Source organism: Rhamphochromis longiceps, linkage group LG15 (assembly GCF_057381845.1).
Source record: "Rhamphochromis longiceps isolate RC_006_pf linkage group LG15, R_longiceps_female_GT1.1, whole genome shotgun sequence".
Lineage (NCBI taxonomy): Eukaryota > Metazoa > Chordata > Actinopteri > Cichliformes > Cichlidae > Rhamphochromis > Rhamphochromis longiceps.
In genome coordinates, this window is record NC_140571.1 from 26,490,491 (window position 1) to 26,634,669 (window position 144,179).

Here is a 144,179-nt window from a genome sequence, read left to right on the forward strand (position 1 = left end):
ACAGCTTTCTATGTGAGATATATCAATACCATTCTTTCTTTTGTATGTCAGCACCTGCTTAGCCTATCTTAGCTTAGCGCAAAAGCATAAACCAAGGAGAGAAAGCTAGCCCACGACCTTTCACCTTTAAAGCTTGCGTACTCTCTCTAGATTTGAGTAAAAGAGATGTGATGCTAGCTGTTTCTCCTTTGAGTTCAATGTTTATGCTAAGTTAAGCTAATATTATCACCTCCTGACTTCACATCAAAGTCTGAAGATCTGCTAGATCTCTGTAGCTACGGGGGCGCATTGAGGGTAAGAAAAAACAAAAAAAAAGAGAAAATCTTCTTTTCAAAGACAGAAGTGGCAGAATTGTAGATTATAAAGCCGAACACATTTGTGAGGAAATTTTTCATTTTAAGTGAAAATTTAGATTTTTGTGAAATTTCTTTGTGAAATTTGTGAATTTTTACAAGGCTAGTACAATATTAGAAACTCACCTTCCTCTCCAAACTGTTTATTTATTTCTACATGTTACTTCAGACTCTTTAGTGTTGCTGTAGCTGCTCCTGAACTGATAGGAGGGAAAAACTGTCTGACAGCATTGTATGAGTGTGACGATAAATATTTGGATGTCTCGTCTTGAGAGTAGCCTTAACCTTTTCCTTTAGCCCTAGGGCAGAAATCCAGTAACCATTTAACAGTTTCCATAAATTACCTGGACATGGTTCCAACCTGCTTTCTGGGATTATATATGTTCAGGGCATCGCTGGAAATTTTACAAACACAGGTCAAATTAAGAGTCAAATGCAACTCAGTAAATAATAATCCATTCATTTAAAAAAACAAAAACAAAAAAAAAAAACGTTTTACCTTTTATATATTTAATTTTTAAATTGTATTTGCTAATTTATAATAAATAATTTGTTAATTTCAAGTCTAAAATATGGTAAAATACTGTAAATCACTTGAATGTCATATGTTGTTGGCCCAAACTGAACAGAATAAGCTTTAAAAACTAACCAGTGTGTAAACTGGGTATAACTGTACAAACAGAACTCCAAGAAATGACACCTAAGACTGTGCAGTTAAGTTGGATCTTAATTTCTTGGACAAGTTCAGCTTCCTGTTACGAAGCGTATATAATGAAGATAAAATAAATCAGATTCACAGTCAATTTTCCTTTACTTTTACCCTGCAAAAAAGCCAAAGTTGCCATCACCCTAAAACTGTAGTTATTTCATTTATTCAGCTGAATTTAAAGTTAAAGGGTGAAAAATCCACTGTCATTCCAGAGGATTTGAACCATCCTTTCAGCTGTTCCCTTGTTTGCTAATGAGTCACTACATGCTTGATTTGGATGCCCTTCCTGATTGATCCAGGCCTGAGACCATCAGGCAGGGTTTTTATCTCTCCTGTTGGCCTTAAATTAGGTGTTCTCTCCCGCGTTGGGTGAATAACTAGTACACCACACAGCCACAGTAGAGCAGCCCTAACAAAACCAAGCCCATCACCTCACTGCCTCTGCTATGGTCCTGCACATGTGTGGCTTTTTTTTTTAATCCATAAAATGATTTTTTACATTTTTTTAGAAGCTGCAAGCAAACAGATTTTTTTTTTTTTAAGATTTTTTCCCTTGAAATGTTCTTTTAAGGGATCAGCAGCAGCAGCTACAGCCTGACATTTAACATGTGATTTTGATCAGAATATCGTGACATTTTCCAGCTTTTTAAAAATAAATAAATTTGCACAACTTTTGAGGTGTGGAAGACACAAATGCCAAGAGATGGGAGTCTGCATCAGCAGCCGTTAGAGTCAGATCTGAATTGTTTGAGACGGCACATTAAAGCAAACATCAACACTTAGGAATGCATCTTTAGAGAGCTCTGGTAGATAGGTTGGGTTTTACAGTACCGGCTCCTCCCTCTCTCTGAGATTAGCACTATTTTACAGTATGACCAAGCAAAATCCAGCCTCTTTTTTTTGACAAATTAATGTAAAAATCACACTGATGCATACAGATTCGTACAATTACACTCAGTTCTGAGCCATGGTTAAAGGTGAACATCAGCCACAGCAAGAAAAAGAAACAGAAATACACACACTGGCCACAAGAATAAACCAAATTTGGATCTTTTCCCACAAACTAAAATCATGCCTTTGCCCCCGTTAGGGCCAGGCACATCTGAAGAACTGAACTAAACATGTTGTAGGCACCGGTATTTCCCCTTATTGACGGGAAAATGAAACACAAATCTTATTTTTTGCCCTTCGGGCTCATGGTAGCTTAGTCTTAAGCTGTTTGTGCTTACGAGCCAACTGAGGCTGGCTGTCAAACTCTTATGGCAAAGTGAGTCTGTATGCTGCAGCCAAGTGCAGCACATACAGGCGGGGGGTGGCCCCTGTATGGGGAAGGGGGAGCTTTCTCTGAGTCTTTATAGCAATACAATCACCTGCAAACGAGTCACACGCCTTACACTCACTGACACCTCTCATCTGCACCAACATCCTCAATAGCAGCACAGGCCGGGAGGCAGGTCCATGTCCACCACCTGCACCACCTATCAGGCAGACGCTCCTTCTGGAGCCACTGTGCCATAAAGAAATCTGGCTTTGGGTGATGGCAACTTTAGGAGAAGGGGAGGGGGATTGGGGAGGGGGGGGGGATCAATGTTTGACTCAATCCTGGTATTTTACAGATGGGAGCTTGAAGGAGGTGTGTGTGTGTGTGTGTGTGTGTGTGTGTGTGTGTGTGTGTGTGTGTGTGTGTGTGTGTGTGTGTGTGTGTGTGTGTTGGGGGCGGGGTAAAATCATGGCAGGCATCGTCCTTCACGCCCTGAAGCATCTGAACCGTATCAGTTTGTGGAAGGCCTGCTTGAAGTCCTCGTTGGACATGGTGTAAATGATGGGGTTGATTAAGGAGTTGAGGTAACCGAGCCAGGTGAAAATGTCAAATAGCTCCGGGTGGAAGCAGGAATCGCACAGAGGCACTAAAAGAGTGTAAATGAAAAACGGCAGCCAGCAGATGATGTAGGCTCCGAGGATTATTCCCAAAGTTTTGGTCGCCTTCTTCTCCCTGGCGGCCGAGATGCGCTTCTTCTCCAGCAGCGCGTCGGACACAGTGACTTTGACTTGGCTCACGTTCGCGGACGAGGTAGTGTCACAGGAGGAGGAGTCGTTGGTCCCGTAGTTCAGGGACGTGGTGGACGCCACCGAGCCGGGGGAGTTGGTGATCAGGTGCGCAGAGGTGAGTCTCTTCCCGGGCTTGCTGTGCGCCTGCTTCAGGATGCGCTTCCGGGCTTCCACGTATATCCTCCCGTACAGGGCGATGAGCAGCAGCGTGGGGATGTAGAACGCGCCGAAAGTGGAGTAGATGGTGTAAAAAATGTGGTCGGTGTTCACGTTGCAGCTCGTCACCTCCTCCGCCTTCACCTGGCGCCAGAAGAACGGCGGCAGAGAGATGGAGATGGCAATCACCCAGGCGGTGGCGATCATCCCGGCTGCGCGCGCCGGCGTGCGCTTCTTGGAGTACTCCACCGCGTCCGTGATGGCCCAGTAGCGGTCCAGCGCAATTACGCACAGGTGCAGGATGGACGCGGTGCAGCACGTGATATCCGAGGACAGCCAGATGTCGCAGACCACCTGCCCCAGCGTCCATGTCTGGCTCACCGTGTACAGCGCGCTGATGGGCATCACCAGGATAGACACCAGTAGGTCCGTGACCGCCAGCGACGCGATTAGAAAGTTTGCCGGCGTGTGCAGTTTGCGGGACTGGTAAATGGTGGCGATGACGAACGCGTTTGAAAGCGTCGTGGCCAAAGTTATGAGCGCTAAGGTGACGGCCAGACCCGCCTGGAGAGCCACATTACTGTCCTTGGGCTCCGCTTTCGCCGTGAAATTGGCATGGGTGTCGTTGGTCGAGATGTTTAGCAGCTCTCCGTAGATGGCAGGAGTCGGTTTAAGCTGACTGGCATTCTCCATCCCTCCACCTTCCCCGGTCAGACCCCGCTGTCATCGAGCGCAAAGGAGACCGCTCCGAAGCTCCTCAGATATTCATCCACCGCGCGCGTTTCTCGTCTCCATCTCCAGCACTTATCCGACACATTTCTGCCTCCTCCTCTTCATCCTGTTCGCGTCACCCGCGGCATGTTTAACATAAAAACTCTCTGATCAACTTAAATATCCAGCAGCTGAGAATTAGAAGGCTCAGAGGGCGGCCTCTCCATCATTCTCCGGTCATTTTCTCTCATATTGGACTCTTTTTTTTTTTTTTCAGTATAAAACAAGAAAGCGGGAGTTTCATCCGCGTTCAGCTCTCCTCACAAGTTCAGAGCTGCTCAAGTCTGACTCCAGGTTTTATACTGCCAACGCACCGCACGCCTATCTCTCTCTCTCTCTCTCTCTCCCTCTCTCCCTCCCCTTCTTTTTTAAAAAAATCTCAGATGGTTAAAGGACTCTTGCAAATATTTTCCCCCGAAAATGTTCTATTCTTTTACATCTCAACCAAAGAGTCTGTGAGCAACGAAGACGCAAGAATCAATTTAAAGCATCACATATTTATAGGTTTGGGAGGTATTCAGTTCAACAACAGTTGCCTCAAGGTGCTATGTACTTAACACCCTGCAATAATACAAAGTCTGTGCTGAGGACTCAGTTACTACCCAATCAGATACTTTTCTGATTTTTTCTTAAATGGGGGATCAGTATCTGAGTTTATCTGTATGTTACCTGTAAATGAACAAAAAAGCAGCCAATGTCCAAAGAAAACATTGAAAGACCACAAAGTTGAAGAACTGCTACTTATGACTACTTTTTTAAAAAATGACAAGAAAATCTGGTTCCTTGGAAGCAAACTAAAGAAATGCAGATCCCAAAGAGTTGATTCTGTTCATCTGGACACTGTCCAAATGAACAGAATCAACTTTTTGGGCTTTACTTACCTGGATGATTGAGCATGCATCAAGACATAAAGAAATGCAGAGTAGTTGAACCCAAAATATATCTCTGAAGAAGCTGTCTGATTAGAGACTTCTTTTCATGTTGTATTCATAGATGGGTTTTCTTTAGTTTAGGATTTGGTGTATTTGATATCCTCTGCTGTTGTTGTTCCTGTATCATCATTATCATAATAATTCTTCAGTTCAAAGCTGAGATCCAGAGATCACATTTTGGATCCACAGCCAGGAAACTCAGGTGATCTTAATCTAAATGAGTGTAGGCTGAAATAATATAAAGCTTTAAAGTTATATTGTGTGTCAAATCTCATCTCTAAATGTCAGTAGATTGCAGTTAGTCTCAGTTAGCTGCAGAGGTGGGTCAAGTATCCAAAAATTGTAGTAGCATTACTTTAAAATATTATTACTCAAATAAAAGTGACAAGTAGTCGTCAAAAAAGTTACTCAAGTAAGAGTAAAAAAGTACTTGGCGAAAAGACTACTCAAGTAGTGAGTAACTGTTTGAAATGTCCAATTTATTTTATAAATAAATGTTATCAGACAAACAAAAATTAACAAATATACAAATTTTTAGTATTTTCAAAAGGAATATATGTAAAAACATCAACAAAATAAGGCACAATTCTAATTTCCAGATTTCAGTTTTTCACAACATAAAGCTTTTTTCACCAATACCTACAGTAAATAATATAAATATATAAACAGTGCAAACAATTTCCAGTGACAAGATATGCTGTAAACTTTATATTCATTTTTGCTCCAAATGGCACAGCAGCCTCAGAGAAAACATTAGAACGAGGCATCTTCAACATATGTACATTTTTTTTTAATTCCTATTTATCCCCTTCGTATATTTTATTTATATTTGTCTCTGTATTTATATATGTGTGTGTGTGTGTGTATATATATATATATATAATATTCTGTAACTTCTGTCGGTGCTGTGCTTTTTGGAAATCAAATTTCCCAGAGGAACCCACCCGAGGGATTAATAAAGTTCTATCTTATCTTATCTTATCTTACATACAAGGCAGCTCAATTTACCATAAATTGTATGGGTGTGCATTTATTTCTGCATATTTAGCAAAAATGTGCCATTTCTTCACTCAGTGAGGTGATAGTTCATATGAGTTGTCGCACTAAAGTAAAAACCACCATCACTTCACCCTACCCTTTCGGCGCCAGCTGCGGTCTCAAGGCTGGAGCTGAACAACAACATCCTGATAACGACTGTGTTTAGACTGTTCTTCCCATCCTATGCAAGGCCACCTTAGCCTGGCAGGGCGAAGGACACTGTCTCAGCTGAACTCTGGACACATACATACACACACACACACACAGACATATATACACATGCAGATGTACACTCATCCCCCCTCCCCCTCCAAACGCCTTCGACGCTCCGATGCTGATGGTGGATCAAGGAGACCAGCGCTTATGCTGCAGGCCCGGATGCACTGTCTACACTGGCTGTCTCTCACCCTTTACCCATCCCTGTTGCTTGTCATGTGTTGGTGTATTAAGAGTTTTTTCATGTGCTATGTGCAGAGGTGTTTTTTTTGTTCTGTTCTCAAACTGATCTCCCTGTTGGAGCTCAGTCTGGGGGGAGTTATTTTTTTCTCCTTATTTTTCCTCATGTGGTGCATTTTCCATTGTTATACCTCTCTGAGCTGTCTTCCCCATGTGATGTTTTTGTGTAATGTATGTATGGTCGGAGGGTAAGATGGCGCCGCCACTGCGTGCAATAGGTCGGCAGCCTTAACATGAAATTTCCCCTTGTGGGACTAGTAAAGGTATCTTATCTTATGTGTTTCTTGCTGCTAGTTTTATCTGAAGTCTTCTTGGATGTCTCCACACAAATGTTTGTTTGTTTCATATCCCGGTGTGACCTTGTTAAGGAACATACTGTAAATGCTGCCAGCGCAGACGTCTGCTGTTACTCTCCTCGTCTGTTCTCCTTTCATGTCCATTTGAACACATGACGGCTGGAGGCGGCAGCAGCAGGTGCTCGGCATCATTGCCGTGATGGATTGTGGTCACTGAGGTCACACGGTTTCGATCCTCTGCAGCCTTCAGGTCCTATCAAGATGAAAATGGAGAGACAGTTTAGTTCAGATAACAACTGTGTCTGAGTAACACACTGTTTCCAGGCTGCACTGATACTCACTAAGAATCAACTAAATAAACCCCATGCATGAGTGCAGCTAATTCAACATAACTCAGTGGTTTAAAAAAACAAACAAACCAACCATTTTCACAAGTCATTTTCATCTTCATGGTCATCATATGTTAATTTGTGGTAATTCTGAGTGTTTTTATAACCAGTTTACATGTGTTTTGGGAATTTGGAGTATCTCTATGAATATTTAACATCAGTGTTTGGTAAATTTGAGTATTTTTATGATCTTTAAGGCGTGTTTCTATTTTATGTCAATGTGTGGTCATTTTATTTATTGCATGAATAGTTTGAGTGTCTCTGTGGATGTTTTACAACAGTTTTTGCTTTAATTATGTTTATGGTGGCTTTAAATCTGTGTGCAGCTATTCTGAATGCCTTTCTGACTATTTTATGTAAATATGTGGTCATTTTCTCTTAATTTGTGAACATTTTGAGTCAATATATTGTTATTTTACATCTGTTTGTGATTATTGTGGGTGTCTTTCTGGCTATTTCAGGCCAATTTGTGGTGTTTTTGTTTGGTGTTTTACACTCACTTGGTGTTGGTTCACTCTGCGGTAGAGTATCATTTCCTGTTCCTCATTTAGCCAGCAGATCATCATTTAGCATGGAAAGTCAGTTTATTGCTCTATTTTAAAAAAGCCCTCTGTAAAGCTAGAACATCTTATTATTCATCACCGATCGAAGGAAATAAGAACAAGCCTAGGATTCTCTTCAAAACTGTAGCCAGACTGACAAAAAGCCAGAGCTCTTTTGAGGCAATCATTCTTTTAACATTAACTTGTAATGACTTCATGAAATTCTTTACAAATAAAATTTTTACCATTACAGAAAAAAAATACTTGTAACCATCACACAGACATAGCATTATGTACAACTACTTTCAATAGCATTGTTATTTATGTTGACTCTTTTCCTTCGGTTGATCTTTCTGAGTTCAGGAATTACTTCCTTCAAATCACCGACATGTCTTTAAGACTCCATTCCCACAAGATTGCTCAAAGAAGTCCCACCATTAATTAATGCTTCAGTCTTAAATATAATTAACTTATTTTTAACTCCTGAGCTGCAGTGGTTGGAATCATATCTATCTAATAGACTCCAATTTGTTCATGTAAATGAAGGGTCCTCTTCAGGTTAATTATGGAGTTCCACAGGGTTCAGTTCTAGGACCATTTCTGTTTGCATTATACATGCTTCCCTTAGGCAGTATCATCAGAAGGTAAAGGATACATTTTCACTGCTATGCAGATGACACCCAACTTTATCTATCTATGAAACCAGATTCACACACCAATTAGTTGCACTGCAGGAATGTCTTAAAGTCACAAAGACCTGGATTACCTGTAATTTTCTGCTTCTAAATTTAGATAAAACTGAGGTTATTTTACTTGGCCCTGAAAATGTTAGAAATATGGTATCTAACCAGATTCTTACTCTGGATGGCATTACCTTGGCCTCCAGTAACACTGTGAGGAACCTTGGAGTTATTTTTGACCAGGATATGTCCTTCAATGCACATATTAAACAAATATGTAAGACTGCTTTCTTTCATTTGTGCAACATCTCTAAAATTAGAAATATCCTGTCTCAGAGTGGCGTGAAGTGGCTCAGAGTATCTATGGCGACTTTATGTAGTTTTGTCATAATCTTGAGTGTATTGCTTATTTTATTTTTTTGTGTTTTATTTTCTTGTTGTTGTTTTTACATTTGTGTGTATTTATTCTAATTGTCTTTGTGGATAATTTATGTCAATATGTGGTCATTTTGAGTGTCTCTATCATTATTTTACATATCTTTTCGGTAGGTCATTATTAGCACTGTTGCCTGGGTTCGAATCGACCATCTGGCCCTGGTCTTTCTGTGTAGATGTTGCATGTTCTCCCTGTGTCTTCCTGGGAGCCAAGTAACTGTCTTCTAGCTTAAATTACAGGCTATTTCATAGTTTAATAAATGTTCATATTCAATCAAGGTTTTCGGGTTTAAATGTGGATTTAGGCTGCAGTGTATGTGACAAGTTTTTAAAAACTGATGTTAAAGACGTGTTGCATGTGAATACTTCTAATAAAAAGCTGTAAAGGTCGAGAACGATGAGTTTTTGGGGGGCAAACAAGGAACAAAGGAGCTTCAGCAAACGCTTGGAAAGGAAACAGGGTCGACATGTCAAGCAGCCAGTGTTATAAATAATGTTAAACCACCTTAGAGAGACATCAGTAAAAGTTTGCCTTAGTTTAGCTGAAGAATCCTGTGGACACTTCTTTCCCTTCAGCAAACGATGTTCAATTTTTAAGCTCTGAGCTTCCAGCAATATCAATCAGAGCAAGATTTTCAGCATAAATCATTCAGCACACTTCATCTCTCTTTCTGTCCACGTCGCGTCCATGCTGTGCAGCTCAGCCAGCTGAGTCAATGCAATGCTCCCTTTCCTCCACCCAAACTCCTGCCGACCTTCACCCGTACACCTGCACGTTGCAGACACTCAGAAATGAATTCTTCTGGAAAGGCCTCGGTCTCAGCGGGGGAATGAGGCGTTCAGTGAACCAAAAGGGCCTCTGTAACTAGCTGCTGCTTCTTCACAATGAAGAAAAGCTGGCTGGCTCATTTCAGCAGCAGCAAACATTCATCTCCATCCAGAGTGGAGGCGATTGTGGGATGTAGAGCTGGAGAAAAACAAACACGGCTAAAACTGCTAAGACAATAAAATGTTTCTAAGGACAAGAAACTAATTTCACTTTCTTCAGTTGGGTCCAGGAGAGAGGGCAGATACAGGGCTTGTTGTTGTTGTGTGTCTCTTTGTGGGTGTTGTACTTGATTTTGTAGCTGTTTTGCATGCATATTTTTTCTTCTTTGTGGTCATTTGTCAGTTATCATGACTGTGAATCTGCTTGCTTAGGCTGCTGCCCCCGCGACCCGGCCCCGGATAAAGCAGATGAAGATGATGGATGGATGGATGGATGGAATCTGCTGGGTTCACTTTGTGATTATTTTGAATCTGTTTGTGGTCATTTTGCCTCCAGTCGAGTTGGTTTGGGCATCTGATTAGGATGCCTGCTGGGTGTGGCATTTGGGTGTGTCCCATTGGGAGCACACGATGAACATGTGGCTCAGCTGGCTCCTCGGGCTTCTTCTTGAAGAGCTGGAGGTGATGGCTTGGGAGGACATGTATGTTTAGACAGCTTGAACCAGGATAAGCGACAGAAAATGGAGAATGTAGGTGAATAATTTTTTTTTTTTACATTTAGCATTAAGGTCAAAATAATTCTGCTTGGAGTCTGAAATGATTTCCACACTAATAAAAATGCTGCGACTGCATCTGAGACCGGTGCAGCTGTGTTTCTGCAGATGTGAAGGCAGTGTTTTTGCCATGCTTCTTCAAACTGACTGACATGCGTACACTTCAGCATTTCATTCAGCAAACTTTCAAAAGGTGAGCCATCACTGCATGGAAACGTTGGTAATTTCCAGTGAATTCTTAGCTGAACCAGGAGAAAAAATTACAAGCTGCTTTTTTTCCTGCTGAAAACACCGTTTGTAGATTTGATGTTGAACGCAGGAAGCCAGGTTGTAATTGATCCTTAATATCATGCAGATCCAACATGTATATTTGAGTTTTTACCACCAGGGCTGGACTGGGACAAAAAATCGGCCCGGGCATTTTGACTAGAGACTGGCCCACCAAAAATGTGACGTCATTCAGGGGTAAAACCGCAAAGGATTCTGGGAACTTGTGGCAAGAGTTACTAGCGCATGCAGGCTTTCAATTGAACTCAGTTACACAGCGATAAAAAGAAACACAAAAAATGGCAAGAAGCTGTTGTATTATTAACTGCAATAGCCGGTGTTGTGCCAAAAAGTGATTGTCTGCCAAAAACTGATTTCCGGTATTTGCCAAAAACTGATTGCTCGTATTTAAATTGCTATAAGTAACTTGTTGGGCTATAATATGTGAAACATATGTCAAATGCATCCCTCATGGATGACATAAAGTCATCTCTCCATCTCCATCTCTCTCTCCTGCTCTTTTATTTCTCTCTCTTGCTCCATCTCTCTCTGCTGCTCTTCTGTCTCCTCTGTCACAGACTTCTCCACTTTTGATGATAAATCAGCCTGGTGCAACATGTAAGGATTGGCACAATTTGTTAAGATTTTGAGGAGTTTGAGAAACTAACCTCAAGCATAAAATAAAATTTACTATCAGTAACTTCATAGCACCCGCCCAGCAGTATATAAACTCCGTCATGCTAGCTAGTACGCAGTACCAGTTATTTTAAGCGACTGTAAAAAGTCAACACAACGAAAACAAACTACAACTAAACTTGGTTTATATCTGACACAGATAGACAGCAGGTCATAACTCCTCCTCTTGCCTCCCCTTTCCCTTATCCACCTGCTGGCCTCCACCACTTGCTGATGTTGCTAAATCTGTGGAAGCTATGCCATAGCTACAGACAAACAATTCAGTTATTTTTACACATTTGGCAGCATCTGCCTGAAGGGCTTGTTTCTTTTTGGCCCTAATTTTTTCTTTTTTTTCTTTTTTCTTTTGCCTGTCCCGTTTGGCTCTTTTGCCATCAGAATTGTTGTCTAAAGGAAAAGAAAGATGCCCAACGGATTTACTTTACCAAATTGACCATCCCAGCCTTGCCGTAATGGTCCATTTGATTCACCTTTTATTGTTTATTTTATTTTCACTTACTGAATACGGGACAGACTTGACTGGGGGAAAGAAGGGGAGAAAGAAAGAGGGAAAGAGAAACAGCTGAGAAGAGGGACGGGGGAGAAGGGCAAAAAACAAAAACCAACAGAATGAGCAGGAAAAAAAAGAAAAGAAAATGCATATATCAATCACCTGGATCACCTGCTGAGAAAGAAAAAAGAAAACATGCAGAAGAGAACAAGAGTAATAGAATAAACAACATCACAATGATATATGGTAAATGGCCTGTATTTATATAGCGCCTTACTAGTCCCTAAGGACCCCAAAGCGCTTTACATATCCAGTCATCCACCCATTCACACACACATTCACACACTGGTGATGGCAAGCTACATTGTAGCCACAGCCACCCTGGGGCGCACTGACAGAGGTGAGGCTGCCGGACACTGGCGCCACCGGGCCCTCTGACCACCACCAGTAGGCAACGGGTGAAGTGTCTTGCCCAAGGACACAACGACCGAGACTGTCCAAGCCGGGGCTCGAACCGGCAACCTTCCGATTACAAGACGAACTCCCAACTCTTGAGCCACGATTGCCCCACAGTAAATACTAAATATTAAACATTATTGTGCAGCACATAAGATCAACAGAACACAGTGTGCTTTGAGGTAGGAGCCAAAAAGGGTGTAGTTTGTGGGTGTGATCACCCGTGTGTACACCTGTGAGCATGGACGCACTTGTTTTTTTTTTTTTTAAAGGTTCCTTCATGTAATGATCTGCTAGAGGGTGTGGGGGGGCCACAGCCCCGTCCTCCAGGGCATGAAGCAGGTATGGAGGAGATCAAAACTCCAGACATCCAGAGGCCCTAATTTTTTCTGCACCTCCTTTCCTTTTTTTGTTCTCCATTTTCTTTAGTTCGTCTATAAGATTGCTAAACAAGGGGGAGGGTGCATCCGACCTCCTCGGCTGTAATTGGTCCAGCCCAGAGTCGATCATGACCAATTGGCCAATCCAACACCTTTCATCATTTATACCCTTCCGAAAAAAAAAAAAAAAATTGATCGGCCCATAAAAACAAAAAATCGCCAGCGGACGAATGCCCGGTATGCCCGATGGCCACTCCAGCTATGTTTACCACTGTGGTAGCTTTGCAAGTGAAATACATATAAATATATTTGTGTATACATGACACTGTGAACTCAAAGGCCCAATAAAAATCTTTTAAAATGGGAACATTTTAAACTGTGTCTGTGTCTCTGGTTATCCTTTAGTCTTTTATATTTTTTATCTTTATTTTTTTATTTAAAAAATATATGTCCAACACTCCTGCATTTACAGTGTAAGCTTTACTGTGTGTAACTGCCACTGCATGTGAAGGTATAAAAAGAAGGTGAATAAAAGTCCTTAAAAATGTCAAGACAGGTGAAGCCAGAGGAAGACATGAGGAAAAAAGTAAAACAGAACTCTTCAGTTCAACCCGTTTTATCTGTGTGCTACCTAAATAATAAATAATCAAAGCAAATTAATGTATGTGTCTAATGTATTTGAATGTTCCTTTACGATATTTTGACTTTTTCCATCTTATATATGGGCGTGATCTTCAGCAGACCAAACAATAAATATTAATATATATTTAAAAAAATCACATTAAATTAGTATAGTTATTTATTTGTTTTATTCTTTTAACTACCATGGCACATTTTAGCGCAAAGAGAAAAGTTTTATGGAGCAGTGTTGCATTAAAATATCTTGTTGATTAAGTTTTGCTTTAATGACCAGTACTTTAAGAAAAATAATCATCACACTTTAAACATCTGGTCTTGAAAGGAAAGAATAACACCTGATATGCAACATCCAAACAAGCTAATTATCCTCTGCAGTAGGTTATGCTTTTATTTTAAAATGTTTGCTTCTACTTTCCACTTTAAAACAGCTATAGATATTTTAAATAACCAGATTAAAAAAACATAAAATTAAAATTAAAAATAACATTTTTAATGCAGTAATTTAAATCTCATAACTTATCTTATATCCTTTTTTCTAATGGCTACCTCTGAGAAGCAGAATCTTCCCAGTAACAGATTTTTAGTGTACCATCTTCTAGTGATGGGATTTCTGGCTCTTTTTAGAGAACCGGCTCTTTCGGTTCGGCTCACTGAAAAGAGCCGGCTCTTTCGGCTCTGAACCGCTCTTCAGGTTGTTTTGTTGCTTTAATTAATTTATTATTAACAATAATATGAAATTATGCACAAAAGGAATTACTAATGTAAAAAAAAAGTGGTTTTATTTATATATGTTTATACATAAATATATACAGTGGCCCATAGAGACAAAACACATACAAACTCCAAAAAGCACGTACAAACTCCGAAACACATTTCTAGCGTTAACTGAACTTCAAAACAGAGCTACCTAAATCACTTAAATTACACAATTGAAAGCATATGTGTATTGTTTGTGTATTTCTACACAAGCACTTATATATATTCAAAAATTTTAAAAAAAATGTTCATTTACCTGCTACTACCACACACCAAACCCGGTCATTGGTACTTGCTGGCTTGTGTAGCCTCTAGGTAACAAAAGCTCAACGCCAGGCCTAGCATCCTGGAGCACTTCTGTTGTGTTTTGTACATGTTTTGGAGTTTTTACGTGCTTCAGGGTTTGTGCGTGTTTTGAAGTTTGTACGTGCTTTGTCTCTAGGGGCCACCGTAAATATACTTTTATTTATTCACTCCACATAAAATGTAATAAATAAATCATATAATACAAATAGGGCTGTTCGATATAACGATATATATCGGATGACGATATAAAAACATCTATCGTTTCATTTTACGCTATCGTTTGTTTTGTGGTGTCGCAAAATAAACTGTTTACGGCAATATTTTTTCATTATTTTGATGGTTATTGTAGTGGCTTTATTAATTTCCTACAGTTCTCTCTTTCTCTTATATTTAATATAACCACACTACAGACAGACAGGCGTTTGTTTTTATGCGTTGTCGTTATCAACAACGACGGTAAAACCACCGCGTGTCCGCTTGTTCTACATAAACCTTTCACAATAAAGCTCAAGATCCTGTTAAGACTTCAGACTTCAAAATAAACTGAATCACGTGAAAGGGTATGCAGAGTGTTTGCGGATGAGAAGCAAAAAAAGAGCCGTCAGGTGCTAAAAAATAAACCTTAGACTCAAACATTAGAACAGGCTTTTCCCTGCAGCACGCTGTGTAATAAATACTCACAAAGAAAACGGTGGCCATTACAACTTGTGTCTAAAAATGTATAGTTTCATGCATCAGTTAAAACACTCGACTCCAGGTACATGACGCCCAGCTGGAAACACTTCACGCAAGTTGAGCTGCCCGAGATTCACAGAATTTACATAAAAAAGCTACATTTTTGTGATTTATATCGTTATCGGACGATAGTAGAGGTGGGAATCACCATATATATTATCACGATACTTAACGCACAATACGATATTATTGCAATTTTTAAAAATATTTTGCGGTATTCAGATTCTGTACATAAAGGTAAACTTTATCAATATTCATTTTATCTAATGTCAAAGTCTCACACTCAGTCTTTGTCTCATTTCAGTCAGTTTTATTGGTGACAAACTGAACGGTTTGTATTACAGTCTAGTCCAACTTAACTGAATGCAACCATCTGGTATAATTATAGCTATTCTGAACTATGCAATTTATGATAACTATGCAGCCCATTCAGCAACTGAAGAATTTGAAAGTAAATTAAAACAAAATATAATTTTACATTAAATAAAAAAGTTTTAAACTTAATTAAAATAAATCATGTCTTAAATTAAAAGAAGTAAACTGTCATGTTTATTGCTGCCAAAAAACAAGTTAAACACATTTGGACAGTGAAGGAATGTCAGGATTCTTGCTCAGAAAAAGGATCAACATGCTCTGAAGTCAGAGTTCCAGTCCACAAAAACTTTTTTTGTAACAAAATATCGATTTGTTCTGTCCCTGTATCGATACATTATTAGCAAACAAAATATCACGATACTATACAGTATCGATTTTTTCCCCCACTCCTAGACGATAGATGTCTTAATATCGGGATATGAGATTTTGGTCATATCGCACAGCCCTAAATACAAAAACCAACTATTTACATTTCAACTTTTAACTATTTAAATTTTCAGCTTTTTCCTTTTAAACAAATTTAAAATGAAACAACACAAAACCTGCAAACCACAACACAATTAAATATAAATTACAATATGAAAACAAAAAGAAGATGCACATTCTCTGTCATATGGGCCTGCATGAATAAACTTTCTGAATCCTTTATCATCCACAGCTTGTTGAAAAGGCTGTGGAAGTCCCTATATTAAACACGTAGACCTGTGACACAAAACTCACCAAACTCGGACGACCACAGACTGTTTTCCTTCGTGGTGATTAAAGAAAACGCTGGGTTGGCATGTAAAAGGGCATTTATTCCCTTCAAAGACCTGCAGTTCAAAAAAGCGCCCCTCTGACAGCCAAACCCATCTGTTCTCTGATTGGATTGTTACATTTGTGATTGACACGACATTGACCAATCAGATGAAAGGAAGAAAAATAGGGTCAAAATTCGTACTTGTAACTTGCAGGGTTTTTTTTGGCTAAGTCCACACACAAATCTTTTTTATGCACGCACAAATCTTTTTTACACATACAAATCTTTTTTACGCACATACAAATCTTTTTTATGCACACACAAATTTTTTTACACATGCAAATCTTTTTTAGGCACACACATTTTTTTTTTACACATACAAATCCTGATTTACAAGTACAAAATATTTATGACCACATTTTGAGCCCATACCTGTGCTACTGCAAGTGTAACTACTGCCCCTCCCCCCTCTGCTCAGCGCAAAGCACAAGGCTGGCATGCAGAGTGAAGCGGAAAAAAAGTGCGAGAGAGAGAGGGTGAAAGAAAAAAAAAAACAAAAGGAGCCAGCTCACGTAGTTCACGTCAAAGAGTCGGCTCTAAGAGCCATTTCGTTCGCACCGACACATCACTACCATCTTTCTAGCTGCTGAAGATAGGCTAGCTCTGAAAGTGAAGGACTTTCAGTTAAGTTTATTCGGAAGGTGAGGAGGACAGGCAGCGGCTAATGGAGAAAGAGGATGACGGCTTAACAGGTAAATAGTTATTTGTGTAGTTTGTATATCAGTTTGTTGAAGAGTGCAGAGAAAAATGGTGAACATTAGCTGGACTGTTAGCTGTGCAGCTAGCTAGGTCCCATTAGATTTTGTAGTTTGTAGTTTTAACTTCACCTGAAGCAAAGTTTCACTCAGTTTTAGTTCTCCTCTCAGCTAAGGGTATATGAAAATATAGAAAATAAAAACGGATGGACTGTGTGAGCTGTAAAATAAAGTCATGGGTTTATTTCTCTCTAGCGCTCTATTAGCTGCCTGTCCAAAAATAGATGCATAATATATTTGGATAAAATTGGGACAAAATGATCACCACTACCACATGCAGCATGAAGGACATAATTTCATTGTATCAGTGAATAAATGCGTTATATATTTTGTATTGTCCTGTGTACTGTCTATTATACTGTGGCTCATTGGATAAGCACTCAGTTAAAATGTGACAGAAGACACTCACTAAACTTAGTTTAGTTAACTTAAACTATAACAATTAAATAAATTAACACCTTCAAATGTAAAAACTAGACTATAAAGAACAGTAAAATTAGCGATAAACAATAAACAGAAAAAAGGAAAAATGTGTAATTTTTGTTAATTTGGCTTTAATATTTAAGTTCAGTCAGTAAAGAATTTAAATAAAATATAAGAAGTAAAAATACCCCCCCCCCCACCCCCCACCCCCCCAAAAATGCATTAAAGGTAAAAGGAAAAAAACTCCAATGAGCAAAAAATGTAAATAATATCCAATAAAATTAAACCTGAGAAGTAAAATTAATTAAAGGGAAGGAGAACAAAAGTTAAAGTTTCACTTTTTTATTTTAAGTTAAGACTGAAAGAAAATATAATTAAACCTATTTAAAATATAGATATTATTTTAAAAAAAAACACACATTAAATATGCTTAACCTAATAAAACTATGTTTCTAATAACATTTCTACATTCTACATTCATGCAGTTAGTCAGCCCATCAGTTTTTGGAATGTGGACTTCCTGAAATATTTGCCCCTATCTTTTAGGACTGAGTCGAGCCGAGTGGTTTTCCACGCAGGCTAAAGTGGCGGTGGCGGTGGCTTTAATAAGAAACCGCCCCCCGGGTATGAGCGGCAGGCAGTACGCCGAGGCTCTGGGCTGCAGGCTGAGGAGTCAGGATGAAGGCTGGAAGAAGAAAGCAGAGGAGCTGCAGCGGGAGGTGCTGAGGCTGCGGCAGGAAGCACTGATCGCCACAGCGACATGTGCCTCAAAGAGCAGCACGCAGGTGGCAGGTAGGCCTTCCTCCAGAGTCAGCTCACTGAAGTCAGAGTGGCTTATTAGTATAATTAATAAAGAGTTTTTAATTTGAATTAAATCCTGTAGAAATGCTGCTTATTTACAGAGTCTACTTCTAAAACTCTATATGGCACATTTATATGCGCTCTCCTTCTTTCCACACTTACTGCCCATCATTCCTCTTTTATGTGGGAGACCTGTAGCTGCCTGCTGGTTCTCGCCAGGCGCCATGACAGGCTTAAATGATGATATCATTCATTTCCCATACCTGAATGAATCCTGGTTCCCAGCAGAGGCTCCATCTTTTTGTCATTTAACAGACTGTTGCATATAAAAACAAACAGAGCTATAAATAGAGCCACCTTTATGAAACCTTTTGTTTCAAGGAAAACGTTTGTCCTCCTAAATCTAAACCTCAAGGGCCGTAGGGAGACATTTAGGGCTACCGAGGTGCATCTGCTGTCAGGGTTACGAGGTAAGACGGCTGTAATTCTGAGATCAGAAGCCCACTGATCTGTTTTTAGAGACCTTTAAAACAACAAAGCATTAGGGTTCATCTCAAGGTCAAAAATGAAGTTTTACCTCTGAGAAACTCTTAAACGTACACTTTAAGTAAATACATATTTATACGAAATTAGACTATCAGTCTGGCCCCTAATGCTTCTTCATTAGATACTATAAATGCCACACCATTAACGATAATGTTCTAAAAGTATTTAAAACAGTTTCCCTCTTTAAAAAAAATGAGGTGTTTAGAGGTGTGAGCTCTCGATGTTTTTGAGTGTGAGGAAGAGCGCAGGCTGAAACATAAACTCCAGTTTATGAGATGTCGGCACCTTGTAACTTCCAAGGTTGACAGTAAAATTCGGCTGAAGGCAGCTCAGTGACAGCTTGTCCTGACGACGGGGATCATATTGGAAATAAGTGACTGTGATTATCTTCTTTATGGCATAATTACATGATTATTATACTATTTATATTAAACCAAGCCATACATATGCTGCCAGTATTGCCCCGCCCACAGGCCGCGATGGCCTCTTGCCCCAAAACCGCTTTATTGATGAGAGTCTCCTGACCTTCATTCGCCTTTTAACTTAAAGCATTCAGAATTCAGATGTTAAAATACCAAATTAACGCAAACACACACACAAACCCATTGAGGCAGCAGGAAACGAACATGCTGTGCGCTCGATTCATTCTTCTGTGTAATTCTTTTTGCAGACAGCAGCAGGATGGATGACCCTTCCCAGGATTTGTTTGGTCCAGGAAGAGTGGAGTTCAGCGAAGAACATCAGCAAGACTTTGACTCAGAGACTCCCGAGCTCTTCCTGCATAAAGCCAAGCCTGCCGCCGCTTCCCCTCCACCGCTGTTTCCCTGCAGTCACCGTGATGAAGCCACGCTGCATCCTCATGTGCAGTTCATGCAGTCGCTGTGTGCCCTGCACCGAGTGGATGGGAACAGCAGAGGAGTGGAAGCTCTGTGGTTCGGGTGTGATGGAGACGTGGGGTCAGTACTCGCTGACACCGTGTGCCAGCTCCTTGACTCTGTGGCGGCCGCCTGCAGGGATTCTTCCACGCTGGAATCACACAACCTCCTCCTGAAGGCCTGCCAGATCGCTGCCCAAGCGATGGACCTCTACTGCTCCCAGCAGCTGCCGTCGGCTGAGCTTGTAAAACGTGTGGAAGAGCCACTGAGGGAGCTGAGCAGGATGCTGCTGCACAGTGATTGGCCCAACGGGGTGAGTACAGGAAAACCTTCCCCGAGGTTAGAGCTGTACAGTTACAGGTTTAAGCTTCTCAGTGCGGGCTGCAGAGGGTTTGCTCTGTTTGAGTCTCCATAATTTACACAGTCGCTTTGTTTACAGAAGCTTTGAGCTATTTTACAGTTTTTGTTTAGTCTGCAATGATCTGCAGATTCAAAGAGATTTTTTCTTTACATTCTTTTGCTGTCTCACCAAACCTTTCCCAACTTCCTGGATTTAGTTTTTGGGTGTGTTTGTTTTCATTAACTTGTTGCCTGATGGACATGTCCTCATCGTTTTCTGTTTAGTTTCCGCCTCAAGACAGCCTGTGTGAATGTGTGTGTGAATGGGTGAATGTAGTGTAAAGCGCTTTGGGGTCCTTAGGGACTATGTAAAGCACTATACAAATACAGGCCATTTACCATTTGCAGGCCATTTACAACAAACGCTCCCAGTTTGTAGACCAGTTGGACTGTTGTGTGTTGAGCCATTGCTGGCTTTCAGTATGCCAGTCAGTTATGACTGGAGCCAGTCGTATCCTCTTTTCAGCGGTGGTAATCGTGGGTAGTTTGGCTTCAGCCCAGTGCTGTGAGTGTGTATCGTGGGGAGTTTCTTGCAGCAGAGATCTGCAGAGTAACTGGCAGACAGAGAAGCACAGAAGAATGAATGATGGTGAAAGTCACAGAAAAAAACAGAGTGTCTTTGTTTGGAGACGTTCAAGGGCACCACTGATGTCCTAAACTAAAGTCAGCCTCACACTTCTTTTATGACAACATAGACAAAGTATGTGAAGATTTTCAGAGTTTGGACACCAACATGGAGAAAAGACTACAGCCCCCAAAATGTGCTTACTGTAATCATGTCTCATCGATGTGTTTTTGCACTGCAGTTTTTCTTTTGTGATCTTTTCTGTTTGGGTATTTTGTGTGAAACGTGCTCAAAGGCTCATGCTAACGGTTTCATTCACACAGGGATCATCTCCTTTGTCTTTGTGTCTGTCTTTATTTAATTTTTGGGGGGTTTGTGTGAAAATATGTGTCGATTCAGCTGAATGTAGCAGCAACGGAGAGCTCAGAGGCAAATGTAAAAAATGATCATTAGCCCAGTGAACCACCAACAACCACAGAGTGTGATTAGGGGTGAAAGAGACGCGTCGCTGGGGTGGATTTAAAAGCCGGCTCTGCAAACAGCACAACTGTTTTCAGTCTCTCCAGTTTTTCTTTTGATCAATTACTCTGTAAAAAACAGAAAAAAGAAAGAAAAGACTCAGTTACAAAGATATAAAACAGAGGAGCAACTCTGAGGCTCTCAGAGAGGCTGCGAGTGGCTGTAGCAACGCAGATATTTGTTGTGCAGAGAGTTAACATGTTGCTGTCTTTGTTTTCATCCTCATGAAACTGGAGATTTTTCTTTTTTCCACATGAATTCTGAACAGTGTTTGTTCGATGTTGCTCTGCCGTAAGTGTACACAGTTCGACATAACCGGTGGCCCGATGTCCAGTTTACGGGACACTAAACCTGGATGCACTACAGTCGACATCAAAACCTTCACATGTAAAAAAATTATATTTCCTCCAACCAAGATGAAGAGAAACATCCAGCCACCACTGCTTTGTGTTATACAGCAAAATAAATGAAAAGCTAAAGCTCTCTGTATGCAGATGAAGTTTTATTTCTCCAGTCTCTCAATTCCTCATATTTCTTGTAAACTTTGCTGCAGGCCAACAGCAGCTGTCCTCCTTCTTTCTAATAGAAGTGCCTGTAGCCAACAGGGGTGACTGAAAGCTGCAGTTGGTCAGTTATTTGCAGATGTTTATAGATTAATAATAGAAGACTGATAGGATGTGTAGTGGGGGTCACAGGTCAGGTGTATTTTCATTACTGAAAATCCTCGGCTTGGTTTGGATGAGGAACTATGAATTAAAGTGTGAGTAACACTGAAGTGCTGCCAGTCAAATCCACTTGATTGATTTATAATCAGTAACTGTGAACACATACTGTAAAACAGCTGCTGTATGTGCTTACAGCAGTTTGCTGATCTGCAGCATTCAGTTGCCACATTGGATTAGACATCCCATCTCAGATTCACCCTGAGGTCAAACTGTGCAAAACAGCAAAAGACCCAAGAGCTCCATCTGAGACTCTACCGGCCTCAGTCAGCCTGTGGGAGGTTAAAGTTCACGAAAAAGACTGAACAAGTACGGCCTGGTTGGAATGGCAGCCATATCTTTGCTCTAAGCTTCCTGGAGCCATTTAAAAGAAATGCAAATGAAGGGACAGTAATATGAAAATAATAAAAACTGTTAATACATCAAACAGATGTAGAGAAAGAGAGAGCATTACAGCATATCTAACCAGCATGTCTGAAGATCCAGAGAAGTCATGTGATTGTAAATGATTTACATTTACAATTTTATTCTGCGCTTTATTTTATATATTTATATATTTTACTAATAATCACAATAATGCAGAGTGAATTCAAACTGAGCAACATCAGCCGGAAGAACAGGGTTTAACTACGACACCAGCAGCAGCGCTTGATCATTTTAAAAGTATGTGATATATGCAGTGTTGGGTAAGTTACTTTAAATTAGTAACTTAGTTACATTACTAGTTACTTCTATCAAAAGTAACTCAGTTACTTCAAGTTACTCGTTACTTTCAGAGTAACTAGTTACTAGGGAAAGTAACTTTGGTTTTACTCAGAATTCTCTTGTTAATGTGTTGCTTCCGTAACCCAGCAAGATTGCCAGTCTTCTAGCTTGCTTACTTGCCACAAGTGCACTGTGCCACCAACCAATAGAAAGGAAAAGATAATGTGCACATTCCCACGAGAGAAATCCCACGCCTGATTCTATCCTAGCCTGCTTTTTACATCCAACACAAAAACTGCAGTCGTGGTGCTTTCAATTGTACTCAGAACTCGGAAATTCTGCCTTCTGAATAGGAAGATGTAGGTAACACCAGACTGCAGATGAGCTGCATACAGGGCTGGACTGGGACAAGAAAATCGTCCCGGGCATTTTGACTAGAGACTGGCCCACCATTATAGGAAAAATCATAAAGCCTTTGAATGAAAACAAACACTGTTGTGACAGTGATGTGCACTGTTTTGATGGTACATATGCATCAATCTATCAATCGTTTGTTGTAAGATTCAGATAATTATTTTTTAAAAGTGAGACATTTTAAATGAGAATAAAAAAGTATTTCCTTGTGCCCCCCTTTCCCTTTTAATGCCCTACATGGACCCCTGGCAACACTTTGCTAGACCCGCCCCTGCACAGTTACCAGCTGTCAGCTACTTAGAAAAGGATCCTGGTGTTATTTGTCTCTCAGAAACAGTTCATAACTTCCCTTCAACTCATTCATGTTAACTAAAAGGTAAACCTGTTTCTCCATCACAGCTCTGATGATTCAGTAAGGACATCTCCTGGTTTCATCTTCATGTTTCCCTCTCACCAGATAACCAAACAGACATCATGACCAGCAGGTTTACAGCTGTGGCTCCAGCAAACATCAGCTGATACTAGAAATTAATATTAAATAAATTCTAACAACAGCTGATCAAGCTTAAAAGTGCTGCTGTTGTTTAGCGCGACATCGGCTGGTTTCCTCTTTCTGGCGCAAAGTGGGCGATAAATAAACAAGAGAGCCGATCAGCTGATCATTGATCAGTTTCATGACTGAAGTAGAAACAGGAGAGGGAGGGGCAGAGAATGAGAGAAGAAGAGGCAGCTGTGCAGCAAAGACACAGAATAAATACAGCTTTGTGCCTTTTTCATTCTAGCTGAAGTCCGGGACAAACTGTGTTCCTTTTCACCTCAATACGAAACGCGTAATTCTGAATACCAGACGATTCCGTTTTTTACGGGACGGTTGGCAACTCTAATAATTAACTTTATGAACAAAATAAAGTTCAACATCAGTAACATAGCACCACCCAGCTGTATAGAAACTCCGTCATGCTAGCTAGCACGCAGTACGAAAAAGTCAGCATAACGAAAATAAACTCCACCTAAACTTGGTTCATATCTGACCCAGATGGACTGCAGGTTATAACTTCTTACCTGAAGTTCAGTTCACCTGACACTCTCGGACCAGCGGCCACTTCGGGTCTCTCCTCTTGCCTCCCTTTTCCCTCATCCACCTGCTGGCCTCCACCACTTGCTAATGTTATTGAATCTGTGGAAGCTCCGCGATAGCCACCACACGAAGTAACGAGTAACGAGCCTATCTAAATCCCAGTAACGAGTAACGCGTTCCCAGTTTTGGCATAATAACTAGTTACCGTGCTCGTTACCACAATAATAACGTAGTTACTGTAACGCGTTACTTAATAACGCGTTAGTCCCAACACTGGATATATGTAATGGGCACATTTGATCTGTTTAAGCTACACTCGCATTAAAAGAAATTTAGCCTGGAGAGCCTCAAAATTGTAATTCGTATTTATCATTGCTGTTAGTGATTCTTTACAATCTATGAATGTAAACCTGTATAGCCACTACACAAAAAAAACATAAACATCAAAAATCAGTAGTTGCACTGAAAGTAGTTGCAGCGACCAACAGGCCATCTGGAGGTTGAGCATTTAACACCTTTGCCTGGCAAACTGTCTCCAAACAATCACTGTCTGAATCGGACTGACTGCAGTCACTCTGAGACATTGGTAAAGGTTTGCAAATAACTGCCGTCTGATGTAGAAATGTAGAGAGTTTGCCAAGAAACTGCAACTACTCAGGGTCAGCCTGCACTGACGAGTACAGCTTATCTCTTTGCATTGGGGGACTGAACTGGCCATATTTCTGTATAAAAGCAAGGCTGCTGAGCTCCTGTTGATTTGCAGCTAGGAGGCCGTCACTCACAGCATGGCCAAGCTGGTGACCACCATGAGGAGGAGGTGCCAGGTAGGGCTGCTCGATTATGGCAAAAATGATAATCACGATTATTTTCACTGAAATTGAGATCTCGATTATTTGACGATATTTATTTAACCCTTTAAGACCTACCATAGAACCAAGTCCGCCAGAGCTTATATTATTTTTTTTACATGCTGTAGTGCCATTTGTGGGAGCATTTCAAGTTGCTATACATCAATACAACTGTTATAGCCCATATTTTAATAATATGTATGTATTAAGTCCATAGTAACTACATTAATTCCAAAAAATTGCAATAAACTACAAAAAAATTGAAAATCATTTTTTTGTTTTTTTTTTTACATATATTTCTACTTGGAGAAATTTAAGAGGTTTATCCCTCAAAACTTTAAATACAAAAAAGTTGCAAAAAAATAGTTTACAACAACAGGAAATTTATTTTGAGCGTCTTCATAGTTTTATTTTGGAGATACAGCAATTTTTATATGCTGCAGGACAAACGAAAAACAATCCTATGATGCAAATTTGCAAAGAAAACAGCATGTGCATCAAAATAAACTATTTCCAGCAGTGCAATTCGAGTTCTAAGCATCAGAGAAACTATTCAGAAAAGTCAAACCTGACTTATTAAGAACACCAGTATAGGCTTTTAAGGCCTACAAGTAAAAAACTACATTTTCCGCGAAAATGACGTCACTTCCAGTTTTGGGCAGGAAATGGCGGACATGCGTGAGTTAGCGGTGACGTCTGTTTCAATGTGGGAAGTGTTAGGAACAGCTGATCGGATCGGTAAAGCGTGTTTCTGGAGTATTATGTTTTTGTTGCTGCAAGCGCTTTTTATGCAATATTTGCAAAGCTTTATGTGGAAGGAAATCGTGACCGAGGACAAGCTGATGGCATAAGATGTAAGTACAACTCCTCTGGTTTCATATGCAAAAAAAATTATTGCGCTAGCTTACATGGTTCAGGTTCTACAGGGATTTAAAAATAGTTACACAAAACAGAGCGTGCTGCTCTGACCGGCTTTAAAGGGTTAAAAATAACAATGTATTGAATAATGACTTTAAAAAAATAATATAAAACAGTGTGCAAATACTGATAACAGTGCAAATGTTTGCAATATAAAAAATAAATGAAAAATGTAAACATCTATGTTTAGTGAACTTTGCAGTGTTGCTCTGTGGTGCAGCTACCACACCATAGCAAAGTTTACACACTATGTCTACTTGATCCACATCTGACTCCGCGAACCCATAATGTTTCCACACCACTGAAGTTTTTTGGGTTTTTTTTACCTCTTTTCAACCAACGGCAGTCACTCTCCTCTCCAAATAACTTCTGCTTAGCTTTCCGAGCTTCCCTCGGGTCCTCCTAATTGTTGTGACGGGTGTTCGAAATGCAGAGAGGTGCGCTCGATTTGCCACACGGAGCAGCGCGAGAGTAAAGCATGAGGGAGGGGCTCATAATCGGCTCAGTCATTTTTAATGATCGTTGAAAGCCCAGCTCGTAATGGTGATTAAAATTTGATTAATTGAGCAGCCCTAGTGCCAGGCGTTTGTGGCTGTGTGCGGTTCTTCCACATACTACTGATCCCCCTGTTTGCTGAATCAATAAATTGCTAAATTGCCATTATGTGTCGCTTCTTGACCTTTCAGTCATCCAATCCAACAAGCCCAACCAAACAAAAGTCAACAGCAGAAAAAGCTGTTTGGCACTGAGGGGGAAGATTGAACAAGTTTTTCAAAAAAAAGTACAAATTTCCTTATTTTCTTATGCTGAGATTATATATTTTTGGGTGTTTTCAGTCTTTAAAATAGAACAGTCTGGAGAAAACCGGAAAGCTGGAGTAAAATTGGTTCGTTCGTACAATATAATATTTATATTGTACGAACGTGATAATTATGTATATTGTAATAACGTGATATTATGTTGTTCAAACGTGAAAAGTATATTGTACAAACATGATAGTATATTGTACAAACAGGAAAAGTATCTTGTTAGAACAATAAACCTTTCACGTTATAACGTGATACACTTGTATTTTTCTTTTGCCTGGGTGGCTGCTCTACGCTTCCGTAGATTTGTGATTTTTCACTGATTTATCACATTTAATGACCGTACTAGCAGAACCAGAACCAGAACCAGATTGCATGCAGTGGCCTGTTATTTTTTATGTTTTATCACCATCTTCATGGAGCAAAAGTCACTTTGAAAACGATGTGGTCCCTGTCTTTGAAGCGCCCATTTCACAGGGGGCGAGATTCAAAGTTTATTGCATACGGTTCCAGTAACTTCTCCTCCAACAGTTTTCCTCAGTGTGACTCCAACTCAGAGCAAAAATCCTCTTTGATGGTTCGATTTGACCAATCAGTGATGCATGTGCAATCACTGTTTCTGATGTGCTCCCTCCTCTTTCAGTCTGGGGTTTGATTTTTTTTTTTTGCAGAATGAAGCAGCGCTCAGCACAGAGGTGTAAAGTTTCTCCTCTGAGTCAGACATGGTTGTACACAGGCAGAGAAATAGCTTTTAAAATGTGATCGTTCTTCTGTAGGTGATGCAGTTCACTGAGCTCAGCTGGGCCCGTTCTTAAAATGCAGCAGCTCCAGGCTGTGGTGCACTCTGGTGCACTGATGCTGCCGAGCCTGGAGAAACTGGTTTTTCTACCTCTTCTGTTATCGATGCGCTCTGGTGTGGTGGATGAACTATAGAACAAAACAGCAGCTTTGGGACGAAGCCTTTGCATGTCAATTCAGAGCTGTTGGCACTGAAACATCCCAGATAATGCGCACTGCTAACAGTAATACTGTAAAAACATTTTACAGAGTGTTTAACTCATTAAAGCATTAAAAAGCAGCAGCAGATGATGATTTCTGGAATAACTAGTGCTGTGCAAAAGTTTAGAGCCATCCCTTTAAATTTATCTGGGAAAATGGGAAATGGGTTTAAAGATTTTGTAAAGCTCTGAGCAGCTCTCTGTCAGCTCTGTGAGGATCTTCAGGAATCGTTCTCCAATCAAAACTCTTCTTTGGATGCTTCTACGTTTTGTTCTGTTCTCTGTCAGGATGATCTCATGCTGCTTCAGAAATGCTGAGGTCCAGGCTCTGGGAGGCCCATCCATGACTGATATATAAGGTATATGTTATTATAACTGTTTGAATATTTAAAAATCATGCACATCCTTTGTTTTGACTGGGGATGGCACAGGTTTTGTAGTTTTCTGCTCTCCTCTTGTTTCCAGTGTTTGCTTTGGTCTGATGAATGAAATGTTGCATTCTCCAAGTTAAGAGTTCGCATTCTGTCGGTGTTAACAGAAAATAGGGTAATGAAACTTTTCAGCACGACGTTTTCATGAAGTCTGAGCTCTTCGACCTCGTGGTTGGCAGTTGGAGAGGCAGATGCTGTCTGTTTACATGTTTCCTGTCACTCCTGATTAACCTGTAACACGACCGGACTGGAATACGGCTCATCATTAGCTCATCACTGATAAACACAGCTGCTCTGTCATATCAAATGCAAGCATACAAAAACCCCTTTAGCTTGATTTTCCTGGCAGGAGGAGTGTGGACCTGGCTACAGAAACCAGGTGTAACGGCCTTCATTGTTGAGCATGTGAAGCGTTTTCACTTGTTAAAATGGAAAACACACTGAACCCTGCTGTGTCACATGTTTTATGCCATCCAAACATTCACTTATTTTTAGGTTTTTAAATACTCAGAGGTCCCACTTATTCTACGTATTTGTTATTAAGTAGTTTGCAGAGGAGCACCTTATGAACCGTCTTATTAAATAATTAAGAGCGCTTATATCTGAAGCAAAATGTGGTCATTCACTGCTCTATCTTTAAACGCGGGGCTCTGGGGTCTCCAGCACACTAAGCATTTTCATTGTGCAGCTGATAGCCTTCTCTCAGCTTCCATTAAAAATTTGCATTCTTTGTAACTTCTTGGGTCAGGACGTTGGAAAGGACTTTGAGGATAGCCGTTTAATGAACTCTTTCTGTTTCTGACGAACACGCCATCGCTCTGCCAGTCAAACTGATTGTCACAGACAGTTCGTATATATCAGAGGAGGTCAGAGATGAAGGGCAGGGGTAATTATAATACTGGAAACGGCTCCTGACATGATCGAGGAGGAAAAAACGGCAGCTGGGACACGACTGTAAAGCTTTCTGACACCAGACTAATCTATTAAACACGCCGTTCAAGAACAATTTCATATCTGTGAGCAGACGAGATTGTCTGGCAAAGTTCGTGGAGCTTTGAGTAGATTTCAGTGTCTCCCTTTAACTGACAGAGATGAGGGAGAACACTATCGTGCATTATTACGACCTCCCTGCCTATTAAAACTGTTGAAATCATTTAATAAACAACATCAGTCTTGATCCAGTTTATCGTGAGATGTTTTATACACAAGCAGTCGCTCTGTTTCTGTCAGGAACTTTCGTTTAATTGCAAACACAATTGAACACAAAATAATAAAACTTACTTTTAAATAAATGATTAATCTGCTTGTGATTACCTCATGCAATTGCTTTAAAAAAGAGAGGACTTAAATGTTATATCTTTCAGGATTTTAAACTCAAAGTATTCCTTGTCTTGCCCGGAGTTCTTCTTCGTTTTGCAAATACATAAACCAAATGTGCGGAAATTATAGGTTATATAAAGCGAATAATTTTGGATCTGCTTCCCCACCATAATTTATCTGAAATTAAAAAACCTAGGTGTGATTCACAGTCTCAGCTTTAATTTTAGGTTTAAAAACTCAAGCGCTTACAGACATTTTTATACCCAATTTCCTCTTATCGAGGACTAACATGTAGCTGGGCAAATTGTCATAATCATTGTTAAAATGCTAATTTGTAATACGCTGTGGAGAGTCTTTTGCATGCGGCTCAGTCTGACCCTTCAGTCATTTGTGATGGTTTGTCAGGATTTATTGTAGCTGTTTTTAGTCTTCGTTTGTTTGTGGGTCGAAATGCTGATAAAATCAGATTAATGAGCAACATAGTCGTACCTCAACCTTCAAAGATTTCTGGATCGACTTTGCTGATTATTTTGGGTCATTTTTGGTCTAATTCATTGTTCCTGAAAGGTTTGGTGTGAGTTAAGGCGGGCCTTGGTATTTTATTATTCTAATATACATCAGCATACAAAAGTAATGAATGAATTATTGAACCATTACTTTGTAGGGACTTATCTAAAATTTTAAAGTGAAATTTTATACATGAAATTTCGTTTTTAAAGGGATCCAATCAAACAGTCCAGCACTTTAAGAACAAAAGCATTCAGAGAATTAGTACAGCCCTTCCCCTTTAGGGTAAGGGCTGTACTAACACTTACACTAACTTGTATTAGCACTTTGTTTTTATGATGACGTTAGCCTGTTATTGTGACACTGTCATGCTGAATTGAAAAAATAAAAAGCGTGTTGGACAGCTGTCTTCGTGCCTGTTCATATGATGTATTACTCTATGTGGTTTCTAGACATTTTTTTTCCCGAGGTGAACTTTGGGCGCTAATAATGAAGGTGAAGGTTAGCTTAGCAAACCTAGGTACTTATGTCCCCAAAGATCAGGTGTGTTGTTGGGAAGCTTGAAGATGTTTTTACTGATTTTGACATTTGTTGTGACCTTGACCTGATTTTCACTAAAATTAAATCAGCTCAAATGGTTATTGGTATCTGCCATCACACAAAATTTTAAAATTATATCTCTCAAACTATGTTTGTCTGTCTGTCTGGCTGTTAGCAGTCTAGCGTCAAACAGAACTGATTGACACGAAGCTAACATGACGACCTTCTGGGAGAAACCCATCCAACTTACCTGAAACCTCCATATTTTCAGTCTTCTCTCTGTGGTAGACTTTGCTATCTTGATAGGTTGAGAGGATCCTGTGATCAGCCACCACTACTGTTCTCTCCTGTAGAGACATCAAGAATTTTTTTTATATTTCAGATTAAGTTATTTGGCTCTCATGCCTGTTTCACTTGCACAGAGAGCCACAGTCTTGACTCTTTGCATGTTTATTTGATGAAGAAATGTAAAAGAATTGCCCAAACTTGTTTGAAATGTGCTGTTACAATACATTCAAGGCCCTGAGAAAGACGAGGTTCCATATCCTAAACCCTTTCTCCAATTTGTGTGTGAATGGCATCAAATAAAACAAATGTGCACTTGAATATGCTTCGGTCCAGAGTTCACTCCTTCCACACATCAGTGAGCATCGGGCTGACTGTGTTGCTGGCTCACTGATTATCTTTGGACCACTTTTGGTGGGTATTTCATCACTGGTCCTTGCTGTTGTCGAGATGCTCTGTCTCAGTCATTCAACCATCACAATCTGTGACTTTCTAAAGTCTCAGATCCATTTTCTTTCCATCAGTGAATCAACACCAAGAACTGACTGTTCCCCCGTTGCCCTCATGTATCCCACCCGTTGGCAGTGCCACTGTAACAAGATAATCAGTGTTATTCTCCTCACCTGTCAGTGTGTTTGGTGCTGTGGCTGACAGTTGCATGTTGTAATATTTAACTTGTTTATCTCATCTTGCTGTGTGGACATATTCACTCATGCCATCTGTTGGGTCTGTCTAGCACAGGCCCACCGCACACCATCCAGCACAAGTCTTATCAAAATCGACGCTCTAACTCTTCTTTATGTGATGACTTTTTTTCCCCACAAAACAAGAGGTGGTCTGTATACATGAATCAGAGGTCCTGGAAATTAGGTTTTGGAGATGGAAGGCGAGGTTCAGGTGCAGTTTAACACGAGTCCTCTCGCAGTTTTTCTTTGTTGGGGGACAGCTATAAAACAACTGATCATCCAGGATGGAGTGATTTATTCTTTAATCTTTTGTTTTTCTTATTATGACTTGAAATGTTGAATCGAGTGACTCATAAGAAATAGGTTTTAAAAAGTTAAAAACACCATAAAGTGACTTTAATCACTGCTTTTTAAAAACTTTGTATTCCTAGAAATATAGAGTAGTGCAGGGGTCGGCAACCCAGGGCACGCGTGCCACAGCTGGACTGGCCATCGGCCCACCGGGCATTGTGATGGTGATTTTTCATTTTTATGGGCCGATTGTTTTTTGTTTGTTTGTTTTGTAACGGTATAAACAATGAAAGGTGGTGGACTGGCCGGATGCTGGTCGATGTGTAAAAATAACTCAGTTGTTTGGTGGTGGCTATGGCGGAGCTTCCACAGAGGCCAGCAGGTGGATGACGGAAAGGGGAGGCAGAAGGAGGAGAGAACTGAACTTCAGGTAAGAAGTTATGACCTGCAGTCTATCTGGGTCAGATTTAAACCAAGTTTAGTTTATTTTCGTTGTGCTGACTTTTTACAGTCAGTTACAATAACTCTTACTGTGTACTAGCTAGCATGACGGAGTTTCTATACAGCTGTTCGGTTGCTATGATGTTACTGATAGTGAACTTTATTTTATTCATAAGGTTAGTTAATAGAGTTGCCAACCGTCCTGTAAAAACCGGAATCGTCCCGTATTCAGAGAAAATATTACGCGTTTCGTACTGAGCTGAGAAGGAACACAGTTTGTCCCGTACTTCAGCTAGAATTAAAAAAGACACAAAGCAGGAGTTTTTTAATCATGAAACTGATCAATGATCAGCTGATCGCCTTTTCTCTCTTGTTTATTTATCGCCCACTTTGCGCCAGAAAGAGGAAACCAGCAGATGTCGCGTTAAATAACAGCAGCACGTTTAAGCTTGATCAGCTGTTGTTAGAATTTATTTAATATTAATTTCTAGTATCAGCCGATGTTTGCTGGAGCCACAGCTGTAAAGCTGCTGGTCATGATATCGGTTTGGATATGTGGTGAGCTGAACAGGTAAAGGACAAACAGGTTTACCTTTTAGGTGAAATGAATGAGTTGAAGGGAAGTTATGAACTGTTTCTGAGAGACAAATAACACCAGGATCATTTTCTACGTAGCTGAAAACTGGTAACTGTGCAGGGGTGGGTCTAGCAAAGTTTTGCCAGGGGGGCAGGTAGAGCATTAACAGGGAATGGGAGGCACAAAGAAATACTTTTCTTTCTTATTCTCATTTAACCCTTTAAGACCTACCATAGAACCAAGTCTGCCAGAGTTATCTTTATATTTGTACATGCTGTAGTGCCATTTTTGGGAGTATTTCAAGTTGCTATACATCAATATAACTGTTATAGCCCAGATTTTGATAATATGTATGCATTAACTCTATAATAACTACATAAATTGCAAAAAAGTGCAATAAACTACAAAAAATAGTTGTTGTTTTTTTGTTTTTTACATATATTTCTAGTTAGAGAAATTTAAGTTTTGTTCCTCAAAACTGTAAACATTAAGGTTGCACAAAATAGTTTCTAACAACAGGAAATTTATTTTGAGTGTCTTCATAGTTTTAGTTTTGAGATACACAAATTTTTATATACTGCTGGAAAAATGAAAATAAATAGTGCAATTTGAGTTCTAAGCATCCCAGAAACTATTCAGAAAAGTATGAAGTCAAACATGACTTTTAAAAACACCAGTACAGGCTTATAAGGCCCCGAAGGTACAAAACTACATTTTCCACGAAAATGACGTCAGTTCCAGTTTTGGCCAGGTAATGGTGGACACGCGACAGTTCGCGCTGACGTCTATTCCAACATAGGAAGTGTTATAAACAGGTGATCGGATCGGCAAAGCGTGTTTCTGGAATATTATGGTTTTGTTGCTTTTTATGCTGTTTTTGCAAAGCTATATGTAGAAGGAAACCGTGACTTAGGACAAGTTGATGGAATAAGATGTAAGTACAAATTATTGTGCTAGCTTACGTGGTTCCGGTTCTACAGGGATTTAAAAAATAGTTACAGAAAATGGAGCGTGCCCGCTCCGACCGGTTTTAAAGGTTTAAAATGTCTAGCTTTTAATAAATAATTATCTGAATCTTACAACAAGTTTTTATCTGATGTAAAATGTATACATATACCAACAAGACAGTGTACATCACTGTCACAACAGCATTTGTTTTCATTGAAACGCTTTATGGCCTTTCCTATAATACCTGGTAGGTCCGTCTCTAGTCAAAGTGCCGGGCCAATTTTTTTTCCCAGTCCAGCCCCGGGCATGACACACAGTGAATTAATCTGAGATGGTGCATTAGAAAATAAATGACCTGGCCAGTGGTGCACATCGCAAATTAACTCGCATAGACACATTAGTTGTGCCACTTCTTAATGACGGTATCTTAGCTAACAACCCCAACTACCAGATTAAACTTGTAATTGGCTAAAAATAACTTAGCCTACCGGTGAGAGGGACGTTGCTTGCTGGCAGTTTTTTCAAGCAATGTTGAACGTTCCATATTCAGACACTTCAAAAGCTTCAGGAGCATCAGCACCACCTAAATACACGGATACATCCGGATACTCGAGTCAGAATTCACAATGGGTTTTTGGGACTTTCTTGTGTATGGACCAATGTTTTCTTTTCTGATCAAACCAGAAAGCTTTAATGAGCAGCTGGATTTGTGTTGCATTAACTGGCTGGACACAGAGGACATCGAAATGCAGCTGATTGAACTGAAAAGCTCGACTCTGTGGGGGTCAAAGTTTGCAGAACTACGAACGCTGGAATCCACAGCTGTGCGTGTTCATGGAGCTTTTCACCTGCTGGACATCACTACCTGACAAGTTTAACTGTCTTCAGAACATTGCAGAGGCCTTATTGACAGTATTTGGCTCTACATATCTGTGTGAGCAGATTTTCTCTCACATGAAGAGTGTCTTCAGGTCTGAACGCTGGACACTCGGAGACCTGTGTCTCTGAGTGGGAGACCAGAGATCACATTGACATGTGTGTCTCTGTATTAACAAACATGCTATATTGGCCCAGTTTACTTTTCTTATCATTGTTGTGAGGAGGCCATAAATAGCATTTGTATTTTCTGTTGTACAGTTCATTTGCTGTTATGGATAAAAAGTCTTTTTTTTGTTTCAAAATAGTTGATAACTATTCGCTGATAGCTGCCAACATCTGCGCACAAATATAATTCTATAAAGTGGTCCTATATAGTGTGTAACTGTTCATATAGAGCGTTATTAAATTTATTGCTAATGCAATCATATGGCACACTGACTTCTGAGGACATTTTAGATGGCACTCTTCTAAGGAAGCAGCTAAATTATCTGTTATGTAGTGACAGTCAGCGTTGTCAGAATCACAGCAAAGATCGTCGCTACAGCTCAATGCTGAATGTCAGTAATGTCAGTTTTAATAAAAACTATTAACTAAAGTTTAGTTACAGATAATAAGTGCTAAACTGGCAGTTATGAAGTGTCACCTTACAGATCTGCTCATATTCAGGTCATTTGCTTCATGTTTTTACACAGATTATGTTTGTTGTTGCTGCTGTTTATGCAACTAGTTTTTAAATAGATTAGATACCCCAGTTCACCCTTCAATAACACTCGAAAGGTCCAGTTTTATTTATGTCTGTCTCCTATATCCCAACGGGGAGCTGGCTCCAAAGAAGAGAGGCCTGAAATGTTCTGCCTCCCATTCTACTTTTAAATACTTGAGGAACAACAAGTAAGCCTGCAGTCTGAGAGCAAACAGCTCTGCTCGGTTACTATGAGGTCTTCAAGGTATGATGGGGCCTGATTATTCAAGACTTCGACTTTGGAAAGGGTTTTCAACATCACTGTGAGACAGGGCGTTTATAATTTTAACATTCTTCTAAAAGTTGGGATCTTCTGACAAACCTACCTCGTATTCATTCACATGCTCCAGACTTCTTGGATAAGTTGCTACAGGTTGTGCATGCCTGTGTTTTAGCACTTAACCCCTTTGTGCTCATTAACTTGATCACTTCTATCAGCTACAGTCTTCATTAGATGCATTTCAGCATTTTGTTGAGCCACTCAGTCATTTTGTAGTCGTGCAGAAAGGAATAACAAGAGATTTCACTGTTTGGTGTTACTAAATTTGAAAACGGAGACCCATGTGACAGCTTTAGACAGTTTTATACCATCATTGTTTGGCCTTTTTCTGAAACCCTGGCTGTGTATTCAAACAGTGAAAACAGCTGAGTAAGAGTCCTCTGCAAGTTTCAGCAAACTGCTTACAGCCTCAGTTTACAGCTGCAGTTTATTCGGTGGTAGGTCCTGCCTTCAGAGCTGCTCAGGTCCTCACGGTGAGCTCTTATTTCTGCCTGCATTTCTCAGACACACCTGGACGAGCTGTTGTGTGCCAAGACGAATGCGATTGGACAAGATGAAGAGCTCACAGGGTGAAATTGCCAGCTCCGGATCCCCGAGCGGCTTCGTTCAAATGTCACTCTCCCTCTGTGCTGAACTGCAGACATATTTCATGCAGTAACCTTTCAGAGGGTGAACAGTTTGGTGTCTGTCTGACTTCTTATAACTCCACCGCTGCCTCATCTTACCCATGTCATCCTTTTGTCTGCTGGACGAACTTTTATTACCTTCTCGTACCCTGGATCCAGCCAGTGTTTAAACTCGCCTTCATATCACACCATTAATTTTTCTGACGGTGCTGCCTTTCACTCTTACAGTGCCTTCACATATGCAGACAAATCAGGAAGCTAGGCTTAAAAAAATAGGCCTCTTGCACAGGTTTGTACTCTGTAACATCATTTTTCCAAAGGCATACAAAATAAATGCATTTTTAAAGGATGTGCAGGTAACACATGAAAGACATGAAATAAGATGTTGCAGTAAATTTAAGGGGGGAAAAAAAAACTTCCAACGATCAAACCAAAGACTGTGAGTAATCCTCAGTCTGTCTCACAGCTGAACAGAAGGAGAATAACAAACCTTTACAAAGAGTGTGTCATACTGGTTGAAAGGCAAAAATTTTTCCAGCAGCAGAAAGGAGATGCAGGCTGGCTTTTTGTCTCTTTCATATAAATAAATAAAGATTTACACCTCTCTGCTGGGCTTCAAACTGCCAGGTCAGTCGTAGGTTAACTGGACGTGGTCCCTGCTCAAAATTGAAGTTTTAATGAAGTCTGAGAGTTGGGTATTTCACCCCCTGGTTGCTGTTTTTGGAGCTGCCAGGCGGAACTACATCAGAGGACAGTTTGGATGTGTCGGCTGTAAAATGGCTGACAGTGTGTTTTGGGATCAGTATACTTTTAATATTCTAGTCAAAAAACCTCTTGTGTGCTCCATTAAAACTATTAAAAACACGTCAGTGAGCTGCACTGCTACCCTGAAGAGTCCTGCTGCCACAAATACTCAAGAAAGCACCAAACACGCCACTGAAAATAGTCCTAAACAAATGCACTGTTTTTGTATGTTTGATGGGTGCAACATCACCTAGCTGCCTGGTTAAAGTAAAGACCCCTTTTTTAAAGATGGTGTTGGAGGTGTGTCACCGAGTGAGGACTTGGTGATCTGCTGGTTTCATATGGGCTCAAAATGTGGTCATAAATATTTTGTACTTGTAAATCGGTTTTGTACTTGTAAATCACGATTTGTATGTGTAAAAAAGATTTGTGCGTGCATAAAAAAGATTTGTGTGTGGACTTAGCCAAAAAAACCCTGCAAGTTACAAGTACGAATTTTGACCCCATTTTTCTTCCTTTCATCTGATTGGTCAATGTCATGTCAATCACAAATGTAACAATCCAACCAGAGAACAGATGGGTTTGGCTGTCGCTTTTTTGAACTGCAGGTCTTTGAAGGGAATAAATGCCCTTTTACATGCCAACCCAGCGTTTTCCTTAATCACCACGAAGGAAAACAGTCTGTGGTTGTCCGAGTTTGGTGATTTTTGTGTCACAGGTTTACGTGTTTAATATCCGGTTGTTCAGTCTGACGTCACTAGCCGTGTCTGGGTCTAAACTCCGCTGCAGGTCCATATATCAAACGATCACTATGGCATTACTGAGAGTTGAAAAACTGTCTAAAGTCTTTCATCTTTAATAAAATGATCAGCGTTCTGCTCTACCAGGTGTAACAATTGAGTTTAACATCCAGGCATCCATGAAAACCGAATTTATGACATTTAACGGAGTTAGAAGTTAGCAGGGAGTTAGCTCGCTAGCTTCTATCTAAATACAATATAGCATGTCCTGACTGCGGGGTTTTGGAAACAAATTAAAACGTACAGCTCTGTTATCACTTCCAGCATAAATGAAGACAGAAAACTAAACAGCAGTGACGTTTGTAGGGTTACTGAAGTTGGGCTAGCTGGTATATAATGATGTGCTACGTGACCGCTAGCGACACAGCTATGTTAGCATAATATAAACAAGCTAACCTTTTTTCCACTCGATAAAAGTTAACGTGAGTGTTCTCGGTGGTCAGAAACAAATGTAATCGCATGGCAGGATGCTGTAAAAGGACCAAACTTCAGCCAGGAGAACAACTGAGATAATCCATCCACAATACGAGGTTAGTCATTCATATACTGCTGCATGGGCTGGGCTGTAGTTACATCCTAGGGTTTTAAAAACTGAGCTTAAATAAATGATTAGTGGTAATAAAAGCCGAGGGAGGTCAACAGGGATCACTGACTGTTTTAGGAGCTTTTTGAGATCAAATAGAAGAAAATACAAAACATTAAACATGTTAACAACACAAAAGCCATATTAAACGCAGACTACTTTAGACCCGGAAGTAGGATTCGTCGCGTCATCACTGAACAACCGGATAGGGACTTCCACAGCCTTTTCAACAGCGCTGCGGACCGCGGGGTGGGGGCGGGCAGTGTTTTGGAAATGACAGTCTTCAGTACAAAGCTTTCTTCGTTATGAATTAGCATAGATGTTTTTATTTAACATTTGAAGAACTAGCAAAAAAACCAGAAACTCTTGTAGAGGACATAAAGTCAGAGATAGAAACGACAAGGAGCAGGTGCATCTAGTACAGGTAGAGCTGCTGCAAAAACCCACAGAGCCCAGCAGCCAGCGCAACAAATTCTGGATCCTTTGCTTTTAGTTAGCAGTTAGCATTAGCAGCACATCCTGCGTCCGATGTGAAAGGACTTTTATGCTGCGCACTGTGACTCACAGCAGTGGTCCCGGGTCAGCCCTAACTTTGTGTTAAACTAATCCTAAAGTAATAATAATATTTCTAACCACTGATATACCACAACTTTATCCTTTCAACAGTTAGGGGACCTAGCTGCTATCGGATATTTATATAGAGATCCTCCAGCTTCAAACTGTATTACCCTTCAAGGACCTGCAGTTCAAAAAAAGCGCCCCTCCGACAGCCAAACCCATCTGTTCTCTGATTGGATTGTTACATTTGTGATTGACATGACATTGACCAATCAGATAAAAGGAAGAAAAATAGTGTCAAAATTCGTACTTGTAACTTTCAGGGTTTTTTTTGGCTAAGTCCACACACAAATCTTTTTTACGCACGCGCAAATTATTTTTTACACACACAAATCTTTGTTACACACACACAAATTCTTTTTACACATACGAAACTGATTTACAAGGAAACTGATTTACAAGTACAAAATATTTATGACCACATTTTGAGCCCATAGTTTTACCCAACCTGAGAATATTAATCTGAGTTTGTTTGATTGGTTTCTGTTGTGAACCTTTAATCGGGCAGCTTCTGTTTGGTTGGGAGGTCATTTAAGTTCGTAGTGTCAGCCTCAATCAGTGTCGAGTGATTGTTGCCTTCAGGATTCTCGTGTGTTTGAGAGTTGCGAATTCTCAGAAGGATTTAAGACTGTGACTGAAGTCTGTTCTAATATTCATGCTGCAGAAAGCGAAGGAGACGACAATCGTCGAAGGTTCTGAAGAACTTTCAGACAGGAGCTAACCTCACAAAACAGATTTCTCACAATGGATTCAGTCGCACATTCAGCCTGCTTTGGCGAGCTTTCCAACCACCACAGTATTTAACCACAAAAATCACATAATCTTCACCAAATCAATATTTAATTATCACATATAAGGCACCTGTTTTCCACAGAATCGATCTACCAGCATAATTTTTTTTCCAGTCCACAGGTGAAAGATCATTAAGTAAAAGCTGAAATAATGAAACAAAAATAATCTTACTGGAAATGTGTCAAAGTATATTTAAATTCCCAGACTGGAAGTGCACATTATGCAGAACTGTATACATGGAATTATTGGAGTCGGTGTTAATTACTTTATACACTCCCGGGTAACTTAATCTGTAAAAACCTATTAACTTATGTTAATGAGATGAATCTGCAAAATTAAATTAGTGCTACAGTAGTACAGTACAAAAGACATTTTCCTCTAATATGCACATTCGTTGAAAACCACAACCGATCAAAATAACCGCACACATGCAAGTAAAGGTAGGTGAACCCCAGCTTCTTTAACAGAATAATGCATAATAATACATGTTTTGTGACTGTATTAGATACACAAGCACTAATTTATCTTTTTGGTTTCACAGACAAAACTCACAGATTTTAATTGATAATTAGAAAAGTTATTTTCAGCTGGTATTTATTTACGAGAGGTCGCCACAGCGAGGAGCTCCACGTGTTTGATTTGGCAGAAAGGGAACTAACATGAAAAAGTGGAAATGTAACACATAGAGCACATACACCACAGGGTTTTCATATAAAGATGTTTTTATGATTTCCACCAATGGAAAACTGACAAGGCTGATTTAAAAAAGGAAAAGAAAAATGCTAGAGTTCAGTTTATTCATCCATCTTTGCAAAACTGGAGCCTTGGCAAAGGATGCGCTCTGAGCGTAATCTGGAATTTAAAAACAGCTTTTCTGAGTCGACTGCTTCTACACCTGGGGCATCCAGTTATAGGAAAACAAGGAAAGAAGCTCTGCTGCGGTTGGATCGAAGTCTGAGTGTTTTATCATTGAAGTAAAAAACTTATTCTTTTGTATTCATTTTTGGAATTTCCATTGACAAAACTGCATTATTTTACAAAATGGAGCAACTTTTGCTCCACTTGAGTATTTCCATGTCAGATATTGAGCATGCTGCTATAAATCATGCTCTAAAATATTCTCAAGACTAAAAATATTTGGCTGCTCCTCTGTCATCGGGTGTCGGAGCACTTTCTCAGCTCAGCAGAGCTTTTCAGTGAAATTAGATTTTTTTTTTCCCGACTGGAGTTAAATCAGCAGCTGAAATAATTTAAAAAGTTTGTTAATGAGCTTCGGGCAGTGTTTGTTTGTTCTAAATGTGAGGCGTCTGGAGACTGTGGAGCAGCACAGAGGATGTGTTGGTGTGTGGAGAAGTTTCTTTGTGGCGCACAAAATAAAAGGAAAATCTGAAATAGGTAGGGTCCTGATCTCTTATAAATCCATTCATCATTCCTGAGTCAAATAATGCAGAAAATAAAAGACAATAAGGGAAGATGTGCGTTAGATATGCTCTATAATCTGTGTCCAACCAACTAACTAATATTAAATAAGTAAATAAATGTGACATAAAATAAACCTAAAGTACAATTAGGGCTGGGCTATATCATACCGTTCGCGGTAATACCGGTATAATGTTGGGCAACAATAAGAAAATGAAATATCGTGATAGAATATGGGTAAAACGCGCATGCTCAGTGCCTTTGTTTTCATAAGCACATGGCGGAAAAAGCATGGCGGCAACGGAGAATAAGAAGGGCAAAAGCAGATCGTTGAATGAAACGGATGAACCAGAATTGGTTTGTAAAAATGCTGCAACTTCAGTGTGGAACTGGTTTAGCTTTCGTCCGTCAGATACACAACAAAGCACTATTTTTGGTAGAGCATGCTAGCGGGCCATCGTTATTACCGTGTTTTTTGGAAAATACGGCACACTTAAAATCAATCCTTTGATTTTTCTGAAAATCGACAGTGCCCCCTTGATGGATACGAACCCGCACCGCTTGATGGATTGTCGGAGGATTATGGCTATCGTTGGCAGGAGCCTCGCGGAGTGATACGTACTGTGCTTCAACATAATATTACCGTATTGTGTGTGTATAACCTCTTTTTAAGTTTTGTGGATATTATACATGGTTATGCTGAGGATATGTCTTTTGGTTAAACTGTCAGCGAGGAATTTGCATTTGCACTGTTAAATTTTTATATAACTTTAATGCACATAAAAAACAGCTGCTGTTTAAGTGAAAATACATTGATGGTTTTCTTTTTTTGCACTAATAAAGTTGTGGAGTTGTAAAGTATTCTATCTAGTGTAATTATATTGTCAGTTATATCGTTATTGCAAATTTTCAAATGTATATCGTGATAAATATTTTTTGGTCATATCGCCCTGCTCTAAGTACAATTACAGCCATTAATATTCAATACTTTAGTATGTTTGTCTGAAAGAGGTTTCTCTTTTAAATGAGACTCAATATCATTACCTGTATAAATAAAGGTTAAATGAAAATTATGTTAAATTTAAAAAAAAAAATCACAGATCGTGAAAGTGGTTTCTTCTGGCTCAGGTTGAACCATTCACTGGAGCCATTTTTTACATTAAACATAACAATGTTATTCTTATCTTTTTTATGTCTTTATTTGCTGGGTTTATTCAGAAAAGGTCTCACTTATTGCATTTTTCGTGACCTGCTGATCAGGATTGATCCTGATTCTGGTTGTCTTTGTTTTGTTACATCAGTGTTTTTTTTCATAAAAGTTTGGTGAATTCAAGTCGTTATTGAGTTGCCATTGGTCGTGCCGCTGCTGTGTGACAAACCCTCTGTTAAAAAACAGCTTATTCCGGTCACAGGCTGATATGAGGTGCTGCACAAAGGCCCAGTATCAGATTAAGAAAGCTTATTTTGAACTGGGAAACATTGTTCTACCTTTTCCTCATGTGTCAATAGAAAAAGCTTTATTAATTTCATAAACTAACTATTTATTGTGTCTGTTGTAAAATGTGAGTGTAGAGAGATCCATGTTAAATGCATCACTAAATGATGTCCACGTTTTAGTTTATTTTACAAAGTTAGATATCATGATGAACTGTTGATGCTGGAGGTGAATCCTGCAGAAACTCTGTTTATGATTAGTTTAGAATCTTGAGAAACAGAATCAGTGTATTTACAGATTTTATGTTCTGTGTTATTAAGTTCTAAAGTTCTAAGGAAGCATCATCGTGGTGTTTTTCCAAACTCAGCTCGAGCCTGCGGAGAAGCTGATGGAGTACGTGATCGCGCTGGGTAGCAGCCGCATGTCAGCATCTTTGCTCGTTCGTCACATCCTCTCAGAGATCGGCGCCTTGGCCGATCAGCTCTGGCAAGCCTTCCAGGTAAACGCCCGCTGCCTTCCCCACACCTGCTCCTCCACCTCTTCTCCTGTGTCTTTATTTTTGGCTCAGTGACAATGCTGATCCCTTTTGTTTCTTTCGTCCTCCGCTGCCCGCTGATAAACTGCAGGTTTATTTTCCCAGTCTCTGCAGCTTTGCAGCTCTTTTTTTAAAAAACCATGTTCAGATCATAAATGTGTGACTTGTGCTCACTGTTTTTTTTGTTTTGTTTTTATTGTTCTTCCCCACAGATTCTCTCTCTCTCTCATACATCTATTTTTTATTTGACCTTTTTGCTCCTCAAAGTCGCCCTTTGTACGAGGCTTCAGGCCCAAACAGTTTGCCCTTATCGACTCATTGCCACGGTCGCGTCTGAAAGACCGTAATCAATACCGCTTCCTACAGGTTTCCTGTCCACCGTATTCAAGAGTTTCTCAGTGGGTTTCTCTGACCAGGTGAGAGCTGCGTGTGACCGGCGTTGCTTCCTGTGAAAGACAGAGGCAGGTGTCATGCCTCCGGGGTCCTGCGAAATGGAAATGTGTAAAAATCAAAATTAAAAAAAAAAGGATACAGACAATTTTCCCCCTTCACTGCTCCTGCTGAGCTTCCCTCCCACTCAGCAGGGTCGGTCACGCTCACTTGAAATTTATCCATGCTGCATTTTTTTAGAGCCAAGTTAAAGAGGACAAACAGCTGAACACACTGTTCACTGAGATATTGACAATGCAAAACAGCCTTGAGCTGCAGTGAAGCCTTTGTCTCCAGCAAACTAGCAGTAATGGGTATCTGTAAGCAAGACTCTGAAGAGGTAGTCCTTCGTAAAAGTGCGGCCCTGTTATCATCCTGTGTGCATGCACGAGGCCTGTAATTGCGAACTTGAATTAAGCAGGATGTTAAACCTGTTGCTATGACGGTGTGACATTTCCAAGCACACGGGCAGCCATCAGTGTGTCCATGGAAATGTCTCAGAGACCATCCCTCCCCACCCCACAAGCCTTTTGTTCCTCTTTTCTTTCAAGGCTAGAGAGATGGGATTGAGATTGGTATTTGCAGACGGCGGTCCCATATTTGCCTGCAGCTCTCTGTGGTTCAGCCTCTCGGGGGAAGAGCTGTGTGGCTCCCATTATGTAAAAAACTGGAGAGCAGCATTTGAAACACACAATCATGCTCTGCTTCACAGTAAATGATGATGGCTGCCTCTGTTGAACCTTCAATTCTTCAATCACAGCCTTCAGAAGAAAACTATTTCAGCCCGCAGTCCTCAATATGTTTTAAATGCCTTCTCCTAACAAAGTATGCTATTAAAAACTAGAGATGGCACGATACCACTTTTTTATGTCCGATACCGATATCATAAATTTGGATATCTGCCGATACCAATATGAATCCGATATAGTGTTTTTTAATCAACAAAACTGTTTTTTTAAATATCTTGCTGCATTTTGTATAAGTTCATACTCAAGTTTAAAACAACAACTACACTAAAGCTATTCTGTTATACCTGTATGCAAAAAAAAAAAAGTTTCATAGTTCAGCAATACTGATCAATCTAATAAACTTAAACCTACACCATCCTTGTCACGGATTGCCGGGGCAAGCCGTGTGGAATGTAGAAAAGGACCCAAAGGGCAGCAGCTCTGGAGCAGGTGAGTGTTTATTTAACAAAAGAAAATACAAACAGCAATGGCATGGGTGAAGGTGAAACAGGAAAACCTAAACTGGGTAAAACTAACAAAACAAACCAGAAACGAAGATGCAGAGGTCCGGGGAAATACATACGGAGAGACGCAGGGAGACCGAGGGGAAACAACACAGACGAACCAGCAATTACTAAGACAGAAAATACAACTTAATACACTCAGAGAACACAGGGAGATTACACACAGGTGGGAAACACAGCTGGGAGTGATTAACATAACGAGACTAGGGAGGCAAACTGAAAACACTCACATAAGACGCAGACCTTCACAATAAAACAGGAACACACGGGCAGAACAGAGTAAACACTAAACAAAGGAAGAACAGAACCAAAATCGAAGAGAAAACACAAAATGCTGGGTCAAAAGGACCCAGGATCATGACAATCCTCCCTATTCTGGTATTTTAAAGAGTACTTAGCGTAAATATTAAGCAACCTAACTAATAGGGTTCCAACTCCCAGCAACAACAAAAATAAATAAATAAAAAATAGGGAACCACCCCTCACGCTCCACCTCATGATGCTTAATCAACGTAATCAACTTTAATTTGATGCAGTGTGAAAAAAAAATGCACAGAAATCAATTATTTTTCAAGAAATATTAAATAGATTCAACATCTTTCTTCAACAAAATTGCAGACTGCACAGATGGTACCTTCCCAAAGGAAAAAGTACTATAGCTTACTAGGGTGTATATATATTAGACTTAATAGTCACTATATACAGTAATTGACTTCTATTCATTTTACATCAAATTAAAACTTTGGGTGTCAGATAATTATTTATTAAAAGCTCGACATTTTAAATGAGAATAAGAAAGAAAAGTATGTCTTTGTGCCCCCTTTTCCCTGTTCATGCCCTATCGGCCCCCCTGGCTAAACTTTGCTAGATCCGCCCCTGCACAGTTACCAGCGTCAGCTACGTAGAAAAAGATCCTCGAGTAGAAAGTAATATTAAATACATTCTAACAACAGCTGATCAAGCTTAAACGTGCTGCTGTTGTTCAGCCGCTGGTTTCCTCTTTCTGGTGCAAAGTGGGCCAAAAACAAACAAGAGAGACGGACTCGCGACAGAAAAGCCGATCAGCTGATTATTAAGCAGTTTCATGATTGAAGTAGCAGCAAGAAGAGGCAGTCGCTTGTTAAGCTTAATGCAGGAATGCTTTACAAACATTCAGAGATGGACTTACACACTTGCTTTACTTCTCTTGGGGATAACTTTGTCGGAGATGAAATGCCGGGTTGCTAGCAAAGCTCCAAATGCTATCCAGACCACCGACAGGTCCCGCATGCCACAGCCGCTCTATCACGTGATGCATACTGCTCTGACGTGCTAACGTTCTGAGGTGAGTTACGGTGTGTTGCAAGTTTTGTGAGGTGCTTTCGTGATATTTAATGGATCGGATTGCATTTTTTATTTTTCTCCGATATCCGATCCAGTAATTTAGGTCAGTATCAGACCGATACGTAATATCGGATCGGCCCATCTCTATTAAAAACACATAGAATGTATTCGTGGTTTGGGGTAGAGCTGGCTGGACTCAAATTAGAGGATGTCTTTGACTCTGTAGTAGTTTTTCTGCCCCAAAATGGACCTTCAGTGAGATTGGTCCACATGAAGAAAAGAAAGTCTGCATCACCTTGCTTACATACACCATCTGTGCATTTTCCCTTTGTTTTAATAAACAAACATTTATTTTAAGCTGTAGCAGATTAAACATTACTTCAGAATAACCAATTTTGACCAAATTCCTGGTGATTTTTCCTTCCTTGTGGTCCTACTTTTGCTTCATTGCACAAAAAGCAAATGCATACATTTGCCTAAGGAAAAAAGAAAACACTGGGCCAGTTTTTTATATCAGGAAAATGTTTTAAACCCATTATTTGCACTCTGTACAGTTTTATATACAAGGGGAAACTGCTGAGTTGTCCACTTATTTAATGTAAAACCAAATGGAAAGCCTCAGGACAAAGTGAGAAGTGCTTTATGTAAGACTGCTATGTCCAAGTAGGGGATTAGTGACTATATGAGTTCAGACTGATTTTTAGAAATTTCTGCCCTTCACCCCAAGGGTGAAGTGCACAAAAAAAAAACTCAAAGTAAAGGTAAATGACACTCATTGTCAGCATTCATGAGGAATTAACTTCACTTTTAACTTAAGTACCAAGCAAACTCCTCAACAACAGCGATTTCAGGTCTATTGGGCTGAAATGTAAGTAGAGTAAAACATAACCCCTTAAACATTTCACCAGAGACTTGCGGGATGTTAACTAGTGAAACAGAAACATCCAGTGAAAGTTCAGTGAAAACTGTACTATGTCATAGATAAGAAGATTGAAAAGCAGTCACAGGCTCTAGTCTGATTTGTGCATGTAGGTCATTCCCCAACTGTGAGGTTCTTAAAATGCTCCAGCACCTTTAGTTTCCTGAAAATACATACAGTGTATAAATAATCTGATACACAGAAGTAGAGATCTATGTAAACTTTTGTATAACAAAGCCTAAAGGTCAACGTTCTTGGGTTTGCACTGGTTTTACACTTAGCTTTGGCTTTTTGGCTTGGGTTTGGAGTAGTTTAAGATCTAGTTTTGGTTGTGGGTAAGTTTTTCTCTTCACTTTAGGCTTGGTTTTGAACTTGTGTTTAGACAAGTTTGAGACTTGGTTTTGTTCTAGAGTTTGGGCCTTTTTGTAGACAGGTTTGTTTTGGGTTTGGACTGGTTTTAGATTTATTTTGGTTTTGGGCTGGTTTAGATCTATTATGGGTTTGGATTGGTTTTAAATCTAGTTTTGAACTTAGTTTTGGGTAGTTTAGGGATTTGATTGGTTTAAGACTTGGTTTTGATCTTGGGTTTAGGCTGGTTTTAGACTTTGTTTTGGGTTTGGACTCATTTTAGATCTAGTTTGGGCTGGTTTTAGATGTAGTTTTGGGTTTGGGCTGGTTTTGATGTAGTTTTGGGTTTGAGCTGGTTTTAGATCTAGTTTTGAGTTTGGGCTGGTTTTAGATGTAGTTTTGAGTTTGGACTGGATTTAGACTTTGTTTTAGGTTTGGGCTGGTTTTAGATCTAGTTTAACAGCAAAAATTAAGAAAAATTATGGAATAGGATAAGATAAAAAGAATAACTCACTCTAAACAATAGAATACAAATCAAAATATCAAATTCAAATTTTATTTGTCACGTACACAGTCATACACAGTACGATATGTAGTGAAATGCTTGGACAACTGCTCGTGACCTAAAGAAAACAAAAAAGGAAAAGGCTATGAATAAGATAGGAAATAAATATGAAAAATTAAAAAGGGTAAATTTAACTAGGAAGGAATAAAATATAAACTAAGGTTAAAAATGAAATAACTGTACAACACAAATTAGAATGAAGGGTAAATTTAACTGGGAAAGAATAAGATAAAATATATAAATTAAAGTTGAAAATAAAATAACTGTACAACAAAATACACAATATAGAACTATATAAGAATGTATGAAGAAATATAAATAAATATATACACAATAACAGCAGCTGTACAAGTATTAACTGGAAATGAAGAATGTAGTGACCAGTGTTGTGCAATCCACATTATGTCTTGTGCAGTGCAAATATGCTTAAAGTGATTTAAGTGATGAAGTGAAAACAATGTCCAGAATGTCCAGTGTGTGTGTAAGAACTATATGTGTGGGTCAGTACTGTGTGGTGGTGTGATTGAGAAACCGTATCGCCTGCGGGAAGAAGCTCCTCCTCAGTCTCTCTGTGTTGGTCTTCAGGGAGCAGAATCGCTTTCCTGACCTCAACAGAGAGAACAGTCCGTTGCTGGGATGGCTGAGGTCCTTCACGATCTTCCTGGCCTTGGTCCAGCACCGCCTGCTGTAGATTGAGTGCAGGTCAGGGAGCTCGGAGCGGATGGTGCGCTCAGCTGATCGCACAACCCTCTGTAGAGCTCGTCTGTCCTGCATGGTGCTGTTCCCGAACCAGGTTAAGATGTTTCCCGTCAGGATGCTCTCTATGGTGCACGAGTAAAAGTTCCCGAGCACCTTGGAGGGCAGTTGGAAGTCTCTCAAGCGTCTGAGGTGGTAGAGACGCTGACGGGCCTTTTTCACCACGGTGTTGATGTGACAGGACCATGACAGGTCCTGCGTGATGTGAACTCCGAGGTATTTGAAGCTGTCCACTCTCTCCACTGGGCACTCGTTGATGACGGGGGTCTGGTAGTTCCTCTCCTGCTTAGTGCTGAAGTCCACTATCAGCTCCTTTGTCTTACTGACGTTTAGAAGGAGGTTGTTCCTCTGGCACCAGTTCTCCAGATTCCTAATCTCCTTCAGGTAGGCCGTCTCGTTGTTATCAGAGATCAGGCCCACCACGACGGTGTCGTCAGCAAACTTGATGATGGTGGTGGAGCTGGTAGTGGCCACACAGTCATATGTGTACAAAGAGTACAGCAGGGGGCTCAGAACACACCCCTGGGGGGCTCCAGTGCTGAGAGTGGTGGAGGCTGAGACATGTCCGCCCATCCTTACTGCCTGTGGTCTGCCAGTTAGGAAGTTGAAGATCCACTGACACATAGATGAGCTGAGTCCCAGATGCTCCAGCTTGGTGGTGAGTGTGGAGGGAATTATGGTGTTAAATGCAGAGCTGTAGTCTATGAAGAGCATTTTAACATAATTCCCCCTTCTAGTGTCCAAGTGAGTGAGTGATGTGTGGAGGAGATGAGAGATGGCATCGTCTGTGGAACGATTTGGACGGTAAGCGAACTGTAGTAGGTCCAGTGTGTCTGGTAGTGAAGAAATGATGAAGTCTCTGACCAGGCGTTCAAAGCACTTCATCACTACTGAGGTGAGGGCTACAGGGCGGTAGTCATTGAGAGAAGCAGGGTGGGGTTTCTTCGGGACAGGAACAATGATGGACTCTTTGAAGCATGTGGGGATCACCGACTGAGATAAAGAGATGTTGAATATCTCAGTGAACACAGGAGCTAGCTGGTATGCGCAGTCTCTGAGGATACGACCTGGGATGCCGTCTGGTCCTGCTGCTTTCCTGGTGTTCACTCTCATAAAGGCTCTCCTTACTTCATGCTCGGAGATGACGAGCACGTTTCCGGTGCTGGCAGTATCTTCCTGTCTGCAGCCGTTAGCGCCGCTAGCACTAGCATTGTTGGAGTCCTTAGCTGCAGCCTCGAAGCGAGCATAGATGAAGATGAAGATGGCGCCGGTGAGGTCGGCTGCCGTCACGACTGCTCCGACCACTTTTTCTTTGTCTTTGTTTTTTAAGTTAGTTTTCAGCGTTTCTAAATCGGCAAAATCATCACCATTGGGTACATTAGGTATGACAGTGACACTATTGTCTCTATTGGTATACAATTTACTCACAATTCGAAGTTTTTAACTCCGGATCCGAGCTGGCCGAGTGAGATCTTGAGGGAGAACAAAGGGAAGCGGTGGCAGCCTAGAGGGAAGCGAGCCGGCGTCAGGAACAGGCTGAGAGCTCGTGCACACCGCACACCTCTGCCTAGCATCCTGCTCGCCAACGTCCAGTCACTGGAGAACAAGCTTGACGACCTCAGGGCCAGGGTAAATACAAAACTATATGCAATAGAATAAAATACTGTGTCAGAAAAAATCTAACATTTTAGATTTTGGGTCTAGAATGAATGCTTTAACATTTACTTAATTTCTATTGCAGTTTTTAGGTAAAAATAGTTTGACTACATTTTAAAGTGATATAATAGGCTTCTAAAGCCCAAAGAAAAAGTCCAAAGTGCTTCAAATCCTCTTTTAATGACTAACTTTAGTCTTTCAACTAATGAACCAATTCAACACTATACACAGCATTAAAATCACTAAAACTTTCTGGCACATTCCTTAACGGCACCACACATAGCAGCTAATTTCAGCCTGAATGTTTATGTCACTAATACTGACTGCGTGATTTGGAGTGACATTAAACTACATATTACTTTGCCGGCGACCCGCTGGGACGCTACAAAGACCCTCTAAGAGCTTCTTGTTCGTCATTCGAAAACCACTGAGCTCTGCAGTTACAAGCTCGCCCCATACAGAACTGAGATCTTTCACACTCTCGGCAGGCTGAGTCAACGCCATGAACAGACCCCTGCCTCAGCTCTTTGTCAGTAGCAGCAGACCCCATGAGCAGTGTTGAGTGAAAAGTAGTTCTCAGCATGGAGGATTTCTTTTGACAGGAGAACCATCATGACAGTGGCAGAAGTGAGTGGGTGGATTTTATTTGTCTCCTTTCATTTTCAAATGTTTTGATTTTTCTTGCCAACATTAACAGGACCATCAGAGAAAGTGAACACTCCTTCATAATAGCATATCACTGGGTGACAGAAATTTATCACCAACACATTCATTTCAAAACAAAATACCCAGTGGTGTGTCTTTATTTCACCTCACGGTGCCTTTAAACCTTTAGCTTAGGTTAATTAATAATCTAATTCTAAACATACTCTGCCACAGAAATATTACTACTAGTTTCACTACTTACCTGTAGCAGTCACATGATCCGATCATCTCGGTAAATTAACCTGTAACGATAGGCCAGCATTTACTGTGTTGCGCCAGAAGCTCGGGAGGAATGAACCAACAAAAAAAACGGCTTCCCTTCATACAGACAGACACCACCCTGTAATCAATATGCAGGTAGGTTCCTAATTAGCCCAATCACATGATACAAGGAGCGAATGCAGCGGAAAGAGAGAAAAGGTGAAGCAAGCAAGCAAACAACCAAGAGAGAGAGACACGCGCAACCAGCATCTGCACTTCCGGTTGAGTGAACGCTGGCGCGACTGGCTGCCGCTACTCACCGGCCGCCGCTCACCACTATCGCTAACGCTACTGAACTCTGGACTTCTGGACTTTTGTCCTACTCCTGTTTCTAAGGCCCACCGGTGTCCCTACCCGGCTGTTCCTGTCCATGATGTGGCCTTTCAGGATCTATGTACTCTCAGTGTGGGTCTGGATCCTTATGTCATCGATCTACCGACTCGGCACTGGACTTCATCAATATACAGCTGATGAGCTCCTCCGGCTCCGCTTCTCTTTAGCTGCTCCGCCGTTGGCTGCTCTTCATTTCCACACGGACATTGCCTTCCTCCCTCGTCGAAAGTACGTACATCGAGGCTCCCGTCGGTATTTCCATCAGGATAATTCCAAACCAATTCAGTCCTTCTGGTCCACCTCTGGTCGCTCTCAACGGAACCCCTGCAGGTCTATTGACCACAATGTTCTGACTAGTCTGCCTAGGTCGGCTAACACTCTCATCCAGTCCGACAGTATTTCTGTCAATTTTGGCCTGCTTAATATCCGTTCGCTTACGAACAAAGGACATCTCATCCAGGATCTCCTAACAGACCGTAAGTTTGACTTTTTCTGCTTGACTGAGACATGGCAACAGCCCAATGACTTTTCGCAACTCAACGACTCCACCCCCCCGGGGTTTGTTTACACCTGCCAACCTCGCGAGTCCGGCCATGGTGGTGGCCTCGCGATAATCTATCGCGAGAACTGGAAAGTCTCGCCGCTGTCCGCCCCTACGTACAGCTCCTTTGAATCTGTTGTCTGTCAACTTTCAGGACCTACCCCAACTGTAATAGCTGTCATCTACTGCCCCCCAAAATTTAATTCTGTTTTTATCAGTGACTTTGCCGATCTGCTGACCAATCTAGCTACTGTCTCCCCTAATATAATATTGCTGGGTGACTTTAACGTTCACGTGGATAACTGCGACCATCCCCTTACCAAGGACCTTCTATCCTGCCTTGATAGCTTCAGCCTTAAACAATACATAAACTTCCCTACCCACATTAAGGGCCACACTTTGGACCTAGTCTGCTGTTCTGGACTTACCCCCTCCATCTGTAGAGCTGACGAACTGCTAATTTCGGACCATCTACTTCTCTCCTTTAATGTTCACATGACCCTCTCTGTAATTAACAATCCCCATATTATCTCTTTCCGGAATATCAAGAATATAAATCTTGATATCCTTTCCTCTGCTTTTTCTAGCTGCTTGTCTTCTAACAACTTAGCTATTCAAGAGGACCTGGTACTTTTTTATAATCATAGCCTTAGTAGTATTTTAAATTCCCTGGCTCCACAAAAAACCAGAACTGTACTTTTTTCTCGCTCTGCACCCTGGTACACCCCTGAACTCCGGCTACTGAAAGCTAAAGGCCGACAGCTTGAACGTCTCTATAAGAAAACTGGCCTTACTATTCATAAGGATATGTTTAATAACCACGTTCTGTTTTACCAGGAATGTATTAGTCAAACCAAATCTGCTTATTACTCTGCTATTGTCTGCTCAAGTGAGAACTCTACCAAGACCCTTTTCTCACTATTCAACTCTTTTAACAGGCCACCTGATTCTCTCCCTGCTCATCTCTATTCATCTAACTTCTGTGATGCTCTAATGCTATTCTTTATTGATAAAATTCATAAAATACACTTAGACCTGGACCCTAATGCTCAATGTAGCTTCTCTGTCCTAACTTCTCCCCCTTCTCACTTCCTCTCTTTTTTTCAACTTCCATCCTTAGCTGATATTGCTGATCTCATCCATAAATCAAAGCCTTCTACCTGCCAGCTCGATCCTATCCCCACTGTCCTCGTCAAAGCCTGCTTACTCCCTCTCCTTCCCCTCATATCTGCTATTATTCACTCTTCACTCACCACTGGAACTGTTCCTGCTTCCTTCAAAGTTGCTGCTATTACCCCAATTCTGAAAAAAACTGGTCTAGATCCCAACAACTTTAATAATTTTCATCCTATCTCCAATCTACCATTTCTCTCAAAAATCCTTGAAAGAATAGTTGCTTCACAAGTCCATCTTCACCTAACTGATAATAACCTTTACGAACAGTTCCAGTCTGGCTTTCGTCCTCTACATAGCACTGAAACTGCTCTTATAAAAATAACAAACGACCTTCTTATAGCAGCTGATTCTGGTCTCCTCTCCATCCTTATCCTTCTTGATCTGAGTGCAGCTTTTGACACCATCTCTCATCCCATTCTCCTTAGCAGATTAGCTTCTATTGGTCTCTCTCACACTCCACTAGCCTGGTTTAAATCATACCTATCTGACCGCACTCAGTTCATTCAATTAAAATCCTTCACTTCTCAGCTTTCTCCTTTATCCACTGGGGTGCCCCAGGGATCTGTCCTCGGGCCCCTTCTTTTCATCATCTACCTTCTTCCACTCGGACATATTTTTCGTAAATATAATATTCAGTTCCACTGCTACGCCGATGACACCCAGCTCTATCTCTCTACCAAACCTGACTCTACTCTTCCTCCACCCTCCCTCATCCTCTGTCTAGCTGAACTTAATTCTTGGTTCTCCTCCAACTTTCTTAAACTCAACAGCAATAAATCGGAACTTCTTCTGGTTGGCACTAAACGACTGCTATCCAGAATTAACAATTTCTCTCTCACCATCAATAACTCGCTGGTCCCTATCTCTCCCTCTGTGAAAAGCTTGGGTGTCATTCTCGATAGCACATTATCCTTTAACTCACATATCAATAATATTACACGTGCAGCATATTTCCAACTCCGTAACATTAATCGCCTCCGCCCCTTCCTCACACCTCACGCCACTGCCATTCTCATCCATAATCTTGTTATCTCTAGAATTGACTACTGCAACTCATTATTATTTGGCCTTACACAAAAATCTATCAACAAGCTCCAACGTGTCCAGAACTCTGCTGCCCGTATTATTACTAGGACTTCTTCTACCCACCACATCTCCCCAATCCTGAAGCAACTTCACTGGCTCCCGGTCAAATTTCGCATCCATTTTAAAATAATTCTGTATACATTCAAGGCTATTCATTCTCTCTCTCCACCGTACCTCTCTGACTTATTACAGATGAAGCTCCCATCCCGCTGCCTCAGATCTTCATCTTCTCTTTCTCTCTCTGTTCCCTCTGCTCGTCTGATCACAATGGGAGGGAGGGCCTCTAGCTGCTCTGCCCCTCGACTTTGGAATTCCCTACCCCCGGACCTCAGAAATATTAGTTCATTCTCTCTTTTTAAGTCCACCCTCAAAACTCATCTGTTTAAAATTGCCTATTCTTAAATTTCTGTATGTTTTAACTTTTATCTTCTATTTTTTATCATTGTGTATATTTCCAGTTTTTATCTGTTGTACAGTGTCCTTGGGTGCTTTGAAAGGCGCTATTTAAATAAAATGTATTATTATTATTATTATTATTATTATTAACCCATCCGGCCACATAAGTATAAAAGTACATCCAGTTCTCAGTAGGGCTGCCACGATTAATCGGCTTGGCTGAGATTAAAGTTATAGTTTTTACACAGCTGAATAAACATCAAGCAGACAACTGATTATCAGAAGTGTGAGATGCTGGAGAATATACTCCGGTGTCCTGTTATATTTTAAATAGCAAGGAGTTTATTAAACTTCAAATCTGCAAATTTCATTAAAATTTAATAAACCATCATCTTGTCTTTATTGTTAGTTAGCACATACCTGAAACACTTAAGGCTATAAGCTAATGATAGTTATATAAGAGCAGATGCTGCTGGTGCAATAAGCTGTACGTCCAATGGGTGATGATCTGATTAGTCGACTAATCGCAAAAATAATCGGTGACTAGTCAACTATCAAAATAATCGTTTGTGGCAGCAAAGTAATATGTAGTTTAATGTCACTCCAAATCACGCAGTCAGTATTAGTGACATAAACATTCAGGCTGAAATTAGCTGCTATGTGTGGTGCCGTTAAGGAATGTGCCAGAAAGTTTTAGTCATTTTAATGCTGTATAGCAGCCCTAGTTCTCAGCTGGAGATACTACAGTTTTTTGGCTAACCTTCATCTTTAAACTAATGATTCAGATCAGATTCAGTCCCACGCGGGCTTAAAGTGACTAAAACTTTGCAACACATTCTCACTCCCAAAGTGTAATATTTTATGCTAGGTGACAAATCGTCAACATCTTACACTTCTGGGCACCCAACACGTCCCTTAATTATGAAATCGGAAAAATTAGGAAACATGAGAACCGTTTGGAATCAATCTACACATGTTTGTTCATTTTACTTAAATCGCTTTGGAAAACACTATTTAGGCTACGTCCACATGTACACGGGTATTTTTGAAAACGGAGATTTTCCGTTTTCGTTTTAAAAAATAATCCCGTCCACACGTAAAGGCAGAAATGAAGGAAAACGCTGCTAGGAACATGCCAAAGCAGCAGGTGGCGATATATTCCTAACCGTGCAGAAATGTTGGCCAATCAGAAGTCTAGAAGCCTCGGTGGGAAAAAGTAAACAAAGCTGGGGCATAGAAGCAGAACCGAGTCGTATGTGTGGAGGGACAGTAACTGTATGTGTATATGTAAGCATTTAAACACTGCAGAGAGTACAATTAACAGTAACAGTATTGTAGAAATTCATTTCACCGAAACAATAACGTGGCGCACAGTGTGACATCAAAAAATGCGCACACATTTGACGCTGCATTTTCTCCGTTTTTTTTTCGTCCGCGCGTAAATGCAAAAACAGAGTTTTCAAAAATATCCACCCTGGCCGGAGTTTTTAAAAATCTTCGTTTTCAGTGACCAAAAACGCCGTTTACGTGTGGACGAAAGGTGCAAACGCATAGAAAAATCTGCGTTTTCAAAAATACCCAGGTACGTGTGGACATAGCCTTAATGTCATTATAGTGCTGGATAAGGTTAGGGATCAGGTTAGGGTTAGGGCTGGAATACATGGCTGGAATGTGTATTACCGCGGGACCGTAATTCTATTGGATTTAACCCATAACCTGGCGCATAGCATAAGAACGCTGAAGGTCACCTTTCGCGTTCCTCAGGAACGCCTTGGGAATAAGAACGGGCTGAACTTTATGGCAGATGAGTTTGGAGTACATTTAGTTTTTGACTGGCTTTAAACGTGGTTTGGTGGTTTGGACATATTTTGGTGTATGTTTTAGTCTCTGTTTTGCAATTGCATGAAGATTTATTGTCTTCATGTAATACCTGAACGATGTAAATAACTCGCAAAAATAACATGTTTTTCATGCGATCAGCAGGTCAGTTTATTTATTGTGTCTGTGATTTGTCATGTCATTCAGTTGATTTTCTGTCTAACAGCATCTAATAATGTTCGTAATCATTTATTCCTGTGGGAGATCTGTGACACCGGACAATCTAAATATGCATATAAACAACGTTAAACTCTGGATTGCATTGACAAACACGCTGCTGCCCTGTAGCACACGATCATAGAGCTGTGTGCGTCATGAGTTATCCATCAAATAGTGAGTTGCTATGCATTTCTGTCTACTCTTGATAAAAAACACTGATTACATTAATCAGAGCTGAGCATTAGTCATACGAGCAGCACATTGAAATTTACAGGAAACCTTTGGGAGCTGGAGTGATGAGAAACCTTGGTTTGAAACCTTGTTTGGTTTGAGCGTGCCTCTCTCTGGGTTTGTGATTTTGCCTTGAAAAATGAAGAAAATAAATGCAGCTTTCTGTTGGCATTCATTCTGCTGTATTTCCCTAGAAATGAAATACATCATTGAGGGCTAAACTGAGGTTCTCAGGCGGTGAGTAAGAGGATGTTGGATTTCTGCAGACCTACCAGATCGTTTTAGAACGACGCTGATAGGCTGGTTAATTGAACAGTTGATTGTTTAATTAGTAATTTCTTTCCATTGAAGGGACAAACTTAATGTTATGAATGCCTCTCTCCTTGGCTTCAGTAAACTGAAACTTTTTAGATTATTTCAAAACCTTTCACATTGTGTTTTGATGATTTTCTTTTCCCCTTTGGTTGTTTCTTTAAGTTTAACAAATCATTTGTCGCAGTTTTCTTTCTCTTTAATAATGGTGGCTTTATTGTTGGCCTTTTTCTGCAGTGCTTCACTCACGTCCAGAACATTTATTGCAAAGGTTTGCTGATTGATTTTTGTGTAATAGACCAGTGTACCGCCTTCAGCTAAAAGCAAGGATGTAAATGTTGCTGTCGAAGACGTAAGCCATGATAAACAAGTCAAACTATAAACTCCCACATGCTGACTTTTGTTGGTGGCTATTGAAGAAAGGCTTGAACTGGGCGCTCAGGTGGTGCATTAAGAACGTTTCCCCTGGGAGACGAGAGCTGAAACTTTGTAACTTTAACAGAAAAAGACTTAAAGGCAGAATTTGAGTCCCATGCTGTGTTCCCACAGGTTACTCAGACATCCAGGTACTGTGCACTCTATTTTTAGTGTCTGTCAGTGAGTGATTTATGTGGGCATTGAGATTCAGTTAACCCTTCACTCCTGCTGATAACAGAAGCAGATGGCTTTCCAGTCCTCTCTGTAGGACCCTCCCCCCGGACAGGAAGCAGTTCATCTACCCGAACAAAAACTTGACTTTAAGCATTTCTTTTGCAAACCTCAACACAGATTCCCGACATTTAGCTTTACTGAGGAAACATCGAGATTTTTTTAAATCTCACTATAAAGTCATTAGATTTTTATTGTTACTTTTGAAGAGGCAGGTTTTCCCTTTTCGAAGTTCAGACCCCACTTTTGTCATTAAGTAGATTTTAAAACAGTATCTTTATTCTTGTTTTCATAAATATTAATAGAAATGAGCAAAACTGGACAAAACCCAGAAACTAACACTATTTACTATTTACCCAACTAACTAACTTTAATCATAATTTTGTCCTTCTGGAAAGAAACCAGAGAGCACTGACATTCAGGTTTACGAACGCGTAACAAGTGTTCAGAATAACATGTTGGTTCCATATCTTAAATTTTATGCTCAGTTTCCATTTAAAGTGCGCTGTACCAGTAACTGTTGATACATGGAAACATTTTTTAAATAATAAATGAAGAGGAAGCTCCATTTGGTTGGCTGTGTGTACGGATACTGTTAAAGCAGTAATTAATTGAAGTGGTCAGGTCATCGGCACACTGCCGGCCCTCTTTTTCTCCAGCTGGTGGTTCAGAGAGCAGATTGTTCCCATCTGTCCGGGGACTCTCCGCTGACTCAGGCCTTCTTTTTCCAGTGGTGGAAAGGACAGGCGATGATGGCTGAAGGGCGTGGTGTCAGGTTCACACATCATCAACCTTATTTCCTTGTTGTCAATCGTGCTGTCTAGTCAGAGACCTGAACATTGTGCTATGAGCCAGTCTGGAAGCACATTCAAGCGAGAATTAAAATGGATACCAGCACAGGGATGTTATTTGTTGGTTTTTCAGTGGCTGCAAGTGCTGATGACACTATTGTGAACTGTATTATTACAGTTTATATGTCAGTATGTCAGCAGTTAAACTGGTTTTAACAAGTCAGCATTCAATACTGGGTGCAAAAACACATACAAAATTATAATTTAATATATATGTATTATTTGTGATATATTAATTCAAAAATGTTCTTTAAAAACATTCTGAAAGGTAGAAATGTCTTCCACACTATGAATGCCTGGATCCAGATTAGTTTGAGATATTTTCCTATTATAAATATATAAACTGAACGAGCAGCCTAACTGACAGACCCAACAAACTATTTAGTCCCACAGTTTGATTAGATTAATCATAATGAACAGATTTGTCTTCTTCAGGCCGAAGCTTGTAATAATGTTTTTGTTGGAAAATGGAGCACCAAAACATGCAGTTCCACAAATGTCCACTAGGGTTTCCAACAGAGAGTCGGTTCTCATTGCGTGCATTACTAAAATGTCCAGCAATAAACTGTTTTGCTGTCTGTTAGGAATAGTTTCCGTATTCCTAACAGCAGTCCAGGCAGCTGGTGAGCATTAAACTCTATTAAGGCTTTAAAGTTTGAATCCTTAGGGGTGTGGTCTCTTGGACTGACAGGTGTATGGTGAGAGAGGTATTTGTGTGCTAGGCTTATCTGCCATCGTCTGCTGTGCAGCTAATCGTCACGCTGTCCATGACACCTGAGTTCCAGTTTTAGTGAGTAATATTCTAGGATTTAAAATTGGACGTTACTCAGAAATGATTAATTGGGATCTGTATTGCTGCCTTGCAGCTTACTCACTAACCTGGCCAGAGTTAGCTCTGATAACTTAGCTGATAACTTAGCAGTCCTCCCTCTTGTTCAAAGATTGTATTTAAAAAACCAACATGGCTGTGGCAGAAGTGCTAACACGGTAGAGTCCTAACCCCACTGACTTAACTAAAGATGGGTAGCTGTGGTTGTCTTTGGATTTTCATATATGTCGCTTTTACCCTTCTGATCCTAGTTGAAGGAGAGATCCTAATCTTCAAACGCCTGTTTGAAGACTGTTGGCAGTGTCATGCTTTTTTTCTTCTGCTTTTGTTTAGTGGAGGTTTGCAACCTGCTTATAGCTGCATTAGCACCACCCTCTGATGGTTGTAGCACATTACGTCCTACCAGGAGCTTTAAAATGCACACTGACCCGCTGGAGGTCAAGAATTCATCATAAACCTGAATTACAATGTTGATAATCAGATAATGTGAGTCTGTGATGAGGCTCTGTGTTAATGTGTAGGTAGACTTGATGATTGTACTAAAGCAAAGCAGACACTAGCATGTAAACTTCCATATGATGACACTGAGGTGCAAGATGATAAACTGCGCATCACTGAAATTCAGAGCTGTCACGACTAAGGAATTTTTTTTATTTTTTCACATGCACGGCTTCAAGGACACGAGTTCTCAGTGAGTAGTGAGGAGGGCGAGAGGATGAGGGGCTGCGGCACTGTGTAGGCGGGCGTTCCTGTCTGACATATGCCCTCAGAGATGCTCCAGCCCAGTGCCGCTGTCCTTGGAGCGACGCAGCATACAGATAAGCCTCACCATCTGGACGTTTCGCTGTTCTGTCAGAAGTCCGTGACACTCGGTGGCAGCCCCTTAGGACAAAGCACGCAGAGATCCGCCAAACCTCTGGGCAGTGTAAATGCCACTCTGACGCCATTACTATGCACCCTCAGTGGTTGCTGTCCCGGCGTCTGCCTTTTATGCAAAGTGTCGGTGGATACTTCATCCTTTTCGTTTTCTTTTTTTTAAACTGATAGTGCAGAAGATTTTTAGGAGGGTGAAAACAGACAAAAGCACCAAATCTCAGCTGCTGAACAAGCTGAAAACCAGACGACAAATAAATGTCTTTACGGTGGAAATGGGCCCAAATCATGCAAAACTCTATAAACTAGCACTGAAACTGCACGCACGACACAAGAAGATGTAAAACTCGGTCAACAGACCGACGTGAGCAAGTTAATTAATAAGATAAAAATGAGAAACAACAGAAAAAAAGAAACAACAGTCACCGGCAAACACAAACAGAAAGGCAACAAGAGGATGCTAAAAACTTATTAAAACTACAGAAGACACAGAAAATGATTACAATCAAGAGTAGAATTTTAAAAATGTAAGAATCAAAAGTTAAAACCAGTGAACAATCAACATTAATCCAGTAAAAATTATTACAGGGTAAAAACAGACCATAAAAATGGCCTCCCTTTGTTTGAAGGTACTTAATATTCCTTCAGGTCAATTTTAATCTCTAGGATGTGGAGGAAATGGCAGGAAATAAATCTTTGGTGTGGTAAAAGCGTTTTCAGCGTGATGTGACGTCACCGCTGCAGTTCTGTTGGTGCCTCTGAATCTTCTCCCTCAAGCCTCAGGACATCATGGTAGGTCTCACGTTCTCAGTCTCACCCTGGGGACAAATTCACGGTGCATGATCCGGTGAATCCTCCCAGTTACCTGAGGCGCTGTCTCCGGGCTTGGAACGTGCGGACTCTTCAGCTGCAGTGCCAGCTCTTAAAGGACGATCCTTAAATATAAATTCAGGTCAGTTTGAAACAATTTTGGGGTCTGCAGTGAAGTCAGAAATAAAAAAAAAAGCTGTGGACATACCTGAGAAGATGGTTGTTTGGACTCAGTAAATGGTGGAAAATAAAGAGCATGACAGTTTGCCAGTGAGCACAAAGTGACGAGGAAGAGAGAAGAAACACAAACGGACACATCTTAGGAGCTGAAGGCAGAACCGGCTTTTTTTCTAAAGGCTCCAGAGACAAATATCTGGCTCTGGATGCTAAACATCCGCCTTTCTTCACTTCCTGCCTGCGTCCGCCTGCTGCTTTGTGCCGGGCAGGTGGTGTTTGGTGACTTTACTGCAGCTAGTTTGATGAAAACAGCTGCCCGCTGCTGCCACCAAACACAAACCGTGAGCTGGAAGAGATCAGCATGCAACGTTTGATGAGGTTCTCTGTGGTTTGTGACTAAGCAAATGACTGCTTTTGCTTCATATAAAGTTGTGGTAGTCTGCTCTGACACAGCGGTGCTTTCAACTAAATGTCATCATTTTAAAGCAGAGAGAAAATTCATTTATTTCCAGACGTTTGCACGTTCAGCAGCAGCTGGAAAACCTGCTTTCTGTATGCTTTTGAGCACACAAACCATAACATCAAGTCTTCCAGTCTTTTTCCAATGTGGATATTTCTTACCAAGCTCTTTGTGACATAAATAACATCCAAGACAGGAAGCTGGAGTTAACGGGTTAACTCCAGCATCTCTAAATGATTCTAAGTTTGGATTTGGGGGTCAGGTAAGTTTTTAGACATCTGATGACTTTGTGGCTGGCAGGTTGGGGACCCACACGCTCATGATTCAGGAAACCAAGAGTCTACTCAAAACACAGATTTAATGGTGGTAATTCAAAATACAGAGAAAGCCAAATTCTCAGGGAATCCAGGGCAAGGAAACACAACAATGAGGGATGGTGCGACAAAGGACAAAAGGAGACAATATGTACAGTGGGGCAAAAAAGTATTTAGTCAGCCACCGATTGTGCAAGTTCCCCCACTTAAAATGATGACAGAGGTCAGTAATTTGCACCAGAGGTGCACTTCAACTGTGAGCGACAGAATGTGAAAAAAAAAATCCATGAATTCACACGGTAGGATTTGTAAAGAATTTATTCGTAAATTAGGGTGGAAAACAAGTATTTGGTCACCTCAAACAAGGAAAATCTCTGGCTCTCACAGACCTGTAACGTCTTCTGTAAGAAGCTTTTCTGTCCCCCACTCGTTACCTGTATGAATGGCACCTGTTTGAACTCATCATCTGTATAAAAGACAGCTGTCCACAGCCTCAAACAGTCAGACTCCAAACTCCGCCATGGCCAAGACCAAAGAGCTTTCGAAGGACACCAGGAAAAGTATTGTAGACCTGCACCAGACTGGGAAGAGTGAATCTACAATAGGCAAGCAGCTTGGTGTGAAAAAATCAACTGTGGGAGCAATCATCAGAAAATGGAAGACATACAAGACCACTGATAATCTCCCTCGATCTGGGGCTCCACGCAAGATCTCATCCCGTGGGGTCAAAATGATCATGAGAACGGTGAGCAAAGATCCCAGAACCACACGGGGGGACCTGGTGAATGACCTGCAGAGAGCTGGGACCAAAGTAACAAAGGTCACCATCAGTAACACACTACAACGGCAGGGAATCAAATCCCGCAGTGCCAGACGTGTTCCGCTGCTGAAGCCGGTGCATGTCCAGGCCCGTCTGAAGTTTGCCAGAGAGCACATGGATGATACAGCAGAGGATTGGGAGAATGTCATGTGGTCAGATGAAACCAAAGTAGAACTTTTTGGTATAAACTCAACTCATCGTGTTTGGAGGAAGAAGAATACTGAGTTGCATCCCAAGAGCACCATACCTACTGTGAAGCATGGGGGTGGAAACATCATGCTATGGGGCTGTTTTTCTGCCAAGGGGACAGGACGACTGATCCGTGTTAAGGACAGAATGAATGGGGCCATGTATCGTGAGATTTTGAGCCAAAACCTCCTTCCATCAGTGAGAACTTTGAAGATGAAACGAGGCTGGGTCTTCCAACATGACAATGATCCAAAACACACCGCCCGGGCAACAAAGGAGTGGCTCCGTAAGAAGCATTTGAAAGTCCTGGAGTGGCCTAGCCAGTCTCCAGACCTCAACCCCATAGAGAATCTGTGGCGGGAGTTGAAAGTCCGTGTTGCTCGGCGACAGCCCCAAAACATCACTGCTCTCGAGAAGATCTGCATGGAGGAATGGGCCAAAATACCAGCTACTGTGTGTGCAAACCTGGTAAAGACCTATAGTAAACGTTTGACCTCTGTTATTGCCAACAAAGGTTATGTTACAAAGTATTGAGTTGTATTTTTGTTATTGACCAAATACTTATTTTCCACCCTGATTTACGAATAAATTCTTTACAAATCCTACCATGTGGATTCATGGATTTTTTTTTTCACATTCTGTCTCTCACAGTTGAAGTGTACCTCTGGTGCAAATTACTGACCTCTGTCATCATTTTAAGTGGGGTAACTTTCACAATCGGTGGCTGACTAAATACTTTTTTGCCCCACTGTATACACACACCAGGTAATGAAACAGGTGATATGATGAAACATAGCTGACACTAATTGGTTTTATGAGACAAAGGCAGAGAAACCTAAGAAGGAGATGACTGTGGAGATTAGACTAACTCCACACAGGACACCCTGAAGGACAAAAAAACTAAGACCAGAACAGAAAGGAACAAAAAAGGAATAAACTCAATACTATTTACCCAAGCATCACAGAGACCTCCACAAGATAAAGGTAAAACATAAACGGACAGCCTGTGATGCAAAAGGAGCAAAACTCAAACACAAATGATCCTCAAAACTAAAACAAAATCACAACTGTTCACAGAAACCCCAAACTGTGGGTCCAAAGCCTAGGCGGTGACACCGGCACTGTTGGGCCTCAGCTGTGTGTTGCATCTAATCTTCAAATATCAGGACTTTCAAATACTCAGTCCTCTTTTTTTCTCCAGAGCCGCCTGATGCTTGTTGGTGATCTCTGACTCAGAAAAATGTGGCTTTAATGGGATTGTGCTTTCAGTTTGAGTGGCAGAGGTGTTCTGAAGGAGAAAGTCTCAAGGAGAGATGAGAGGTGAACTGATGAAATCTCCAAAAAGCGTTCAGCCTCTGTAGGTGTGACGGTGAGAACTGAAATCCTTGACTCGGTTAAGTCCTGATAAAAGTGATCGTTGGTAAATCAGCTGTTAAAACCCATCATTTGAAGACAAAATGATGGGCTGCTGTATTGAGGAATTGGGTAAGTTTTCCCACAAATGTCTCTTCATACAGAAGATTCACACTGAGGTTTAAGGACATCACACTGAGATGGTGATGAGAGAATCAGTTTGATAAGAAACAATTGAGCAAAAAGGACCTTTCTGTGTGTGATGTTGAATCTCATCTCCACACAAAAGGGAAAAATATGAATCGTATGCTCACAAGCAAAGTGTGCAGCATGCAGTTCTGTCAGTTATACTCTGAAAACGTGGATGAACATTAAAAACTGAATTATAAAAAGCCCGAGTCTCAGCTGGAGTTCCTGCAGCAAGCTTTGTCAGGACTTCTTGGCTTTCTTATTTATCCTCACTCACCAGCTCCGCTCTGTTCCTCGCGGGGACAGAAAACCAATAAAACACCTTAACGGAAAAACAAATGATGACATCAATCCTAGAGGCGGTGCTAAAGTTGGTGAATGCGGCCATGTTGAGTTGAGTCAGCAGTACGTTGAAAAGCGGTTGAGAACACGGGAGGCATTGTCAGGTAATAATCAGTGAACCGTCAGGTGCTGACAAGGCTGAAAAAGGCAGATCAGCAGGTCCAAATTAAACGTTTTATTTCTGGTACCAAAAATAAGAAATTAACTTTTAGTTTTAATTAAGTTTCCTGTCTGACACAAACAATAAGCTTCACCCAAATCTATGGTTTTGTGAATGAAAGAACACATGAATTTACCAACTTCATGATTTGAGGCATGTACTCTGTTGGAGCCCACCTCCAGTGGACGTTAGAGGAGCTGCAGTTTTTTAGCATCTCCTTTCAATAAACTTAATGACTTAAAGGATTACCCACAGTCATCCATAGCTGTTACGGTAATACACTTGAAGATGCAACATCATTAATCTAGCAGCATGCATGAGTTTGGCTGAATCTGTCCGATCAGGTTCTCGTCATGTCATGTGCTGCAGTGCTTTGCTTCTTATTGTCTTCTCTGCCTCTCCAGCTTTTTATTTTCACGGTTTACGTGCAGCACACCTTTAAGATTTGGCCTAATGGCCACACAATATCCCAAACACCAAGAAAAGAATCACTCAGATTTTAGTGGTGACATTTAGTTCAGGATCAGAATACTTATATCGAGTTGCCCAAACCATGCAGCTACATATTAATGACTTAACCCGGTGCTCAGATGTTCTTCGACTGAAGTTTTTTCCATTTATGGTGCCTTCTTCCTGCTGTATGATGGAGTTTGTCCAGCGAGGCCATCGAGGATCCCCGGCATGAACTTTTAGTCTTCTCACCAACATTTATTGATGAAGACCATCTTAAAGTTGCACTCTTGTGATTAAAACTCAGGTTTTACATTGGTCACTCCTCAGTTGGCCTTATACTGAATGACCACATGGCCAGCCCATCCCTGCTGGTGCTCCATTGGTAGATGTGTATGTTGGATATTTACAGTTGGTTGTTTTGTCCACTAGAAATATTTTCTACTAAAACATCAGTGCTATTTAAAGTATGTCTGGAAGATGTCTCGATGATCCTGATGAAGGCTACAGGCTGAAATGTGCTGGTCCAGAAGTAAAGTTGTTCTTCCAGATGTTACTCGAACTTCAGCCTAGTCAGAGGTTTGATCTTCTCCATGCATCTCAGAAGCACTGCCAGTTGCATCCTTCGTACCATCCTGTTTCCTGGAGGAGCTACATCACTAGCATGCAGCTCTGCAAAAGCCCACTGAAGATCTCGAGCATCATATGAAATTGCTGTCTCATTCCTGCTGGCATGTCATTTTGTTAAGAGGAAATAGGGAGCCAGGCACCAAGAGGTGTGAAACTGACTGAAGAAGATGTTGGATTGCAGAATGAAGACCAGCGGGATCTGGAAAATGATGATGGTAAATGGTAAATGGCCTGTATTTGTATAGCGCTTTTCTAGTCCCTAAGGACCCCAAAGCGCTTTACACAACCTGTCATCCACCCATTCACACACACATTCACACACTGGAGGATGATGATGATTATGATGTGTGTTACACTAGTGTGGTAAGCAGCAGGTCTGTTATTTTCTTTAAAGTCACAGATGGAAGCCACACAGAAGAATTAATGTCATTTTTATACTTTTCTTCCTTTTCTGGGGAGTTTTCTTTTTCCTTTGCATCCTTTGTCTTGAAGCTCTGGTGGCATCTGTGGCGACGGCTTAATTAATTAGCATTCTTGGGCTCTCGGGCTGTCTGTTGTCTTTATCTCTATTTGTCGTCTTCCTCCTACAGTGCCCGCCTGTCTCAGCTGTCACTTAAATAATCAATTGGATCCACTTTTCTGCTTAGTCTTTAGTATCACATGCGTCAGGCGACTCGGGATGGATAACCACATCGAGGAGCTGCAGTGACTCTAATGAATTGGCAAAGACAGGATGGGAAATATATGGTTTCATCGCCTTTATGGCCTTCATGTAACATGATGAGTTAATATAAGCAGAAAAGACAGAGAAGATATTCCTCTTTCCCTTCGTTGACTCTTTTTTTTAGTGCTCAAAAGCATTATTTAGTGTCTTACTGTCAGTTAATTGTTCCCCACGTAAATGCAAGCTGCAGCATTTTCATGTAAAGCTACCAGCTCCTCACAGTTGTAACGTCTTTGGCATTTTCAGTTGAGCTACTGTCTGACTGGCCTACAAATCTGCTGAGAAGCAACATCCTGACACTGTGGTGTGTCTGCATAGCAGCTCAACTTTGGCTGTCACTGCTGGAGAAAATATAAAATTAATTGAGCCAATATTTAGACCGATCTCCGGTGCTGCCAAGTACATTTAAAGAGCGGAAATTTGGCAGACAAAAGCCAGTTTTCGCCAAAACTTTCTGGACTATAATCCAAGTTATGACTGAGCTCACATAGAGAGAGACTGTCTGCCAGTTTATTTCCAAAATCCACTGATGTGTCTAACTTTAGCGACCTCAGAAGCACATAATGTAGGCAAAAGAGAAACAAAACTAATCAAGGTTGTGTTAAGGGTGCTAGCAGTGGTGTAGCGGTAGTAAAATCGTTTTTTTATTCTTGGAAAGTGGTGTTAAAGTTTCATAAAGGAACCTTAGCAGATCTGTTGGAACGAAAAGAGCAATCAGGACAATTTTTTTTATTGAAGAGGCAATAAATAACACACAAGTTCATATTCAGGGAGAGCAAACTCTTACTGCAGAGCCCCCCTTTTCTATCTAAGGGGTTTTCTTGGTAGTCCATAGTGTGCTACCAGTGCAGAACTATGCATATTTGCAGTTAAGCCCAGCTATTTTCACTCTACTCCTTTTAACTCTGGCCTAAATCAGAACCAGATTGAATCATTAATCCGATAACGGAGATAAATGAGGTTGAGAGGCCTCCTAAAACTGCAGATATTTCATCTGCTTTCAGCATAGGTTTAGAGATCTGTTTAGAGTTAGAGACCACTGGTGGCTGGTTTTCCGCCTAAACAGCCTGATGATGGACATTCTCTCTGTGCGGTGAGGTGGGCTCTGTCCGTCCACCGGTGCATGTGTGACATCTGAAGAATGGTCAGATTAAACAGGATGAGGCGAATAAACTGACGGACAGTTAGCTGCAGATCAAAGCTGTCCTCTGTCCTCACAGCACACTGGCCTCATTAGAGGAATGTTCAGAGCAGCTGATCAAAGTCACTTTAGAAAAGTAAACGTGGAAGCCTCTGAGGGGTCACTTTACTACTCACAAGCTCCAAGTCTGAGGGGTTACTTTACTACTCACAAGCTCCAAGTCACAAACACGAGGTCATACAAAACAGGCTTTTAACATTCTGCCCATCCATTTACAAACGGGGAAAGATTACTGCTTGAATCTTAATTTTAGAATTTCTAAGATGATTATTTCTCATAGAAAGCATTCACCATTTCAGTTTTTTGTCCTGAGCACACCAAAAACTGCATTTCCTCTGATGCTTTTATAAACTCATGCTAAATCTTCACAACAGCTGTAAACATGTTTACAGCCTGATACTAAAACTGTTTGGCATTTATTGCTACATAACAGCTGTGTGGGGGATTCATTTATTAATAACTCATCCATTTGGTTACAGTGAAGGTTTAAAGGTAGGGGTATAGTGGCCAAGTTCCAGTTTAATGAACAAGTCATTAAACTGGAGCTTTTGACTGTGTGTTTGCTGCTGCTGACATTTGGAGCATTTTAATAATTTTTTTTCCAAAAAGGCCTCCTGTGTGGTGCAGACCACCCAAGAAGGTGGTAATAAAACTGTTTTATCAGTGTATCAGTATCCATGTAGTGTGTTGTACCTGTACAGTTTAAAGGTGTAGTTTGCCAATTGAGCTTGCTAGGTAAATATTTAGCGCTCCATGCCCGGTTCGTAGAGAGTTAGTAGTGACTGAAATTTCCCTGGTCTGGTGTTGTTATGGTGGTTCTCTGTGTCATTCAGCTGTTTCTCTAATGGTGCTCCTGTTCTGCGAACACCAGCATTTTAACCTGCAGCCAGCGATTGTGTTGGTCCTGTTCTTCAGTTTTGGTGTTGGTGGTGTCGTGGCACACGAAGCGGCTCGGTACCTGCTGCAGGTTCTGCGTGATGTCACCTGCTCTCCCCTGATCTCGTCAAAAACAAATTTAACCTGACCAGCCGGCTGTGAAGTAAAGTTTACCTGCTGATGGAAAGACTGAAGTGCTGAAGCTTTGGCAGTGGTGCTGTTACAGAACTTTCTTGACCTTGTTGGCCTATGTTTGTTAAGTTTGGGCTGTTAACATTAAAACCAGTGGTTTATGAACCACTTCATTTGTATGTTAAACTGAAAGTGAGCTCCAATAAAATGTGTCACTGCTAGGGCTGCCACGATTAGTCGACTAGTCACAATTATGTTGACTATCAAAGTCGGCGACGACTGATTTAAGATAAGATAAGAGATAGAACTTTATTAATCCCTCGGGTGGGTTCCTCTGGGAAATTCGACTTCCAAAAAAAGCACAGCAACGACCAAAGTTACAGTTACAGAACTGTTATATATATATATATATATATATATATATATATATATATATATATATATATATATATATATACTGTTATATATATAGTCGATGCGTCGTTTGAAGCTTTGTAAGATCACAAAAGACGCAGGAATAAGTTGTTATGATTCAGTGTCATGGATATTTTTTTTGTACTGTGTTTTTTGTCTTCCACACCAGGGGTCCGTTCTTCGTACCTCGCTAAGTAAGTTAGCTGGATTTGATTGTTGACGATTTCGCATGATCTTGGATCGTTCGGTTCTCCGAAGCTCATCCGGGACTTGCTGTCATAGCAACAGATCCGTAAGCGTAAACCTGCTTGGGAGCAGGCTTACTTTATGCATTTCCCAAAAGAACCCACCCGAGGGATTAATAAAGTTCTATCTTATCTTATCTTATCTTATCTTATCTTATCTTATCTTATCTTATCTTATGTAAACAGGATTAGATCGCGGCCACTCAGGTATGTCCGCTTCATCTATATGAAAGCAACAGCGATATTTTTCCACTGTTTTTCCATAAATAAATATAATCAATGTAACTAAAGCTAATGCAGTATTTGATTCTGTTATTGATTTCATACAGATACATACAGGCCATTTCCTAAAAAAAGGGAAATGTACTATTAATCATTCTATTCCATGTATTTGATTATTTCAGATGTAATTCATATTTTAGAGTAGTAATAGTAAATTACTTCGTGTAATCAAGATGAGAGACCACGGCTATAAAAACGAAGGGGGATTTGGGAAGTCTGTCGCAGCCATGTCCTGTCCGTATACGCGAGCCACCCATTGCGGAAGGTGCAAGATTGATAAGGAGAGTCCTCAGAATTCAGCGTATATTGCGGGATAGACAGGATCCTTTAGCTCAGCGCGACAGTGTGCTCATAGAGAGATATCGATTTTCCCGTGAGGGTATTATTTACTTAACCAACTTGTTGACGAGGGGGTGCAGGACCACCACCTGTCTTTTTTTGCTCTGCCCTTTTCTTGGTTGCTGTTATAAACAAACAAACAGATTATTTCAGGGTCTCTTTCCAAGAGACTAAAAGCAATATAAGTGATAAATCTTACCATTCTGTAGAATATTCTTATATTTCACCTTTACTTGTTCCCATGTTCTAGTGGGTCCTGTTGTGGCTCTAATGTGAAAGAGGATTTAATGTAATATAATATAATAGATTTACCCTACCGCCTACTGGTGTTGGCCAGAGGGGCCGATGGCGCGATATGGCAGCCTGGCTTCTGTCAGTCTGCCCCAGGGCAGCTGTGGCTACAACCGTAGCTTGCCTCCACCAGTGTGTGAATGTGAGAGTGAATGAATAGTGGCATTGTAAAGCGCTTTGGGTGCCTTGAAAAGCGCTATATAAATCCAATCCATTATTATTATTATTATTAAATTACTTACGAGTTTAATTTGTCAGCAACTTTCTGCCAGCCCTCTCTCCTTGCTTTTGCAGCCTTTGCAGTGTTCCCTTGCGTTTTAATTAAACTCTGAAACTCCTGAAATCCCTCAATCAAGAGTTCTTGCTCTGCTGCCGAAAAATACTGAGCGCGCTCCTTCGACATTTTCGCCGACCAATCAGAGGGTTGCCGATCAATGTTTCTACTATCGATGCGTAGCCCCTGTTAAGCCACCCAGTGATCTCACATTACTTCATCCAGCTATACTAATCGTCAACAACAGGTGTGTTCGGAGAACCGGAATAGCGAGCTCAAAGTTGGCGCGATGATTTGATCTTGGATGTGTCATTTGATCTTGGATGTAGTAAGCGAGGTACGAAGAACGGACCCCAGAGGGTGCCATAGTTTGTGTCCTGTGTTATTGCTGCTATGTGAGTTACAGGTGGAGGCTGACCATTGGTGGAGGACTGGGAGAGGCCGGCTATAAATGAGGACCCTTTTCAACTGACACGCCCTTGCCTACTTCCTGTTCCCAATGAACTGTGCATGTGGCTGCGTGTGAATTTGTATTCTGGGAGCTTTTGCCGTGTTGTAAATAGTTTGTTGTATATAGATGTAAATAGTTGTCGATACTTGTTTTTACTCGGTGGCTGTAGGGGTGAGAAGCCATTTTTCTTTGGGAACCTTTTCTCCTGTTTTTGGTTAGGGAGGCAGGTAAGACACCTGTAATTTTCTTTTGGGGTTTTCTGTGAAGGTAAGCCAGCTGCATTTCATTTCTAGAGTTTTTTGTTTGGTGTTTTGGCCATGCTCACCCTGACGCCTGCTACCTTTTGGAACTTAATAAACTGACTGGCTGTTGTGAAATCCGTGGTAGCTGTTTTTTGTTGGTTTCTTCCTTGAGAGCAGGGAGTGTGGGGGCATTTCTCCTTATTTTTATTTTCCTTATGTTGCACGCCGGTTTTCCCTGGGCTGGGGTGTAACGTAATTGGGGGCTCGTCCTTTCCTTTTTTTTCGTCTTGTTTGGGTTGGCTTGGGGCGTGGGCTCGTTCGTTCTTTATTTGTTGTAGTCGTCGTTGCCGGTGTCATTTGTTGACTCTGTTTTTCTGGTTGGCAGTTTTTTCTTGTGTGGGGGGCAGGGTGTTTGTAGTGGGTGTGTTAGTATGGAGTTTAAATTAGAGGAGTTCACCATGAGTCCAACTAAGGGGAAGTTGGAAAGGTGTAAAAAGGGTGATTTGGTGCTCATTGCAAACTTTTTTGATGTACCTGTGCCATTGAACGTGAAGAAGAAAGAGCTGAAAGAGCTCCTGTGTGTTAAACTGCATGAAAGGGGGTTGTTTGGTGAGCCAGCTCCTGCAGAGGGAGTTGAGGCGGGAGCTGTTGCTGGCATTCCTGCCCCACTGAAAGATCTCCCTCCTCAAACTGGCCCTTCTGCGGTTAACACTGCGCATAAAGGAGGTTGAGTTACAGAAGCAGCAGTTGGAGGTGGGAGCCGCTGTATCTGCCAGTCCTCCTATACCTCGGTCAGCCCCGCAGTCACCATCCCCGCAGTCAGAGGACGGCTTTGATGTAAGTAGGCACATCAAATTAGTCCCAGCTTTTAGAGAGACTGAGATAGATTCGTATTTCATAGTGTTTGAGCACATTGCAGGTGCACTACACTGGCCAAAGACTGTATGGTCTCTTCTACTCCAGTGCAAATTGGTGGGGAAAGCTCAGGAGGTGTGCACAGCTCTTTCATTGGAGGACAGTTTGGATTATGAAATGGTAAAGGCTGCTGTCCTACGTGCATACGAGCTTGACCCAGAAGCTTACAGGCAAAACTTTAGAGGTCTTAGAAAAACTGCTACCCAGACTTATGTAGAGTTTGCCAGGGAAAAGAAAACTCTGTTTGATAAATGGTGTAACGCTACCATGGTAAAAACCTTGGATGATTTGCGTGAGCTTGTGGTGTTGGAGGAGTTCAAAAGTCAACTCCCAGAGAAAGTAGTAACCTACTTAAATGAACAGAAAGTTACAACTCTTGCCGCTGCTGCTGTACAGGCCGATGAGTTTGCATTGACACACAAAAGTGTGTTTTCATCTCCTGTTTACAGCACACCAAACTCAGTCAGTCCAAAAATCTGGTCTCCAAAGAACACCCGCAGTATCACATCCGCAACCACTGAAAATAGAGAGTGCTACTATTGCCATGAGCAAGGACACCTCATTGCTGCCTGTCCCGTTCTTAAGAGGAAAGGAGCAGTCCAGGAAGGCTAAATCTCCTTCCCCAATCAGCTTTCTGCAAACCAAACCGTATGCTCTAGAAGGGGTGGCCGTACTTAAAACTGAGAAGGACAGGATAGATGACGAGTTCAAACCGTTCGTGTAAAAAGGTTTTGCTTCTCTGCAGGAGGGGGAGATACAGGAGAGGTGGAGGAAGATCTCAGCCTGGGTGTTTATTGTCTTATGTAGTCTGGAAGATGAGTGGATGGTGGGGTGGGTGCAGTTTTCTCTGTGGTGGGGTTGGGTGGACTGTCCCGGGCTCTGTGGGGCCGGGGGGCGCTGCTGCACTGGGCCCCGGTCTGGATGGGCCTGGGCCCCCTTTCCCTGGCGGGTCGCGGAGTATGGGGGTGCCTACTGGGGTCAGCGGGGGAGCTGGCCCCAGGGAGGGTTCACTTGCCCCTTCCTTCCCTCCCCATCTCCAGCTGCCTCCCTCTTCCCGCTCCGCCACAACCACCCACACATGCAGGACCTTGGAGTAGGGGTATGTCACCAGGGTGCAGAGGAGGCTACCCCCCCCCCTCTGTCCCCTTCTGGCTGCCTCTGCCTCAATTTTATCCCACAACTTAGACATTCACATTACTCACACTCTCATTACACATACATATAGGATCTTGGGGGTGGGCACGATACACGGAATCCAAAGTACCATCAGGGTGTACACCCCACCCCTGGCGTCGTTGCCCACCTCTCAAGGTTAAATACACGTAGACATTGAGGGCTAGCAGGAGGGACCATGCGCTTACCTGCTGCTCTCTGGCAGGTAGCTCCATGCCCTCCTGGGTTTTAAATGCACCTTAGAACACACATGCATCAACACTACAATGAGCGGGTGGAGGGAGGTTTGGAGTCTTCTCTCACCCCCATTCTCTGCGACCTGCTGGAGCGGGGGGGCTAGGAGGAGGAGTTGGCCGTCCGACTGCGGTCTGGAGTGTGGGGCCTCCCTGCTGCTGCGGAGTCGGGGCGGTCTGCCTCCCCCCACCGCAGGGAAAAGGGTAACACCACCTGGGTCTGGGTGCAGTTCCCCCCTCCAGGGGCAAGGGTACCTAGACCCGGTTTGTAGAGTACGCTTGGGGAGTGTGATCGTGTGTACAGCGTCTCTTTATGTCTGTCTCCACGTTGGTTGAGTGTGGAGTAAGTGCATATGAGAGCATGAGGGTGGGAATGGATGTTTGTATATGTGTGTGCCTGTATTTCTGTGTCTATATGTCAGGTTGGGTGTCAGGCGCCACCTCTCTGGGGACATCTTAGGCCCTCCAAGGTTTGGAGGCCTATCTCCCCCTACCACCACTTCCCCTGCCAGTGGCGGACTCCCTCAGACATCGGTGCGTTGGTGGTTCTTTGTGTCCGGGGATGGGCGTCCAGGTACACACCGGCTCACTCCTTGGCGGCCGCTTATCGGGGCCTGGAGCCTGGGGCTCGCTCGGGCCACTTCGGAGGTGGGGTGCCCCCGGCCTCTCGGCCTGGGGCTCGGTCACTCAGGCATGGCTGGCTGCCGGCGGAGCTCACGGGCGCGTCACTGCAACTCCCCCTGGCTTCTGCTCCGCGGCTGCTGAGTGAGCCCTCATCTGGGACTCTCCTCAGCTCTTTCTGGGACAGTGGCGCGGCTGCCCCTCTGTTGGTCTTTCTTGGTCTCTTGTGTTCTGGGGGCCTCTGGATGTCTGGAGTTTTGATCTCCTCCATACCTGCTTCATGCCCTGGAGGACGGGGCTGTGGCCCCCCCACACCCTCTAGCAGATCATTACATGAAGGAACCTTTAAAAAACAAAAAAAACCAAAAAAAAAAAACAAGCGCGTCCATGTTCACAGGTGTACACACGGGTGATCACACCCACAAACTACACCCTTTTTGGCTCCTACCTCAAAGCACACTGTGTTCTGTTGATCTTATGTGCTGCACAATAATGTTTGATATTTAGTATTTACTGTCATATTCCCATATATCATTGTGATGCTGTTTATTCTATTACTCTTGTTCTCTTCTGCTTGTTTTCTTTTTTCTTTCTCAGCAGGTGATCCAGGTGATTGATATATGCATTTTTTTTTCTGCTCATTCTGTTGGTTTTTGTTTTTTGCCCTTCTCCCCCGTCCCTCTTCTCAGCTGTTTCTCTTTCCCTCTTTCTTTCTCCCCTTCTTTCCCCCAGTCAAGTCTGTCCCGTATTCAGTAAGTGAAAATAAAATAAACAATAAAAGGTGAATCAAATGGACCATTACGGCAAGGCTGGGATGGTCAATTTGGTAAAGTAAATCCGTTGGGCATCTTTCTTTGCCTTTAGACAACAATTCTGATGGCAAAAGAGCCAAACGGGACAGGCAAAAAAAAAAAAAAAGGTTTTGCTTCTTTGGTGGGAGGAGAGAAGAAAGTTGCTGTTAACATTCTGCGTGACACTGGGGCAAAACAGTTACTCATTTGTGAGGGTGTTTCACCTTTTTCAGCCCAATCGTATTGTGGCGCCGACGTATTAGCGTGGGGAGTTGAAATGGGGGTTACGCGTGTGCCATTGCACGCACGCGTCGTTTGAAGCTTTGTAAGATCCCAAAAGACGCAGGAATAAGTAGTAGGATTTAAGAGTGTAATAAGATAAGATAAAATAAGATAAGATAAGATAACCTTTATTAGTCCCACACGTGGGAAATTTGTTTCCCACGGACTGAAACAGAAGATGGCAGCAATGCATGTACAAGGATGCCAGCTGCCGTTAAACCGTGAAGAAGTAGCTCTGTCCCAGAATTCATAGCGCGGCCCAGCTCAGTTTTCAACAATGGTGGCAGCTAGTTAGTTTTAATATTACTTTTATTATTCTTTCTGGGTCACAAAATAAACGTTTAACATATTTTCAGGCGAGAATGTAGCTGTGTAAACCTCAAATATCTGCTCAGTTTATCAAGACACCGCATATTTTCAAAAGCGCTCCGACGTTTTCGGAGACGTCCGTTACCCACTAGCTCGATAGCTAGCCGGGGGCAAGGCTCACTAGCGCCGTGAGAACACCGGACTCCCCGCAAATCATTTTCAAACCCACCGCCGTCTTTCGCTACTCAGGTTAAATATATATAAGTCACTTAGATAACTTACAAATGTTATTGTTTGGCTTTTTTAGTATTTTATTTGTTCCTGAGTAAATCGGCTTGGCTGAGATTAAAGTTATAGTTTTTACACAGCTGAATAAACATCAAGCAGACAGCTGATTATCAGAAGTGTGAGATGCTGGAGAATATACTCCTGTGTCCTGTTATATTTTAGATAGCAAGGAGTTTATTAAACTTCACCGAAACAATCTGCAAATTTCATTAAAATTTAATAAACTATCATCTTGTCTTTATTTTTAGTTAGAAAATACCTTAAATACTTAAAGCTGTAAGCTAATGATAGTTATATAAGAGCAGATGCATGCTGGTGCAATAAGCTGTACGTTTTACATCCAATGGATGATCTGATTAGTCGACTAATCGCAAAAATAATCAGTGACTAGTCGACTATCAAAATAATCGTTTGTGGCAACCCTAGTCACTGCACAGGAGAGCTGTGAACAAGTAACTGCAGCAAAGGCAGTTTAGTTAAATGTGTAATAAACAGACTTTACAACAGTCCTTTAACCTGAGCTGATGCATCATGTGTCTGAACATTAATATTCTGGATTATTTCTGACCTTCAGAGGCTTCAGAGACAGTGAGGCAAACAGAAGGAGGAAAAAGAGTAAAGCTTATTTGTCAGTTCTGGCATTTCTACTCTATCAAGTCTTTCCAACTGGGTAAACACTGTAAATACTGTGGTTTGGTCTATGGGGGAACGCCGCTGTCAGATCTGCCACCTCCACTTGACAAATCACCCAACCCAGTGGAACTTTCTAAGTTTCTGATCATGAGAAACTCACAGGTGTGTGTGTGTGTGTGTGTGTGTGTGTGTGTGTGTGTGTGTGTGTGTGTGTGTGTGTGTGTGTGTCAGAGAAACCTGTGTTCTTCCACCTCCCCGGGCAGCCGAGATGTCAAGATATGAGCCAAGAGAACGCCGACTAGGATGAGATTGTATCGACTTTCTGTCAGTTGAATCAGTGGACCACCCTGAACCAGATGGTTAGCAGGGAAGGAAAATAAAACACGGGTAGGAGAGGCTCCTGAACGGACAAAGAGAGGAAAAAGGAAGCCGTCAGTTTCGGGGACTTGTTTCCTCCTCTGTTTGTGCGGAAAGCAGAGAGTGGTCGTGTTCACGTCAGTGCAGAACCAACAGGAATAGTCTGTGTTCCTCACCTTAGGTCCAGGTAAACAGAGTCAACAAAACATTAAGATAATAATAATTAAGATTATTGTGGTTTTATTTATGTGGAAATAATATTTCTGAAAGCATAACAGATGCTTTTTGACACATGTAGACATTCAGAGATCAAAAAGTCTGCCACTGCTGAACTCTGTCGAATAGTTCTCAGTGAATAGTCACTGCTCAAAATGCCCATTACCAACTTTACAGTACTTCATGTTTAAATACTTTGGTCATTTTTACAGTATAAACAGCTAATAAATGCAGTGAGTCAGCCTGAAAGAGCAGCGCAACAATGTAAAACTGATTATGCTTTAAGAAAGGAAGCAATTCTTCACATCCAAACACGTCTGGAGTATTTTCTAATTATTGCAGTTTTAGTTTGTTTTGACTTTTTGTTATTAATTCAGTTTAGTCTCATTTAGTTTCCAGAGTGAGTTTTGATTGTTTTGCTTAAGTTTTTATTAGTGTTAGTGTTAGTTTAATGCCAGAAGGAAATCAGCATAAAAACACAGAATCTTCTGAAATAATCTCCAAAGGCTCAATAAACAGGCCCATCTAAGCTTCATCTGCAAACTGTGATAACCAGTTCTCTCCGAGTTAATGAATACTGAAGCTAGGGCTTAGTTGTAGTTTTAGTTTAGTTTTCAGAGTCAACAAAATCATTTCACATAGTTTTGTTTTCCAGTGTCAAGCTTTTATTTTTTATTTTAGTGATCTAGAATAACCTTACAATCCCAAATTTCAAATCAGAGTTCCCTTAAAAGGAAAAAGAAACCAGATTTTAAGATACAATAGTAGATTTTAAAATTTGACATAGATATAAACACTCCACCAACACTATATGCAGTAACAAGAAGAGACTGACAGCGATGTGGTTATCATTAAACTCAACAGGAAGTTAAACTGATCTCAACTCCGAGCAATTAAAATCGTTGGAGCTAATGCGTGACATGCCAAGCTACCTGTAACTCCCAGTGGAGCAGGAGCCCAGAGAGAGAACTCATCCCACTGGAGGGTGTGAAGTGATTATCATCAGTTACTCTAGTTTCTCAGTGAAAGCTCGTGTTCTTCCAGGCTTTACTGTTCTGGAATAAAAAAGTGATTAAAAGCCGACAGCACGTTCAGATCGAGACAAACTGAGTCACAATGATGTAAAATACCCAGTTTAGTTCCAAATCTAAAGCTCTTATGTCTTCTGTGATTTCTAACATATGAAATAAATATAATGAGTGATGAAAACGACAGACGCGAGACACGTGGGTTAACCTTAATTAAAGTACTCAAAGTTTCTCATGTAAGGTAAATGGTGCCTTTCGTTTGTGCGTTTTAGAAGCAGAATATACTTGTTTACACCAAAAGAAATTATGAAAATTAGTTCTTATGTGATGGTTTTACTGGGCTCGGCCGGCCGTCGTTGTGGGTCTTGCTGATGGCGGGTGGGTTGAAGCTCTGTGTACGGTGCTGCTGTGCAGGCTGACTGACTGACAGAGTTGTTGTGAGTGTGGGCTGAGAAGCTGAAGCTTCTCACTCTCACTGTGGGCTTTCCCCTGCACTCGGGTGACAGATGAGCCCGTCCTTGATCTGTAAATTACTGCCCTTCATGCTGGCGGCCGAGCACAGCTTCATTATGTGCCTCTCCCTCTGCCGCTCTGCCTCTGATTCCCACTTCTCCTCCTTTAAAAAAAAAAAAAAAAAAAAGACTTCTCTGTTTGGCTTTCTGGACCAATTTCTGTGAACCACCTTCCCTCTGCTTTTCCATGTGGTTTCCTGTGTGTCTGCACCTGCATAGTTATAAAAAAGAGCATATAAAAAACTGAGTAAACTCTGGAGTCTACATCAGAATTGCAAACAGACGTGCAGCGATGAGTCACTGAAGGCTCAAATCTAATTAGCACCATTTATCTGCTTTAAAGGAGTTTCGTCAATTAGCACTTTGATGTGAGATTTTTTGAAAGCAATGGTAAGAAGCTCCTCTGAAGGACTGAAGTCCAGAAATCAGCCGGTTCACATTTAAAAGGGCCTGAACTTTGGTGTGTGTGATCCTCGATGCTTTATTGTCGGTCTCGGTTGGGTTCGGGTCTGATCATATAGAGAGAGTTGAGTTTTGTTGTCCTGATGTTTGGTGTAAACGCCAGGACCAAAGGTGCGAGTCGTCGTTAACTCTGTGTAATCTATTCAGTTTGCTGCCGGTGGGCTTCAGTCACGTTTTCCACATGTCTTAAGGAAAATTCAAGGAAACTGATGAATCTGACCTAAGTTTAGATCCACAGCAAAGAAGCTGAATACATCACATGGTTTCACATATGCCTGCTTGAATTTGGCTTAAAATGCTTAAAAATGCTTTTAACCTCCTAGGACCTGGCGTCCACATATGTGGACATCACATTTTGGGTTATTTAGACCAAAATACTCCATTTTGCTCTACAAGGGCCTGATATCCACTTACTGCTACTGTTCTATCAAAATTTTAAACGAATATCCTCATATGTGGCTCTTATTTTTCTTAAAAACAAAAATAAGGTAAAAAAAAAATAATGGTAATTCTTTGTTTTTACATTCATCGGGCCCCAATATCCCCAAATATCAAAGAGAAATTAAAAATGCATGCTGTGGAAGAGTTCGTGTCTTAGGAGGTTAAAGAAGGTTTAAAAGCATTTTTCTTTCGGATGTGTGTGTGTGTGTGTGTGTGTGTGTGTGTGTGTGGGGGGGGGGGGGGGGTGATACTTCTTCCAAGCCAAATCTTGGTGTATTTTTTCTCTTGAAGATGCAGCTGTGAACATATTTGTGTTTGTATTGTCTAATTTTTGCTTTAAGATTTAAAAATCAGGCCTGTGGTAGCGTCTTGTCTCTGTGGTCAGAGATGTTCAGCTCAAAGTTTTTAGTTGATATTCAGACCAGGAAACACATTTGACATCATTGTCATGACTCCTGGACTCCTTTTGTGATTATGTACTGTTAATCTCGCTCTCTCTGCCTCCATTCTTGTTTTCTTCTACTGGAGAAACTCTGATTAACACCTCGGCATGACCATCCCTCCATCACCATCAACGGTGTGCGTTGCTGCGGTCCAGTTGTGGTGTTACGAGCTCCGAGTCTAATCAAATGGACGATTAAATACCTTTCAGAATGCTGTGCTTTAATCTCAGGGCAGCTGATGCTATCTGGGTCGTGGTGCTTCAGACTGCCTCGCTGCATACAGATCTAAAAGGGTTGCCAAGTGCAGGTCCTCCACCTCCACCCATCCACCTCAGTGCAAATTGCCCCGCATATTTCCAAATCCCCGAAGTGGTAATTAACAGGTTCACCCAGCCTGTTAGCCAATGACCCGCTGCGACCCCGCTTGGATGAATGATGGAGGAAATGGGTGAATGAATGGAGATTTCGACCCGCTGATGACAGGGTTAGAAATCACCAAAGCTGTTACAACTTTTCCTGAGGGACACAGTAATGTATGTCCCAGTCTAATGGACTCTGGCTCATAACGTAGATATTTTAGTCTGGATCGATGTGATGGACTGCTAGCACAGTTAAAGAATATATTTTTTATGGAACTGTAAAAACATAGACTTGTTTGTGTTTTGATAATTTAATCAGGTACTCTAAGTGTTTTCTTTAAAGGCCCACAAGTTTTTAATGCCTTTATAACTCAATTGCACTTCACCGTCATGAACACCTGAAATATATCAAGAGGTAACTGCAGAGTCAGAAGCACAAACTCCTTTCCCCTCCTTTCTCCAGGTAAGTCTCCTTACCTGCTGCTTTTAAACATGTCAGGAGCTGTAGTACAGTTAAGTCCATATTCAAATCGAATAATGACACAACACCACACAACACCTCTGATCACATGCTATAAATGTATTATTTCCTGTGGAGTTACTGAATAACATTAAAATGAAACTAAAATCTGGGTGCTGAGCTCCTGCTGCACAGAGTAAACATGAACTGATTCTAATTGTGGTCTTTTAAGAGGACACGTCTCTGTAACATCTCAACTTCCTGCACTCCTCCAGAAAATTGGCTCAAACTCCATTTTGCCAGCTTTCAAAGTTAGCACTTGCCTGGACCTCGGCCTCAGACTCAGGTCGCTGTGAAAATGTTTAGGTTCATTGTGACCTCATGGTTTGGCCTGGATTAAAAATCTGTACCTGGCGTGGAGGGATAGGGCAGTTTATCAGGATCAGCTTGTCTCATCACTGTCAGCCTGCAGAGGAGGAGGAGCGCTAACGACCCGACACTCAGCCCATCATGTTGTCTCCAGCTTTGCGTTTACAGCAGGAAACATGCAGTTATCCTCTGCTGTCTCCTGGTTTCTCCTGTATGCCAGCTCTGTGGTTCTGTGAATAACCACGTTTACAGTGAGTTTATAATGATTGCTGCTGCTGCCTTCCTGCCTATACCAGGATCTGGCAACTTCTAAAGCTGCTTTTGAGCCTATAATAGACACAGCCTGTTAAGTATAAATGATCCTCTCATATCCCTCCTGGGTGTAAATAATGCAAATCTGCTGCCATATGTGCAGTTTAGTTCAGCTGAATGCAGCATTCAGCCCTCAGACCTGTAGCACCATTAAATGAAAATTAAAACGTTAACCAATCAACACAATCAGTTCATCACTGTAAAGAGAACTGCAGGAAGAGGAGGTCCGCTTTTCAGGGAGGGACCTGAAGCTTGTGTGGCCAGAAACACAAACTTTATTATTTTTCATGCAGCAGAAGCTTTTTTTTTAATTATTATTATTGTTATTGTAGTTCTGTCAAAGTTGCTGAATGAACACAAAAAGAGAAACTCTGCAAATAAGTTTGTTTCTGCTTGGTCCACTGGATTTCTCGTTCCCTTCAGCTGCTGTCTGTTCTTTTGCTGGTCGCACAATTTTAACTGGAGGTTTATTTGGTTTTGTTTACTCATTAAAATCATCTGGTGGATTGTAAAAGAGAAGTATTACCCGAGGGAGATTTTAATCTCTCAGACCCACAGAGAGGATCAGAAGCACCCACTGATGGAGGGGTCTCAGCTCATTAGAAAGTCTCTTTAACATCTCCTTTCCTTTGTTTGGAGACGACCTGAGGAAGAGTGCAGTAGATGAGATGCTGCTCGTCTCTGCGTGCGGACGCTCTTAACCACTTTTTCTTCAGAAAGCTTGTTTTCTCTCTGGTCGGACTGTAGTTCTGTAGTCACAGCAGAGTTCACGCTGACTTTTTTTTGCAGCACATTAAAGGAGGAGTTAGATGTGCTGTTGAGCGGGGGAAATGGAAGAGTGATTATTTAAAGTCTGTGGTGTTTGTACCTCGTGTTTTTGGGGCAGATACTCCTAGATGAGGGAGAGAAAATGGTTTGGTTTGATTGGTTTGGTGTGCATTGTACTTTGGATTGGAGGAGGAGGACTGGTTCAGACTGCCTTTAAGCAGTCTGCTGAAAAGTCACAGATGTATTTGAATGTTACAGAAGCTTACAGTACAGTACCTCACACTTCTAATATCTGATCACTAAGAAGTGAAGCCAGCGTGGAAGCACCAAAAGCTGCAGTTCCTCTAATGTCCACTAGTGGCTGGCAGTCAGTCCTCATAACCGCCTAGGTTAAAATGTCTTTATAGGAGAAATTAACACATTTACAGCCTGAAAATATACTCCCATCAGCTCGGGTGAAAGATGGGACAAAATGAAGGTTTTCTTTGTGAGCTTTCTCCTGCAAGATTCACACAAATGCTATAAATCACAGGCTGAATTAACTGAAGACTTACAAGTTAATTATGACACAAAGCCAAACAAGCTCAGATTTCACTCAATGATCCTCATTTCGCTTTCATTTTAAATAAGAAGCAAAGTTCTGTAGTCACACTGAAATCCCATAAATATTCACCCCAACAGCCAATGGGATGAGGAGGAGGCGATCAGGTGATGGCTACAATCACAAACATGTTTTCAGGACTTAACACGAAGTTTCATGATTTTACTCGCTTTCCTCCAAGCTTCCTCTCTCTGTTTTTCTGTATTGTAAAACAAAATTTAACAGCAACGACAAAACCTGCCCTCCATTTCTTACTGTTGGTGGCATCGTGAAAATCCAGTCTGTGGAAGTATCTTAGCAAACACGGCGTGAAGCTGATTTTATTCCCAAAGTTTTTTATTTGTAGTCCCACAGAAGCAGATTCACATATGTTCACCTTTCCTGCCACCAATTTGTGTCTTTGCAGAGACTTTAATGTAAACATGGTGGACAGTTGTTCAATAACTCTGTGACCTCTAACTGAAACTAACATGGCAGCAGCCGCAAAGCTAATGCTGAGGCTCCTTTAACCAGTGGGTGGATGCCGAAAGCTGGATGCAGCTTCAGATTCTGAAAAATGAAGCTTTTCAGTGCTTTAAACTGGTATTATTTTTAATGACCAGCAGGGGGCGATTCTTGTTGTTGCAGAAAGGCCCTAGGTGCTTTTTGTCATGGTCCTGGGTCAAGCGACCCAGTATTTGAGTTCCATGTATCTTCTGTATTCATTTGCACCTAGCTTAGTTCACCTAGTTAATTTCTAGACTGCAGTTTAGTTTTGTTCCTTAGTTGTTTATGTCATCTTCCCCTGTACTAAGTCTCCCCGGTTCATGTGTCATGTCTAATCTCCATGTTTCCTGTTTTACTTTGAAAGTCTGTATTCACTGTCAGTGTATTCAGTTTCACTCCTCCTGTCCTGTCGTTAGGTTCATGTGTGTCAGCTGTGCTCCCATGTGTGGCCACTTCCCCTGATCATCCCTCATGTGTATTTAGACTCTGTGTTTCATACAGTCTGTGTCGCGTCGTCTGTGTTCTCACCTCCATGTTTTCCCGGTCAGTCTTTACAGCGAACATCATAGTCTCTGAGTTTCCTTAGTTTGTCACAGTAGTAGTTTTCCCAGTTTACTTATAGCCTAGCCACGCTATCCTTGCTTTGTTTGTACACCTTGTCTCCAGCCATAATAAAGGCTCGCTTTCTGTTAAGTTCACTCCCGTCTACTCACTTGTGTACGCACCTGGGTCCATTACACACATTTCCGCACGATCTGCCTCCGCAGATCTTGACACTTTTGCTCTGTGACCTCAGCAAGCGCTTTCCTGATGAGTTTCTTGGCTCACTGAATGAAGCCTGAAGTTGATTTTGTTGTTTTGTAAAATACAGCCTGTGACTAAAGAAACATTAAACTCCCTGAAAAATGAGTTTTATTGGAGTAAATGTAGAAACTTTGGGAGGTTGTTGATTTTCTTAATCAGATTTGATAGGAGGAGGCCCAGCAGGTCCTCTGAAAGTATTTCTGTCTCCTGCAGCGGAGCTCGAGCCCCCGTTATGTTTCTATATGCTCCTCGCAGATGCTCCATCACCGCTCCCTCTGGATCCTCGTTCCAGTTATCGATTTCTGCCGTTCATTGAATCTCGCTTCATGGCTTCATAAATTTCATGGGCATGTGAGTGTTTGACAGGTTGGAGATTAAAATGGAATATCTCGCCAACCTCACGGGCATAAAGCTGCTCGACCTCCTTGACGTTGCTTTGTTGTTGTCAAATGAAAGTCGTGGTATATTCTCCTTTACAGAGGTTTAAATCTGGTGGACGCACAGGTCTGCAGACAATAAACCATTCAGGTTGCACATATTTCAAAGGTAAAAGTTGGGTTTTATTGTTTTCCTCTTATCAACAGTCCAAAGCCCACAAATGAGATTGTGACTTTCCTGAAGGAGGACCCAGAGACCACGAATTCCTTGTCGGTTTGTTCGAATTGATTGGTTTTGTATCACCTGCAGTATTTCTTTTAGGCTGATGGATTTCACTGATATTGATGAGTCAAAATATAAGAGCCATTAAATTATTGACTTTGTTTTTTTGGTGACCTTGTTAGAACTGAAATGTTTCCCCAATAAGTTGACTGATTGAACTCGCGAACAGTTTAGCAGCCCCTCTGTGTGTCCTCTGGCCGGTTTGTCATGTTAGATTTCTATCAATTAAACCGCAAGTCGGTTAGCTGAACCAGTGATGGGTAGTAATGAAAATAACTGGACTTCATCAACAGTGATTAGGTCTGGTTGTTTTTAGGCCTGTGCTAATTACAAGAGAGTAAATGGTAAATGGCCTGTATTTGTATAGCGCTTTTCTAGTCCCTAAGGACCCCAAAGCGCTTTACACTACATTCAGTCATTCACCCATTCACACACACATTCACACACTGGCGATGGCAAGCTACATTGTAGCCACAGCTGCCCTGGGGCGCACTGACAGAGGCGAGGCTGCCGGACACAGGCGCCACCGGGCCCTCTGACCACCACCAGTGGTCAGAGGAGGTCTAGTCCCTAAGGACCCCAAAGCGCTTTACACAACCACTCATCCACTCATTCACACACACATTCACACTTTGTAGCCACAGCCACCCTGGGGCGCACTGACAGAGGTGAACAAAGATAGGTCATATCTTTGTTACATAAACTCAGTGAAGGTAATAACAGAACTACAGTCAGCGGCTTCATGTGAAGCCCGAAGTGTGATTGACATTTTGCATATTAAAACATTCAAACATTCAAAGTCCTTTAGTTGAGCGTTAAAAAGAAAACAAAAAAATTTATAGCACAAAAACTATGTAGTGATCATTTTTGAATCGTACATAGTTATATTTCACATTAATACTCAAATAAAACAGAATACTTTTTGTAAATTCTTTGTCACAAAAATGAAGTAAATGCTATTTTCACTTTTATGCTTGACTTAGCAAATATCACAAGCTGTGCCACAAAAACAAAAAGTTGACGGTCTAACCCGAATAGAATAGAACAGATTTCTACTACTCTAATTTTAACTGATTAATTCACAGGCACCGTTATATATGTGTCCAAACTTTTTATCATAACATTTTTATGCAAACTGGAGAAAATGACCTGAGTGTAAGTCTGAGGGTAAATGCAACGACGTATGTAGCCTTAAGACTGAACTGAAAATCTGAAATCAGACGCTGAATGTGTCCGATATCAAACAGCAGTTAATCAAGCAGCATGTAAGCCTGAGCTCTGCTCTCATCCACAGCTGCTGTATTTCACTCAGGCGATGGACCTGCTGGCCGAGCTGATGCACTAATAGTCTTTAATGCTCTGACTCTCCTGGTGTTGTTAGTATGCTCCAAACACAGACGTTTGCATTCAGTGATTAGCTACCAGTGCTGGTCCACTCTCACTAATCAAACGCCGCATTTAGATTAAACAATAACAGAACGTTCTCACTCGAGGGGTGTAACACAACAAAGGGCCGGCTCATCTGCAGGTAATGAGCAGGACTTTTTATGTTTGAATAGCTCCATGTATTTCTGTCAGGTTTTCCACTTTGCTGCTCAGGAGACAGACAGCAGTTGTGCGAGCTGCTTTCCCCCCCACGATTGAATATTAATTTCACAGCTGAATGTCAAATTTTTTTTTTAACTGATTATATAATCAAATTATGAAACACTGGTTGACAGCCCTCCTGAGATCAGTGCAGAGCTTTGGTTGTTTTTCTGGTATAAAGCGAGAGGTTCTTTTAAAAATTAATCATGATATTCTCTCTGCACTTATCCCTCTGTGTGAACCGCTTTCATTCCCTCGTCTCAGCTTCACCACTTGGTTGGTTTGTTGGTTTTAAACGGATGGTAGACCAAAGCCTGTCGGCGGCACAACGACGTGAAAGAGGAAGGACTCAGAGCGGATTGAGTCGCCTCTCTAGCAAAGACCTGCGAAGCCTCGTCTCTGCCTTCACGCCTGTGTTCACCACATCAGATGAAACCGTCTCCATCTTGCTGACAGCCGCTGACGGCCGATTGTGCGAATATCTGCGGCCTCTTCGTGTTCCACTAAATATAACCACATGCTGTGAGTATGTGCATACCATAAATTCACGGTTCAGACGCAGAGCTAACAGGACTGTAACCTGCTGTCACGCTCACACTGACTGACATGCCTCTAAATAAACAGCACAGTTACATAAGCATGAGCTTTGCATGTGTGTGGTGCAGTCTGGAAACAGCACAGCACATATTGAATAATCATTATGTGTGAGCCCTCCAACGAGCTATAAACATTAAACATTTCCAGCTTTGTATTGTTACTCTTGGATTCTATTAGAGTAGCTTTGCATGATTTACGGATCATAATAAACATCCTTTATTTCACCCTGAGCCTCGGTGGAGCTCGCATCCCTACTGGTGCCTCCTGGTGTCTCCTTCACACCCCCGTGATTGTGCCAGGACACTTGGCAAACCTTCTTCAGGTGACACGTATGGATAAGCTGGACTTCCTGTGCTAACATAAAGCTGAACAGGCTGAAGGTGACGTAGAGGACACTAAGAAAAATCAGTGAAGAAAATGCAGCGGTCTGTGACCACCACCTGCAGAAGTGAGGGTTGGTTTGTTGTTCCCTCTCCTGTTCATCTGTTTTCACGTCAGTTTGGATGAAAGCAGCTGAAATGGATTAACAGTGGTTTGATATCCCTGACTTTGTGTTGTACTGAGCCGATCGAGTGTTCCCTGAATCTGTTTATTAACAGTGTCTTATCGGTTGTAATTCAGCTTCAGCTGGCTTTTTGGGAGCTCTTTTCATTACCATGAAACATGTCATACATCTATAGTTACATTAAACGACCAGTGGGTGGCAGGGTGTGGAGTGACACATCGCTGTCCAATGTTGTGGTTTATGTGCAAGTATACCATTAACACTGACACAAATACAAGAGAACAGTCTTTGACTAGCTGTCCACTGTAGTCACCACTATGCGTGAAAGGGTTAATACATTTAAATTCTTACGTTTTAGGATTTTAACTGATTTTTTGTAGCTTTGCCTTTGTACAACACCACAGTAGATTTTAAATTAGTCAAGAATTTTTTGGCTTTAATTCAAGGAGTTCAACAAAAGTTTTTCATGAACTCTTCAGGAATTACTGACATTTTTATAACTATACAAGTTAAAGGTTAGTTAGTTAAAGTGCTGTAGCTGCTTGGGTTTAAATGTGTTGGTGGAACGATTAAATGTACCTGCAGGTGTTTCTGGAGCTCTGATCTCAGAAATGTGACGCAGTGATTAAGCAACTCATCACGACTGTTAGATTTGTATTGTTTATTGTCATTTATGCTTAGAAATATTTAACCATATATGCTTGGAGGTGTATAATCGATTGTGTAGTGATAGGATGTGTGATCCTTAGTTGTCTGCAAAGACTTTGTGTGCATTCCAGAGCACTCTGGCATTCACACCCACATTCTTGTCTTATTGTTTTATGGTAGGATAAACTTATCCGTTTTAGGCTAGGTGCCTTTTGTTTAGATGAACTGCTGGACTTCCAGATTTAGGGAAGTCATTTATGGGGTCACACTCTGACCCCACACACACACACACACACACACACACACACACACACACACACACACACACACACACACACACACACACACAGACAAGTATACCTATGTAAGATGTTATATGTTAATGAACCAATGCATATTCATGTAAACCACAATAACAGGAGTGCTATGGGGAACCTGGCTGAGAGTCTGGCGGAGGTCAAGTGGGTGGAACGACACTTGGCTCCAGGCAGGTCTCCCTCATGCATGAGTAACACGAAGAACTTTGCCTACTTGCTGTTCAATGCTTTTGGCTGTGTAGTTAAACTGTCTCGTTCCAGCGGTGGGCCTGTGCTAGACAGACCCAACAACGACTAAATATTATCTTATTTGGTGATGGTGAAATTGGCTTTTTCCTTTCTCCAGTCAGACTATCAGAGGCATTTTTAATTCAGTGAGTTCAAGTAATGAACAACAACAAAAACACAGTTCTAGTATTCTGCGTGAGCGGAAGTTAAAATACACCCAGGATCCCAAAAATGTTGGGACACTTTGGAAAATATAAATATTTATTCACAGTACAACGCACAAAGCATCAGATGCTTACACTGAGAAACAGTTGAAGTCACTTTAAATTTGATGGCATCTGTGTTCAGTGATTTCTGGAAGTGTTCCTGATCCGTAGTCTCCACAGAATCAGCGCTTCCGGAGGACCAGAGATCCCAAAGATTTAGATTTTTACAGTTGTTACAGTGGAAGATGACATATTTGAAGTGTTCACAATTTCACATTTCCCTGAAATATTTCAATGATTTTTTGACAGTTTATGTGTTTTTGGTGAATCTGTGTGTCTCTCAATGTTTTGTCTCTTTGTGTCAGCAGAGGAGAAGCTGGAGAGCTTTCAGGCAGAAAAACATGAATCGGGATTTTAAAAAATGGCTGCTGACCTGATGCTGATGGGGTCCGGGCCTTTGTGTTTGTGTTTGTGTGTGTGTGCGTGTGTATGTGTGTGGGGTTAAGAGGGTGTTGTTGTCACATCCTGTCGGTTCTCTGAAGGTTTTTGCCAGGAGGAATACCTGACAGCCATCTGGCGCTTGTTTTTCTTTGTGATATCCCTCACACACCAACTTTGACATGCAAATAACACACACACACTCTCTCTCTCACTGGGATGTAGTTGGTATGAGATGCGGCAGCTTCTGCTGGTTTGAATAATTACGTTTTGATTTGAGCTGTTGTGTGTTGTATTTCCTTTCACTCAGTTTGTGCTCTGAAAACAGTCGGATCTCGTGTTTCTCATCTTTCATCTGCAGTTAAATAACTCGTGGTACGAGTATTTGTTGTTTCATCATCTAAAAACCCATCGTCTCAGGGATTACCCCAGTGCTCCAGTTCTTTTAATAATCATTTGGGCTCCTGCAGATCCTTCAAGTCTTCAAAGTCAATGATCTCAGTTTGAAAATAAGCCCTTAATTGACGCTAAAATATTTCAAATTACTTTTTTGTTGTTGTTGTCTCCTTAAAAACGAGGATGAGTTGCGACAGCTCGTCTCGCTGTTGTCATGTCTGAGACCTGCCAGCACCTTACGCAGACCTTTATCACATGAGACCAGTTTGGAAACCCCCCGTTTAAAAAGATCAACAATACAAAATTATCTCCTCCTGCTTGTTCTTCATGTCCTCCTTCTCCTTCCTCTTCATCATCATCTTCTGTCTTCTCATCCTTGTCTTTCCTCTTGCCCCTCTTCTTGTCCTTGTTCATCTTTTTGCCGCGTTTCTCCCCTCATGTTGATGAGATTTGTATCGCTGTAACAGTGAGTGAAGTGAGTGGAACAAGTACTCCTTGTTTTGTGCTGAATTCTGACCTTAAACCTCACACAGGAAACTGGTCCTTTCATAGATTCGAGTTTTGGTTAAACTAATTTTCCTTTACAGGGGCGTGACGGCTCGGTGCTTGACACGTTTCCCGTCGACCGGTACCAGAAGTCATGCTACCTGTTCACCGTCCTGGAGGAGCTCCTGCAGAAACCCGAGGTGGCGCACAGGGTCGAGGTGGGCCCGGAACAGTTGGAATTCCTGAGCCATGTGGAGCAGCAAGTCTTCCTCCTGTCCGATGAGTTTCCGTTATTTTCCATCCGAATGTGGGGGATACGAGGTCTCCTCACCCCTCTGAGCAGATAGGATATGTCTGGAAACATTATTCCTTTCTCTTAATGCAAAAAATCTGACAAAAAAACCCCCAAACATTAAATAAATGTATCGCTTTGAGTGCTTTATTTTCAGATATCTCATTTCTTTGTGCCACAGCGGGCACACACTGTAGTTTCTTAACCAAAACACATCATTTATTTGCCACAAATACCAAAGGCGTCAGATGGTGCAGCAGACAGAGCTCCAGCACACCCTATTATTGTAAAAAAAGAAAGGCTTTAATTGGCATTGGTAGACGACCCCAACCCTCCCATACACAGAAGTCTCACAGACATATTAAAAAATTAAAAACACATAGCAAGTATTTTTCTCTATTTACAGCCTTAATTTGATCTATTTGTAATGAATTTATCTGCGTTAGCTCCTGTGTCAGGAGATAATATATTTTCCTTCTATCACTTTAGATAAAACCACCAAAAATGTGTGAAATGTTTCTACTGGAGTCTGTTTTTTTTAAGCGTCTTTATTCTGCTAAGTGGTACAAAAACATTAACTGTCTCAGTATTTCATTATGAGCTCTGTGGGGATTTGCTGGACTTTAAAGTGTTTGTCTTTGGATGAATGACACTGAAACATAATTGAAATGATTCACGGTGAGCGCTAATAGGATTGATTTCCCCGTGAAGCCGACACAGACCCGCTTTATTTCTGTGAATAATGACTGGAGCTCTTGACCTTTGATATCAGAGCTTTTGGTGTTTAACAGAGTCAGAGCAGGTCTGTGAAACTTATTAGCTGTTGGAAGGCAAGTGTTTAAACTTTGATCTGATAATTTGATCCATCCATTTTATTCATGTATTTCTTAACGCAGGTATAAAATGAATCCATTAAAAATCTGACATGGAATAGATGAAACGTTCTGGAGGTCTTTAAACTCCTCTACAGGTTTAGGCCACGCTGTTAACGTTTGGGTAAAGACTATGAATGACTCATGATGAATGGTACCATTTATTATTAAAGGCCATGTACAGCAGGTCCCCGTGGGTTTGCTGTCTTCCAGGTCATGGCAGCCTTAGATTAGGCCCATGTGACCCTGATAGGTTGGCAACACCTCAAGATGACAACCCCACTAGAGGTTCATTATCTCAAACTCCTCATCAGCTTTGATAACTAAAGAAGCCTTTCAGATAAAAGGTGAAGCATTCATGCATCCATCCATCCATTTGTTTTGATTCTTTCTGTCCGGGTCCTCATTAACTGCCCCTCCCATTCTTTAGGAAAAAAGAACTTCACTTGTTTGGGAGCCTATATGAGCTGATATCGTTCCAAGATGGCAGCTCCTCACTCTCTCTCCTCCCAGAAAGCTGGTGCCTTTCTGGCGCCCCACTTAGGTCATCTTTCTGCTTTGGTTTGTAGTTATTTCTAATTTCAGTCACGTGTTGGTTATAGGTTAGCACGTAGTTTTCTTTTGTCCTTCTTTTCCTCAGTTTATACTTAACAAAGGAATCTGCTTTATGTCCTTAGCGAGCCGGGCATAACCATATCTCTGTGCAGGCTGAAAACATCTTCATGAACCTAAAAAGAAGTTTGCACCAACTTGAGTTTTTAAGACTTACAGAATATCTAATAAATACATTTTAACTAATGAGAAAAGTTTTTCTTTCTGAAACAAAGACATTACGTGGCTGATCACTTAAAACAAACCATTTGTAGGCAGTGTATAGGAGCTGTTTTGTTTTCTGGTTTCATTTTGGCCAGTTAAGCTCAAACTGCAATCAAGCTTCAGTTTTTGTTTCCTGCAGGTTAATAGTCCATCTGGATAATAAAACAGAGGGATCCTATTTCCCAGAATGCATTGGATAATGATGAAATAATGGTTAGTCGTTTATGAGCTTCAAGTTTTCCTTTCCTCCGTCATCCACAAAGGGAATTGATGTGTTTGACGGCTTACAAACATCAGCTTCGGCGTTAAATCCACCATGTTAGTTGTTTTGATGCCAGAAGTGATCAAAACTAAACTGTGTCCATACGCTGTGGCTGATAATTAGTGCTAACTAAGTTTCCTTATTCACTAAAATTGGAGCACAATCTTTGATGATTGTAACAGTCACGGCCCTAATAATGCAAAGTTTAAGGCTGCGTTATTAAAAAAATCACTGCCTCTGATTAACAGGCAAACTATACATAGAAACTAGTAACAGGTTGTTTTTTTTATTAGGCTGTAAACAAGTTTATTTCTATGGTAAGATTGGACATCTTAACATGTGTGCCTGTGGGGACTCAGGCACTGTTAGAGACCCTCAGAGGAACTGCATGTTTTGGGACTTAAGTAATGGCTTAGTTTTCCGATAGTTTTTCCGATTTTAATTTGCAGTCAAAAATAAATGAAAATAGAACTCACTGTGGTTATTACAGTGAAATTATTGTAAATGTTACGGCTGATGGAAATTATTTGACTTTTACATCCACTCATCTCTCTCTCTGAATTTTAGGAAGGGAAAAATGTAGAGGGACTAAAACGAGGTTTTAAAAAGTCAGAGGAGACGTGCTCTATTATGTGGAGTGTAAATGACTCCCTGACTGTCTCTGGTATCGGATTCTTCTAATGGAGGCTGTATCTCTGTCAGCATCCTAATGATGTGGGCTGCCATCGTTCGGTTTCCAACTCCCTCCTCGGGAAGCCGAGAGGCTCCATCAGCAGTGCTGCTCTCTCCCCTGCTGTTCATTCGGCGTGTGAAATAATAATTTGGGCACGAGCGCGGCTAAATAAGCTTCCTGGTACGTCATCGATACCATCGCTCCTATTGTGTTTGCTGCAGGCTTCTGGCCCTCTCCGTCTGTGATCTCCTCATCTTTCATATCCTGTTGAGAACAGCAAACCAGGCATAGGGCTCGCATTAGAAAAAAGAAAATTGGGTCGCTCATACGTGCGCTGCTGGTTAATGTGCCTCTGTGGAGAGGTGGATACGTCTCTTCCTGTTGGGGGTGTTTGACGGGCGCAGGCATGGCGGATTGGGTCATCAGCTGAGTACCCCAGTGAGAGGCACTCCCAATGATGGATGATGGGAAAATGACTTCATAACATGAGAAGTTCAGAGGCTGGTCCTGGTTTATTTGTGTTTAGCATATAGAGCCTGAATCATTTGTTCTTCTTTTTACATGTCTGCACTTTCTAAATCTTCAAACTTTATTAGCTTTTTAGCTTTACATGAAAATTTGCCCCTGTTGTGATGTGGTTCCTCTTGCATGCTTCCAGCAAAGGTTCAAAGTTAGTAATTGGACAAACATTAGTTTCATCTTCTTTCCTTTGACGTTATCTAAGCTCTATATTAGCTGGCCATTCGAATCATAAAGGAGTTGTTTGGTTCAGGCTCTGTTTGGTCTTTCGACTGGATAATGTCTGTAAATATTAGTGTCACTGCCTCTGCTGAAGTTCCTGAAATCTGCATTCTATTTAATGGCGACCAGGGGGCAATACCTGTGTTTGAAAAATGACATCTGCGTGTATTGAGATTTCTCACACGACATGAATTAAGGGTTGTGTGCCATATTGGATGCGATTCAAACGCTGGCTGAGGAGACATTTATTCTGGTTGGCAGTAGTTGTTGGAGGTTTCTGGCTCTTGCTGGGTGAAATCAGTTCCCAAGAAGGCATGTTGGCGTTGTTAGAAGATTGCCTGGTTTTTCATTTTTATCTGCAAATGGTTGCTAACAACTCAAGAAAGTGCAAGGCAAACTTTTTCAAAGGCAAAACTTTTAGTTTCCGTGTTTGTGGACGAGTCTATTGCTTCCATTCAATCTATGACTGCAGCGGTATGCTAACAGCCAAAACAGTCGGAAATATACATTTGTCCCCCAATGACCACTGGTTGCCAGGTGGTTGCAGATCAGACTTTAGGCCTGTGTGACTGGAGCCTACTCTAGCCTACCTTGCTTCTCACACACTGAAAATGGCAAACAGGTCAAAGTTACGTAGTTGGTGGTCACATATCTGCAAAACCTCAGGAGAAGACTGTGGAGGCAGAATAAAATGCCAAATAAACAGGTGCCTGGATAACAAAAGGCTTCTTCAGTTCTGACACCTGATGGGGATTCCCAATATTTTTTACCACCTCAAATGTCGTCCTGAGAGACGATGCTCCCGCCTCCCATCGTGTGAGTCATGAAGATCACGAGTGTGTGAGTGGGAAATATAGTCTGGTTACAGCAGTAAATATGTTTAGTTTTCGTGCGTGGCAGAAGAAATGTTTTCTTATACTTCCTCTGAAGGAGCAGTGGTACTTTAGGCAGCAGACCAAACCTCTCTGAGGAATATAAGTGATGTATTGTTTTTCACTTATCATTAATTCAACAACTTTGACTGCCTGTAATATTATTATTATTATTATTATCATCATTATTATTATTTACAGTGATGTACTGAGGGAAAATAAGGGACGTTAAACCCTGTGATTTGCACTGAGCGGTGGGGGAGGCAGTGCAACCCTATAACCATAATGAAGACTCCAAACTGAAGACTCAAAGAGATGCATTGCAGCCTCACAAGGCTTGATTTAAGTTTGTACTGCTGAAGTTGTATGGGGTATCCTCTTCGGTGTGGAGAAGTGAAAACCATTAGAGGCAAGTTTTTGGTAATTTCATGGCGTTTGTTGGGTCAAAAAGCTGCACCCTCAAGTGTGTCTATGCTTATTTATTTGCGAGTTGTTGTGACGGAGATGAATCTAGTTTGTGGCAGTTGCTGGACGGGCTGACCGTGAAATACTGAAGGGATGATGAAAAGCACAGAGAGCTTGAAGTTCGGGTGCAAGAGCATAAATCAGTGAGGCTGTGAGACGGCTTAGTGTGGAAAGCCCCACAGAAACTGAGCAGGTTGTGTAAATAATGCATCACTAAGCTTTATCCACACTCTCCCATTGGGATTGGATAATTTATGAGCTCTGACTTCTTCAAACTACACAACCCTGATTGATCTGAAGCTAATTTTCCATATGTTCTGTCACTGCTGTTATAGGTAAGGAAAATACTTAAAACCATCTAGTGGTGTAAAGGTCAGAAATGTGAAGTTGGAGGTTTCTGAGCTTTCTACAGGTTTATTAAATTCAGCACATGCTTCATCAAATCTGTATTTGAAAGGATGACAAAAATGGAGTTAAGCAGCAGAACAAGTGAAGAGAGAAAAGACAGCATGGAGGCTAACATGAGGATCACCATAAATACAGAGAGAATTGAATTTGTGAGAGAACTGATTCAAAGAAACATGCATCTGAATCCTCTGAGCAAGAGAAGAGGATTAAGCCTTTATGTGTTGGCACATTTTGGATGCAAAGGAGGTTTAAAGGGAGTCAAATGGGAGGTATAAAGACTTTTTCTTTATATCCGTGAGGGCTGGGGCTGGGGGGTTGATCCATTTAGACTGATAAAGATGACTTCTTGAGTTGTTGTGACCTTGACTGATCCGGGAGCTGATTGAACTTCCAGATGCTCAGTCTGTGGCTTTATATGACAGATGATTCAGAAATCAACTGTAACTGCAGCGAATCATTTTATTACCAGAGAGTAATTGGCACACCAAATTGGGACCTTGAAAGGATATTAATAACTGGGCTGCAAGGTGCTCGTTGAACTGATGTTAGTCTCTCTCTGCGTGAGAAGACAGATAAATGTGATTTATCTGGTAAAAAACAAAGTGCTTGCTTTCTTACATTGATTTATGATTTATAAACATTAAAAATTGGGCACACAGTGGCCTGGACACCAGATATTTGAAGACTTGGAAAAGTAACGCTCTTTCCGTATGGACATGAAGCTCAGGATCAGGACTTTCACAGCCAGTTATCCAAACCATGCAGCAGCATATTAATGAATGACCTCATGTTGTGGATGGATCATGTAAGGTGTTCTTGTGGCTGAGGTTTGGTCTGTTCTTCTTCTTCCCATCGTATGATGCCGTTTGTCTTTGCCCATCGATGACCCTCATCAAAATTATAAGAAAAGGTCTGTGACCTCATTGCGCAGACTGTTCTGGGCAATGACAGTCTGCGCAAAACTGAAAATTTGTGTTACCTGACACAATTTCAGAGACTTTATGTGGCGGGGCGTGGTCTGCGGTGCCGTGCAGAGGAGGCGGACGCACCTGCACGGCATCCGCAATCACGCCCCGCCGAATTAAATATTGTACTGGGTCCTGTGGTTGGCGTTGTTGTTGTGATAATGTTGAGTCGGCAGCGGGAGAGCTGCAGCTCTGTGAGTATTGTGGACAGCAACCGTCAAAGCATTAATAAAAAGCATCAAAATGCCACTGGGTCTGCCGTGTATGTTTACACTTTAATTTAAATTTCCTACAGTGAATCCACTGCAAGAGTCATACATTTCTGTTGTGGATAGTGGAAAAACAGGAAGTTTCTGTCATTTGTTTATCTATTACTCATTTACTTTCTTTGTAGTATGAATGTCCATAGGAAGGGTCTTTATCAGTAAGGAAAACCTATGAAGTCTCAGATCTATGCCCTCCTTCATATTTTCCAAAACTGTCCAGAGGGCCAGATTGTCAGAACAATGATGGCCCCTAGCCCTTATGTTTGACACCCCTGGTTTGGAAGCTCCAAAGACTAGAACTCATCACCTGCCTCTCACATGCACTAACTTTCACTGTTGTTCTGTCAGGTTTGTCACTTGTTTTTTAACCTTTTACTTTCCTTCTTGCAACATAGCATTTTGTTTTCATTAAATCACCTGAATCTTATCTGCTCTGTTTGAGAATGCACACTGACATTGAGAAATGAAACTAACGTGTATGGAAGTAAGAGCAGTAAAGACTTTTACACTGAGCTGAAATCTGAATACGTTGATTAAATACTTTTTGTGTTATTTATCTTGGTCCCTGTGTATTGTTTCACTAACAGAGTACAGTTCAATACATTTTATATATAGAGTGGCTTGCAAAAGTATTCGGCCCCCCTTGAACTTTCCCACATTTTGTCACATTACAGCCACAAACATGTAGGCGATCGTGGCTCAAAGAGTTGGCAGTTCGTCTTGTAACTGGAAGGTTGCCGGTTCGAGCCCCGGCTCAGACAGTCTCGGTCGTTGTGTCCTTGGGCAAGACACTTCACCTACCGTCTACTAGTGTTGGCCAGAGGGGCCGATGGCGCGATATGGCAGCCTCGCATCTGTCAGTCTGCCCCAGGGCAGCTGTGGCTACAGCTGTAGCTTGTCTCCACCAGTGTGTGAATGTGAGAGTGAATGAATAGCGGAATTGTACAGCGCTTTGAGGGCCCCGAAAAGCGCTATATAAATGCAATGTTATTATTATAAACATGAATCAATTTTATTGGAATTCCACGTGAAAGACCAACACAAAGTGGTGTACACGTGAGAAGTGGAACAAAAATCATACATGATTCCAAACATTTTTTACAAATAAATAACTGAAAAGTGGGGTGTGCGTAATTATTCAGCCCCCTGAGTCAATACTTTGTAGAACCACCTTTTGCTGCAATTACAGCTGCCAGTCTTTTAGGGTATGTCTCTACCAGCTTTGCACATCTACAGACTGAAATCCTTGCCCATTCTTCTTTGCAAAAAAGCTCCAGCTCAGTCAGATTAGATGGACAGCATTTGTGAACAGCAGTTTTCAGATCTTGCCACAGATTCTCAATTGGATTTAGACACCAGACAGGTCAGAGATAAAGTTATTGAGAAATTTGATGTGTTAAGATTTTGATAAAATAGTAATAAATTTACAATTGAATGGAGTCAGGTTAGAATCACATGCAATCGATTTGTGATAAAAAGTGAATTAAATGTGAGAAGTTGGTGACAATCACAAATTTGTTGCTGTCTAGATGCACAGAAATTCCTATTAACCACTTTGGTTCAAAATCCAGCCCGAGCTTCCTAAATGTGAAACAGATGTTCAGAAATTCGTCCACAAATTTTTGTGTTACAGCAAACTTGGCAACCTCGCTTTTATATAAGGAGACTCCAGCCCAATGGTGACCAGGCAAGTCGAATCCCTTATTGCAGAAAAACAGCAGTAATCTAAAAACATTGAGAGAGTGACTGCAGTCAGTCCAAAGCAGGCCACAATAGGAAAAAAGGTTAGAGATTGGTTGGCTCCCACCTTGTGTCTTGGAGTCGAAAATAGTCGCTCAGAGCGTTCAACCACTGGGGAACCAGCTACTCACTGCAACTTCTTACTATGTGTAAACCGCTGCACCCTGATGTAATAACAGAAAGTGTCTTTAACTCAAGCAGACGTGTTCAGCTGTATCCGTATCCGCCAGTGTCCCTGTAGCCTTCTGTTTCCCCCTAATAACCTGCTGTCAAGTCAGTGCAAACATAGTGACTGCCTCCGCTTATTCCCATGGTTGCTCTGTGGGAACACAGTCAGGCTGATGAATGTAATGTGCTTTAGCAAGCTGTAAATTCAGGATGACTCTGCTCATTCATCTTAATTTTACAGGTTTTTGCATCACTGGAATATTGCAGCACAATTTCCACCCCGGTCACGTTCAGTTTGTGTCTCAGCTTATCAGTGGAAATACACAGGGGAAGAGATGATGTCAATCAATCTCAGTATATAAAGCTTTTCTTAGTAACGCACACACTGTCGAGCAAATACCAGCCAGGGAAAGTGCTCACATTTCTCATTTCTTTTGTTTATCATGATGTGACCGAGTCATGTTGGGAAAGGAAATCTCATTTTCACTGTCATAGTTTTGTCATCTCAGCGGCTCATTTTAGAAATGGCTCACCTTTTGCTACCTTTTTTCATGTATTAAACATTTTATTGCCAATGTGTGAGTTTATTGTAACTTAATTTAAAAAATGAGATCTTCTCTAGCTCTCTTGCTTGCTTCAAACCTTTCGGTGGAGCGACAAAATCAATGCTCTCTCCTGAACGCCCCACTGCCTCTCTTCTGCTCTTGGATTAAAAGGCAGCCATATTAACTATGTTAGCTTAGAACTCGTGATCAAATGACCAACAGTATAAACACAGAGTCAGACTCCAAACACCGATTCATCATAAGCTCCATCGTAGAGCCACCAACACGACCTCCGTGTTTTCCGTGTTAAATCTGTGTTAGAATAAAAAAAAAGGAAAATAGCTGAGGCTTTGTGCCTCTGAATCTGATTTACACGTCTGAATCCATCCTCTCTGGTAAATGGATGATTTTATCTTTAATTTAGGCTAATTTGACAGCCAGCATCTGTCCTCCACGGCTTCCTGCTGGCTAGCTCTCAGTCTTTCCAGAGGCTGATTGTGACCATCAGTACCAGGTGCTGTCCACTCCTCATTAATGACACTCATTTATCAGGAGCACAACCAGTAATGGATGCATACTGTCAATAACACAGTCAGCAGGAAGTGTTGCTTGTGATGCCAGTCCCACCGCCACAGCGGCTGAGTGCATGTTTGTTAAAAAGCTTCCCCCACCCGGAGACCGCATCTCCAGTCCGGAAGTTTTCAAGTAAGACCTGCAAGTAGATGATTGATTCGAAAAGCCAGCTGAATGTTTTCATTCATCTTAATTCCACTCTGCACCTGAATCTAATTTAGACCCGATAAATGGATTTCAGCTTTATATTTCTGGGGACTTTCGTGGTCTATTTAGGACTCCTGGAACCCCATCTTTATTATTACCTGAATAAAGGGCCACCCTGATGAAAAAATACCTCAGATTTCCCAGAAAAGAGGGGAAAAACATTAATGAACATTGGGGAAACATTGGGGGAAATTTCTGAGGACCATTAATCCAAGACATTTCTCTTCATCAGGTGTCATCAGTCAGGAGATGATGGACTTCATCCACCTAAAGGTGTGTCAAAATGTTCTTTCCTTGCCAAATCTGGTTTTAGGAAAACCCGCTGGTCTGGTGAAAAACACGCCACCTTTGCATTGGAAAATGAGAAGTTGTGAGTGACAGCCTCATATCAGTAATACCATAACCCTGTGTGTCATGCACCACCTCCAAAGTACATGGTGTGCATAACTGAGACTCTCCAGCAGCTTTGACAAAACAACATTGTGGTGGGGCATCCGCAATCACGCCCGCCGTGTTAAAACACGGGGACTCAGGGGTTGGTGGTGGTGTGGTGTGACGTGAATCAAATAAAGTTGGCTCTGAACGTCGCTCCGTGGTCCCGCCGTGCCTTATTCATGCCACAAACATTATTTCAAACCCACGGAATGATAACGACCCGCTAATGCATAGATAAAAACCTCTTGCAGACTCTCCTCTTTCAGGCTGTCAAAGCTCTGAATCATTCTCTCTGAGTTTGTCATCTGCGGCATTTGTAATTCTTGGATGGTTGACAGACTTTCTTTCTGCTTCTTTTCTGTGGGACATTTATGTGGGGAGTTTAAAAAGCTGTTTACAGTTTTCACTAATTAATTTCCTCCATGGAAAAAAAAAAGCATATTACGAGAGCCTACAGAAACTCCTGCAGGTGAAAATGAACCACCTGAATACCTCAGAACTATACTGATGTCCCCTATTTCACTCAGGAGAATAGGGGATATTATTCTCACCACTACAAAAATACTTCTTTTTTTTCAGTGTGATTTACCTGCTAAAAACTCTCAAGATTAACACCTGTGCTGTTGTATTGTTGGTTCAACAATGTAGCTAGTCCAATTGTACATGTTTTTGCAGATTAAAGTTCTGTTTGATTGTGAGTCCATTGGAGCCAGAAGACCAGGCATAACGTGCAGGTGGGAACTTTATACTTCCTAAATTGGGTTTTCTTTTATTTTCTCTTCAGTCTAAGTCAGGAGTGACATATGTCTCAATAATGCCATAATCAGGTGTGTCAAGCTCCGCCTCCGGAGGAAACCTTGTGTATGAATAAGCCACTCTAGCACCTCAGACTGGAAGTACACATTTGCTGATGTGAAATTTGCGCCTGGTAATGCAAACGGAGGCAAATCCACATTTCATGACTTGAAATATTTTAACATTGGTTAAAACAATAAAATAGGATTGTTTTGTCTTACATCATGAAAACCTATTAGCTAGGATTTCCTGATACCACCAGTCAGAAAGAGGAGGACCTGTCCAACTTTTCTTTCAGATGAAAACCAGAGAGGAAATCATAAGACTTCGTGGTAAGTTCTTAAAATCAGTTTCTGTAAGGTGAAACTGTGTGTTTTTTAGTGCAACTGCGCAAACATTTGGTGTTCCTCAGGGCTCGATCCCGGGTCCTTCTACAAAATGCGGACACACTTAGATTCTTGAATATTAGCTGCTGGGTTTTTTTTTTCACTTAAAATTAACACTTTATAAAAGAAATTAAATGCAACAATAATGAATATATTGTTTATACTTTTATTTATACATCTACACTGAACTGAATGCTTTGTCATTATCTCTTGCACTTCTGTACAGTAAGGAATAAAATAACCGTTTCTCCTAAACAGTCTTTTTAATATTAACTGTATCATCAGCTCATTGTTTTTAAATTATGACACAATAAATGTGTCATTCGATATAGAGTCATTCAAAGCTCCCATCTGATCCCCTCAGAATCAGCAATTGTTTTGTATATTAATGACCCTTGATCTATAGTTTGATACTATAAAAATCTTTGACCTTTACGAGTGGGCTAGAGTTTGCACATTGGTGTCATGGGCTATACCCCAGTGTCAGAAAACTGTACCAGTTTCTTGTCTGTAACATGTGGTACCCTCTGGCTGTATCACCACGAAGGATAGATGGCTACTCAGAACAAGTGAGAACGTATGACAGGTGTCCTTTTTACCTAAATTTGATACCAGGATCATCTAGTTCTGTCTCAAAATAATTTACTGGTGTAGGCGACTGTAGCTGTATGGCTGTGAAATGCAGAAACAACACTAGTGTTCACATTTTCTATACTTTTTTTCTGTACTTGTTTTGACATGTCCTACAAAAGGCTCCAGGCTATTAAAATTAGAAATAAAGCACCAAACACAGTGTGTATTTGCAGTGCAGGGCAGCTGGATTGGTAGGATGATGAAATGAATTTGAAAATCCTGCCAGACTGAATCTGTTTTGCAGAATGAAATTACTTGTAGCTTTCCTGCAGCACAAGAAGAGTGTTTGCTTTTCCTTGTAAACAGTGTTGGCTCATATGTGAGTAAGCAGAAGCAGCAGCAGAGGATTGTTATGCAGTGGAGTAAAATATCTATAAATGCCAGAATCTGATTTTAATTCATTCCTTCTTACACGGCAGCCAGATTGTTTTAAAGCTAATATATTTCCTTAATCAAACTGTATAAAATAAACAGTATAGCTGTCTTATTTTTATTTTGAACACACAAAAAATCCACCTTAAGTAATTTTCTTTTTTATTATGTCATTTACAGGTTAAAAGTGACCCTAAATGAACTGTCAAACCTCTTAGAGAGCCTTCCCTTTGAAGCAGAATGACTTTTTAGCAGCTGCTGATTAGTCACTAAGTTACTTCAACACAGAATGACCATGATTAGATTTTTTTTCTCCAAGCATGTCGGGTACTGCTAAAGTTCAGTTTCAATTTATCTAGGCTAATTTTGGCCTTTGCTGTGTGTTTCGACCCCCATGGGAACAACCTAATACAGTGGGGCAAAAAAGTATTTAGTCAGCCACCGATTGTGCAAGTTCCCCCACCTAAAATGATGACAGAGGTCAGTAATTTGCACCAGAGGTACACTTCAACGGTGAGAGACAGAATGTGAAAAAAACATCCATGAATCCACATGGTAGGATTTGTAAAGAATTTATTCGTAAATCAGGGTGGAAAATAAGTATTTGGTCAATAACAAAAATACAACTCAATACTTTGTAACATAACCTTTGTTGGCAATAACAGAGGTCAAACGTTTACTATAGGTCTTTACCAGGTTTGCACACACAGTAGCTGGTATTTTGGCCCATTCCTCCATGCAGATCTTCTCGAGAGCAGTGATGTTTTGGGGCTGTCGCCGAGCAACACGGACTTTCAACTCCCGCCACAGATTTTCTATGAGGTTGAGGTCTGGAGACTGGCTAGGCCACTCCAGGACTTTCAAATGCTTCTTACGGAGCCACTCCTTTGTTGCCCGGGCGGTGTGTTTTGGATCATTGTCATGTTGGAAGACCCAGCCTCGTTTCATCTTCAAAGTTCTCACTGATGGAAGGAGGTTTTGGCTCAAAATCTCACGATACATGGCCCCATTCATTCTGTCCTTAACACGGATCAGTCGTCCTGTCCCCTTGGCAGAAAAACAGCCCCATAGCATGATGTTTCCACCCCCATGCTTCACAGTAGGTATGGTGTTCTTGGGATGCAACTCAGTATTCTTCTTCCTCCAAACACGACGAGTTGAGTTTATACCAAAAAGTTCTACTTTGGTTTCATCTGACCACATGACATTCTCCCAATCCTCTGCTGTATCATCCATGTGCTCTCTGGCAAACTTCAGACGGGCCTGGACATGCACTGGCTTCAGCAGCGGAACACGTCTGGCACTGCGGGATTTGATTCCCTGCCGTTGTAGTGTGTTACTGATGGTGACCTTTGTTACTTTGGTCCCAGCTCTCTGCAGGTCATTCACCAGGTCCCCCCGTGTGGTTCTGGGATCTTTGCTCACCGTTCTCATGATCATTTTGACCCCACGGGATGAGATCTTGCGTGGAGCCCCAGATCGAGGGAGATTATCAGTGGTCTTGTATGTCTTCCATTTTCTGATGATTGCTCCCACAGTTGATTTTTTCACACCAAGCTGCTTGCCTATTGTAGATTCACTCTTCCCAGTCTGGTGCAGGTCTATAATACTTTTCCTGGTGTCCTTCGAAAGCTCTTTGGTCTCGGCCATGGCGGCGTTTGGGGTCTGACTGTTTGAGGCTGTGGACAGGTGTCTTTTATACAGATGATGAGTTCAAACACGTGCCATTCATACAGGTAACAAGTGGGGGACAGAAAAGCTTCTTACAGAAGACGTTACAGGTCTGTGAGAGCCAGAGATTTTCCTTGTTTGAGGTGACCAAATACTTATTTTCCACCCTGATTTACGAATAAATTCTTTACAAATCCTACCATGTGAATTCATGGATTTTTTTTTTCACATTCTGTCTCTCACAGTTGAAGTGTACCTCTGGTGCAAATTACTGACCTCTGTCATCATTTTAAGTGGGGGAACTTGCACAATCGGTGGCTGACTAAATACTTTTTTGCCCCACTGTAAGTCGTGAGAGCTAAGTCAACGGGAAGGACCCTCATTTTCTTGTGTTACTGGCCGGTTTGATCTGACTTCTGTCAGAGTCTACTTAATTCACTCTAGAGTGAAGTTTTCATTGCTTCCCTCTTGCCATGCAGCCCTCTAAAATATTCAACAAATAGCGAGCTGAACTCCAGCAGCAGCGGGAGCTTGGGTGTCTTCGAATTGCCTCCGGTTGTCAGAGTGCAGCTGAGCGTGCATCCTTCCAAACAATCCCTTATTTTCTGTCTTGTGCCATCCTTTATTGATCACCTTCTTTATACCTTTTGTCACGTCAGATACACATGGATTTGTGAGAGTAGTCAGAGGGCAGTGATTGGTGAAAGCTGGTGAGAGCCGGGGTCCACTGGTGTTAGAAGATTCGAAAAACTGGTGCCATGACAGGAAGCAGTCAACTTTGTCAAAGTGTGCTTTAAGAAGATACTGAAACTTTTCCTCCTTTATAGCTTATGATTCTTTAAGATAACTGGCTCAGCTTTATATATAAAACACAAATTTCAGTCATTTGTCAACACAGTTAGTTAACCTTTACAAAACTTTGCTCAGACAGGTGTAACAGCATTTGTTGGGGATTATTTTTCAGCGTTGAGATGATGTTGATGATGCCAGAGACCAAGGCATTCAGGGACTTTGCCTAGTTTCAATTTGGCAATAAAGTTTTAATTGCAGTAAGTTTCTTGCTTTATTTCCATCCATGCATATAATATTGATATTCCTGCAGGGTTGCCTAGACTGATAGAGATGTGTTTCTAAGATGTGCTCACTGGTCATTCTGGAACTTCCAAAGATAGAAAAGGGTTGTCAGAAATATGATTGACATGATAAAAAGGTCTTGGTTTTTATGTATTTGAGAGATATTAAGTTTGTCTGAAGATCCTCCTCTGTATTTCTGTGTGTGTTTGTGTAAAGGCTGATAATCTTGGAAACTTCATCTATCGAGCCTCGGACCAGCTCCGTTTAGTTCTACCCTTTCGTACCTGTCCCTCTGCATTCCTCAGTGGATCTCCGCTACCTTGTCACAATGGTAAACTTTGAATTATAACGTCGGGGAAAGGTGGTGAACTTGCAGGTAGGCGTATCTGTCAAGTCGATGTGTGGTGAGCTAAAACTGTGGTGTTCTCGTTGACAGTGTCAATCTTGTAAAGGTCACAGCCGAAAGTAAGTAAGTAAGTAAGTAAAACTTTATTTATATAGCACCTTTCAAGATAAAAATCACAAAGTGCTTCACAGAAGCTAAAACCTAAAAATAAAAATCAACTAAAACCAAGTTTAAAAAGATGGGTTTTTAGCTGTTTTTTAAAAGTGACCACTGAGTCCACAGATCTCAGGCTCAAAGGGAGAGAGTTCCACAATCTGGGGGCCACAGTTCCAAAAGCTTTGTCGCCTTTTGTTTTCAGCCTCGTGTGCTGGACAGCAAGCAAGCCCTGGTCACATGACCTCAGGGACCTGCTGGGAATGTATGGATGCAAAAGTTCACTTATATATGTTGGTGCTTGTCCATGCAGGGCCCTGAAAGTCAAGGTCAAAACCTTAAACTGGATCCTGAATTTAACGGGGAGCCAGTGCAGCTGAATCAGCAGGGGTGTGACATGGGAAAACTTGGAGGACTTGGTCAGAAGCTTTGCAGCAGCATTCTGAACAACTTGCAGACGATCCAAAGAGGCTTTACATAAACAAGTAAACAAAGAATTACAGTAGTCCAGACGAGATGAAACAAATGCATGAATGACAATTTCTAATTCGGAGCGCGATACAATGGGACTCAGCTTAGCAATGTTTCTCAAATGATAAAAACAGGAGCGAACCAAAGATTTTACATGGGCATCCAAAGTCAGAGCTGAGTCAATAGCTGAAACCCAGGAGTTCATCACCAGTAAAGCTCCTTCCTATAGAAGTCGAGTTAGTTGGACACAGAAGAGATCTGCTCTGTTTGAAAGAAGTTTAAGTTGTCATAATGAGATTTCTGTGGAGCTTCATAAAAATTAGCTGGCACACCGAAAGGAGGTACAAAAGAAGGTGACGTTGGTATCACTGAAAAACTTTAGCTCTCTCATTGCATCTGATATCTCTTATGCGTTTGTCTTGAATATGTTTGGGCAGCCACAGAACGATGGGATATTATTAAGCCTTTCGATATATTTGGATATATACAAGCACAACAATTGTTGTGAGAGTTGAGGCTCAGGTGTGAAATGTATAGTTTTCAGGGTTTTTATCGGTTTTCAGCGTTATTTTGTTATCGTTTTTATCGTTTACTCGGTTTTCCTGGGTCTTTTCACATGTGTTATGAATAAATTTTATTTTTTTCAGTACCGGTACTAGTTTTATTTTGTTGTATTTATCCACACCTTAAAGGCCGGTCCATGAAAATATTGTCGGGCATAAACCGGTCCATGGCGCAAAAAAGGTTGGGGACCGCTGTGTTAAGCCATCGTGCACCGTTTCAGAATTTCTGTCTCTAACGACATTAAACATTTTGTTCTAATTTTTTTTCACATGGCAGGAGAAAATATGCAAGCATAAATTATTTGGCCTAGAACATCAGACGAATTAGTTTGATATAAAACCTAAATGACCTAGGCCTACAGAGAATCATTTGAAAACCTTTTGGTAAGGACGGCAATTCTCTGCTCTGTAGTTAGCATACTGTTAAGTGATTCTTGTTGTCATTGTAAGGAAAATGTGCACATGAAGTTGACAGGTTTGGATAAACCTTCATTCATAGCTACAACCATGTTGGCCAGTATTTGGTCTGTACCAGCTCTTTGATTGTTTGAGCCTGGTACGATTAATTCTCTCGTGATTGTGATTTTACAGATCTCGTCATCTATCTCCGGACTGACCAAACAGCAGTTTCTAGGTCGAAGGAAACAGGGATGGTCTCAGTCTAGAGACATTTTGTTCATTATTTTGGATAGTTCAGACTAATAATGTGGAGAATGTCAGGTTAACTTTAGAACCAAAACAAAGAAAAACAATAATGCAGGATGAAAGTCAAGCAAAAAAGAGGTGGTGAGAAAGATGAGGCAAGGTATTGGAGGTAATAAAGAAGACAATAAAGCTGCGGCAGCAGTGTGCAAACACAATACAGTGTGATTACAAAATTAATCTGTTAATTGATTTCTTCAAATAATACTCTAAGCACTGCATTGATGCTAGACACACACTGCTTTACAAACCAGTCATTTTGAAGTAGATATAGGTAAGTCATGTAGAATAATTTAGTCCTTGGGTGTACGTGATATGTGAACAGAAACTAACTGCACCAAATATTATGCATTTGTAATAAAAAATAAGTCTTGGTTTGGGCTGTCAGGTGTGAAAAGGCTGTAAATCATGCAAAGTGTTGTCATCTGGCCTCAGCCATCAGCAGGAGAGCTGAATTGAAATGTAACTCAAGTAGTTCATGTGACATTTTGAAAGATCATATGTCAAACTGTCAGAGAGCTTTAAATGGAGTACTACAGGGACTTTTATTTCTGTCAAATGTCATTTAAGCACTTTCATTTCAGTTATTGACTGACTCATTAGGCCCTTCTCATGTTGTGGTATTGAGCTGCTGTTCAGTCTCTATAAAGTTTTTGTCACACTTTAAGTTCTCCTGGTTTGAATGAGCCTATTTGAATGGGGAAATTCCTTCCTATCCAAGCACAGTTTCACAACATTACAACTTCAAACCTGTGGAGAACCTCTCCTGTCCTCACAAGCACCAGCTAAAAAAACATCCATCCCTTTTCTTACGGAGAAAATCTCAGCTGTCACCAGGTATGTTAGTTCTGCCATCGTAGCTCATAGTCTCTTTTTTTTCTCTGATCACCTTTGGACCTAGTGGACCAGCAGATTCAAACACAGGACTTCTTGCTGTTGGACGACGGCGCTAACCACCGCACCACTATGCCATCCGCAGAACACGACTTGCTGACATGTTTCTCAATTCAGCTGTCAATTGGTGATGGCAGCTAAGAGTTGAAGGAGACTGTTCGATAGTGCCTTTGGTGTCTTGTGGAGACAACCCAGAAAGGTCTGCAGAAACCATCTCATGTACCATAGGAACACATCAAGATCCCTCAGAAGCAAGGAGAGAGAAGTGTCTACACTGAAAAAAGGGATTTGCCATCTCTTGAATTTATGTAAGCATCTTACGTATATTTAAAACAATTGCCTCATGCTTTAAAGTTAAGTGTAATTATATAGTGCAGAAAGTACATGATATGCAGAGAGGGTATATTAAATTGTTCATATCATGTTTGAGCAAAGTAAGTCAATAATATGGCAATGTTAAATCTCACATGATTTAATCTCGCGCGCTTCGGATCGTGGTTTGAGGAAGGTATCCATCTCAGTCAAGTCGAGCAGTCGCCTCTACTTTTTTCGGTGTGGTTGTTACATTTACAAAAGTCTAACTTGTAATTTGAACAAAATAATTTAATGTTTCTATGGTGAACGTAATTAAATCATGTAGGATCTGTAAGTTGAGATGACATGATACACTGTAGTAAGAGTGGTTAGTTTCTGGACTGATGAAATTTACAAGATCGCATGAGATTTCAAACTGCAGGAAAATCACTGGAGTTATAAAAGGCAGACAACCTGTCAAGGACAAAAACATACAGGAAATTCAGCATCAAGCCTTCAAACCACAGCTTTTCTACTTCTGTTAACCCTGGGTTGGTGGCATGGTGGTTGGTTCAATAGATCCAAGTTGTCAGGGTCCTGGGTCTGAGCGACCCAGGATCCCTGAGCAGTTATGGACTAATATTATAATGTATATTTTGTATTGCTGTCCCTCGTTATCCCTGCTTGTGTGTGTGTGTGTGTGTGTGTGTGTGTGTGTGTGTGTGTGTGTGTGTGTGTGTGTGTGTGTGTGTGTGTGTGTTTCTGCGGGCGCCTTCAGGCCTGGTGGGTGTGGCCCTGCTGGTGGACTGGCCACACCCGAAGCCACACACCTGCTGCTGATCAGGCCTCGTCGGGGGAGCTACTTAAGAGAGTCTTGGAGCTCCCACCGACACGGGATCATTTCGTGAGACTTCCCGTCAGTTCTCCAGCTGGTCTGTTTGTGAGTGTGAGCTTACCAAGTGAACTGAGGGTACTAACTACTGCCTCTATTTTCCCAGGAAGGATTGCTGGATGAGAGGGCAGCAGACACAGAGTGCACTGGCACGAGGGAGCAGACACATGGGCACAAACACGGGGAGAAGACACGGAGTGGAAGTTGGGAGCACACGGGGATGTATTATTGTTGTGTATCAGTTCCATCACTGTAAATAAACGCACTGCTTGTACATAGAGCACCGCGCCTGGGTCCTCCTTCCCCACACCCCCCACGGTTTGCCATGCCGAACCGTGACACAAGTAGTATTGGCGTAAAAGTTATTGTATAGTGTTGGAATAAAATGAAAAAATTGTGGGGATTAAAATATTCCAAGAGCTCAACTTACTTCATCTGAATATGTTTCAGTCACGTTTCATCAACACAAAATACACTGGCTTATTGAATATGAATAAGTTGTGTTGATTTAACTACGTCATTTAAGTTTCTGCCAAAGCAAAACAATTGTGTGCAACCAATGTCCACTATTGAATTAAGTAAATCCAACATGCTCTTTTTTTCAGTGTAGTCTGTCTTACACGGTCTCTCACAATAGATTGCATTTAAAAGATGCTAGCTTCTAAACATACAGGGTGACTCGTCTGGGTGCAAAAAAGAAATCTGGTTTTAAAGCACCAACAAACGGGTGACATCACGGCCACCATCCCTGCATATATTCAACCACTTAACCTCTGGTTTATTAAAGGATTCGACTGGCGTGCTAAAAAAGATCATTGCAAACTTTGCTACTCTCACAAATCCATGTGTATGTGTATTCATATATACAAAGGTGTCTTTATTGGTGGCAAAAATAATGTCTTTTCACAAAATCTACTTTTTAGAGAAGCATGAGTTTTCTCTGAAAGCTGCTTCATGATGTCAATACCAAATATTCTTTTTTTTATTACACTCGCACTGATTAAATGAACGAGTCTCTACATGCAGAGCTGACTTTATTCATACTTCACATAGGTGTCTGTTTGGAGTAACTGCTAAATATGATCCTGTAGAAGTTAATTTTCTAGTCTTCTGCACATCGTGATACTTCAACTCTGTTCTGCAAAGTGGAAGAGAATAAATATGAGGCTGAGACCTTCTGTAAAGCTCAGTTAATCACTCTGTACGGATAACTAATGAATTAGGAATTCCCTGCCAGGCTGAATCCACCTTTCAGACTGAAATGACAGAAAATGACTCAGATGAAACGCATGAAGCTCATTTCTGTCGTGCTGCAAACAATGCAGAGCTTAATATGATCAGACTTCTTGCTCATACCTGCCTCATCTCGCTATGATTCATCTGTCAGTAGCAACACGATCAGCATCCACATTATTAGATTTAAATGTTTGTTTCAGGGTTTTTTTTTAACCTTCTTTAGTCACATTTTAAAAGATGAAGCTTTGGTAAAAAAATCCCAGGATCCTCCAAGTATTCCTCATATCATCATATAAGGAAAAGGAGGACACTAACAGCATGAGGTCAACTTCTTTTCTTATTTCACAGATTTTAGTGTCACATGTTGTACCTGCAGCTCGATAAGTAATAAACTATGAAAAGGTAAAGAACAATATCTGTCAGAAGTACCTCACACTGTCGATACAAGCTGCTGGTAGCTATTGATTTAGAGTACCAACAACTTAATCCTTTATTTTCAGGTGAGGCATATAGCAGTGACCAAGGTCAGCAGCAGCGCAGTCTGACTCAGCAGAGGATGAAACTTTGTCTCTGGCTGCTCGTTTGACCTTTATTTTTACAGTGGAGAAGTTGCTGAGCTGGCACGATTTTCCTCGAAGCAGCTCTCCGGCAGATACAGCCCCGGTCCTCCGTGGGACACTGAGGCAGGCCCAGCGATTCTGCTTTAGATTAAAGATGCTGTGATGTTTGTCTGGACCACTTAAGCATGAGCTCGCTGACTGGTCTCCAGGTCTGCAGCCCCATATACAACAAACTACTACTACTAATAATAATAATAGATTGCATTTTATATAGCGCTTTTCGGGACCCCTCAAAGCGCTTTACAATACCACTATTCATTCACTCTCACATTCATACACTGGTGAAGGCAAGCTACAGTTGTAGCCACAGCTGCCCTGCGGGGAATACTGACAGAAGCGAGGCTGCCATATTGCACCATCGGCCCCTCTGGCCAACACCAGTAGGCGGCAGGTGAAGTGTCTTGCCCAAGGACACAATGACCGAGACTGTCCGAGCCGGGGCTCGAACCGGCAACCTTCCGATTACAAGACGAACTCCCAACTCTTGAACCACGATCGCCCCAAACTGTGGTGCTTTGTGTGTTTGGACAACTAGCATGAACTTTTTCAGCAGTTTGAGCGACAGCAGCTCGTCTGTTGAATCAGACCACATGGACCAGCCTTCCCTCCCCATGTACATCAGTGAGCCTTGACTGTCCTGTCGCTGGTTCAGCAGTATTCCTTGCTTGGACCACTTTGATCAACACTGACGCCTGTAGACCGAGAACACAGCTGCAGGTTTGGAGATGCTCGTATAACAACAGCAACCATGCCAGTTAGGTTTTCTCTAGCTAGCTGCTACTGTAGAAGTAAATGCTAATGACATGAAGATTTACAACTAAGTGATTTACTGTGTTTTTCTTTCTTTTAGCATGTGGATAGCCCTTTACACCGTATTTGATGTGGTAATAACTGTATAATTTTCGTGTTTTGGAAGCGTACACAATTTCCACTGTTTTTCTTAGATGTAACATGAGGGAAAGTACATTTGGAGTGCAAAATGTCCTTTTTTTTTAAATTATCAGGCTCAGAGAATTCAAACAAAGATGGTAAACTTTTATTGTGAAATATCCCCACCATTGAGCCAGCCTTATCACAAATCACATTGAGTCTCATCAGGAGGAGAAAAAAAATGCACTAATTGCAGTTTTGATATTTTGAAGTCTTGACAGGTCTCTATGTCTGGCTCCATTGATTTACCCATCAGTCAAAGTCAGGATCTCGCCCACCGCCTCCAGACTTCCCCTCAAAGCACAGAGTTGTTCCTTGACTCCGGTTTTCTTGTTTGTTAAGAAAGTGGCACTTAAGAACCTGCTGATAGCGGCCAGCAGCTGCCTGAGAACAAGTGCCAACACGTTTTGATTATGGAGATGCTTCGACCCCGTCCTCCATCATGCTATTATCGGTTTACCCCCGGCACATCCACCGTACTGACTCCAGCTACCACTAATATATCCCAGACCTCCCCATGTTCCACTCCTGGAGTTAATCAGCATTATTATTGTTTGATCCCATCAGTGTACATTAATACTGAATACAGGGTTACCCAAAGCGCCAACCTCCATCCTCCTCCACCTCTCTGCCAGGCTTCACCTCAGCTAATTGGAGACTCTGAGCTGGACCTCTGGACTGTGTTTGTTGAGTCTGTGTCTTTTGGAGCATTTTTAATGCAGGTTTCTAACTAATAATGTGACTGTTTTCTGTCACAGACAATCTCAGGGGTTCCTGTAGTAGGAAAATTTTCATGTTTAGTCTATGGCAGGGCTCAGCAACCTTTAACACCCAACGAGCCATTTGGACCCGGTTTCCACGCAAATGAAAACACTGGGAGACGCAAATCCTTTTTGACATCTAAAATGAAGATAACACTGTATATATTGTTTTTTACCTTTATGCTTTGTGTGAACAACTAAGGTGTGTTGCTTATGAAATCCATGAAGTGCTACAGATAAAATAACATTTTATTTATGTAATTAACACATTTTGAACGTAAAGAAATATAACAAAAGGAAAGACGCCCAGCTGAACTAAAATGATCCATGTAGCAAACAAAAACTGTTGTGAGCCGCCACCCTTATATCGCCTTTGGGCTTTTGGAGCTTTGACCTGACTTTTAAAAAATTATTGGAAAAAAAGCACTATGCTGCTAAAGATGAAAAATAGATATTGGCAAAATTCTGCCTAAATATGTATTTTACTTGGTTAATGTGTGTGGCGGGGCGTGGTCTGCAGCGCGGATGCACCTGAGCGGTACCCGCAATCACGCCTCGCCACCTTAACGTATGTGCTATCTATGCTGTTGTTGGTATATATGTTGGGCTGTGAGCTGCAAAACTACAGCCGGCTGTATGTGTACAGCAACTGTGTGTGAAAAGTGGTCAATAAAGAGATGCTGAAAAGCGTGTTCATGCAAACATCGTCAGGCTTGCCATGGTACAATGGGACTTCTGCTCCTGAACCTCTGCGCACAGCGTCTGCAAATCGGGGCTGTACGAAGTCACTTTCATCTTTACGCAGGACTGTAAGCTGTCATCTGTGAGGCATGAGCCGTGTTTGTTTTTAACATAGTTCACGGTGGAGAACAGCTGCTGACATAATGTGGATCCGAAGATCCATAATTGGCCTACCTGGGGCTGAAAGTTTCGATAAATAAATAAATATAATTTTATTTTTATATTTCAATATCACAATAATCTTCCAATTTAGAACTACAAGTTAAAAAAGAACTAACATAAATAAAATACACTTCAGCTAAATACTTCTAATTTATTTTCCCAAACCACGCAGAGCCGCACTATAAGGACTAAAGAGCCGCAGGTTGCCGACCCCTGGTCTATGGTCTACCTTACAATATAAAGCACCTTGAAGCGACTGCTGTTCTGATTTGGAGCTGTATAAATAGAATTGAATAGAACTGAATTGAATGTTTTTGGCCTCAGCATGAAATGCTTCACCAGGGTGGTGCATGATTATTTACTTATTGTTTTTACTTAAATATATTTAAAGTTTATGGGGAAAGAGATCAACAAATGTGACTAAAATAAGAAAGTACATTTACTGACCAATGTACTGGAGATTATGGTTTTTGCCATAAGCAAGCAGCCTTACACTGACTCACCAAACATTTCACACTCGTAAAAATAGTGTTTTTCTGAGTTACATCACTTCACTTTTCAAGGTTAAGAACTGAATAACTCATTAGAAACATTAATAGAAGGCCAGCAAGCACTCTTCCAGTCACACCATTAAAGCCGACAACAAATCACAATCTCATTTTCAGTAAAACGAGCCATCTTTGACTTCTTATGACATGACTGTACAACACTAACAATACCCAATGCACACTGTGCATGCATGCATATCACTGTACATATGCACAATTAGCTGTGCTCCGTTACAGTGAACTGTAATGTAATGTTGCTGCTTTGGTATTTTTTTGTGAACTTTTTCCAGCCACCTTCAATTTAAAAAAACGAACCCCAAAGTGACCCTAGTGCAATGTTATACTGTTTTTCTTCATGTTTTTTTACACCCTTTTCCTATATGACTGTTAACTAGGTCGTAAATTGCTTCCATAAAGGTCTAAAAAAGGGCCTTTAACAGTCTGCACTTTAACCCCACTTATACCCGTCACATTATTCCGACCAGCCTTTGATTTAGCCCTCTGATTGTCAGTGGGTGGGTTAAAGTTTTGCCTCAAACAGGGTAAAATAATTCATAGATTTCCTTCCCTCTATAAATCCAGCATCTCTTACAAAAACCATGGCAACGTGGGCGTTATTACGGAGCACTGAGGGATTTTCGGAGCAGCAGATTGTCGGGCTGAAGCCACACATACCACACACTCATGAAATGCAAGTTAATAACTTTTACCGACAGTTTTGGTTGTAACATCGATGCAGACCCAAGCTCTCATCATCACCTGTTACCTCTTTTAATTTTTGAGAGCACCCTCAGTTACTTAGACAAATATCAAGTATTTTTTATTCTCTTCAGTAATTGAAAATCTGAGTTTGCAGGCAGATTCAGATTGTTTTTAAAATTAAGTGTCTGAGCTTCAACATTTATTATTCTCTGGGCATAAATATTAAGAACTATTCTGCTTACATTATTCACATGATGCGGTCAGTGAATGTGTGAGTACATTTGAATAAAACTGCATTATGAAACAATTTAAACAAGTTTGCATTATTTCACTTCCATTAACATGTCAGTTTACTTCATTTGCATTGATTTTTCTTGCTTTTCTGTCCATTCATTTCATATTTATGTAATCAAGTAACACAATATATTGCCATATACTGTAGTAAACGGTAGTACTGTAATGTGTTTTACTTCCAGTTTTAGTTCGAGAGCCACAGACTGGATGGGCAGAAGCTGAGACCTCTTTAAAGGCTCAGATAGCTTTGACATTTAGCGCTCGTTTGTCTCTGGTTTGGTTTCGTCTGGTGATGCTTTGCCATAAAATGCTGCAGTACTTGTTTTGCAAACATCCCTCATCCACATTTTCTCCCACTGAGACCAAATCTCTGGTTTTACGTGCTGCTATTCCTATTTTTCCTCTGTAGAATTGCTAACATATATACGATCAGCAGTCTGTTTTCCGATCACATCTCCAGTATCTATTAACCTTCATCATTAATGGTCTTTACACGATCATATAACAGAAGGAAACGCATCAAATTCTCACCTTTCAGAAACTGAAACCATTATTTTCTTTATTTAGTTAAAGAATATTGTACAAAATGCAGACTGACACACAAGCTTTAATCGAATAAAATCACAGTTTTTAAATCAATCTTTCCCACAGTTGTGATGATGAAGTGTCTCCTTAGCCAAGAGGACTGAATGAATTATTATTGGCAGCTTTTCTTCGAGGGCACGAACAGATGAACAATGCCACATCGAAGCTGCACAGCCTGGGATCTGCAGAGGAATTCTGTGCGGCATCAGAATTACACTGTTTGCTGTCTCGACTGCTGGGTGGTGGTCTCCATGCATGCAGTTCAGCTCATTACAGCAGGGCTGTTTAATGTGACTAACAGGAATAATGAGGGATGGAAAAGTCATCTGTGTGTGCGCCTCCTGGGGGAAAAGAAGCTGCCAGGCCGGAGCCTCCTCCGGACAGCGAGGGATGAAAGCCGGCGAGTGGAGTGCACGGAGCAGAAGTGCAAATGTGCAGATGTTCCTTTATCAGGATGGGAAAGAAGCTTTTTCCTTTTTTGACAGGAATGCTGAGATTTAATCCCGGTGGAAAGTGAATAAAAATGTGGAGAAATGAGATGACTGCTTGGGCCACGATGGGAACAGTTCAGTTTGATGTTTGACCAAGTTTCTCAAACATGGCATCTGCAGGTGAGGAGTCAGATCAGTCATGGGATTCATAATGTTATTGATAACTAAAATGATAAATACCCACAGCAGCAGGTTTAATAAAAAACTTCAGAACGAAAGCTGCTGAGCGTGAAATGGAAGGAAAAGTGTGTCGAAAAGTGATAAAATGAAAGACAAACAGGTCAAATCCAGCCTCCTGACATCAGTTGAATCTTCACTGGTTTTAACATGAAAGCAAGAGATGGGCAGTAATGCGTTACTGTAATCCGATTACTTTTTAAAGTAACAAGTAAGGGATTACTATTACAAAAAAATAATTAGATTACCGATACTTTCCCATAAGCACGCTGCGTTACTAAACCGTGATTTTGTTTGTGAGAGTGTCTCATGACAATGACGTACGACCATGCAGCGTCCGTGCAGCATCCGTTTTTCCATATCTGTGTGGGAGGATAACTTCTTTTTACAGCAAAAAATTCAACTTCAAATCTGAGCGAGCACCGAGCACGCTGCCACGGGAATGTGAAATTCACAGAGAATCTCCCAGGTCCCCAAACTGAGATGACCACTGTGGCACCAGGCAAACCTCTGCCTGCTCCACTCCTGTGAAACAGGTGATAATAGATTTACCGGTAAGAGCGACAGGACTTAGTGCCGCTGAATCTTTGATTTTATTTATTTTTTCTGTGTTTTATTTGAATGTAATTGAAAGAGTGAGTGTAAACACAAAACATTATTTTATTGTATATGCTGGAATATGCAGAAAATTGGTTTAAATGTTAAACACATTTCTTAAAGCCAAAGACTGTTGCATATAATTGCATTTTTGCTTGAGGCAATGTTCATAAAGTTAAAAGAATAAAACTAATAAAACAAGTTTTAAAAAGAGAAAAAAGTAGAATTGGGCTGAAAGGTTTATTGCTTTATTACATATTCAGGTTGTGTATCTTTTTTTTAAAGTAACTAAGTCATAAAGTAACTAATTACTTTTGAAAATAAGTAATCAGTAAACTAACTGGAGTTCTTTCTTGGAGAAGTAATCAGTAATTAGTAACTAATTACTACTTTCAAGTAAGTTGACAACCACTGATGAAAGCATAAAATGTTTATTCACTGCTAGAATGGTGAATAAACTCTAACAAACCTGTTAATATTGAATATGCCTCGTCTATGGCAATGTAGTGTGACGGATGAGCCATCTGTGGTTTTGGCCGGAGAAATATCAACATCTGCTGTGGGAACTCGAGTAAACCCTGCCCTCAGACACAGTCCGACCGCTCTGTGAATCAGTTTGATTTTGTATGGACCTGCATGCATCTCCACCACAGGTGTGTGTGGGTGTTTGTGTGTTTGTGGCAGAAAAGAGAGACACAAATGGAAAGCAACACAGTCACAAAGCGTGAATGCCGCTGAGGGTTCTTTGGAGGTGGAGGACCTTTCCCCCTCCAGGATCCTCTGAAGTAGGTTTCAGTGTGGTGAAGGACCATCTGTAGCCATTAGCGAGCCATGTGAGGGTCTGAAAGGGAGGAAGGAGATCAGCCCAGCAGTGCTTCAATTGCCATCGGAAACACAAATGTGGGCCTACATTTAAAAATACTCCTGGGTATGAGAAGTCTCCATCAGCATATATTAGAAAATGAATGCAGCTTCACAGACCCCCTCCCCCCCCCCCCCCCCCCCCCCCCCCCCCCACCTCTGAGTAACAGCCTTTATTTCATGCATGTTTCATAATACAGGATATTATCAGCAGAACTTATAGGATAGGATCCGTTTTCTGCTTCTGTGGGATAAAATCCTTGGATTGGATTGGATCCAAATTCAAGTTCAACACGCAGATTCTCAAATGATCGAACTGAATCACTGAAAACAAACAACGAAAATAATTTGTTTTTGGTTCAGGCTGTGCTGAAAAATAAAGGCAGTCGTACCAAATATTCACTTTCAAGTTTTTTAGAATAGTACCAACTTTGTTTTTGTACAAATTTCGCATTTTACTAACAAAGATTTAAAGAGGTGAAGGGTGACTCCAGACTTTTGCACAGTACTGTGGTTGAACTCCATCTGTCTTCCATAGTCGGTTCCAGTAAATCACGACATCCCGTCTGAGTTTGGTGCTGAACAACTACCTACACTTCTATCACAGTGGAGCTGTCAGGAACACAGTGAACACATCTTAATTAGGATGCAGTGGAGTCAGTGATGAGTTACACTCAGAGAAACTCGGTTTCATCACTCGTGACTGATGACTCATGCTGTGTCTCCTTTTCAATTCAAAAGCAGAGGCAGGAGACAGAAAAAGTGTCTTCATTTCTCAGGTAACTGTGTGTGTGTGTGTGTGTGTGTGTGTGTGTGTGTGTGTGTGTGTGTGTGTGTGTGTGTGTGTGTGTGTGTGTGTGTGTGTGTGTCAGAGCCAACAAGGCCACTGTAGTATTTCCCTTTGGAAAATCTCAGTTTTCAATTAGAGATTTGGATGAAAGGCTCCCCGAAGCTACATCATGTTTTTTTTTAATCATGTTCATTGACTCGCTGGTAATTGGAACAAATTATCCAAAATGAGATTTACCCCGTCTGGAAACAGGGAGGGGGGAATTGTAACTCAGGAGATTTGGGTCTGAATTAGACAGATTTGTGTTTTTCAATTTTACCTGCTGCAGCTACAGGAGGACAAAAGTGGGTTTTCAGTTTCTATGACTCCACAGGCCGACATGATGACTTTAAGTGGACCTATAATGACTTTTAGCTATTTATATTTATAGTAATTAAAATTTAAAATGAGGTCAGTTTAATCCCTTCAAACTAAAAACTATTCGAACTGCTCCAAACACTCACTTTGAGGCTGTTTTTTCTTACTCCTGGATCTATATGATATCATAGAGAGAGGATACCCCTTAATACGGTTATCTCAGCTGCAGAAGCCCCTCCCATCTTCCATTTAAACACTTTGCTTACAAGACGTAGCAAATCAGAAGAAAGTTGGATTTAAAGGGAGAGGTGCTAAAATGTCTTAGCTCATTGAATGAGATGATGGACTAAGGTGCTGTAGTGGATAAAGAAGGATTATTTTGAACTGTTAGTCATGCAAAGCTACTGTAAGGCTACTATCATCCAAAACAAAGAAATAACACTGAAGTGATTAGAACAGACAAAATATTAGCACCAGTTGAGGGGGCTGGAAAATCTTTAAAAGGGTAAGGCCAACACGTCTTCAGTTCATTTTTCTGCCAAGATATGCGGCTGGGATGGTTGGTTAGGACTTCACTTGTGATGGCTGAGGGGTGAAAGGTTGTTTCTTGCTGTAAATATGTATTTCCTGTAAAAGGAAGTTGGGTTGTCTGGTTTATTACTTAGGATAGACGGCAGCCTGCATGGCCTCACATTTAGGAGGAGAATAGAGTTTGAGTAAAGACAGCAGTTACAGGTGTGTGCAGGTTCATTGTGCAACAGGTCAGCAGGTCAGATGAAGCTGGGATAGATGTATACTCAAATTTCTGATGTCCATGATTGAAATGGCTTGTATGGTAGTTGGCAGCAAATTCCAACCTGCCTAAATTTATTTTGAAGGCCTGTAACTCAATTTTCATCATATGAAGGTAGAAAAGTGCATGTCCTCATTAGATATACTAAAATTATTGCTGATTTTGAGGAGGCCAGGTGGGCACTTTCTCTAAAGTTCAGGCTGCATGTCCCTAATGCCAGTAATTCTGCTTTTGTTTTATTGGTGTGTCTGACAGCATCTTGTTTACCTGTGGCACATCCATCTGGACTGCCGTGTGCTGCAGACCCTTATTGAGTCCATTACAGCCTAGCAGTCTGGACAGCCTGTCAGCAGCCGGGCAGGAATGATTTCAGCTGGGAATGATTGACACAAATACCCAGTGAGCTCCTGCGAGAGGAGACTGTGATACAGCCAGCAGTCAGGAAATTGCAGTCAGTCAGAGCATCGCTTCAGAGCTGATCCTAATGAGCGCAGGATTGTCACGACTGCACAGAGTTGCCACCTTCTGCTGGAGGACTCACCCTGCTGTCAGCAGCCAGTAAAGCAGACGGGAGGTTAGTCTCAAAGGAACGGGGGCAAGGGGTTTTCTTAAAGGTTGCTTGTAATTATTCCGCCTTATTTCTAATTAGTTTCAAAGCTTGTTTGGTGGCTTTATTTAGTTTTTTCAGCTAATTAAAAAGCCTGTTAATCAATCGAAAAATGGTTTTGGTGTAATTTAGGAGAACGTCTGGGCGTCTTACGCCGTCTTCTATGGTCTTCTACAGTGGACAGCTCTCTGGGGTCTCCTACATACCCCGGATGTTTCCATTTGGTAGTCCAAAACTATGAGTTTGGGGCTTGTCCACTTCCTGTCCCCTGTTGTCTTCTTGTCATTTCCATGAGTTAGCTCAGGAGGATTAAATGTGACTGCAGAGTGAGATATCAGGGGTTTAAGTTACCTCACCATCCTTTGGTTTCTGGACTGCTGCTTTGAAGCCACCATACTTGGATGAGAGGCTAGACGTTGCAGAGTTTTGAGCTAACGCTAGTTCTGCCTAGCAAGCAAGGTGCACTTGGATGAATCATCCAGGCTGGAGTGGGTGGAGATGAGTATCAGGGATGATGTGTGACAGGTGAATAGCAGCAAGAGTGAAAGGGAAGGTTTATAAGATGGTAATGAGACCTGGTCTTATGTTTTGTTTGAAAATTGTGGCACTGACACAAAGACGGGAGGTCGAGCTCAAGATGGTGAGATCTTTGTGAGCAGGATTGGACATGAGTCCATCAGACGGACAGCTCAGGACCAAGAGTCTGGAGAAAAGGTTAGAGAGGTGAGGCTGAGATGGTGTGGATGTGTGCAGAGGAGGGAGAGTGGGGGTGCTGGATGAAGTGTAATGAAGATGGAGCTGCCAGGCAGGATGAAGAGAAGAAGATTTTAGAGAAGATTCATGGATGTAGTGAAGGAGGACATGCAGGGGGTTGGAGTGACAAAAGAAAATGCTAAAAACAGAGTGAGATTCAGGCAGATGATTGGACCCCTGAAGGGAGCAGCTAAAAGAAATACAATAAATAGAAGGGTAAAACCAACCAGATAATGCAGACTTTAAGTGTTAATTCAACACAATAAGTGAGATATATGAAAAAGCAACTCCTGTTCAGGTGTTATGAAGGAGAGTTTGGCTTTCTGTTGTAAATCTGGACATTTTAACAAGGGGACTGAGTCACTGTGAGAGTACATGTTACTTACTGCTGGTTCCTGCTGGCCTTACAGTCAGGCCTCTGTTACTGCCGCAGAGTTCAAGGGTTAATCGATAAATCCATCCATCCATCCAACCATCCATCATCCAACCATCCATCCATCCATCCATCCATCATCCATCCATCATCCAACCATGCATCATCCAACCATCCATCATTCATCCATCCATCCAACCATCTATCATCCATCCATCATTCATCCATCCAACCATCCATCATTCATCCATCTAATCATCTGCTGCTTGTCGTACTGACTTAATTCGAGTTTGTTGCAGAATTTATTCCTGTCTTTGATCATAATTGAAAATATAATTATTTTAAAGCTTTAAAATTCACCTTCATTAAAAAAACATTTGTGTTGCTCTCCGATTTAATCTAATTAAATTGGGGTTGTTTCAGTGTTTAAAACTGACTGTTTCCAGTAAATTTTATTATGAAGTATAATTAGAATAATTCCTGGTGATTGGGTCTGAATCTATATTTTAATTTTAGTCATGCTGCCGGCAGACAGAAATCTAATTATTCTGCTTTGCATACTGATATTGGATCAGGCTAACGGCACCGCTGAAGACTCGGGAGTCTTTTCAGTTTAATTTACCGCTGTGCCGACGTGTTGTCATCAGATTCCACTTCCAGCCTCTTCACTCACAGATGAGGCCTGTTAGTATTCTGGCTGAGGAGGCAGCGTCTGCAGTCGGTCAGCAGGGCAGTGCCGGCTCTTCAGATGAGCTGAACTCTGAAATCTGGGCTAAATCTCCGGCCTCCTCCGCAGGTCATCCCCTGGCCCGCAGCAGAGTGGAACACAGCTGCGAAAGTAAAAAGTGACTCCTGGAGTTCATGTTAGGCTTTTGAAAAGTGGAGAGAATCATTAGGGTAAAGGTTCTCTGTGGCTGAGAGGTACAGTGTGACTGAAGGAGCCGAGGCTCTCTTTCTACCTTAAACTTCTTCTCAACCTTTGCCCTGTGATTTCCTGGGAGCCATTCTCCGGGGAAAGTTGGTTTTAACTTCAAAATCAGTTTGCACAGGGAAAAAGTGCAGCTCACTGTCTGCTGCATTTATCTGTGCTACACTGGGTTTGCTTTAAACCCCAAATCAAGGTTGTTAGCTCGAGAGACATTGCAGTATTTATGAGAAAGAATTTATTTTGTATGTTTGTCCATATTCGCCCACTGATCGAGGTAACAGTGAATAAAACATTTTGCGTTTTGGCTCCTTGGTTGGTTGAGAGGAGATGCAGGCATTGTTCTCATCAATGAAAATCAGACTTATGCTTTAACTTAACCGAAATCATGCTCAATCATCCGGACTGTCATGAATGTAAACCTTAAAATACTGAACAGCTTACTGAATGAAAGCTTTTTCTCAGATTCATCTCCGTACAACAGCTTTACCTCTCTGACTTCTTGTCAGACAAAATCAGAGCTACTGATAGAGCTCATCTCAGATTTTTCCTCAAGCATCAACTCTTCCTAATTTGTTTTATAAACTTTTATGGGTTCCCTCCGGGTACTCCGGCTTCCTCCCACCGTCCAAAGACATGCAGTTTGTGGGGATAGGTTAATTGGAAAATCCAAATTGTCACTAGGTGTGAATGTGCGAGTGAATGTGAGTATGAATGGTTGTCTGTCCTTGTGTGTTAGCCCTGTGACAGACTGGCGACCTGTCCAGGGTATACCCCGCCTCTCGCCCTACGACAGCTGGGATTGGCTCCAGCGCCCCCCGCGACCCTGAAAAGGAAAAGCGGTAGCGAATGGATGGATGGATGGAACTTTTATGATAAACCCCACCCACACATCAGATGCTACGTTACACACTCACATACCTCTGAATTCCCACCAGATTCAAAAGCAAATGGAAGGAAGTGGCCGTTCTGTCCATCTCTCCAACGCCAGCCGGTCGACTCTGACAGTGTGATTAAAGGTTTGTCATTTGTATGGTTCTCATCTGTGCTCGTGTGTCTGGATCCAGCAATACCACCAAAACCAAGAGAAAACCAGACCTCTCTGAGTGAGACCTGGAGGTAACGTTGACATTTCTGCAGTGCAGAGTCACGAAGGAATACATTAAATAAAGAAATGTAGGCAAACTTAAGTCTTAGGCTGCCTGTTGCTGATGAGCCGACTGTGAGCAGCTGGCTCTGGGAGCTGCCCCTGATGTTGAACGTTGTGTTGAGTTTCTTTCTGCTGTGTGGGTCTCGTGTGCACAGCTGATGATGGGGATTGGTCCCAGAGCCGGCTCCTTAGCAGGGTTGACTGCTTATAGCTAAACATTGTCATACTGTGGCTCTGAGCGACACCCCAGCATTACCACACTGCACTGCATACTTTCTGTGGCAGTGGATCATGGATCATGGTCAGTGAGTTGGATCACCTTGGTCACTTTATATGACTAAATAACTGACAGGTTATGTTAGAAAACAGCAAAAATGCCAGCGTTAATTATTGATCGCTGACTGCGGCGGTCTGTGTGCAGTAGACGAGCGGGGCTGTGTGCTTGTGGCACTGCATCGTAATGTTTGCATTAATATGTATGAAGCATGTTCATTATGCAACCATGAGTCTGTAAATGCAAAGTGGATGTGAACAGCAGTAATCAGAGCTGCAAACTTGGGCCGGCTGGTTAAGTCTCATGGCCCGAGGAGTCCGGACCGTGTCCCGCATCCATGCTCACACTTTCTCCTCAACATTTATTGTCTCTTAAACTGCTGCTATCAAACAGGAAGGACAACTTCCTGTAAACACGCAGCAGTTGAACAGTTCAGTTCAACACTTTTCATCTTCATGATTCATGAGGGCTGACCTCTGCACCAGACCTTTAAGCTGATCATTGCTAGCAAAGACTTGTGACTCAGGGTTCATTATGCCCGCTGGATTGGTTGATTCATATAATGACAGTGATGTCATCACACAGCGAAAAACACGTCTACCCGCCATTAAAGTGTGGTTACAAAACTCAGGACGTGCACGGCCGGCTGAAACGACACCAAAGCGCGCCACACGTGAGTAGCTGTGACGTCATGTTTGTCGTACAAGAACAGCGAGCACGACGGCCCCATCATGGGGGCACGCTTGTGCAATGATTAGCACCATCACCTGGTTTGGACCACCTGATTGGCTGGGACCTTTCTGCAGTTTGTATGTTTTTCTGTTTTTGTGTTTGCTCAGGTAGGTGTGGATGTGTTAGCCTGGCACGGTCCTTCCTCTGGTGAGAGGAGGCTTGACTACATCTGAACTCATCAGTTATTTAAAAAGTTCACTCTGTGAAAACGAGGTAAATGCTCCAGTACATCAGTTTGTGGTGCTCCACCACTCGTGCTGTGTTGGGGTAATTGCGGCAGAACTAAACTGCAGGAAAAGTTGACAAAGTCATCTCTCCGTTTATAGTCACCAGGCTCAGGTCGGCTCTTTCCTTCCTGAAATCCACTATTTTCTTCTCGGTCTTCCTGGTGTTGAGGGGGAACTCTCTGGTGGAGCACCTCTTCCCTGTACACAGTCATTGTTGATTGCTGTTGCTTTTCTATGATGGTTTTAATTGCTTGGACAGCTTGAGTACACACAGGAGAGGAGATTTCTTTCCTGACTTACATGAACGTGCGTTTATATTTCCTGCTTTATGATGTCCTCTCAGTCTTTTGGATTCTGGAAAAGCTTTGTGTGTGAGTCATCGTTGAAAACAGTAAAATAAGTTTAATAAAGATGTTCGAGCTGTCAGGAGAGAGTAGTGGAAACATTTTCCTAGGACATTCGGTGAAGTAAACTTTAGTTTTAATTGAATTCCAGATTTGCTTGCACAGATTGTGTTTGTATGTGACAGTCAGCGGCTCCATGGGTGTCTCTGTTTGTTTGCATCCTAATTACACCTTGAACCCAGCAGTCAGCCGGCTGCACGGCTCTCTGAGCCTTACAGCACACCGTACAATATGCTTGGAAATCATTGCTGAGCTAGCGAGGGGTTACCAGGGAGCTAATTAGCCCCGAGTGTATCTTCAGTCTGTATTTATCAGGTTTTTTTCAGTTTGAATACTGAAGAAACATTTTCATCAGTACTTTTGAATCGACAGTCAAGATATTTAGTCTGAGGAGTCAGCTTTAGGATATCTGATATCTATGTTTGAGCACATGAGGGGCTCTGCAGAGGTTCAGGAGGGGTAACGCCACATTGCCTCATCAACATTTGGCTTTCTCATGATCTGGTTTCAGACCAGATCATTTTTTATAACTTGAGGTGCAAACTTATGTCCAAATTCAGCAAACAGCAACGTTATATATAAGTATTTACATTAACATGCAGGCAGTGCCTCTGGCGTTTCTTCTACAACTATTTGCAGAAGCATCAGGTGTCACAATAAGATGCAACACAGATTATTCGTCCCATTCTAGTTCCTGACCACAACGAGACAGAGGGGCACATTACAGGCCTGACACACAGGTGTATCACTCCTCGTGGCTTTGGTGGCTCTTCGCCAGCACCTGCGACCCTCAGGAGTTGCCTCATGTTTCGATTATACTGCACACTAACTACGCAAAATGTCTAGAATCTTTATACGCGCTGATAATATCGCTCTTCTCGCTTTTGCCATGACTTTCACAACTTTTCTTCCTCAGAAACAACTTCAAAGATTTGCCTTGACATTAAAGTGGTTACAGTTCATTTATTTTAAGGTATTTTTGTGCATCTAAAACTACAAACCATAAATGAAAGGAAATAATATCTGTGTTTAGTTTTTAATGTTTATGGATGACTCGTGTAAATTGCACGCCACTTAAGTTCAACCTTGAGTTCAAAGATGTTACTGAAAGAGGTCGCAGGTATTATTATTCCACCTGCAGTGAAGCCATTTTGCACATGTCAGGGATGCTCACAGCACTCTGATATTAAACTGAGATTTCTTTAAAAGCCCTTTCTTTTCCTTTCGAGGCTTTTTGTCGGAGCCCCCTGTAGTGACGTTGCTTGGCAACAAGATAAACACGTGGCCTGTGAGGCGATGTGGCGTTACGCTCACAGCTCTGCAGCATCAGACCAGCTCTCCAGTGTCCTAATGGAGGCAGAGAATAAAGATACTCCACGCTTCTCCCATTTTATCTGATCTTGCCACTGCCACTCAAACCCACTTCTGCAGCATGTTGCAGTCACATGACTCACCCAACCAGCACTAAAATCACCTGCCGAATGTGAAGGATTATTACTTGGGGGAAGTGCAGTGACTGCCTCTGTTCGGAGTCCTGACTGAATCAGAGTAAATGGAGCTAAACAGCTTGTTCACCTCATTATTTGCACCATTTCAGTATTTGATGTTTTCCATGTATAGAATTCAGTACGTGAATTCCCTGTGACAGACTGGTGACCTGCCCACGGTACCCAACCTATCACCCAATAACAGCTGGGATAGGCCCCAGCCCCCCTGTGAACCCAAATAAGCGGATGGATGGGTTTTTGCCTTCATACCACCTTGAGCCTTTACATCACCTACACCCTGATTTGAGGCGTGAAACAAGCAGCAGCAGAAAAATGATAACAGCGAGTTGCTTCTTACCAAAGTATGTCTAAATTCCACCCATCCATCTTCTGCTGCTTATCATGGGGGCAGCAGTCCAAGTAGAGATGCCCAGACTTGCCTCTCCACAGCCACCACAGACGTTGGCTGATTTTTATATATTTGTAATATCAGTGAAAACCCCCAAAAGTTTATTCTGTTCATCTGGACGTAGCGCTTTCAGTGGGAGAAACGTTTCGTCACTCATCCAAGTGACTTCTTCAGTCTCAGCTGACTGCAGGTCTGACTGCCGAGCATAGTGTTACCAGTATTTTAGGGGTAAAGCCAAAGAATCATTATTTATTATTCATTTCTGACTGATGGCCGTCCTTCACTGAGTCTGATTCTTCCAGAGATGTTTCTTCTGTTTAAAAGGGAGTTTTTCCTTCCCATTGTCACCAAGTGCTTGCTCATAAGGTGGTCGCCTGATTGTTGGAGTTTCTCTATGTTATTGTAGGGTCTTTACTAGGGATGGGTACCGGTACTTTTGAAACGGTGCCGGTGCTTAAACGGTGCTCAAACCGGTGCTTAAAGAATGGAGAACACAAAATTGGTCCAAAAACCTCTCATGTTCAGCTGTTTTTTTGTAAAAAGATAACAATGTTAGCCTTTTCTGCAGCTATGGGGCACATATGGCATCACTCTTGGCTGGAAGCAGTGCTTAAACAATGGAAAAAACACAAACTTTGTCCAAAAACCTCTCATGTTTAACTGTTTTCCACTTTTCCTTTGGTCATTTTAGCCTTTTTGGCCAGGGTGAAGGGAGTATCTGCCATCAAACAAGAAGACAGCCGCATGTAGCTATGATGATGTTTGCTAGTTCACCTTACATGCATTAATTTAATAACGTGGTTAGCCTACTCAACGTAAATTACACATGAACAACATTAAGCTACTCACGCAGAGAAGAACGGCTGCTGCTGCCATCATCATTTCTGTTACACTGGCAGGGCTAGGGGCCAGGACTCTCCTCTTCGGGTTCTTGGGGGATGTTGCTAACTCCGGGTCCGATAACAGGCACCACACCCACAGTAGATGTGCTCGGTGTGAGATCTCACAGCAAGCTATCAAATACGGCGCATTTCTCGGCTTTTAAAAAAAAAAACGCTTTGCATCACCAGCTGTTTCATCGGATTCTTGGTGTTACCTCCTTTGACAGTATCACAGTATCAGCTTAAAGCACTTGTTGCAGGCTGCTGAGTTTGCATCTTTTGCTGTGGAGTACAGCCAGACTTTTGACCGCTTTGCTTTGGGCATTTTTAAGCTGTAGCTCTGCTCTAAAAGAACGTACGTACCTGGACCCGCCTACTATCCTCGGAAACGTAAAATGATTGGCTAGAAGTGTATCACAGCTCAGGAAAAAAAAAGCACCGAAATAAAGCACCGAAATGTGCGCTGCTTTTCGGTCTGGTTACTACCGTTTATGTCAGAACCGGCGCCATGATACCGGTACCCATCCCTAGTCTTTACAATATAGATCGCCATGAGGCAATTGTTGTGATTTGGCGCTATATAAATAAAATTGAATTGAATTCACTCCAAGCCAATGCAGAGGTCCTCAAACCTGCACTCTTTCTAATGGCCGTCACTCTGTGGTCTCTGTCTCGAAAACGTGTCAGTTCAGTGTTTCAAGTCGTACTGAATCCAAAGTTGTGTTTATTTTGTGTTTAATTATCGCTCCCATAGGGTACGCTGCAGGCACCGGCCTCGGAGCAGTGTGATGTTAACTCAAAGCCAACGACAAAAATCAAACCTGTGGCATAAACATGATGAAAATCTCAAAATTCACAAGACCATCATCTTAGGCCCTTCTGTTAAAAGATAATTACGTTTTCCAGAAGAAACCCGTTTCGAGCCGTATTCATGTTTTTTGAGTGTGGCTATCACAGAGAGTGGGAGCTCTCAAGAATGTAGAGGCTCTTCGGTGGAGAATTTTTCAGGTGGATCATCTTCAGTTCATCTTTCTGGAGGCATCGAGGTCAACTTTGGTAGAAGCAGCATGGAGAGCACAGCCTCATATTATTCCTCTTCAAGTGTGGAGCAGATGTGGAAGGTGGTATAAAGAAAACTGCGCTGTGACACGTGAGGTTTATTCTGCACAAGGTGAACTTATTTAACTTTTATTCAGAGGAAGCCAGCAGATCCATTTTATGGCAGCAAACAGTCAATACCCAGATGAGCCACTGCGCCCCAAAAGCCACTGAATTTGTACTCGAAGTACAATCTGAGCTTTCGTCAATACTCTCCACGGCCATGCACAGACAAGATGTCACAGATTTACCGAGATGCTGATTCAAGCGAGGCCAATAAAACCACATTCGACCAGGAAGAGGATCAAGATGGCGGCTCCAGTTTGATGCTGGCTGTGAAAATCGCTTTACAGCATTTTTATGGGATATTTTTTGTTTTCGATTTGCCGTTGTCGCCTTCCTGTGTCGAGTATTCTTCTGGTTTATCTTCCTGCTGTGATGTAGGGAGGACGTTTTTATTGTTTACCAGAATCACGGGTTGGTCTGTGGTCTGGAAAACATCCAGGCTAACAATTTTACAGCTGCACAGTTTGTTATTCCATAAATCTTTTTTCTGACACTGTGTACCGATCCAACTTCCTCTGTTTCTGATTTGATACCAGTACCTTGGCTTTGGCTGTCTGCCTGTGCCGAGCATGATCTGAGTTCAGTGTTAATTTAATACACAAGTGTCTTTTATGTTTAAGGCGGCATCAGACCCAGGATAAATAAAATGAAAAGTAATTAGACTGAGGAAATTCATTTATTTGAACTAGCTCAGAGCTGTTTCTGTTTTCACTCTGTGTTACGTGCTGATAAGAGACAGGTAAATATTAATAACCGAGTTGATGGAAACATGTTACCGTGACCTTAAGTGTAATAAAAGTTTCCCAGAACTGTGAGGAGAACGCATCGTCATCGCCTCGACGATCCGTGGCAGCAGTTTGGGTTTAAGTAGAAAAAACATGCAAACGCACAAAGAGATGCTGATGATGTCGCTGCTGTTAGACCTCTGCTGCTGCTGCTGGCCTGCTGCATGAGTACGACACCGACCCAAGTCAGAAACCTCAGCTCTGTTTCCACCGTGCCCAATTCAGTTTCCTGAGTCTGGATCAGACCAATGTCCAGTCAACTTTCTCCAAATCCGCCAATAGAAAAGCAGAGATGAACTCATGGGTGCCTTTTTTGTGGAAAGCAAACTTGATTAAAAAAAAACCTTTTCATTTCGTATTTATTACCAAACACCTAAGCAAAATGTACTAAACAGTGAGTGCTGCACATGTACTATATCCACATAAAGTTTATGGTAGATTAAAACAAGTTTCAGTGGGGCAAAAGACACAATAAGCTGCACTTCACACTGGTTTTGCTGCACTACAAACGTCTTAAACTTAAAGGAACAAAGAAAACTGAATATACAGAAAATATAATACTAATTCCTTAAAAGTAAATACTGCCTGTTGTGCGCTGCCTTGGCAGATGGTGGCATTCTCTGAGTGGATCTTGTTGTTCGTTGTTTTCGGGGCTCAGTTTTTGTTGTGCATGAGTTCTTGTTTTTTACGCTGGGTGATGCCGCCCTCTGCTCCAGATGTTTAAGAAGTCTGCAGATGAGCAGACGCTCCCACTAAAACGATGTAATCAGTCATTTGGTTAATCATTTCCACTGTAACTTGCATTCATTTTGGCCCTTTTCTTGTCATTTCACCTTTAACCCAGCAGCCCTTTCGTCACTTCACTGCATGTAGCTCAGAAGATCAAACCGGAGCTAATAACCCGACCTCTGTTTGAAACCTGCTGTGAGGAGTCGGCACTGATGCAATCAAACATCAACCAAACTCAGCGGTGAGAGGACGTTGATGGATTAATGTGATGGAAATGGAGTTTTCCACGTCGCTTGGTGCACGTTTCGCCCTTTTGTGCTGAGTTGGTCTAACCCAACGATCCCTGGCGGTATCAGACCCTCGCCTTTATCGTTGCTTTGACTTGGCACTGATCCCACCAACACAAATCCTTCCTCGTCCTTTGTACTCTGTAATTAAAGTGATTCTGATTCAGAAACTTCACTTCCCCCATCCATCTTCTATAATTATTTGTGAAGCCTATTTTAAGTGCAGGGTTATTAATCATGTCATGGTTGAAGCACCCCCGGGTCTCTGAGCATGCTCGGAGAGATTTCCTTTCATGAGCGGCAGGCTGCTGTTGGTATCGAGCCATCTCAAAAGCACTTCACACACCGTTAACCATCTGGCTTTTGTTGAAGGAAAATCTAATCTTCACAACAAACTATTGTGAAATGTTTGCATGAAAATTTATGCTGCAGAGAAGCAACGCTGATTTGGACGGCCGTGCTAAGGCGCCGTTTTTACTTCTTATAAGTCACCTTTACTCTTTCATCTTCAGCATCATTCTGTCATCTGCACAATCTTTTTCCCCGATCCCCCTTTTTTTCTGGGGCAGAAAGTATTTCTTATCCTCCTCCTGCTCCAACTGTCATTTGCCAACGAGCCTCAAGGATAGAAAAGTGGGCGTGTGAGCAGCAAATCACTGGCTCCAACTTCCAGACCATCTGGGAAAAAATATGTGTGGGGAAATGAATGAATAATATTCCTCTCCTCCTCCACCTATATCTCATCAAAATGTTAATCCAAGTCATTTTTGATGTCTGCGTGGACGCTAAATTTTCTCCCCAAACTGATTTATGGCCTGTGACACTCTGCAAACAACTCACACGAACTCCGAAGCAGCCAAGAAATCCTGGACTGGCGATGTATAATCTCTACTAACTGTAAGTGTGTCACACCTTAAACCTTCATCGGCTCTTTGAACGGCACCGGTGCAGGCCAGCAGTCACTATGGGGCAGGGCTGGGACAAAACCCTGAGGTTAATGCCTCAGAACATGGAATGACATCAAGGTGTCATCATGCATTTTATGGTCACAATATCAAAGTGACCAAACCCCTAATTACAGCATCCAGAGCAGTGATTAAGCCCTAGTCATGGAGGCCTGGAGACTGGTCAGTGAGACCCTTGGTAACCACCAGCTGCTAGGGAAAAAAACTACATTTCTCTTCTGTTTGGCGAGTGGTTGCTGGTCGTTTTAGAAAACCCCTCAGGTAACCCGACAGTGGTTATGAAGAGATAGATTTCTTCAGAGAAGCCAAAACTCTTAAATATCAGGCTGTAAACAAGGCAGACTTTTTAACATGGAAGTCTTGGGGGGACTAACTCACCTAGAGCCTCAAGTGGACATTTGAGGAACTGCAGTTTATGCCACCTCCATAGTCACTCAGCCCTCAAGATCGATTTTTTTGTTTTGTTTTCTGTTTAGAAAAATAGCACTCATAGTTTCAGTATCTTTTTCTGATTGGGTAGGTGGCTTACATCCTTCCTTCAGAATCACCTGCTGCTTTCTTCACTCTTCGTCTTTACCACCACACTAACCTAAAAATCCTTGGAAAAGTGATTGAAAGTGTTGGCTCGGAGGTCATACTTGAACATCTCTGAAACAGTGCCTTCGAGAAAAAGGGGCTAGTTCACAATAAAACCAATCATTTATTTTATAAAGTCATTTATTCACCAAAAATGTCTCATATAGAGAAACCTTGGCACCATTGTTTAACAGTAAAACCCTCATGTGGCTTTGCCTGATAATAGAAAACTTCAGGAGTGCTACTTAACTGAAGTGGGGGAGAATGGGTGCTAAGGGGTAGTCTCAGTCTCTCGGATGTCCGTGTGGACATCTGGATGGGAAGTTCCTGGCTCCAGGTGGAAAATATTCCTGCCAGGTTGAAAAGAGTTATTTCCCAAAATGTTATACTGCTCCATTTTTCCGATGTGTTTAACTAAGTTTTGGTTTTCAGGCTCTCGGGTGCACAGGCTTACGTCAGAGCCGTACCGCGAAGCCAATGATAACAGCTCCCTCCTCGTCCTCGGAAATCCCGGAGAGCGGTGAGTGTGTTTGAATGCCGACTGTATTAGACTTGTAAATGCAATCTGCATTTACACCCAGCTCCCTGAAGGTCATCGTTTTGTTATGTTTTGTTTGTGATGCTCATTTTACTTTCACCCTCTACCCAAGAGTGGGGGATACATTTCCTGCTCGGAGGATGAAGGCTGTAATGATTTTTGAGCTCTTACTCCAACGTTGTTGTGCAGCTCAACACGTGAGGGACTGATTGACAACATGATTTATGCTTTTCTGTCCCAATGACATTTGGTCAGAGTTTAGTTTGTAGTAGAAGCACAAACAGAGGAAATCCATCTATCCATCCATGTATCGTCACCTCAGACCCCGAGACTGAAACGACATGGTGGCAGGCAGAACACCAGAGTCACTGCTGAAAACCAACAAGTGTGCCTTTATTCATATTTTAGGCTCTCGGTTGTACAACATGGTGACCTCTGGCTCCAAAGAACATCCATCAATCAGCAGGTGATCAATTGCTGTGTCCACCTTTTATATTCAGTTCAATTCAGTTTTATTTGTATAGCACCAAATTACAACAACAGTCACCTAAAGGTGCTTTATATTGTAACGTGAGGTTCAGATTTAATGTGGAACTTGCAGGTTCAGTCTGCTCATATTGTAAGCCCAAAGCTCGGATCAGTGGGGGTAGGGGGGTGTCGGGAAGCACTCCAGTATAAAATCCTTTAAATGTAGCGGCTCCTCCAGGGAGGAGAAAAAGAGGAAGACCACAGAGGTTGTAGGTTGTAGTGAAGGAGGACGTCCAGAGGGTTGGAGTGACAGAGGAGGATGCTCGGATAGGGTGAGAACACGGCAGATGATCCACTTTGGTGACCCCTAAGAAAAGAAATCTTTATGAAACCAGGACACAGGGAGAAGATGCAAACTCTTCACACAGCAGAGCAAAGCATTTAATGGGCTCGTGTTGGGTTTTTACCAGATTTATTGCAATTTCATGACTAATAAAATACAGATGATCAGTAAAATCTGTGAGCTTTTGGCAGCTTTATTTTTATTGAGCTGCTTTCGCAGTATTTCCTGCTCATACATCTAATCAAATATTTTATTAATCCTCTCATCGTTTGACAAATGATGTGGAGCCCCTGAATATTTGTCTGTATTTCTGGGAAGTGCTGGTGAAAGCAGAAGAGTCAGAGGCTGGTTTAGGGAAGCAGATCTAAGTTTTCCATGTCTGTGGTCTTCAAAAGAAGAAAATGTGATTCCCAGGATATGTGACTGCGTTTGCAAACTGCAGATTTCATCCTCAGAAGCGTGGCTGCTCCGGTAGTGGTAATGATTGTCTTTGAACAGATAATAACCTTGATGGCTTTTTCTCAACATGAGAGGTGGAAAACGAGGAATGAAAACATCCAAGCTTTTCGTGTAGCGGAAATCACGAGATTCAGAGTGAATGTAAAAATAAAACTGTGTTTTTCTGGAAGATTGCCGTGTCTCTTTGTACCTACTGACATGTATTGATTGGGTGGTAGACGGGTACACCTGAGGCATCAGCGTATGAGGAGAAGAACACGCTCTCCATCATTTATGACATCTTGTTTTGTAGAGAAACCCCTTCCGGTGTTCCCCTTGCACCTCAGTTTGATTCTCCGTCCTCGGGGCCTCTCCGATGTCTTCGTTGCCTGTTTGGAAGGATTTCAGACACGGACGGGTTGACAGATTGAGTTGAAGCTGAGGTCTTGACTCTCAGCGGCTGTGACAGGGCAGCAGATCTCACTTCATCATCAGACCTCTTCCACGCTGTGCTCGCCGTGGGAGGCGCGTCGCTGGCAGCTGATGTGCGCCGACAGCCGGAGAGGAGATCGTGACGCAAATCGTGACAGGTGGCGAGCGGCGTGTTGGCGGGTGTTGAGCCTTCTTTAACCTGTAGTATCTCCCGTGTTCTGCTGACAGATGGGTTTCTCTGTAAATCACTGTGTTCACCACTCGCTGTTTGCTCCACCTCAGGTGAAGCAGCCTGTGTGGGGATTATCAGCTCTAGACTCTCAGACTATAAGTTGAAGCCACTACAATAATAACAACAGAACCTCGACAATCACATGATTCTCTATGGGCTGAATCTGGCGACAGTGGAGAGGAAGAACTCCTTTTTAACAGGAATAAATCGCTAAGAACAACAAACAGGAAAAACCACAAACTGCATAAAAGAGAGAAAAGACGATGGCAGTGTTGGAGGAACGTCAGTACAAGAGGAGTGGAGGTCATGTTAACAGCATTAATTTGACCATGGGAGGAGCAAATGTGGTGTCTCTGTATCATAACATTGAATAAAAATCCTCCAGTGTGGTCCATCTGTGACCATGAGAGAGTCAGAGGTCCCAAAGGAGCACGTGCAGCAGATTTCCTCCTGGTGAAGTGAACTTCTGACCATGACAGTATGGGTGAAATCCATCCTTCCACTTCAGGCTCGTGGCGAGCTGGTGCACACCTGGAGAGTGTGTCACAGAAAGACCATTCACACCTACGACCCATTTAAAGTCGCCACTGTGGGAGGAGGCCGGCGCACCCAGACAGGACCTATAAGGACACTGGAGGAACATGGGAACTCCACCCACACGGCCCTGGCCGACCCAGACAGACCCAGCAGTGTGAGACAGCAGTGCTAACCGCTGCACCACTGTGCCACCCTGTATCGATGAAATGGTGCTTATGTTGAACATGATAGAAACTATCACACAGAAGACGAAGGCCAGTATATTCTGAGAAACTGTTTGTGTCTTTTTGGCTAGAGTTATTTTTTGCGTGGCACAGGAGGGAAAATGTGTGTGATGTGACTCAGTATGAGTGTCAGATAAAAGTACGCCAAACAAAAGTCTGACTGCATCCAAACTGAAGCCCAAAAACTGTTCCCAGCAGGACAGCAGCTGAAATAAAAGGAGTGCAAGAAGACCATTGCACAAGACCTTAAGAACAAACCCGGGCTTCCTTTTTATCCTTATTGTATTTACTCAGGAAGAGAGTTAGGAATAATGTGATAGAGTTCGTCCTAAATGACAGGCAGTGTCATGCACAATTTATTAGATTTTGAAGTTGCATATGAAAGAGTGTTTGTGTTTGTTGGGATCTGGGACCTTAATAAAAACTGGATGTCAAGTACCTCAAAGTAAACAATGTAATTTGTCAGTTAATCGTTGAAACTTTGAGCCTTAATAAAATCCAAATGTTTGAGTCATTAGAAAAATCTCCCCTATAAGGCAGTTAATGAGTCACTGACTGTGTTGGGGTGCCTGGGTCGTCGACCCAGAGTTCTGAGTGTTCATTATTATTGTACTTTGATTTTTGCCTTTATTTATCATTTCTAGTCTTTTGGTTTCTTTGTCAGAGTTGTGCTTTCTGCTTTCTGTTCTGTTCCATAGTTGCTGTACCGCTGTGTCTGTCTACGTCTCTGTTCCCTCTGTTGCAGTGCCTGCCTGTGAGTCTGTGTCTGTAAGTTCAGTCTGTGTTATGTTTCCTGTTTTACTTTGAAAGTCCGTGTCTCATGTGAATGTGTCTGGTTGTGCTTCCTTTGTCTCATTAGGCCTGATTTACCCCAGCTGTGTTTCCCTCCTGTTACCCATTCCCTGATTGCTCCCTCTGTGTATTTAAGCCCTGTGTTTCTCTGTGTCAGTGTTGCGATCTACCGTTTACTATGCTGTGTGTCGTGCGTGCGTGCGTGCGTGCGTGCGTGCGTGCGTGCGTGCGTGCGTGCGTGCGTGCGTGCGTGCGTGCGTGCGTGCGTGCGTGCGTGCGTTGCTAGGGAAAATATTCTAAAACACTTCTTCAGTAAAGACTCAGAGAAGAGAAACACACAGAACTTCTTGCTAGCAAGGGCAGCCTCCAGACTGAGACTCGCACTAAGAAACTGCCCCGGTCTTTATTTATACTTGCGCGTGTGTGTGTGTGTGTGTGTGTGTGTGTGTGTGTGTGTGCTTTCATATAACATGAAGGCACAAAAGGTACATCCTTGGTCACAAAGAGGGCAGTCTCCCCCTCACCCTAAATAACATGGTGAGGAAGTCCAGCAGTTCATCTATATGTAAAGAAGCACTTAAACTAAAACAAACATAGCTACGTTAATCCTACCGTAAAACAATAAAACAAGGTACGAACTCTCATGCTCCCAGGACGTGGGGGTGCATTCCTGGAGTGCACACCAAGCCTGCAGCCTGTTAGAGATCACACACAATTGATTATATGCCTCTAAGTATACATGGTTGAATATTTCCTAATACAAATAACTACATGCAGTATTCTACTATATGCAAACTTATATCACTAAAAGATTATACTGACTACTAAATACAATTTTCCATTGACACTTGTATTTTGGAAGTTTGTTACTTTGAGTTCACGTCTGTTTCCGGAGTCTGCACTTTGGGTCCTTTTCCTGCCTGCACAAAACCGTTTCATAACAACACAAAAGATGGCCATTTCCTCTGTGACGCCAACCAGTTGTGTTAAGATTACTGCTTTGAAGCATCAAGCTGAGTGTTTTTGTTTTTGCCATCACCATCTTGTTTTGTTTTGTTTTGTTTTTTGTTGTTGTTTTTTAAACAAAGCTCGAACAAGAGATTCCCATTGTATCCTTGTATCACTCTGGTGAGTATCATAATTTCCCCCGAAAGAAAGAAAAACATGATTTTTCATTCAGTTAAACTTGAAATGAACAACTGAAACCATTAACCCACTGCTGGTCATTAGAAACCGTGCTTCTTCTGAACTGCCTCTTCACTAATGAACTCTTAAAGTTATAAGGTAAAGACCCTACAATAATACAAAGAAAACCCCAACAATCAAACGACCTTCTATAAGCTACTACTTGGCGACAGTGGGAAGGGAAAACTGCATTTTAACAGGAAGAACGGAGGGGTGGGCATCTGCCACAACCTGTTGGGGTGAGAGGAAAAGGACAGGACAAAGACACGCTGTGGAAGAGAGCATGAGATGAATAATAACGATTAAATGAAATCCAGAGTGATCGTAGCCAAAACTGTCCAGGTATCTTCTGCAGAGCGCAGGACACGAGTCACCTTCATCTACAGGGTCTCATCCCTCATACAGAACCTTGTGACTCAATTCCATTTTCCATCTTCTCCGAGGAAAAGGTGAAACAAGTTCACAAAGATGGCGGCTGATGTTCCGTCACCTTCGCCGTCGAATGGGTTTTAGGTGCAACAGAGAGAAGAAGAATGAATCCGTGGGGGCGCGCCGTCACTGCGTGCGGTATTAATGCAGGGCGAGCAGGATGAAGGCGTGAAGGAGGAGTTTTATTATTTGCCGTACGCCTGCTGCATTCTTGTCCTCCTGATACGTCCGGCCTCTCTCTGGAGAGCCGTTGTTATCCATCAGCCGGAGTACGAAAGGCTGAAAGGAAAAGGCTGCGTCACTCTGCTGGTCCACACACCCTCATCCATTTCCTTTATTCCCCCAGAGCGAGCGTCAAAATACCCAAACATCCCTCATGATAACAGACCAGCACCACCAGTCCATTATTCATACAAACACAGAGACACACATGGAGACAAATCAGCTTTAATTCTGCTTCACTTGTTACTCTTCTGCCTCTGAGAGGCTGGCCCAGACTCATCTCTATCATTCTACTGCCCTCTGCTGGACAAAGAAGGAAAGGTTCAGCAGGTTGGTGTCACAGGTAGGAGGCCAGAATACGGGGATCCAACAGAGGTCGACGAAAGGAGCCCAGCCTCTTAATGAAAAGTGGGCATAAATCTAAACCAGGCCATAAGCTCTGTGACACCTGTACCTGTTCTAAATGTCGTATTTGATTGACATCAGGCTTCGGGACAGTAACCAGGAAAACTCCATCAGAGCTCAGAAAACAAATAAACACCGCCAATATTTCAAACCTTTGGAAGGAAATCTTCTGTGACCCACCAAACCTCCACGCACGGCTCTGAATCAGAGCTGATGTGTTGTTGGACGGTTTGCAGCTGTTTTAAGGAAAGAGAAATGGTGACCTGCCCCCCATGTGGAGTCTTCATGGTGCGTTTGATCTCTGTGGGGGCATTTCATCTCATCTACATCGAGGTCAGATGCAAGCCAGCGCCGCTGAAATTAGAGGGGATTAATAAAAGCTGTGCTCATTAGTGGAGACACTGATTACCACCACGGGACTCCGTTTACTGCCTGATTCATTAGAACAACTTATTCACATCGAGTCAGACACAATTATCCAATTAGGAGGCTGCAACGCGTCCAGTTAACATTAATGAGACACAGAGAAAAGGTCTCTGCTCGTCTTCTCACTTCCACCTGGCGCACTCTGAAAAATGATCATGAATGTAGAGTCTGCGTTTGATTTTCCAGCATAGTTAACATCTTTGACATCTCTTCGGACCTTGCTGAAAATTCTAAAGGAAAGCTACCAAATCCTGTACTGTGCAAAAGTCTTGAGCCACCCCTGATTTATTTATATTTTGTTTCCAAGGAGACAGATTTTCTAGTCATTTTCAGGAGCGTCAGCTGATCATCTACTGTTCTCTGAAGCCTCATCACAGGATTTCTCAGAGGAAGGATGGCTGACAGGAAACCGTTCTTAATGAAGGGAAACAGGAGGAAAGGCTGAGTCTGAAGATCAGAAGAACAGTCTGATGGAGAGATGGATCCACATCATGATCAGTATATATAAGAGAGTATATATAAGGAGGAAGTCCAACTGTGAGAGTCTGCAGCCATCAGTGAAACAGGGTGGAGACTCTGTCATGGTTTCAGCTGCAGGTCAGTCAGTGGTGTTGGAGATCTTTGATGAACTGATGAATTATGAAAGAAGAAAAGTTCCATCAGAGTCTGATCCACCATCCAGTAACATCTGGAAACATCTGATTATAGTAGCTTCATGTTTCAGCCTGACAATGATCCAAACACACTGCTGTGGAGTAAAACCTGGATAGAAACACACAGGGGAACTCTATCAGAGCTCTGACCTCAGCATTACTGAAGCAGTGTGAGATCATCCTGGCAGAGAACACAACAAAAGGCAGAAACATCCAAAGAAGAGCTTTGAACATCCTTCCAGAAACCCGAAGAACTGTTCCTGGAGATCCTCACAGAGCTGCTCAGAGAGGTCAGCCTGAGCTGAAACAAACTCTGGAGTGTGAGTGTGTGTACATGTTAGGTATAGAAAAAGCATGTATATAATGTGTTTGAGTGAATGGGACTAGTAGTAAAAAGGCACAGTTTAGGTGAGCTTCTTTCTGGTTATCCAGATGTTGTTTCAGCTTTAAGTAGTCCTAACTTTAATCATTTCTTTTATGGAGCTTTGATTTCATCTGCTTTGCCTTTATTTTAATGTCCTCCATTTCTGCAGTGTGTTTCCCATCAAATGTCTTGGATGGTTGCAGTTACAGCGAAGGAGAGGGCGATGTTTGCTGTCCCATCCTTGTGTTCTGAGATGTGAAATATACATAATTATAATGCTAAGCTTACTTTCTATTGTAAATAATTTAAAAAAAAAGACAGAAAGCAAAATTGAATTCACACATCTGGCACATTTTCAGGCCTTCCTTTTCTTGGACTAACTGAATTCACACTTGTTTCCTCCCAGAGTAGCATGTGATGCAAAATGGCAGTGTAAAGATTGGGAAGAGTATCCAGGCTCTCCACATCCATACAATCAAAGCTCTCAGAGGCAGGTTGATCTTCCTCCTCTAATCGAGCAGCTTAGCATTTCAAAGATTTATTTTGCTTCAGATGAATCATACAGTGAAGCAGTTTGCAGAAATGAAAGTGCAGCTGACGTGTAGAATTGGGAACAATGGGCACTCCCTTTGAGGTTAATCAAGGGTTTGGAATGAGCTGCAGGTCTCGTATGTTTTAGGCGGTTTCCAAACATAATGAAATTCTCACAGACTTTAGCTGACAGGTTAGAATTTTTGCTTCTTTCATTTAAATCTGTTGTGCTCTGTGTGAGACTTGTACCTAAATTAATGCTTTCCCTGCCCTCTGCTGCCCTCTAGTGATACCAGACTGCAAAACTGAATCACATGACATGAAAGAGCACAGGAAGGAAAGTCGGCACAAACCCAGGAGACAAATGCAGTTGAACGTGCCCGGCCTGCAGGAGCTGCAGATCGGCTGTATGAGGCTCTGCCTCAGGTTTGGTTCAATTGATTGATTGATTGATTGATAATACTTTATTCATCCCGAGGGAACTTGGGTTAAGGCTGCCAGCCTTGCCAGCACCATCTTATCCTTCCGACCATACCTACATTACACAAACATCACGGGGAAGACAGGTCAGAGAGGTATAACAATGGAAAATGCACAACATGAGGAAAGACAAGGAGAAAAAAGAACTCCCCCCAGACTGAGCTCCAGCAGGGAGATCATGTGCTCAGCACATAGCCAATGAATCATCACATCTCACAACATAGAAGACATAAGCTTTGAAGGCGTTTGGACGGGGTGGGGGGGGGAGTGTAGGTGTGTGTGTGTGTGTGTGTGTGTGTGTGTGTGTGTGTGTGTGTGTGTGTGTGTGTGTGTGTGTGTGTGTGTTCCGTGTTCAACCGAGAGAAAGTGTTTTGAAAGGATTTTGAACAGCTGTAGCCGCTTCTTGTTCTTCGATAAGCCAGGTCTGAGCCAGCTCCATCAGCCAGAACTCTGTTACCGTAATTCCGAATTGGTAGATGTCGGTCAATGGTCAATATCCTCCAACAAGAGTATCGCTAGACACACAACGCAACCGACCATCGAGTATCCGGCAGCAAACATCTCTGCACGACAATCGGGCTCTCCCCAGCCCAGGAGGGTGTCAGTTTCATTAAGGTACCAGTTTGATCAAATCCATAATTCTTCTTTAGGTTTTTAGAGAACAAGTCTGGGAGACTCTCTTAGGGTTAGAGAATAAGTGAGACTATACAAAAGACATGAGAAGCCAAGCAGGAAAGATAAGGGAGAAGGAGAAAGTGCGACCACCTCTGTCAAGAGCCAAGAGTAGTATGGTCCATTTTCACTAAAACAAGCCTCATTAATGTGATTGAAGTCCTCTTACCTGGGTGTGCAGGCGCCGTAGTGCCCTGCTCTGTAGTAAGAGTTTGTCATTTTTAAGAGCTTGTGCTTATGAGTCTTCTGCTGCAGCACATAAGCTACTGTAAGGAGACTCCAACAAGCACAATGTTTCCAAGCTTTTTCACCATTTTCAGTGAAAACTAAGTTCCAGGTTTGGTGTTTTAGTGCTTGGAGCCAAAACCAAAGCCAACAGCTTGAAACTGAAGCCAGCGCCATTCAACAGCACTAACGCCGCTAATCAGTCTGCGGCTCAGAGCTTCTCCCATTAAATATTAAGTCTGTGTACTGTTTTGCTATCGTTGAGTGAAAAGCCTAGTTCACGGGTGAAAAAAGGCCCTCGCTGAGCAGATACCAGGCCTGAGGGAGAGCGCCGTCTGTGTGTGTGACTGGCTCGGGTTAGGAGTCACGCTGTGATTCATGCTGTGACTGCAGGCTGATTTCATGAGTGACACATGGGTAAAGATGATGACTGAGCTGTGGCACATTCACATGTCACATTTATGAGTAAAAGTTAGAGAACAACAACAGAAAGTCGTTTATTATTTCTCTTGTCACGTTCTCCCATTGAGAGAGAACTTGTTCACTTAAGTTGCTGAGCAGTGCTGTGGTGCAGGGATTATTGTTTTTTCCCCTCATATTTGTTCTTTTTTTTAACGTAAACCTGACCAGTGTTGCTGCTACAAGCATCACTTGGTGACAGTTTAAGGAAGAACTCTAATTAAACAGGAATAAACCTCTAATAGAACCAGGTAGCAAAGACTTCTGTTAATTTGTGTCTTCTGC

General features: G+C 41.8%; 2 protein-coding genes across 3 annotated transcripts; one reads left to right on the forward strand and one right to left on the reverse strand.

Annotated features, from left to right (window-relative positions):
* Positions 1-2,808: 2,808 nt before the first annotated feature.
* On the reverse strand, positions 2,809-3,960 carry LOC146652792 (5-hydroxytryptamine receptor 1B-like). Its single transcript, XM_085382068.1, has one exon. It carries the CDS (start codon positions 3,958-3,960, stop codon positions 2,809-2,811), a length of 1,152 nt encoding a protein of 383 aa, XP_085238194.1.
* Positions 3,961-16,789: 12,829 nt separating this feature from the next.
* On the forward strand, positions 16,790-93,483 carry mei4 (meiosis-specific, MEI4 homolog (S. cerevisiae)). 2 transcript variants are annotated; one of them, XM_085382318.1, is made up of 5 exons: positions 16,790-16,938; positions 17,971-18,216; positions 19,442-19,959; positions 42,930-43,061; positions 91,022-93,483. In XM_085382318.1, the coding sequence occupies exons 1-5, from the start codon at positions 16,911-16,913 to the stop codon at positions 91,265-91,267; spliced, it is 1,170 nt and encodes a 389-aa protein (XP_085238444.1). In that variant the 5' UTR covers positions 16,790-16,910; the 3' UTR covers positions 91,268-93,483. The 2 variants fall into 2 exon arrangements, with proteins under 2 accessions (XP_085238444.1, XP_085238445.1); XM_085382319.1 differs by lacking the exon at positions 42,930-43,061.
* The last annotated feature ends 50,696 nt before the right edge of the window (positions 93,484-144,179 follow it).

What these genes read in the sequence shown, in the direction of transcription:
- LOC146652792 (XM_085382068.1), bottom strand. Translation starts at nt 3,960, where the DNA reads ATGGAGAATGCCAGTCAGCTTAAACCGACTCCTGCCATCTACGGAGAG.
- mei4 (XM_085382318.1), top strand. Translation starts at nt 16,911, where the DNA reads ATGGAGAAAGAGGATGACGGCTTAACAG. An exon ending in GAGCAGCACGCAGGTGGCAG is followed by an intron (nt 18,217 to 19,441) that starts GTAGGCCTTCCT and finishes TTCTTTTTGCAG; the next exon opens with ACAGCAGCAGGATGGATGAC. An exon ending in AGCTCTGGCAAGCCTTCCAG is followed by an intron (nt 43,062 to 91,021) that starts GTAAACGCCCGC and finishes TTTCCTTTACAG; the next exon opens with GGGCGTGACGGCTCGGTGCT.